This window comes from Chanos chanos, chromosome 4, assembly GCF_902362185.1.
Source record: "Chanos chanos chromosome 4, fChaCha1.1, whole genome shotgun sequence".
Lineage (NCBI taxonomy): Eukaryota > Metazoa > Chordata > Actinopteri > Gonorynchiformes > Chanidae > Chanos > Chanos chanos.
This window is the reverse complement of record NC_044498.1, coordinates 36,490,377-36,633,142: the sequence shown is the minus strand read 5'-3', so window position 1 is coordinate 36,633,142 and position 142,766 is coordinate 36,490,377. Positions and strand designations below refer to the sequence as shown.

At 39.9% G+C, this 142,766-nt stretch overlaps 12 protein-coding genes and 1 pseudogene across 13 annotated transcripts in view; 6 read left to right on the top strand and 7 right to left on the bottom strand.

The window, feature by feature from the left end:
• The window catches only part of spmip7 (sperm microtubule inner protein 7), a 6,752-nt gene extending 2,151 nt beyond the window's left edge, over window positions 1-4,601 (bottom strand). Inside the window, exons 1-8 of the mRNA XM_030772285.1 lie at window positions 4,211-4,601; window positions 3,910-4,007; window positions 3,580-3,656; window positions 3,064-3,202; window positions 2,104-2,171; window positions 1,863-1,904; window positions 1,481-1,588; window positions 934-1,035 (exon numbers count right to left, since the gene is read on the bottom strand). Coding sequence (XP_030628145.1) covers window positions 934-1,035; window positions 1,481-1,588; window positions 1,863-1,904; window positions 2,104-2,171; window positions 3,064-3,202; window positions 3,580-3,656; window positions 3,910-4,007; window positions 4,211-4,601 — 1,025 coding nt within the window. The remainder of the gene's footprint in view (window positions 1-933; window positions 1,036-1,480; window positions 1,589-1,862; window positions 1,905-2,103; window positions 2,172-3,063; window positions 3,203-3,579; window positions 3,657-3,909; window positions 4,008-4,210) is intronic.
• A 12,144-nt stretch (window positions 4,602-16,745) lies between these two features.
• On the bottom strand, window positions 16,746-27,469 carry vwc2 (von Willebrand factor C domain containing 2). The gene is made up of 3 exons (XM_030772921.1): window positions 26,822-27,469; window positions 24,878-25,007; window positions 16,746-16,897 (listed from the first exon to the last, which is right to left on the bottom strand). Exons 1-3 carry the CDS (start codon window positions 27,467-27,469, stop codon window positions 16,746-16,748), a joined length of 930 nt encoding a protein of 309 aa, XP_030628781.1.
• A 5,752-nt stretch (window positions 27,470-33,221) lies between these two features.
• On the bottom strand, window positions 33,222-44,426 carry LOC115809425 (poly(rC)-binding protein 3). The gene is made up of 12 exons (XM_030771084.1): window positions 44,343-44,426; window positions 43,822-43,845; window positions 43,453-43,485; window positions 41,597-41,713; window positions 40,385-40,516; window positions 38,651-38,779; window positions 38,151-38,240; window positions 36,802-36,843; window positions 36,253-36,328; window positions 34,702-34,754; window positions 33,990-34,159; window positions 33,222-33,585 (listed from the first exon to the last, which is right to left on the bottom strand). The coding sequence occupies exons 1-12, from the start codon at window positions 44,424-44,426 to the stop codon at window positions 33,222-33,224; spliced, it is 1,314 nt and encodes a 437-aa protein (XP_030626944.1).
• Window positions 44,427-48,687: 4,261 nt separating this feature from the next.
• Window positions 48,688-59,135, top strand: mocos (molybdenum cofactor sulfurase). Its single transcript, XM_030771741.1, has 15 exons — window positions 48,688-49,140; window positions 49,656-49,745; window positions 50,274-50,340; window positions 50,577-51,230; window positions 51,652-51,728; window positions 53,842-54,041; window positions 54,515-54,631; window positions 55,470-55,865; window positions 56,131-56,293; window positions 56,516-56,603; window positions 56,701-56,825; window positions 57,144-57,240; window positions 57,528-57,669; window positions 57,929-58,033; window positions 58,517-59,135. The coding sequence occupies exons 1-15, from the start codon at window positions 49,014-49,016 to the stop codon at window positions 58,607-58,609; spliced, it is 2,541 nt and encodes an 846-aa protein (XP_030627601.1). The 5' UTR covers window positions 48,688-49,013; the 3' UTR covers window positions 58,610-59,135.
• Window positions 59,136-63,443: 4,308 nt separating this feature from the next.
• Window positions 63,444-64,860, bottom strand: LOC115810627 (C-reactive protein-like). Its single transcript, XM_030772601.1, has 3 exons — window positions 64,803-64,860; window positions 64,480-64,582; window positions 63,444-63,963 (listed from the first exon to the last, which is right to left on the bottom strand). Exons 1-3 carry the CDS (start codon window positions 64,858-64,860, stop codon window positions 63,444-63,446), a joined length of 681 nt encoding a protein of 226 aa, XP_030628461.1.
• Window positions 64,861-72,790: 7,930 nt separating this feature from the next.
• LOC115810580 (mucosal pentraxin-like) lies at window positions 72,791-74,303 on the bottom strand. The gene is made up of 3 exons (XM_030772537.1): window positions 74,246-74,303; window positions 73,857-73,959; window positions 72,791-73,307 (listed from the first exon to the last, which is right to left on the bottom strand). The coding sequence occupies exons 1-3, from the start codon at window positions 74,301-74,303 to the stop codon at window positions 72,791-72,793; spliced, it is 678 nt and encodes a 225-aa protein (XP_030628397.1).
• A 4,464-nt stretch (window positions 74,304-78,767) lies between these two features.
• Window positions 78,768-80,301, bottom strand: LOC115810353 (mucosal pentraxin-like). Its single transcript, XM_030772284.1, has 3 exons — window positions 80,244-80,301; window positions 79,813-79,915; window positions 78,768-79,284 (listed from the first exon to the last, which is right to left on the bottom strand). The coding sequence occupies exons 1-3, from the start codon at window positions 80,299-80,301 to the stop codon at window positions 78,768-78,770; spliced, it is 678 nt and encodes a 225-aa protein (XP_030628144.1).
• Window positions 80,302-89,250: 8,949 nt separating this feature from the next.
• LOC115810352 (serum amyloid P-component pseudogene) lies at window positions 89,251-90,079 on the bottom strand (annotated as a pseudogene).
• Window positions 90,080-101,491: 11,412 nt separating this feature from the next.
• On the top strand, window positions 101,492-102,678 carry LOC115809901 (serum amyloid P-component-like). Its single transcript, XM_030771759.1, has 3 exons — window positions 101,492-101,549; window positions 101,869-101,971; window positions 102,162-102,678. The coding sequence occupies exons 1-3, from the start codon at window positions 101,492-101,494 to the stop codon at window positions 102,676-102,678; spliced, it is 678 nt and encodes a 225-aa protein (XP_030627619.1).
• Window positions 102,679-106,724: 4,046 nt separating this feature from the next.
• pprc1 (PPARG related coactivator 1) lies at window positions 106,725-116,910 on the top strand. Its single transcript, XM_030772282.1, is given in 15 exon segments — window positions 106,725-106,805; window positions 108,582-108,719; window positions 109,098-109,250; window positions 109,400-109,486; window positions 109,710-111,657; window positions 111,843-111,896; window positions 113,650-113,710; window positions 114,063-114,130; window positions 114,395-115,040; window positions 115,364-115,403; window positions 115,405-115,565; window positions 115,678-115,753; window positions 116,325-116,446; window positions 116,548-116,699; window positions 116,810-116,910. Coding segments are annotated over 15 exon segments (3,888 nt in total).
• A 1,312-nt stretch (window positions 116,911-118,222) lies between these two features.
• On the top strand, window positions 118,223-130,103 carry oga (O-GlcNAcase). Of its 2 annotated transcripts, XM_030770477.1 has the most exons (16): window positions 118,223-118,882; window positions 119,395-119,446; window positions 119,588-119,685; window positions 119,902-120,032; window positions 120,126-120,297; window positions 120,403-120,501; window positions 120,620-120,904; window positions 121,248-121,406; window positions 121,501-122,117; window positions 122,414-122,588; window positions 126,082-126,167; window positions 127,272-127,376; window positions 127,710-127,801; window positions 127,990-128,182; window positions 128,344-128,503; window positions 128,940-130,103. In XM_030770477.1, exons 1-16 carry the CDS (start codon window positions 118,717-118,719, stop codon window positions 129,074-129,076), a joined length of 2,727 nt encoding a protein of 908 aa, XP_030626337.1. In that variant the 5' UTR covers window positions 118,223-118,716; the 3' UTR covers window positions 129,077-130,103. The 2 variants fall into 2 exon arrangements, with proteins under 2 accessions (XP_030626337.1, XP_030626338.1); XM_030770478.1 differs by lacking the exon at window positions 121,248-121,406.
• Window positions 130,104-131,788: 1,685 nt separating this feature from the next.
• npm3 (nucleophosmin/nucleoplasmin, 3) lies at window positions 131,789-135,358 on the top strand. Its single transcript, XM_030772665.1, has 5 exons — window positions 131,789-131,910; window positions 132,184-132,269; window positions 133,147-133,266; window positions 134,033-134,126; window positions 135,043-135,358. The coding sequence occupies exons 1-5, from the start codon at window positions 131,838-131,840 to the stop codon at window positions 135,147-135,149; spliced, it is 480 nt and encodes a 159-aa protein (XP_030628525.1). The 5' UTR covers window positions 131,789-131,837; the 3' UTR covers window positions 135,150-135,358.
• Window positions 135,359-135,466: 108 nt separating this feature from the next.
• On the top strand, window positions 135,467-139,511 carry arl3a (ADP ribosylation factor like GTPase 3a). Its single transcript, XM_030772281.1, has 6 exons — window positions 135,467-135,568; window positions 137,886-138,029; window positions 138,237-138,353; window positions 138,519-138,569; window positions 138,883-139,068; window positions 139,421-139,511. The coding sequence occupies exons 1-6, from the start codon at window positions 135,467-135,469 to the stop codon at window positions 139,466-139,468; spliced, it is 648 nt and encodes a 215-aa protein (XP_030628141.1). The 3' UTR covers window positions 139,469-139,511.
• The last annotated feature ends 3,255 nt before the right edge of the window (window positions 139,512-142,766 follow it).

The following is a 142,766-nucleotide window of genomic DNA, read 5'->3' as shown; positions in this document are numbered from 1 at the left end:
TGTGTGTGTGTAACAAACTATGTAACTCATTGTTGCTAAAACACGGCTACACAGACTTTAAAAATGTTTTGTATTTTCGCCTGATTCTTAACTGTTTAGAGAAAGAATTTATGCCATGTGTTGTACTGTGCAAACAGAGAGAGATCTCAGAGTCAGAGGATAAAGGTAGGTTGTTCCGCTCTCATGAAAGTAAACCTTCCCTGTGTTGTTCAGGCGCTATGGTAACGCAGTTTGAATGAACTGCTTCATCGCCCCCTACTGGACTAAAGTGATCCACACACATGCACAACAATACATATGCCCTCAGGGTGGGTGCTATATGCTAATGATTTCAGCTGGGCAAGAAAAAGAAGATTAATGATTGATTTTCATACACCGAACTTGTGAGATCACTTCTAAAGCCACACATTTTGATTGGTTTTGAGAGGGTTTTTTTTAGTGAAACCGTACGTATGAGACAGACAGAGAGAGAGGGGGAGAGAGAGAGAGAGAGAGAGAGAGAGAGGGAGGGAGCGAGAGAGAGGTGACAAATAGAAGTGCAATTATAGATAGTATTTTTTTCACGGGGGGATAGGGTAGACGTACTGAAACTACACTTTTAAATAGGACACATGTTGAAGTGAGACATCAGTCTGTGCAGAAGTGACTACAGGGTGCTTCAGATGAACAATGCTTCTGAGAAACACTTGATGCATATCAAAATACACCCACATATCAACAGGCAATTATAGTCTGCATTTACCAGTCAACTGTGGTCTATGCAAACTCTTTTTAGATTTTTAGAGCTTGTTTTTTAATGGTAAAAGATTTTAATATCATAAAAACATGGTACTCCTTCAAGACAATACAAACATGTACACAAAAAAACAGGTATAAACTAAATGATAGTTATTCACTCTGTATCAAAGGAGTGTGTTTGTTAACATTACTTACTGTGTAGTTTGGGGAGAACAGGGAAGGCCAGGCAAATTGGAGTCAAAAGAGTATGGTCTGTCATACGGAGCTTTACCGGCGTAACCAGGAATGGTGGAGCGGCTGAGGAACAAAGCCCAGAGACTGCAGCGTTATATCAGAGCTGATCCAGAAAACAAGTCCGAAAAGTATAGCATCAACTGGGCATCAGCACAGCAGAGTCAGCTAGCAGGTGCATTAAGTTCTGACACAGTTATCTGAAGACATGAAGACACCTGAAGCCACAAACTGAAAAAGAGTGTGTCAGAATGGATCTGAATGATTTAAGCTTAAGTGTGTTAAGTTTATATCATTTGCTAAACTCACTGAACTGAAGCTGAGTTCCACAGACGCCATTTGGCTTTGCTGAAGTGCTTGATTTACTGTTGTTCTGAGTGAGTCTGATGTTGTCGCTGTGTTGTTTTATATGGAGTGTCAAACAGTAATAATTTCATGACTTGGGCTTAAATTGACCTGTACTGCTACACAGGTGACAGAATGTGAGAGAATGGTATTGTGAGATACGCACTGGGCCGTGGGGGTATAAGGGGGCACGGTGGAACGCAGCACAGTGAGCGGAGTGAACTCTTGCTCTGGTCTGTCTATGCTGTCCATGTTTTCAGAGCCGACAACACCACTGAAAGGGGCACAGAACACAAAGACACACACATACACACATATACACACATTCACACATACATACACACACGCATGAAAAGCCTGTTTTGACAGCATCATGTGTTTCACATAATGTCATGTTAGCACAGAGGGTAACAGCTTGCAGCATTAGCAGTCAACATTGACCTTTATCTACTCTTATTAGTGCATTAGTCATCCACATTTATCTGCTTGTGTTTGTTCTGACTACTCAATGCATTTTCCAAGTTTACACATGGTTTATGTTTTCCTACCAGTATGAAGGTATTTGGCCTGATCTTGTGCAAGGACTGGTGCTGGGGAACAAGACAGATTAATTTAAATTTATAAATTAAAATCGACTAAATGTTTATTTGTTGTTTAGACAACAATGCTTAGTGTAAGTGATGAATGTATGAATTTATGTCATAACCTCTGGTGTAAATAGTACTTTACACTCTTCCAGTATTCCACACTGTATAAACCTTTGACTCAAAGAAAAACCACTTCACTTACAAAGTGATAGGTTTCCTCACTTCATGTTTGGCGCGTAGCTGTTGTCTGTTCCAGTGTGTCCCGACAGTCTAAAATAAAAATTGCTGTGAGTTTTGAGTAGAAGCAGTATCAATAAAATCGATGCAAAAGTCCTGTCACTGCACAGTACAAGAACTCGTAATCCTTCACCAAGAGACCTCTCGTCAAAACAGCCAAATCCATCTTGTCCTCTCCTACAACAAGACTACATGACTCTTTTCTTGTCCTATTTCAGGTCCTGTTTTACTAACACTGTTACGAACAGGCCTTACTCTGCTGTAGGATCTAAAAACAACTCACAAGTGTTTTCTTATCAACACAGCATTTGCCATGTCCTTGGGGATCTGGGTGATATATAACATTGTCTGGCGTCACATCACAACTGTGTAGTAAATCAAGACAAGTGTGATGTGAAACACAAGTAAGAATTTAAACAGGAAAGCGTTACCAAAAGGTGCAGGAGGTCAGTGGATCTGAGGTGTGTATTGTAATGGATTTGACGACAATAGAATCCAGAGACTGTAGAATTCTGTTCTGATCTAAGCTTCCTCACAGTGTCACTCAATTTTGGTAAGATTCATATTTGTTCTGCACCTCTTAATGACTACTATGCATCCCAACATTAGTGTGATGGAAACTACCTCTAATGAGACCACAATGACTGCTGAGCCAACAGGTGGACCAAGAGAAGCCAGCACGGTAGAGCTATTGACAGGAATCGAGCATTTTCTGGTTCTAATTCTTATACAGGCATGAAGAAATGTAAGAGTAGCTTTAGGGTTGCATGGCACTGCTGGCTTGCCCTTCAGCAAAAAGCACTTTTAATCCAATAAATTGCTGTTCTCTTTCCCTGGGGCATATATCCTGGTTTTCAGGGTATCTTAATCTTCTTATGCCAAACAAAGGAGACAAAGCCCCGGTCGTGGTTTTAGATGATCTTACCTGCCACACGGCGGTTCTAGGATGGTATCTGCGCAAGGTGAATCGCTGATTCACAGGATCAGCCATTTTCTCCAGAGTGGTTTCTGGAGGTTTGATTCTCTCTGGCAGCTTGGAGTCCCAGGATACATCTTCATAACTTCTGCACAGACCAAAAATCTCAAAACTATGTACTTTGAAATATGTCAAACTAATATCATAACCTCGACATATACCTTATGGAGAGTTTGACAGTGGATTTATGTACAAGGTGAATGCATGCTATGAGGGTCCCCTAGAGAATATACTGAATATACTGATCACCATGAGGTATATATGTCAGTATTAACAAGAATTATGCTTCTGTGACTGACAGTGTTTAGTTGGTGTGATCGTTAAATAATGGCAAATGTAAATGATAAATGTGTCTGTTTGCTTGTTTTTTGCTCTCTCTTTCTCTCTCTCTCTCTCTCTCTCTGTGTGTGTGTGTGTATGTGTGTGTGTGTGTGTGCGCGCATGTATGTGTGTCTGCAAAGGGACCTTTGAGCTGTGGAAGTATAGATATAGCGGCATGTTGCTTTTTTTATCCAATCAGTGGGAATAGCAGACCGTGCGCCCTGAGGGATAAGATAAGATATTTCACTGAATATCGCACTCCTCGGTAACGCAAGCTTACTGCATTTTGTCTGCAGTGCCAGTATAAAAAATGTCAAGAAGCGATTTAAGTTTTTGCAAGTTTTACACACTACTATTATTATTATCACTATTATCGCTATATTATTATTATTTATGTAACTACTATAATTTTATACTCCAATTTCCTCACTGTAATTTCGACCGCCGGCCTAGGGAGAATGTTTCAGTACATACCGACAGTGAGACGTTTCTGTCAGGAAAAAAACTGTAGAATTTAAGGGTGCCTGGAATTTTTGGAGAAGCTGGCGTCACTTTCTTCGCGCTCGTCCAACCTTATGACGAACATAGTCAGATAGCAAAAATGCGACAATACAAACAAAATTATTCCATAACATAACATACATATTACAAAATAAAATAGTATTCAAATCACCAGTATATGTATCCTGAATTTACAGTCTTATTACAACTACTAGAATGTGATTTTATTCCAATACAGACATGACAAAAATGACCAAAATATATCGCTTTTTACCTCCAAGATGCGCTCGAAGCGCTGTATCAGAGAGTTCTTTCGAATTCCATTTCTTGTGCTCTGCTAAGTCACTTGTCACAGCTGAGGGTCTGACCGGTGGCGTCTGTGGCCTGTCTCTGAAGCCTGCTGGTACCCAGAGGTCCGACGGGGCGTAAAATCTGTCAATGAATTTGTGTCGTCCCTTGATTCCCAAATCCAACTCTGCTCCAATGCTCAGGTGGCCTGAGCAAGGGTCTATTACCGGCACCTCATCGCGTAAGGGTGCCAGCGGGGCGTGATCGGCTGGCGGACAAGCCTGTGGGTTGAATTTAGCGAAGGCAGGGTTGTCTCTTGAAATCAAGCTCTCAAAGTCGTACCTGCCTTCAGGACCTCGATGAGAGAGCAAATTCATTTGCCCGCCTGAATCCGCTTGCTCCCACCAAAGTGAGAAAAGTCTCACAGTGAAACAGCAGACGACAGGGACAGTGCCACAGAAATTCCAAATTTACTCACTTTATGTGGTTGATTAGAGAAGGTAATTTACCAAATACAGCCTAACTGACGTTCAGTTATTTGTAGTTTTCATGTCATTTATCTTCATTTGCTGTTGAATAAAAGTGGCATGATGCAAGCCATAGAAGGTCCATTATTCGCGTCACTTGTTGCTTAGAGACCGAAAGTCATGAGTTTGACTCGCATGTCAATGCTGACTATGGGAGGGGGGGGGGGGGGGGGGGGGGGGTCACATTACGCATCGACCGACTGAGGATATTATTACAAACAGAAAGCGGACCTGAATTGAATTGCTGCAGATATTTTTCTAAATTAGTGAAGCAGTTTTAGTAATATCTATCTATCTATCTATCTATCTATCTATCTATCTATCTATCTATCTATCTATCTATCTATCTATCTATCGATCTATCTATTGGCCTACCTTACTAGCCTTAATAATTAACATTATTTCATAGCAAGGACATTTCACCTGCTGAACTCATATTTCGGCTGAGGAGGGTAAAAATATACCATAAAGAGGCCATACATTTACAGTTACTGTTAAGATTTTTCAGATGTTTTGAAGTAACTTAATATGCTGAGGCATTGTAAATCAAAGGGTATTACATTATAATTCATTAGTTACACACAAATGTTCAAAATACAGATTTAAAAAAATTTGAAGTATAAGGTTTTGTAAACCAGAAAAAATGAGGTCACCATACTGACTAGAGTAAAATTATCACTCTTAAGAAGGGATAAGATATGGTAAAAGTCCTTAACTGTTCCATCTTATCTAAAGCCTCCTCAGGAGACCACGCCCACGATGGCAAATCATCTCACTTAAACAAACAACTGCGTAATTATGAGTACCATAGCCAAGGGGATTAAGAGACCCATGCTGTGAAAGTCATCCCTGCTACATAAACAGGTACATCAGACATAAATCTATGGGTACAAATTATCATGTGCCTTGTGGAGTCACCCATCTATTCACTGACTGCTGCAGAAAATGATTGTCACCTCTTCCTGGGTTTTGTGTTAGAGCAGGGGTTGGCATGTTGAGACCTGCAGGTTGGAGAAATGAGGGCGTATTGATGTGCAATACCTAAATATGTTCACTAGGGGGGGATGGCGTGCAAGCAATTTTTAATGCTCTTTGTTAGGGAAGTACATTACTAGTCATGGTTGTAAATTCGATGTTCATCGAGTTCATCAAGTCTCAAATGCAAAATGCGTATTTGAATAATCACATCTCCTTCCTTTGGCCTCTCTCTCTCTCTCTCTCTCTCTCTCTTACTTACTAAAACACACACATGCATGCAAAAACACCCATTTGTAGAAAATAATTTGACAAACACCAAAATGACACGTTCATCACGTTTCCAAATCACTGTAAGTAATGATATCATCATGGTCATGGATGTGTGTGATCTGAATCTGCCTTTTCAGACACTTTATGGAGAAAGGGCACTTACATGCCTAAGCCTTCACAGACATTAGACAACACAGAGAGTAAGAGTTCACTGAGACCTTCTCAGTGCTTAGATTTTGTATTACCTCAGTATGAACCCGACAAGACAGAAAACTACTATTTACAGCAAGGCTGTATTTTGAGTGGGTGAATCTTAGAGTATAAATTGTGTATACACACATACACACATTACAAACTCTCTGACACACAAGCACGCATGCGTGCACACACACACACACACACACACACACACAAACACAAACACAGATATACAGTACACTTGTAAATAATTCCGATCTTCTGAGAGGTAGCGTGGTGACTACAGAAAGAGCAAGAGGGAAAAAGAGAGAGCACTATTTCTGTGTGGTCAATCCAGCAAACACATTACGCCCTGTCTGTACTGGTGCTCATTAATTAGCCAATAGTCCATTTGGTCAAAAAGTTAATGTAAATGTTGGTACCAACTATTAAAAGAAAAATCCTGACTGAAATGTCAAAACAGAGTATGTGCTTGGCTAACAGTGTGTTTGTATATTAGTTACCAGCAAGATACTATAATGATGGTGTTGATGATTATTAAGGCTGATGGCTGAGTTGAAAAAAATAAAGACTTTTTAGCATAAGTACCCAATAAACACCCCCAGAGTTGTCAGAAAGTGGGGAAAAAAACCTCATAGTTTAAAAATAATCCAATTAGAGATATTTGACAGTGAGAGTGCTGTGTGTACAACAGCCCCTCGGGATAATTAAGCTGGAAATCTGTGGTTCCGTGCCATGAGAAGAGAGAAAAACAAAAACAATAGCTCAACCAGGGGTTTTTGTGTGTGTGTATGTATGTGTGTGTGTGTGTGTGTGTGTGTGTAAGTGAACTAAAGAGAGAGAAAGTGAATGAGGAAGGTGTCTTAAATAATTTATGTGCTTTTACAGTCCTTTTTCTGGCCATACACAGTAATGTTATCAGAAAAAAAGTGTTGTGCTTCCAACTGAACCCGTATTTTATGCACAAAACAAACCCTAGGCTTTGCCTGACTCATCTTAACCCCATACACAAAGACCCTAAAAAGCTGAATCATTGCATTAATTATGGTTTCCTGAGTGCATTTTACATTAAATGGATACATTTTTTTTATTTCTAAATAAATAAATGTGTCAAGTTTGCTGAGGCAACATTGCCTGGCTTCATTGGTCTTTTGGGAGAATTCACTGCAGTGGTTAAAAAACATGATTTCCTGAGCATACCCAGTTAATGTAGGCAATGGATTTTGTATATTAAAGCTTTATTTGTAGTTGACTTTGTTTTCCAGTCTACTCATAAAGACCCTTAATATTTTACAAAGTACAATTATCCACTCTGTGTGTGTATGTGTGTGTGTATGTGCTTCAGAAGTCACAAACAAATTACTGTATAAACAATTAGGAATTAATGCCAAACTTTATGCCCATAAATACACATTAGCTGCCCTGGCAAACAGAGCTTCTAGGTAGGATATATATACTTTTTCAAAGCACAGAGTTGGCCCTAATGAAAATGTTTTTGGTGAAAATCTCTTGGTGAGGTTTATGAAACAAACAACCTCAAACACACACACACCAAATCAAAGCCACTGTGTCTAATGGGTGAGAAAGTATGCAAGTCTGGAGATGGCTACATGACAGTTACATTTGGCAGTAATTTGTTCAGATTTTTTTTTTTTTTTTACATTTGTTCAGATTATTTTTTATGCAACCGAATTAAAGAGAAGCTCCGTTTCATATTCATTGCTCTTGATGATTAAGATATTTTGACCCTTTTTGATTTCTTTCTGCTGTGTGCAACTAACAAAACTGACCTTTTCAGGATACACACACTTGCACATATGCAAAATGCAACTTTATTTTCAGAGCGCGAGTGAAAAATGACCATTATTATACACCACTGTGATTGGGTATAAGCGATCAGGCCCCTGGCACACTGGAGCATATCAAACCTTCAACATCTCCCCTTCCATCTCAGAACATATTCTGAGAAATCACATATCGTCTTGTTCTCATTCCTCATTGTTCTAAATTTCCTGCTACTCTATTCTTCATTCCAATTAATGTTCAATCCGTGATTAATCTAGACATCAATGCTGTAGTTCTGTTGGTTCAGTTAGTGGCAGAGTTCTTAATGAAGTCAGATCATCCTGCCCTCCAGTCCTAAGATGAAAGTATTTTTGGCTGAGCCCGGGTATTTTTAGCATTGGAGATTTTTTTTTTTCTTTTTTTTTTCAGTTAGCATGAGCTGGTTGGTTAAAGTCTGTGTTGTAAGTCAGCTTCGTCTGGCTTTTCCATGCAGCTTGTGAAATGATTTACGTCGTAGCACATCCCTCTCTGATGTCACACAGCCAGACACACCACCATGACAGCGCAGGCGCTAATTTAAGCTCTCTCCATTCATCTGGAAAAAACAAATTCGGCCATACATTCGAGAGATTAAAGTGGGCATCATAGCTTTGTTAAAGCTAAGTCATCATTATCATCTTATTTTTGGTGTCTGAAGAAACTTGTGCTGCTTTTGTCATGGCCCAGATTATTTTGGCTCCGTCCTCCCAGTTACAAAACCTGGCTAGAGACTTGATACTGCTCCAAAATTACACCTAAGGTTCTTTTTGTTTTTCGTTTTTTTTCATCTTTTGTGCTTCTTCTCATTTAACAACGGCCAGCACCCATTCATTTCACATTTAGATGAGATTTTTTTAGACAGACAAATGACATTGTTCACAGAAAAACTCAATACTGAATAACTCAGTGATGAATGATGGATGTTATCAAAATAGCTAAAGCATTGCATCGAGTGTTAATTAAGAGCTCTAGAAAATGTGATAGCCATTATTATGAGTTTATGTGAACAATCTGCACTCACTCACTCACTTTCTCACACACACACACACACACACATCCACACGCGCACACACACACACACACGCGCGTGCACGCGCACACACACACACACACACAGAATGCATCATTATTTTTCAGTCTCACAGCAGCGTCTGGGTAAATGCCCTGTCATTAGAGGGTTTCCAGTCTACTAGTCCCTGATGGATGATTATTCTGTAATCCATACTTTTTAACATTACCAAAAAAATAGCCTCACTCATCTCACTGCCTCTCAATATATAAACCTCAATACTTTTGATTCAAGTGAATGGCATTTACGGATGAGATAGAAAAATACACCAATTACAGTTATGCTGTCAGAGATTGATGCTGACAACAACTATCCATCTATCTAACTATCTATCCATCTATCTATCTATCTATCTATCTATCTATCTATCTATCTATCTATCTATCTATCTATCTATCTATCTATCTATCTATCTATCTATCTGTCTGTCTGTCGGTTTGTCTGTCTGTCTGTCTGTCTGTCTGTCTATCTAGATCTAGATACAGATATACATAGGTTGTGTGAATGTACATTTAATCTTTATCTACTGTCTATAGCATAATGGTCTGTAACATCTATACTGTCCATAACATCTGGTGTTGTCCATGCTGTGTGTAAACCATATAACTATCAGTATATTAATTATCTTGTGTGCCTCTATACACAATCATGTGGTTTGCGCATGACAGGAGATGTTTGGCATTATTTATAACTCTGAGCTGGGGGGTATAGCCATTGGCAGAGGCCGTATTCATTATTACTGTTTATGAATTACCGGCCAAGGCAAAGAGGACAGAAGGGCTGCTGCGTCTTGTTCCTGACCCCTCTCAGCTCACACACACACACACACACACACACACACAAACAGAAAGAGAACGTGAGCGGGAGATGGCAAGAGAGAGAGTGAGAGGAAGATAAAGAAAGAGGAGAGTGTGTGTGTGGGGGGGGGGGGGGCAGACAGAGAGGGAGAGAGAGAGAGGGAGGGAGAGATAGACAGACAGACAGACAGAGACAGACAGATAGAGAGAGAAACAGAAACAGAAACAGAAGCAGAAGTCCTTAGACGAAGCTCTCATTGCCCTCCCTTGAGCAGCGTTGTCCTGAGAGAGGGGCCGAAGGCTGCGTTTGGGTTCTGCTCTCTCCCTCTCCTCATCCCTCTCTTCAGCTCACTGCCTGTCACAGCCAATTATCTCGGCTGAGTAATGAGCACGCCATTTTCCATTTTTCATCAGAGAGTTTGGAAGGAGAGAAATATCTGTGAACTGTCATCTTTGGAAAACAGAGCTGTTTGGAGTCTGTTTCTCACAAAACAGTTCTCTCTGGGAAATAAAACTGCATTCAGATGAGGACAGAGCACAAATTAAAAATACATTGCCCATATATTGTTAATCTGTGTGTTAACACAGTGTTATTCGTATTCTATTACAGTAAGCTGTGTTAGTTGTGGATGTGAGTGACAGGCACAATTACTCAGAAGGAGGCTGTTGCCTCTGACGGCTGTTGACAAACCAGTGAGATGAGCTGAACACAGAACCAAAGAGAACAGAACAACTCTCAGATAGCCCATAAGGCCATATCTATGATATCTCATCAGGAAATTAGAGTAAGACACATGGTGTGTATTATGTGTACTTGGCTCCATGAGAGCATACTGTATCTACTTGTGTGTCGTATGCGTCCTGGTTTTTTGGGGGGGTTTTTCTGTACTGGTGTGAAGTCGTGAAGTCTGCATTGGTGGGTGTGTGTTTGTGTTGAGTGTTATGTTGTCAGCAACAATGTGTACTTTCTCTATTGTGTTATGGGTAGAGTCATCATTTCTCTTCTCATCAGATGTTTGTATTTTACATCTGTTGAATAATGCGCAGAAGTGTAACCCTTCAGGAAGTATGGAGGCCTCTTGAGGCCTGATTAGAAAACCAAGGACATGAGCTCTGATGACCCTGTCTTTGGGCACATTCATGAGCTGTCTTCATCAAATATCAGCAGCGATGAATAATTCAGAAAAATCAAGCTTCGACGGCCAAATCACATTTATTCCCTGTTTTGTCTTTATCTGAACATGACAAATGGCTGTTCCATATCGAATCTGACAGGTTAGAAGTCACGTCACGTGGGTTCTATTTTGATGTGACATTTAGCATTCAGCTTAGAATTCTAAATGATCTTTCTGAGTTTGACTAGCAAGGCTGTTCTATCAATTTCCTCTTTTACTTGATCTGTTTGGATCTGAAATGGCTTTGACGGTTGTAACCCTTAGAGTAACCCTTATTGCTGTCAATGAGAGCTTATTAATTAACAGCAATCAGTGAGCTCTGAAACCCAATGAACAAGTTTAAAATAATTCAAAAAAATCTTTGTGTCGGGTCTAAAATCTCCTGGGTATAATTTATCCCTGACTGCAACACTACTCTGGGTTGATGAGACTGTGTGTTTTGTCCTCGATCAAAGTTCATAGCTGTATTTTTAGAGCTGCCTTTGCCAGAGGTGTCAAAGAAAAGAGAGAACACCCCCCCCCCCCACCACCACCACCTCCCCTCTCTCTCTCTCTCTCTCTCTCTCTCTCTTTCTTTCTCTCTTTCTTTCTCACGATCTACTGTCCTCACCAGCCTGCAGTTTCAATTAAGGCATTAAAGGCAGCATTGGCTAGGTAACACTTGGTATAATGGACTTTCTCTGTCTCTGAGAGGAATTGGGTTAGTCCCCAGAGACTAAGTGCATTTCCATTATTAAGCTGCCACACAGCACCACTTCAGCTCACAGCTTACTTCTCATTCCATTGGACTTGAACTTGAAATTACCTGGTCCTGGACAGGAGCTGCCTTTGTAAATACTATTCTCTCACACTCCCTTAATTAATGTCAGCTCCTCAGCTGTTTGGTTTCAGACCTCATTTAAAAATGTGTCAAATGCATATCTCCTTCTATTCCTCCTTCTCTCGACACACATACGGTAGCATGTTTTGTGAGAGACTTGCGTGCACTCGGGTACGAGGCGCCAACTATTTGTCTGTTCCAGCCAGAAGTGTTCTTCAGATCTTCTCAGGGGAGCATAGATTACAGACAAAGCACAATGTAGGGCAAAAAAAAAGAATTAGCACAGTTTTCTTTTCACCAGGTTGCATCAGATTTGAAGTGAGACCAATTCAGTGGCCCTATTAGCAAGATAGAGGCAATAAAAGGAGGAGGGGGGGGGGGGGGGGTGCCCTCAGGAATGATTTTACCTGGATTTTAGCATTCCTGGGAGTGTAGTGTTTTGGTATGTTAACACAGCCCCGTGCTCAGGCAACTCTGACATCTAGTTAAGCAGACATTGTATCACAACAACAACAACAGTCTCCAGGGCTAAACCGGGCTGAACCGCATTCCGTATTCAGTTCACAGACGATTCTCTGCCGTGGCTCTCCGAGCCCAGCCACTGTGTTCTGCCTCTGTGGATGTGTTGGATTAATCTGCCTTTCAATCTGAAATGTCCCAGCTGTATTCCAATCAATCAGCCATGTACGCACAGTTACCACAGGGTCACCCAAACTTAGAAAAATGATCTCTAACATCGCAACAGCATTTTTTTCTCTTTCTGTCTGAAAGATAGAGCAATGTGTTCCCCCCCCCTCTAATCACTCCATTCATTAATACTGAGGAAGGGGGAAAAGGAAGGAGAGAGGCTAAGGCATATCAAACAGCTCCTGAACACACCTCCTGAACGCAGTGGTGCTATCTGAGAAAACCGCAGACGGGTGTAGAGCCAGGATCAGACACACAGCTGGCATCGCTCCGCTACAGCTCACACAACACTGAGCGGGAGAGAGATATCTCTGTCTGGTCCTTATTTTATGCAGTAGTAAACATTTATATGTGTGACTGTTTTGCTGGGAATACAAACCAGTACCACCTGCTTTCATTCTTCTTGCCTGCTCGTTCGCTCTTTTCTTTCTTTCTTTCTTTCTTTCTTCAAATGATCTTGGTGCAAGAAATCAGTGCTATATTTTTCCCGTCAGCAGATAGGTCAGTTATTCCATTTACACCACTGCATCTCATGGAGGATTTGCAATTTTGATGTGATATAAAGAGAACCGTGCTGACTACCGCAAATGAATATTCTGACCATTTAATAATTAAAGTGGTTATCATAACATTAGCTGGAGGCTATGTTTAATTTATTTGCTCCTATCATTTAATTTTTTCATTTGCGGTTTGGCATGGAGTGGCAGAGAGTTCAATTCTAATTGTTCTTTAAAGAAGGTAATTTCCGATCAATCACAGATAGAGTTAGTGAGTATGCTATCTCGCTGGACTGGAGAGACGGATGATCTGTCTATTTTTGTGAAGAACCTCAAAATGTTTTACACACACACACACACACACACACACACACATACCCACACACAAATCAAAATCTTATTTTGATTAAATCTGTATCCTCTGAAATCATTCAAAAAATCATTTGTATGTGTCTCTCATTTCTCTTCAGAGCCACTAAAACAACCTGTTAAACACTAAAAACAGTGTGACTAAACAGTGTGACTAAGTGACATTGTCAAATCATAGATATTTTTAAACAGAAAGCAGAGGACAAATTTTATTGGCTGTCACTCCTACAGGAAAAGATTTAGACTGAAGGCCAGAAATTAATGTAGCTTGTTAAAATGAGTCCAGGCTCTTTAACCTTAATGTAAATGACCGGAACAATAACCAAACACTGTTAGAAATCAGTCTTTGGGTTCCAATGACTCCCCACAGATTATCTTAATTAAAAGCTCCATTTTGAAGGAGCCTGAAACAAGCTGGCTTTAAGACACCAAGGGAATTCCATTTATGAGCAGAAGACCAATTACAGCTCTCTTCCCGTATGGAGTCCTCAGAGAGTGAATTTTGATAATTGCGCCTAGTCTGGAAATTAAACTAGACACTCAGCTACAGCCAAAACACTAATATTAAGGCAAAAAAAATCAAGCTTTTCATCTCAAATTTGTCTCGAAAAACAATGGAAAATACAGATCAAAGAGCACTGCTCCTAACTAGTAGAAGACCATTTAAGTAATTTTTGAGGGAGTATTTTAAGGATAATTGGTAACAAGCTTTTCAGTACATTGTGATATTAAATTTGTTGAACTACACATCTTTAATTATCCTTACAATTGGTGATAAAATGATATCCAACTTAAATTCATCCTTTATCACTAAGCCAAACTTCACAAACAACATCTGTCTACCTTAGGGTACTCACTCACTCAACAATGTTTCAGTCGCATTTACAATCCATCCATCATAACATGCTGTCTGGCCATTGTATATGTGTGTGTTTGTGTGTATGTGTATGTGTGTGTATGTGTGCATGCGTGTGTGTGTGTGTGTGTGTGTTTCTGAGTGAGTGAGGGAGGGAGAGAGAGTATAATAGTGTGAAAGTGCCGATGAGAGAGGGACATTAATGGCCATTGTGAATACCCAGCAGGGAATGGTTTTCTATCAGAGGAAGCATTAACTGCACGCATGTCCCAAATCTATATTTGCCCATTGAATGGTCCTGCTGGCTAGAGTACAGAGGGATCGGCCTTGTGGAGCAACCGAGGATGAGGGAGTTGGGTTTGGAGGGGGGGGGGGGGGTGATGGGTAACAGGCCCCCATGCTGGGCTGAACTCCGCCTTTCGTGTTCATGTACTCATCTGGGCCTATTTCCCACAATGCCTATGCCTAGCCCACAGGCACGTCTCACTGTTGGAGGTGTAATATGGTTGTCTATCAAGCCTAGATCAAAGAGAGACTCTGCGCGGTTAGCTCATTAGCAGACAGAGATATGATAAACCACATAAAACGGTTTGAGAAATGGACTGGAAAGAATAAAAAGGAAAAAGCTAAAGGACATATCAGTTTACATCCTTATAGCCACTTTCCCTAACTCACTCCTTCTCTCTGCCTCTCTCTGTCTCCACCCTCCCTTTCTCTCCCAGAAGTGTTTGTTTTTCTTTTTTTGTCTTGAACATGTCAGTTCAAGATGTGAAAGTGTAACCTTTTCCCAAAGCCACTACATGAGTGGCAACTCATTTCTTCACTTCAAACCCTTTCGCTTAACAGGAGACAGAGGTTACATTTGATGTTGACAAATTTTGTGTTACACCCGTTGTAGAAGCCGACGAAATGCTGCTGGTAAAATATCTCAGGTTTCCAGTTGTCTATGTCTTGAGGTTTAAGACACACACACATACACACACACGAACATACGCACACGCACACGCACGCACACACACCATTCACTGTGTTTTCTGACATTTGTCAGTCTGTCCACTTCAATTTGGTTCAGCTCCAGTTTATTCTTCATAGTCACTGTACAGGCCATGAAGGCATATTTGAGAAGCATGATTTTTTTGTCATGTCCTTTGTACAAATATTTTAAATAGCAATTGCACATAAAGATCTGAAAATCTGTCTGATGCATTCATTGATAAGTTCACATAAAACCATCAGAAACTTCCTGAGATTTATTAAAAACACTTCAATGACTTCTGAGTCATCTGAGTCGTTTTTCCGTCTAATTTGCTCAGCGGAAATATAAGCGCTTTCCTATTCCGGAAAATCATGAGTCAGACTGTAAACAAGAGAAAGTGTATTCGCTTTGAAAACTATAAATAGCTGAAAATTACATCAGCAAACCCAAGTTGAGTTAGACTGAGATTGATGCTTGATTTATTTGAAACGTGGATACACAAATACATAGACATTTCTTTACAAAATGCACTTTCAGATCAGTACACAATAAAGACCTTTGCATCTGCAAGCAAACATTTTTTTTCATTTTTGTCCGTTTATTTGTTTTTATTTTCCTCAGACTGTCAGCAAATTCCTCTGTTTCAGGTTAATATATTCAGTATTTTTCATATTAGACACTGTGAGTGAATGTCAAACACACACACACTCACGCACACATGCACACACGCACGCACACACACACACGTATGCACACACATTAAATAAAGTCTATCAAGTTATACATTCTGCAAAGTTTGACTGAATTGTGAGCCACTAATGATCATGACAGTATATCAAAACACAGCATCTATAAAAAATATCTTTCAGCTATAGATCAGATTTTTTTATTCCAATCTTTGTGACTTAATCAATACATGTATAAATAAATATTTTATATAGGTTATAAAGTTAAATACAAAGTTTTCCATGGCAATATAGTGTAACTTGATTGAATTTCATGCCCCCAGATTTCAGACCTAATCACTACGTTTTACTAAGACAACCACGGGACCAACAGTGTCACTGACTGCAAAATAAGCTCAGGACCTTCACAGTAATATCTCTCACTGTTCACCGGCTCCTGTTAATCCTCCCTGTCTGTGTCTCTCTCTGTCTTTGTCTCTCTCTCCCTGACTAACTGTTTCTACATGGAATCTGACAGGCTGAACTCCAGATGTAAGGAGCTGACACAAACAGCCAGGACAGATGAAACATTAAGTTATGCTTACGTGTTGCGTTCGCGTGTTGTGCTGGCATGTTACGCTGGCCTCAGCAGACATGAGTTCCCATGCTGCCGTGCTGGGCAGGAGTCCGTGAGCCGGCCAGAACCCCTGATCTTTGATTGTCTGTCTGGGTCAGGGCTGAGGCTCCCATAGGCATTGTTTGGCAGATTGCCATGGCAACGCCCCTCGCTTCAACCCCCTGACCCCCAGTAACCTAGCTGGGCTGACACTCGTTTTTGCTGCAGGTGGCCTGGCGTTCGATGCGCCAGGTGCCCTCCTCGTACGTGCAGTAGCAGATGGTACAATCATCAATCTTTACTTCACGGCCCGCGGGGATCACCGCCGTGTCAGCATAGCAGTTTGGCCCTGAACCGAAAACAAACAAACATACAAACAAACAAACAAATATTTAATCCACAAAACTATATGTGACTGTGTAAAAAAGGTATAAAACAACCAAACAACTTGGGTTCAAACCTGAGAATATCACATGTCAGGGGATTTATATTACCCTTCTGCTAGAGCTTTAATCAGTTGGCAAGTGCTGTGTGTTGACTGTGTTTATTTAGTAATGTGGTAAATAAACAGAATGAAACTATGCAACTGCCCTAGATGACACAAGTTATACAATACTTTGACACCCTTACTACCATACAGACAGCTGACGGGACATGCTTGTCTGGTAAGCGGAAAGCTTTATCTTCTTAAAAATAGATGAAAAAAAAGGGGGGGAAAAATCCTGTTTAAGCTATTGAAAATTCATTCATTCAGATTTAGAAGCCTTATCACTGACAACAAGAAAATTGTTGGAAGACTCTTGTTGCGAGTCAGTCTCTTTGTTTCCCTTTGTCGATATAGCCCCAAGCTAAAAAAGACTGGATGTGCTCAGAATTTTCCAACACTTTCCTGGGGAGCTGCAGGAAAACAAAATCACAAATGCAGAGTCTGGAAATGGCTTTCCGGACAGTACATACAAAACTGCGATACAAACATTCATGGTCTCGGAACTGCGACAACCCCCCCCCCCCCACCCCCCCAACAACCCCAAACCGCTGCCACCACTGCAGGTGCAACCTGTTGAGCTCTCCTTATGTTACTAATGTAACAGAACTCATTTTTCATTTCACACTTAACACTATAACACATGTAAATCAAAAAAATATTATTCCATTTAAAGTTAGGGCAAGCTGTACATATACATACATACATATATACATAAATAAATAAATAAACTCTGACCAACCATTCCTTGAAATTTTGTGAAATAAAATAGAGATCAAAACTAACTGTTGGGCAGACGGAGGGCATCTGAAAAAAAAAAATACTCGATTACTAAATGCAACCGTTAATTTAATTTTCCCCGGTCCAGATTTTGCAAATGAAACTAAATATGTCATCTGTCTGAGCCTCAGGTTAGGACATTCACATTAGGGCTCTGTGAATGCAGAGCTGGACTCCGGCCATGACGTTACTTATCAGCAGCAAACGACTTTAATACGCTCCTACATTACTTTCTACACACACACACAAACAATGTAGATTCATGAGGCCAAAAGCCTTCCTCACGTACTGTGTATTCTGTACTACCACTGCATTCAATTTTAAATACCTTTTATCCAAGGCCATTCCAATACTCATAAACCATTCATAAAACTGGAATCTGTGTGTGACGTGACCACAAGTAAATGTTTGGTAACCATCCCACTACCCGCCACTCAAATCACTCTTCTTTCAATTTATCAAAAAGAGCATTCACCTCAACCACTTCTCTTCAAGAGTCTGTGTGAAGGAGAGAGTCCAGGGGTTTTTTTTGCCATTTTTTACTGAGGTAATTATGGTAAAAAACACAAAAGTTTTAGTTCTGATGGCTTGATCTAAAACTTCTGTTTTTTACTACAATTATGTGAGTAAAAATGGCAAAAAAAAAAAAAAACCTTGACTTTGCTGATATATTGAACAGAAACTAACTTAAGATATTGTACAAAAAACCTGAAGAATCCCATGATTCTTGCCCCTGGGTCCTCCACGGTTTCCACAGCCAAAGATTCTTAATAGTATCATCACTAGAATAAATACCCTTTATCAAGTACTATTAGAGAATAATAAAAAATTGTGTGCTAGAAAACTGAAAGACACACAGACATACACGTAAAATATCATCCGATCCAATTGTTTTCTATGTTCCATGTGGAAAAACACAAAGAGACTCAAGTCTAAATATAGATGTTCAACTGGTTCTACGAAAACAAGCAAAGAAACAAGATTCAGTGGTGGAGTGAAGAGCATGCTGACTGTCCTTCAGTATGAAAGAGATGGGGGCTTCTCCAAGACAGGTCTCTCCACCATGACTCTCATTCTACACTTCACCGTGGTCTCATAAATGTCTACAATGTTCAGAATCACAAGGGCCTAAAATCACTCCCACACACACAGAGGAAGAATGGATGCCCATTTTCACACGCAAGCACTGCATTTCTCTTACATCGTAAAAACGACAGGTAAAACAAATATGTTTTTCCCCAAATTAATGATAGATTACTCACATGGCGACTTATATAATTTTGAATGTCAGACACACACACACACACACACACACATGCACACGCACACACACACACGCGCACACACACACACACACACACACACACACACACACAATAATTCCGGCTCTGGCATCTCTCTCTCTCTCTCTCTCTCTCTCTGTGGGTGTGCGTGTGTTCTACGCATCTTCAAACCCTTTATAAATTGGGCTTTTGCATTCAGCTTTTACAAAGACATTATCATATGGGCAGGGAGATGTGCACAGCAGCTCACTGGCACATCAATCAGCACAAGTGTTTGGTATGTGCTGTCAAAACGTCAGTGCTGGTATATTTATAATGATTTCAGTGAACACCACAGAACCACAGACTCCGAATACCAAATCTGGGTAAGTAAATACCACTGTCTCAGTTGATTCATCACAAACGTTTACATCCCATATTACCCACGGGCATGACATGTTTGTTAATATCACTGCCATACATGTTTACCCACAACGGAACAGTAATGAAGAAGAAGAAGAAGAAGAGGAGGAAGAAGAAGAAGAAGAGGAGGAGGAAGAAGAAGAAGAAGAAGAAGAAGAAGAAGAAGAAGAAGAGGAAGAAGAAGAACAACAACAACAACAGGAATAATAATAGTTGTGATATGTGTTAAGCTAAAGAAATATATGAGTGTCTAACACAAGTGCGCGTGCACACACACACACACACACACATATACACACAAAACAGCGTAAAAATCCTTTATCCTCACAGAGATTCAAAGGCCAGTACAGGATCAACACAAAAGGAAGAATATCATTAGGACCCTTTGGTCCGTTTGCTCACGTGAATCTCGCTCTCTACGCTTCAACAGTAATTGAGATAAAGTATATGGAAAAAGGAAAGCTTGAATGCCAAAAATGACATGATCCTTTATACCTCATTACAGTGGATCCCGTTTAAAAAAAAAAAAAAAAGAGCAGGAGACCACTGCTGAGTGAGAGAGCCGCTCTGAGAGCCCCAGAAAATATATCCTCCTTAATGCAATTCTTTAGACTGCATGCATTATACATGCTCCAAAATGGCTTTGCTTTGTTGGAGTGGTGAGTGAAAAAGATTGGAAAAATAGAGAAAAGCAGTGGGAGAATGGGGAGAGCAAAGCTGTGATTTCATTAAAGTATCAATTATTTAGTTTAGTCACATTGTTGTCAGACTGGGAATATTCATACAAATGATGAGAAGTCCACTTAGGTTGCACTGATAATATACCTATATGTTAGCATAGCCACACTATTTCTACAATGAAATCATCAGCTAACCACTCAACAAAGTCTGTGATTTGCATTTATCAAGAACATATACATGTCTGAAAAAAAACACATTTTAATAATTGATATCATTAAAAACAAAAATCCTTTTTAATATACAACAAATAAGCTTTTTTTTTTTTATCTTAACCACTCATTGTTTTACTGTGATGACCTGAATGGAAGAAAAATACAATGTTCCACACTGAAACCATTTTTCTTTAAGGGGTTAAACATTTAAAAGTCTAAAATGGGAAAACATCTAACATTATCCTTTTACCTAATGTTCCCTCTCCAGGGTAAGACAGACTTTGTGAGTTTTTCTGTGTGCCTGAATGAGATACTGTGGAGCAGTGCATGTAAAATTTATATCTTATATCTCAGCTATCAGAGCAAATGAAGCCTTATTACAAAAGAATGAATCTATTTCAAGTAACCTAACAAATCCAGACTAATATATTCCTCTAGCTCAGGGAAGACACAACAAAATGAGCTCTTAAAATGATAAAAAATTACATCTCGGGCCCCTTTTAAACCTCAGCCGTGAATATTTCCTCAGTCTACCCCACCCCTCACCCCCCGATTTGAAAATGGGAGAGGTACCCCCCCCCCCCCCCCCCCCAAGCAATGTGGTCATGATTTCAAGTGCTTTTATCCAAGCACAGACTGTTTATGGTAACCTCCTCAGATTAGCTGCGACCCCCTCAATGCCAAAGAGCACTTTTTCCCTCGGCGTTGCCAAGGCGATGGGCGGTGCAAGCCATGGTTGAGGAGGATGGAGAGAGAGCAGTGGAAGGAAAAAAAAGGGGGGGGGCTATTGGGGCCTTTGAGAAACCGCAGTGCTTTACGTAGAGCCATTACTGGTACTGACAACTTCACGATAGCGTAGTGCCTTCCACAGGGAGAAAGTGACACCAGATCAGACCGATGTATTGCCATACGCGATGTGAGGTAAAATGACAGAACTTCTGAGGGATATGAAATGAGACATCATCTAGGACTTTTTTCTATTGCAAGGTAAAAGACGTTATCATCGCAATTAGTAAGTGATTTGCGTTGTTGTCAACTTGCGCATTCTAGTGTACTCTGTGCCTTAGCCAACACAATAAATAAGACACATTGCATGTCACAGTCTCATATTTATTGACAAGTCTCGCATGACTCAAAGGACGACTTGTGCTCTAAAAATGAATGCGAGACTGTTTTTCTCCCGCCTTTTCGATTCCCAACACCGCCACCGTTCGCAGATGTTCTTTGATATTCATGAACAACTGCCCGTGGTGGATGTTAGCAATAGTGCTCACTTTCATCTCTCCCCATGGCACTTCCTCGCGGCACTTCCTCTGCATACTGCGCCAAAAGCAGATCGCAGACACCGCGCTAAACAGGAGGACAATCCGCTATTTAGAAACTCTACGGCTAATATTGTCCTCCCTTTAAAAGACCAATTAACGACAGCATCAAACCTCACCATGACTTTTTTGAAATAACTGCACAAATTACGCCTAAACATTCAGTCACAGCACTGTCATTTAAGCTAACAGCCGTTTTAAAATTACAGCACTTGACCTAACGTTCCTTGTAAATGATGAGAATCAACCTAATGGGAAGATATAGTCAGGTCATGACAGATGCTTTGGCTGTAGAGTGTATCTGTGCGAACACACCTTTTCACAGCTGCACAGGTCAGGTGTCATACTCCATGATAAAACACTTTAATAACTGTAGAGAAATGACACAGTTCCTTGTGGCCTAACATACATGGAGTAACCTTCCATTACTACTGAAAAATTGGAGGGTGCCTATGAACCGGTAATATGATTATGACTATGGGAGAAATGGTCGCATATTGTTCTGAGAAATGGTCGGATTTCTATTCATACATCAATTCAACACAGGGCCTCTCCATTTTCTCTTCAGTCTACAATGCAGAAATGAAGATGACAGCCCCTTCTTCTTCTTCTTCTCTTCTCAACAGCTATTATCATTTCATTCATATGACGACACATCTCTCTCTGAAAGCCCCACTCAACGTCCTCCATTTTACTCAACAGCAGAGGAAGGCACACTCAATCAGCTCTTAATGGGACCCTTAATGCTCCCAATTAAATAGTCATTCCCATCCTGCTTTGGAACGACAAAGAGTTGCTACGGAAATGACAGAGGACGAAGGAATGGATGTGAACTAAACTTAACAGAGCCGGTAAGAACTGGATGAGTATCGAGCCACAGGGAGGTTTCACTGGTTGACGTTACGGACCACGACTTGATAATTACGTTAAAGCAGACGCATCAGGTTAGACTCGCGAGCTCATCCAATTGCAACCATCCAGTAGTGTCACAGAGAAATGCTTTGATGTTCGGCTTCTGACACATGGAACTCTCATGGGGTCAGAGCATATGTCTAACTCTCACCTAGCATCTGTGTGGAAGCCTTTGTACCTCCGATACCTGCAGCTGGGAGTACAGAGACACCACTAAGTTAAACTCACTTATCCTGTGATCTGTCATCATTGAACTACATGCAAAAACACTTGGTAGCAAAATAAAGTCAGAAAGTTCTGTTCTGGCTTTTTTTTTTCTCCCCCCCCCCCCCTCCCTCCCACATCTTTTTTTTTTTAACAAGAGTAGAGGAAACTTATTTGACAGAAGAGTAGCTCTTGTGAAGTTTTGTGGTGTGAGAGCATGTAGCTGTCTATAAAGGGGTTTAAGGCGTTACAAGAATATTGTTGTCGGTGAGCCAACTGGAGAAACAACTGTCAGATTCATGCAAAATCAAAGGAGTCCTAGGATCAATGATGAAGAATGCTAACATGACATTCCAGAATATTTAAAATCCTTAGACCTAGAAGTTTCTGCTGTGCTGAAGTCGTATTAGTTTTTCCTGTCTCTAAAGGTCTTAGAGTGTACAAACAGAAAATATCACTGGGGAGCAAGAGAACGGAGCTATTCCAAGCGACAGTGTAAAAAATAAACACTGTGGTATGCTCGGAAAAATGAATATATTTCACAATTTTATACAAATTTCATCACTGAGATACTATTTTGCATTAGTGACCACTTGGCAGATCCAGTAATGCAGACTCCAAGGTTTTATGCAGCACTGCAGATTGTAAAACATCAGCAAACTGTAATCTTGGCAATGGAGTATAAATGTCTCCAATCCATCTTAAAACTCTTCTGCTTGAATGCACCCATGCATTTGCTCTGTTCTCTGCATACCGCTAGCTGTTTTTGATGTGTTAGTGTTGATGCTCCTCCTGTGCTTGCAAAATATCGACCTACTTTTATTTTCCTGGACTTCTATTCTATTCATGTTTCATCCTTTGAAACCCTAATCCAATAACCCAACCAGTTCTAATTAATTTTAGAATGCTTTTCTCGCTAGAATAAATTGTATTCCCTTGTGTTATTGTCAACAGTAGGCTACAAGTTTAGCTGCCAACTCTGCGAATAGATATCTACACTCATGGTTGCTTGTAGCTGAAGGAGGCAGCATAGCTGACGGTGCCATGTTCGATTAAACTCAAACGAGGAACACGAGAAGCGGCGGTCGAGGACGCGCTGTCTAAAATGATCTGAAACAGCTCCTTATAATCCACAATGATCCTCAGAACCTCTCCCAAGATTTCCTAATGTGTTCCAATCATGGCACACTTAATTTGACCTCAGCACCCCGTTTTTTGGGGAGGGTTGTGAGTGTGTGTGTGTGTGTGTGTGTGTGTGTGTGTGTGTAAGGGGAGGGGGGGGTTATACATTTCCCAGCCAGGGTCACAACCTGCACATGTAAGACAAGATGAATCTAGAGGAATGATTTTTTTTTTTCACTCCCTCCTCACTGACTCTTTCTTCAATATAAAGAAGAGTTTCTGAAAATAGATTCCCGTTCTACTTCCAAGCTGGTAGATAGATTGTGCATTCCTCAGGAGCCAATTCTCATGTTCTTTATTTATTTATATTCAGGGAAAAGGAAGTGAGAACATTGTTTGCGTCTAGAACTTTAATCATCACTGCCCCGAGGGCTCGCAATGCAATTGGTGACTGAAACACCTGCTTTTGCTAATCACCTCGGCTTGAGGGAATCAGAGAGAGAGACCTCTGAAAGGTTCATTAGTGTTGTTGCTCAATGGCCAGCGTAGACAAAGACTGCAGGCAAGCTATAAGTCACCGACAGTGCTTTCATCTCATAAATATTCTATTTTCATTAAAATAAATAAATCAAATGAAATTTAAAAAAAAAAAAAAAAAACGTGGATTTACATATAAAGTACACACGTGGGGATGAATCCTGATGCTAAATTTGAGCTATGTGGTCAAGTGCAATTAAAAAGCATAAAAAATGAAACTGCTTCCAGCAATGTCAAAGTACTAGTTGCACTAGTTTTGACTAACTGCATTTATAAAAGAGGAGCTGGCACTCTCACAGAGATGGCATAGCTCTGACTGATTGACAGAAAGAGAGAGAGAGAGAGAGAGAGAGAGAGAGAGAGAGAGAGAGAGAGAGCATTGTCACTCACCACTCTTGCACACTGGGCAGCACTGGTCAGGCTCATATTCCGGATCCACACACTCAGTCTGTGGACAGGCCGATACTGTACACAGAACCTCCCCACTGGGTTCACACCGGCATTTCTCACATGGAGACACCTAAAGAGACACACACACGCACACAGAAACTCAGACGATAAATTGACACAGACATGACATTAAAATATACAAACACAAAGCGTTCAAATATACATACAGAACAAAATTTGCATGCATGCATACTCACACACACAATCTTTCACCCAAGTGTTTGAGTTAGTGATCTAACTCTGGGGTAGGTCTAACTGTCTGCAGAGAAAATCAGAGGTTGTGTCTCACTGAGGTTTGCTGGAGCATTTCTGTGACACTGTGCTAGCAGCTGAATGCTTCACAGAGCACAAAATACAGCCACGTGCAGAGAGACATACAAGACACACACACACACACACACACACAAACACAGTAAGGGTACACTCATTGCTTTGTTTTGCAACCCAAGGGCACAAACACACTAGGTGTGTATGTGTGACTAATATTTGTGAAACCAGGTCTCTTTCCTCACATACACATATGTTTTTGAACTCCTGAGAGAAGAGTTTCCCACCAGGGACCTAAGCAAGACTGTATGTCATCTTATCCCTGTCCTGAAATGCCCCACTTCATCCATCACTTTCCAAAAAGAATTCTATTTGAGTCTCCATGAGATTCCCAAATAAAAGGCTACTCATTAGGATTTCCACTGCCGAGAAGTCTGAGGATTCCAGTTCTCCTTCAGCCGGCACAGTTCCCCAGCAGGCCAACCCTTTGGGGCCTGAGCACAGATACGTGTGCGTGCACACACACACACACACGCGCACACACACACACATACACACACACACACGCACACACACACACACACACACACACACACACACACACACACACACACATTTTGCTGAAGTTCGTTTGTTCTTTCTTTCCACCGAGGCTATAACTGTTTAGTTTGGGCTCTGCATATGCATTAAGTTCAGTTAAAGAAGCAGTAGCAGAGCCAGATCCTGCCTGGAGTCATTACGCTGCTTTTGTTCAGTACAGCGCTAATGCTGACATCTGGAATAATGACTGCCCCTGCCTGCCGCAGTGTGGAAACAGCACTAGTGTAAAGCTGTGAAAAGGGGCATTCATAAAACAAAATGAAACCAGAGACATAACCTGTGGAGGGAAAGAGCAAGACAAAATAAATAAATCTTCAAAACAACAAATAGCTCTTCAGCATCACCGTGGGGAGGAAAGAAACCCATTTCAAAAAGAATAATTTGCACCTGCACCTGCTGCTGACTTCCATTAGATGATCCACATCCTCTGATCGGAAGGAGGTTAGTCAGTAATCAAGGAGCACATCCCAACTAACGAACACCAAAAGGGCTGTCTCACAACACCGGAAAGCTTGTAAGTGTCTTTTCTGTTCTTTTTTTTTTTTTTTCAACACAATACTCTGCTTTTCTGAAACCCCACCATTTAGCAGTCTGAGACAGAACGAGCCAAACATCATGTTCTCTTGTTATGAACCTGTTCCCATTACAAGACAATGGATTTTGAGGACTTTTGATAGACGGCACAATGGGGATTAAAAGAGACAGTGAGAAAAAGACTCCAGTTCCCCAAGCCTATTGAAATCAATAGAGTATCAAGGCTGAAACGTGAACATTCGATTATCTGGACTTGACAAAAATCCTCTCTGGACCAAACAAAAAAAAATTAATTCCAGATCAGCAGTGAACAGATGTTCAAGATACTAATCGAATGGCATCTTCGCCAAAAAAAACCTTGAGATTAAAACTAGAGACCAAGACTTGATAAAAACAGAAAGTGCAATTCTGGCAAGACGTTTTTCCTTAAATATTTAGGGCAAATCTCAACTACTGAAGCTGTTTACACAAGAGTGGCCTTACCTTAAACTCCTCCAGTGAATTGTAAGTTTTGCCCCGAAACTCACAGTAGTTTTTCTTCTCCTTGCATTGCGGGCAGCACTGGCTCGTGTCCACTCTCAGGCAGCGAGGGTGAACCTTAGGACACTCTGGCTGGGCACATAAAGGCCCTTCATCTGTACAGACACAGGGGCAGGTGGAGGGGCCTGGAGTAAACTTCTCTCCAATGGCAAACACAAAGCCTGTTTCATCCATGCAACCTTTACCCCTGTAGTCAGGGTAAGCATACTCATCAATGGCATCCAAAGAGACATTGGGTTCCCCCGTGGGACCTTCATCAGCTAGATTCAGAGAGTCTGGTTGGGTCCAGGGTTCTGTAGTCTTCCCCTGTGGTTTGGACCCTTTAATCAGCGGGTTCCAGTTAAGCTTGGATCGGCTTGTGCTTGTTTTGTTGGATCCTTTGACTGCCTCCAGACCAAGGCTGCTGATCTCCTCCAGTCGCTCCTGAGCACTGGGGCTTAGAGCACCTTCCTTGGTCTGAGTCAGAACCCGCTCCAAACGCTCCCTCTCCCGGTTTTCCGAAACCGGAACAATTGGGCCACACCGTGCTCCGCTCATCAGGAGCCAGGTTGCTAAGATAATCTGTGCTGTCATGGCAACAGAGCGCAGCATCTTCTCCCCTACCACCACTGCCGCTGCCTCCTCCGCCTCCTCCCCAGGTGGGACAACACCTGGGCTCACATAACAATACTTAAAGCACAGGTAGAGTTCTGTCCATCTGCAACAGAGCGAAAAACCTTTACTGTACAGTTATGCCATCAAGTTACAGTCACATAATCCTCTTTATGAAATCACATGAATAAATCAAATCCACTCAGGCATAATACATCTTACCTTTACAATTATAAAATCACTTATATTCACTTTCACAGATATATAGCCAGGTATACAAGCTAAATCAAGTGTTACTTAATTATGTCAAGGTACAATTAGACATATAAACATGCTCTAGATATGCACAATCAATTATATTTAGTCATATAAACCTTTGGAGTGCAATTGCATAATTAGGAAAAGTAATTTTGTTTTCAATTATATCATTTGTTATAGCTTCACAGATACCCCACAATCATATCAGCCATATTCATAGAAACAATTATTGTAAAACCACATCAGTTATACACAACACAACAGTTATACTCACAAGCAGTCATAGAAGCTTTCGCTACTCAAACACAATGTCATTTACAGACTCCTACAAATCGTCACTGTACAATGACAAAAAAGCTATGAACCCTTACTGCATGAGAGCACAAGTTGCATTCAGTCATATAAATCTATAGCTGTATGATCAGAGTCCAAAGGCAGTCAGACTGCTTTAATGCAGCCATCATCAGCAGTTGAACAGGTGGCTAAGATAAATAAATGATACGTAATAAATGTATAATATACATTTGGGAGCGGAAGTAATATGTTGCACGTACTCAAAACATTTTCTTGTTTAGATTTTCATGCCTAGTTCACGGTGTTTGTGAGGGCACTGCACAACATCATCTAAGGGAAAACATTTGAACAAGAGATGAGCTGGATTCTTTCATTTCTGTGCCTACCTACCTGTCGGAACACTCTCTTTTCACACTCTGAAAACGTGTGAAAGTCGACTGCATCAAGCGAAATCACACATTGGCAAAGCAATCTTCCAGTCACACCTCCGCACATCAATTTTCACGGGTATGATAGACATGACAATAAATTGCGCCAAGGATTCGAGGGCTTGAATCATCAGCTCCTCAGACACCGTCTCACAAATTCTCTCTTCCCCTCTCTGGTCAACTAAGCACATTCAATTCATTCAGTTAAATCGGCTTGAGCTTCAAGCCAAGATTTTAATGGCGAAATGGATCTAAATCCAGAACGGTTGGACGTGACAAAAGGAAATAATGATTTTTATCAGAAGAAATACATATAGGTTTAAATTGACTTCCAAGTAAAGATTCAAACATCCTGTACTGATCTTTCAACGCTGAGCAACGGGTTACTGTTTGTTCTACACTTCAGAAATTCGGGTTTCAAATGTTATGAATGTATTTAAAATGTCTGAAATAAAAGAGCTGAATGAATATTTTCGGTGAGAAACTGAACAAAACTCCAGCATTCCCAATACAGATTGAAAATTGTCTAGCCTGTTGCTGCTCACGCCGAATCACAAGAAAACAGTGATATACACGATTATTATCTCATAACCAGAATGATGACTATGAAAACACATTTATGGAATAGGATCTTTCACTTCATGGAATGCAAGTCTCTCAACGAGCCGCCGTGGAAAACTGTCTCTTGCAAACACCTAAATCATTAGCAAAAAGAACGTTTTCTATTGCTGAACGTCACCGTGTCGATGTGCAACATCCATATTTAATATTCTCAAGTCTGGGTGAGTATAGAAAGGTAGCCCAATAATTTTCCATAGGTCAGAAAGACTTCCCGCTCCGGTAACATTACGCTATTGCATACACGTTGTCTGCAGCCGAAACATAAGATTATTTCAAAATTGCAAAACAAAACAGTTAGAGACATTTGGTTTTGGTTATTACTACTGTCCTCTTCGTTTCTGGATTTACAGTTTTAAGTAAAAGGCATGTGAAGCAAGTCTGCCTTGACGATTCTCTGATTTATACTTAACATGATCACGTCTAACTTTCACAGCAAGTTAACTGAAACATTTATGGTTGTTTGTTTTCAAAAACTGATCCGATTTCATCAGTACAGGAACAGAAAAACAATGTCTTTTATTTTACCTCTATATTACCTGTTTATCTCTGCAAGCGCTGAAATGATTCGTTTTGCGCAGTTCAGTTAGTTGAGCGCTGACAGGTGATTAAAGTCGATAGCATTCAAACCATCAGTTAAGGCAGACCGGAGGGCGCACTCCAATAACGCTCATGACTGCATCTCTCCAGGCATGAACGCTGGCGCATATTCGCAGACTGTATTTAATGCTCTGACTGTTCGCTATGCCAAGTCAGTATGTCCTCTTGAATTCCCTCACAAACAGTGACGACGCCTGAGTGAGCGTGCCCGAAAGGACCGAAAGGCGATGCTGGTTTGACTGAACTATACACTTTGGTTATGGTGACACAAAACACATCAGCTCCCTTACGTCACATTATGTTGAGTTACTTAAGAGTCCGTCCACCAGGTGGCATGTTTTATCATCCACCTATCACACTGGAGGGAAAAAAGTTCTGACGGTGAATGATTGTTATCCCACTTGTCAGAGAGTAACCCATAGAGAAAAATATTCTTCAACAAACTGCCGGTAACAGCGTCTAACAAACAGCATGCCTCTTTAGCTGAAACATAGAACATCGTCGAGAAATCTCAACAGGCCAAGGGGGAAGTACCAACACGCCGTTAAATCCTTTTTTCATACATAGTAAAAAAGGGTATGTTAGAATCACTTTTTAACGTTTTTGGAATCGAGGACGTTAAATGCATATGTATTCATGTGCTTTGCATATTGGAAGCCTTTGTGGTTGCATCTCCCAAGCTGTGTAGAGGTCTGAACAATACCCTGCTGTCACACAACCACACACACACACACACAAAATGCTTGTTTCTATGCCTGAGGCGAGGTGATTACATTCTTTAAAAGAAGAGCTCCTCATATTCAGCACGGAGCTGCATTAATGTAATTGATTATTCAGAGTCTGTTGCAACCATTTCCGTCATCCTTTCTGATGAGTGAGAGGAAATCATTAATACAGCATTACAGCATTAACAAGTTGAGAGATACAGAAACTCTCCAAACCTCAGTGCACAACAAAAGCCCTTGTCTGGGTTTATACCCCCTTATTCTCTGTCTCTAATAACTGAATCAATACATAGCCTACATTAAACTGTGCCCTTTATATAGGTTATACAAAAATTGCATGGCAATTTACTGTAGCTCAACTGAATTTCATGCTCCTAGATCTCAGATTTAATTTCTATTTTTCACTATCACAATGGTACTGACTGTAAAGTAAGCTTAGGACTTTCACAGTAGTGTCTCTTAATGTTCCCTGGCTCCTGTAAATCCTCTCTGTCTCTTACTCTCCCGTCTATTCCAAGCATTAACAATTAACAGTTGATTCACTGCCAACAACAACCAGGATCTTCATTTAGCATGCAGACATCATCTGGACCTCCAGCGAAATGGGTTAGGATCTTGTTCCTGAGGCCAAGCTGCAAAGCTGTGATCTGAAACTGAAACTTTTCACAGCTTACGTTTTTCATCAATGTTGAATAGAACTTCAACTGTTTGAAGGGAAAGACAAGAAAGTACCATTCAGACGAGGAAAGTGCGGTGTGACGATGGCACACGCCTGACTAAGCAATGTGAGAGAAAGCTGGGAGACAGCTGTTCCTGCAATACCTGAGAAATGGTATTTCTCATCTTGACTGCACTGAAGGTGAAAGAAAGTTCATGATCTCTCGAAACTTTTTCTGCGGGAAATGAAAAAAGTCTGAAACATCTGGTAACACCAGACATCGTTGCAGGTTTTTCCCAGAGTGAAGTTTAAAACACTTCTGACAAAAGATTAATAGAACCTTGATGAACATTTCGGAAATCCCTAGTGGATCCCCAGGTGTTCTTTCAACAAAAATAATCTTAGTTCAGTCATTTCTTTTGAATCATTTCTGAGGTGGATGCTTCTCCTTTACAGTAATAACATTGCTGCTTGAAAACAACCTTTTAAGCAGCATACAGCAGCAGAACACTTAATACTTGTGCTTTCCTTTTGTCACTGATGATCACTGTCTTATGTTCCTCCCAGCATCATGTTTTGGATATTACTGTTGTGTTATTGAGTTTGTCATACTTTGATCAACAATAAAGCTTTAACACAATGAGCATTAAAATGCTCTCAATTCCTCTCGGTCACATTTATTGCTTAAAGCAGATGACCATCTCACGAAACAGCATGGGTACCTCCAAAACTGCACATTAGCAATGGTGATTAAGCTTAGCTATTTTAACACATCTATTCCAGCATATAAATCACAAAGTGTATCGGGTGCACATTTAAGCAAATATTCCCGTTGATCGCATGCGGTAAAATAGACGCTCTAGTTTTCATGAAGAGTGAGGGTACTTTGACCAAAATAACTCAGACTTTTGCACCTCATAAAATATTGAAAAGGAATGGGGCAATGCAGAAATGCATTAGCCTTACCCTGCCAGTAGATGCTATACTGGCCACTTATGTTACACTTAAAGATACTGCCTATGCTACTGCATCAATGTCCAAATCTATGGTGTGCTGTACTTTAGGTGACTATTCTAAATATCGTCTTAGCGCTTGATTAATGACAAGTAGTTCACAGTCATGTCTATGGTGTTAGTTTTAAAAATTCTATATCACAAATAAAGCCAGAAGACTTTTTTGTGTTCTAATAAAAAAGCTGCCAACTTTTAATTTAAAAATACATCTTAAATGCAACAACAGAAAGGGCCAGAAGAACATTGATTTGCCTTGTATCAATAAAACAATTTAGACTCCCACAAAAAAAACCAAAAAAACACATTATGCACTTTACAAGAAAAACACTAAATGGACTTTAAAGAAAAAAAAAATCAATGCTACATTTACAAACATCTTTTTCAAAATAAATCTTTAAGAGAAATCTTTCAGAAAAAAACAACTAAGGTTTTTCCATATGACTCTAGTCAGGAGTTCTGGAGAAGACTCAAAGTCCATGAGAATCCTAACTCACATTAGGATTATCCTGACTGTGGTCTAGCATGTAGCCACCAGGGCAGTTAAACAGGACATCAAGACCAGCTACCACTGGGGACAGCCTGGGAAGGAAATGCAGTCACAAAACACACACATACAGACAGACGTACACACACACACGCATGCACATGTGCGCACACACACACACACGCACACAGAAGGAGGTTCGTTACTAATTATACCCGTCATGCCATAGATATAACTCCCATAATTATCCTGTGTATCTGTCAATTACTTCTTAATATCCTCATATCATCTCATTTCAATACTGCATGTCACCAAATCACAAGCACAAGAGACCTTGGAGTGTACCTTAACATGCATCTGTATTTGCTTGAACTGAAGAAATAGGGAGAAAATGTAAGTTGAAATAAATAGTTGAAGATTGATGTCTCTAACAGTTCCTAGTCAGATGCAGAAAACTGAGAATCATTTCAGAAGGGATTTATCTTGTCAAACTGTCAACTATCAATCTTTAAGTCTGCAATGGCTTAATACTGCATAAAGAATAACAACAACAACAATAACAACAAAAAGAAAACAAGAGGAAAAAAAAACATTCCAAGGTCCTCTTAGATGTAAATGGAGCCAGCAGAGGTCTGTTGGGAGAGAGCGGAGTAAGTAATGACAGCCGACATTCGTCAATACGGGGCGAACTTCTGTCGTTCTGATTTTTTGATGGAAGCTGAGGCGGGGATCTTTGCGGTGTAAGGGGAGAGACCCGGGGCCAGGCCGGACGATCCCGCCGCATGCACGGCCAGCAGGGGCATGGTTTTCATGCCAAGCAGACTGGACACCGGGACAGCATAGTGGGCGCTGGGGAGAGCGGTCAGAGCAGGGGAGGGCTGGACGTTAATGGCAGAGGAGGGCGTGGCAGTGGCGGCCAGAACAGCCATGGAAGTGGGCGTGGAAGCGGTCGGGGCAGACTGGGGGAAGGTCATGTTGAGGTCAACTGGTGTGGCTGAGGATGCAGCAGCCTGCATACTGAGTTTAGCCATCTCCAAGCTGCATACGCATGCACACATGCATGAACATGCAAAGGGTTTGGGGAAGAAAGTAAGGTGTTAGAGGAAATATTTAGAAAGGTAGTGAGGTGTGGGGTACGTTCCGTCCATGGGGAGAAAGAAACAAGGGGAGAAGACAAGGGTGGGGAGGGAGGGAGAAAGAGATGGAAAAAAAAAAAAGGACGAATCAGTTTGGGAGAATTACATGTTACTAGGAGACATCAATACGCGGATGTATCGTATGAGTTCAGATGTTCTAATAATATGAGGGTAATGATGAATGACACAACCTAAACATAGCTTACAACAGAGTTAAATAATGTCCCCAAAAAAACTCCCCAAAAAATGTGGATGCCCATAAAAGATCCAACTGTGTGTCTCAGTGGGGGTAGGGGAGAGGCTCACCTAGCACTTATGAGGTATTGGGCCACGCTGATATTGGCGGGAGAACCTGTGATGGTGACATGACGTACCGCCGACCCGTCTGTCGCGCCGGCAATTTTGATCTGGGCCCCGGACATCTGTCGAATCTCATTGATCTTACTGCCCTGTCGGCCAATAATGCACCCTATCAACTGGGAGAAAAGAGGCCAAATGAGGTTGAGCCAACATATCGTACATATGCCTCATCTTACCCTTCAGATTAGTTTACTTTGTGCTGGACTGACTGTCACAACCTTTGTATTTTAAACAGTTTTGATTTCTTATCTGGTGTAAAGTGATTTAATGATCTGATCTGTAAAAACGGGAATGTGAATTCTAAATGGGTGCGGAACAAAGAAGTTTTCAAGAAGAGGAAACAAAGAGAAAATTGTTTTGGAGTCTGTGGTAGAGAATCTGCATTATATTGATTCAAACTGCCTTGATACTTTGCATGCCAAAACCTGGTGTCAGCAATCAATAATTACACTTCATTGTGCTGCAAAGGCTACATGCTTGACTAGTCAGGCATAAATCTAAAAACAGCACAGTTCATATGTCAAAGTTCATTTATGATCGTTCAGTATGAGTGGCCATTAGTTCTGGCAACCAGCTATGAGATATCATAATTCAGACTGCTGTCAGACAAAGAGCTCTACAGTACATGCAGGCGTAAAACAGAGGTGAAGAGACTTACGTCATTCGGAATGGTTAGCTCATGAGAAGTTGCAGGAATAGTAGCATCCAGACCTGTGATATTAATGATAATTTAATAACTTTGCATGGGTCGACATCTCTCTGCCACACACTCTACAATATATCAACTAAATATAGACTGCTCTACTTACAGAATCTAGAATATTCAACTGACACCGAACAGAAAATATTTAATTGACTCTGAATATAGAATTTCTGTCTGACTTTGAATACAGATTATCTCATGGACTCTGATGTCGAAAATATTCAAATGAAGATTAATATAGAATGTTAATCGATTCTAAATATAGAATGTTCAGCTGACTTAGAATATAAAATGCTTGACTGACTCTGAATAACGAATGATCAGCTGACTAGTGATATACCATGCTCAACTGACTCTGAATATGGAATATTCACGTAATCTGAATACAAAATGCTCTTCTGATTCTAAATATAGAATTTTCAGCAGACTCAAAATACAGAACACTCACGTATTTATGAAGGCAGAATGTTCAACAGATATAGAAGTTTCAACTGATTGGATGTAAAAATGTTCAACTGAGTCTTAATACAACTTGTTCTACGGATTGCAGAATTTCAGAACTATGTTTGAATGCAGATTTTCTGATTAACAGCAATGATATAATGTTCAACAGACCTTAACAGAATTTTGAGCTTTGTAAGAGTTTAATTTCCATATCTGGAATTTAGCTCACTTGGTAAACATAACAGCTCAGATATTACCTTGTATTAATTAAATGATAAATGATGCAATACTATACCTAATTAAAATGAATTACTCAAGTTTTCCATGACAACTATTTGCATTATATTAGTCTGGCTGTTGCAGGGGTATTTGGGTGTATGGTCCTGTGTGACTTGTATTTCAAAGGCAAGAGGACATGCTTTTGGATTGATCAGGTCAGGGGTGGTTTGGAGTGACAAAAGAGGAGGAGAAATGTTGACAATAAAAAAGCAAGGTACGGAGAAATACCTGTGTTTTTTCCATAAAATTTGACATAGAAGGACAGGGATGACACTTAACATAAACAGGGGGTCATGAAGCCTTCATCATGCTCGCATTAATCTGGCAAAACACTCGTCATAATCTGCCTCAGACATCTTTACTGCAATTTGCACCAAACTCCCAATAATAAAACAATCTTACATCTTTCTCTCTCTCTCTCTCTCTCTCTCTCTCTCTCTCTCTATCTATCTAACTATCACTCTTTCTCTCTCATTACATTTTCCTTTGTCAGAAGATGTTAGAGGTGTAATGTCACCATGTGTGTAGCATTATTTAGGCTTCATGACACAAATAGCACCATGTTATTCGTCACCTTACCATGGCGCAAAACAACAAAGTATTCCTGCTTTGATCATCACTACTGTTCCAAGTAGAGAAAAATCATTCAGTGGTCAGCAGCACATGTGGCCGGACAGGTTGGATAGAGAGGATGTGAGAGGACAAAGAAAGCAGGAGAGGGAGAGAGAAAGAGAGAGAGAGAGAGAAAGACGTGGATTTCCCCAGGGAGCTGTGGGTACGTACCGGGGAAGGTGGGGTTGCTCTGCCCCAGGGATGATAAGGGGATTTGCTGCATAGCCAACTGGTGAAGCTTGGTCAACTGCAGGGCAGGAAGGGAGGTTAGAACTAGCCAATCAAACGGAATTATTTTCAGAGGAAACCCAAACAAACTACAGTACACAGACCATCTCCAGGGTTACAGCAATGTTAGTTCAGTAACTAAGGTTCATTCTGGCTTGGCTGACTCCTCACCCTCCCTCACCCAAAACTGAATGCCATGGAAACAAAAGGTATGTCTCGCTGTGTGTGATATGCCCAGGTGATAAAATAAGAAAGTGGGCAACATGTGTTAGTAGCTCTAAGTGTTTTAGGTTTAGTAAAGGCCACAGTGTGTATTAGTGATTAGAGTTAAGTTTTAAGCCTATTGGTCGGTTGGTTATGGTAAATGGTGGTCCATGCTGTTGCAGGGTATTCTGGGACTGTGTGGTGGTTTAAAGGGACAGGGTATTGAGTCGGGGGAGGTGACACTCTGGAAGTGGAAGGCTCTGTATAGACAGCAGGAGCAGAACTCACATCTTGATGTGGAATCGCATACTGCCCTGGAATAGCAAAGGCCTGCAAAAGAAGACAAGCTATAATAATGGCCAGTAAAAAAATAAGGGATACATGACATCTAAATGGAACAGGAAATCATTTTCAAATTTCAGCAAAAATAAGTCAGACAACCAAGAATAGTTCAATCCATTATTCCACTCCTCCTCAGTTTGACCACAAGGGGGCGTCCCTTCATCAGGTCAGATTAACGAGTGCCTATTTCACGTGCAAAGAGTGTGTCAAGTCACCTTAATGAGATACTGATTTGTTTACTCGATTCACTGATGTTTTTGGAACTTCAACAGCAAACACAGATTGGATGGACTAAGGAGAACTGCCATGATAGTGTTAGGAACAGTATTCCCTGGTACTGCGGTTATGTTCTCAGCCTATTTTCCATTCTTCTGCTTCAAGTCAACCTTTGATTCAGCTCAGCCAGTCTAAAGGTCATGTCTGCCCAAACACACGGGAACGCTCACTCTCGCTCTCTCTCTCTCTCTCTGAGATACTCAGAGCCAACGAGAATGACATCAGGAGAGAGGCTGAAGGTTACAGATATAACTCAAGGCCCAGTTACGCAGTTTGAAGGAGTAGAAAAGACTAAAATAGAAGGCACATAAAAAGAATATACAGTAAAGCCAAGATCAACCAATCACGCAGGGTAAGAGGATCATTAAAATTGGTCCTTTGTAATACAGTGCTTTTGACGCTGTGATGTTTAAAACAAGTCTCTATTGAAACAGTCACTGATAAGAAGACAGATTTTTTTTTTTTTTTTATGGGGAGATGTTTTGTTTTGGGGGATAGCTGACCTAGTTTAAACTGCTTTAGAATGTCAAGTTGTTTGTGAGCAGGAATAAAAACGTCTCCTTCCTCTGGAACAATTTCCCCGTCTGTGGCAGCTAGCGGAAACGCTAACTGACTCAGGATTATTGTGTGTGCGGGTGGTTCCAGCTCAATCCCTCACCATTAAGAGCTAGAACATTAAGACCCGCAGAACACCTATCAGTCATTCAGAGCACAGGAGGCGAAGATGGTCCGCATGTCTCGAAGCAATAAGACTGCCTTTTAAACAATAAGCGCTGATCTCTTGGGAAGAGCTAGCTGCTCTTAAAAGGGCAAAGAGGGCAAAATTTATCTAACCATTTTGACTTCAATGCAATAATTAGCTTTTGGACATCCAGGCCCTGAATTCTCTCCACAGGGAGAGAGGCTATGTAATGATGAATATTTAAGAGGAGCGGTCGATGTTTTTACACGCTAACAAGGTTGCTGTCATAAGAGAGAGTCCTCAGAGATCAGGGTTAAAGTGTGGATGTTGTACTCACTGGAGTAGGATGAGGCTGAGTTAACACAGTGTGGCTTCCCACAGTGGAAGGTTTGGGGCGGTACGGAATGGTCGCCCCTTTAGGTGGAGACTGAAAATGGAGGGGAGAAGAAAAGACACACACACACACACACACACACACACACACAAAAAACAGTATTTATTCTGTGTACCTTCCTTCTGAGACTTCTGTTAAAATACACCTTGACCTGCCATAGAGAACCATGAATTATGTACAGAAAAAAATAAAAATTCAGGTGCAGACACAACATACACATGAAGCGCAGAAAAAAAAACAGTGGTTATAAATTTAAACTGAATAAATCAAAATATAAAAAGAAAACTCATATTGTTGTATATTTATTTCAAATGATGTTTTCCATCATATGCACCAGCTAAATGACACAAGACATTTCATACTTAGACTTATTAGCCTGTTTGTGTGACAGTGACTTCATCAAGACCTGAAACAAACTGTAAGCACCGCGGTCACTTACTCACCTCCAACATGACAGAGCAGATGAGTCTCACACACTGTGTTATGGCGGGAGGTGTGCCAGAGATGGTCACGGCCCTCTCTGTCGACTCTGGTAATAAGTCTCCAGCCACCTGCACCTGGGCACCTGTAGTCTGCAAGTCAACAATAAAACTGTGTACAAAAATCTGGGCATCCAAGGTCTAAGCATGCAAAAATGTATGTCTTAATGAACAGAAACTGACCAAGTCTCTATATGGTACAAAATTAAACATGGCATCTTTCTGTAAGGTATAATGCCGAATTACTATTTATTTGCATTTTTTGCAATAATGCTAATGATATTCACTTGAGCACTTGTATTCTGCAGGAGTTCACAGAACACTACCCAGCCACCCCTGATGCCCTGCAGTCTGCTTACACCAATCTCATTAGCACCACTGCCAGCAACTGAGCATGTGCAGTGTGCCAACAAAAAACACTGCTGAAATTGGCTTGTAATCATATGCATGTATCCCCCTCACCTGAACAGCAGTGGTCTACAAAAACAATACTCAGCCACAATTATACACACACCTGAAGTCTGCAAATGTCAGTCAAATTGACGTGACATCTAACTGTACTCACTCTATTCACTTGGATTTTATCACTACCTGCACATCCAGCACAGCTAAACAGACACCCTCACACTGGACAGTGTAACAGGACAAATGATAAAACCGTTTAAACTATAGGCAATGTACAATGTACAAGAATGTACAAGACATCAAGGGGATACAAGCATCACGTCTGGCATTAGACCACAGTACATTTGAAACATGACAACTCTCTGCCAATGTGTTGGTGAATAAAGCACTTAAAAACACAGAGCTGCAGAGACACATATCCTCTCGCACAGTCAGATATTCACAGGTCGCTCTGGTCTTATGAATAAACATAAGACATTGATGACACTGACAGCATATTTCCACATGAACCTACATTTCTGGATATTCTCAAACAACACATGCGCTGCTTGTGCAGCTCTGCCGATACATTGCATGACTGAGTGCTAATTGTCTGACTGACTGATAAGCTTGTCTATTCATTTATTCAACTACTCCGTTGATTTCTTTCCAAAGAATTCACCACAAAGTCATGCGTTATGATTCTTCGGTTGATGTCATGCATTCAAATTGTCCTAAAGCATAAAGTTATTCAGGCTGTTATATTTAGATACTGTTGTAGCGTATATAAATATGGATCTATTTGAGCCTTTAGGGAAGAATGTTGTCTGAGGCATTCATAACCAGGAATTAACCCAGCTGATTCACTGGACAGTCTCATGCAGCGGGGACAGCTACATTTGTTCGACGTGATTCAAGCGCTCAAACAACCTCAGAGCAATCTCCACTCTGTTCTACACATTCAGGCACCTGACACTAAATCTGTGATTAAGATAATTATTATTGATATGAACAGGTCAGGACGTATGAGGTAAAGTGTGGAGGCAGTAGACTGAAAAACAACTTAAAGGCCATAAAATAAATGTGGTGATTTAGACTGTTGACCTCTAATCCCACTCAAGAACAAAGTTCAGATTTACTTAGGATGACTTAGCAAAAAGTGTAAACAATAATTCTACGCTTTCAAGAAAGAAAGAAAGAAAGAAAGACACAGGGAGAGAGAGGGAAACATAACAGGCAGACCACTGTACTGGCCATAAGAGTTTTTTGGCCTATATTCCCCTGGGAGGCAGCTTGATCACTAATGCACTTTACCTCTCTGATCTCTTTGATCTTCGAACCCCCTTTCCCAATAAGGGAACCACACTGACTGGCAGGAAATACCAGACGCAGGGTCACAGGTGGCCTGCTTGTCACTGTGCTGTTGATCATGGAGGCAATTATATCCTGTAACACAAATATTGATTGTTTTGTTGTTATATTTGTTTTAGTTGTTGTTTGATTGGTTTTGATTTTGCCCTTTTTTTTCTCCTATTCAGCAGTCTCATAAATCTCACTCTCACACGGCGGTTGCCTCATCTAAAGTGGAGGACAGCTCACATGTCCTTGGTCACATGCACAGCCAATCAGTCATTTTTCAATATTATGAGTTGCATAATATTGTGAAGTGACCTAAGTGCTTAGAGAAGGGCACCATCAGTGACTATCACGAAGCATCAGGAAGACAGGAACCCCAGTCCACTGAACGGCTTACAGGAACCTGGCCAACACCGGCCACGATCGGCAAGTGCAAGGGACTCCAACTGTGCATGCAAAATGTAGAGGCCCTAAGTGAATAGTTTAAACATGCCTTCATTGAATGCTTAAAAAAGACTTTCTAAAGACTGAGTGGTTTACTATGATAAAAAGCAAATTCAGAATGTTAAAATAAATCAACACTCACTGAAGTAAATAGAGATGTGAAATCACTGAAAAATAGTATTTGTGACAATTAATGTAAATGTTGACTGATGTGAGAGAAAGCGCTTTGAGATTTGATACACTCACTCAGTGTACTTAAACAAATTTTCATTTACTAAAATGGTTGGTAAATTTAAAATCTGATGAAAAGCAGAAACAGTGACAGGAATTGGTTAAGATGTTTAACTCAAACATCTCATTTAATCTCACACATGGTAGAAGTCCAAACAAAAACCCACACAGAAAATTTCATTTCATGTCAAGTATCATTTCAGTTGAATTTCACGAAAATAATTTAACATTATTTTCAACTGCTTGTAAGATGCATACACATTTACCAAATAAAATGGATATGAAAACAATAAAACATTTTCTCTAACCAGCAATGAACACATTTAGGGTTCATTTAACTCTGGTGAATTTGGCGCAAAATGTGTATTAATATCTGTCCATAATATCAGTAATATCATTAATATCTGTTCATAATATTAGTAATTATCAATCCATAATAATAGTATCACTGGCCAGTCCAAAAGGTATGTCATGCTTTTATAGAACTGGACTAACCTCTTCAAACTTCTCTGCAATCATGGCAAAAGCCTTGAAGATAACTTCAGAAGAACCGGTGATTGTAACTATCCGCTCTGGACTGGATCCATCAGAGATGTTAATCCGAGCACCACTCTAAAAATCACATAAACACACACACACACACACACACACACACACAAGAGAGACACAAACGCTTTACAAAGTCAACATCCACAATGGATAGTTCAGTGATAATTTGTATTAGTAATCCTCTGAGAATTATCACTGTGGGACACAATAACTTTCCAAGTCTCAGAGGTCCGTATTACGAATGCAAAACATCTGAGTAATCTCTCTGAGGCCAAAAACGAGTCACTCCTCATCAGGATTACGTAAACAAGCTGTCCCTTGATGCCACATTAAGGAGTGAGTTAAAGATTACATCTGGAGCTATAATTTTTATTTGTATGTGTTTAAGCACTCATAGGCAGATCTTTCTGTTCTGGGGACATTCATATACCTTGTAGGTTCTCACCAAAAATCTGCCCTGCTTGTCTTTGGGTTCAGGGGTGATCTCAAAACACTGTTTAAACACAGGAATGCCAAAATCCAGTCCTGGAATGCTGCAGTCCTGCTGGTCTTGGCTCTCAATTCTTAATCAAGGTGTGATTTTTTTCCCTTTGGAAACAGATGAGTATCCCTCAGCCAATCAGAGACTTACCACCCAGGACTGGAATCTGGCATTTCTGCTCTACAGTAGCAGGTTTCCGCTCTACAGTGACAGATTTCTGCTCTAAAGAAACAGGACTCTGCTGCACAGTGACAGGTTTCTGCTCTACAGTAACAGGTTTCTGCTCTACAGTAACAAGTTTCTGCTCTACAGTAACAAGTTTCTGCTCTATAGTAGCAGGTTTCTGCTCTATAGTAACAGGTTTCTGCTCTATAGTAGCAGGTTTCTGCTCTATAGTAACAAGGTTCTGCTCTACAGTAACAGGTTTCTGCTGTCTACCTGTGTCTACTTGTAATCATTCTTACAATTCTACACAATTACAATCCCCACATCTGTGTTTAAAGTAGACACACTTATGCCCTTCAGCTGAAGTAACTCTTAATTTTTTAAAAATTCTACATATTGCACAAACCCCAATGTTGTGTTCACTGTTGTGCAAGGTATTGTGTTGTTAAACGGATAGCCTGGTAAGTTACTACTCCCTCTTGCGCACACATCAAAAGCAGTACCTCTGTGCCCTATTCACAAGTCTTTGATATTCAGCGTCAAGTAGCTAGTTCATTTATAAACACATAGTGGTTCAAACAAGGCAGGTATCTAGGAATGAAAGAATGAAGTTAGCAAGATGTTTCAGTGTAGGAAACTATTCCCATAAGCTAAGCAAACAAAGCACTAGTGTACTTTCTGTCTTGAACAATCCCAAATTAGCTCTATCAATTTACAGAGGTTACTTGCTGCTGTGAATTACTGCCAATAAACTTGATGAAAAACGAATATCCACAAATAGACAGTTAGATCTTTAAGTCACACACCACCACAACAGCCATTGGCTGATAAATAATTGAAAGGCAAAGACATGATTAAAAATGCTAAAAGTATACTTAACACTATGCTTAAAGAAACTTCTCTTAGCATTTCACATCTTTATAAAGTCAGTTGACTATTTAACTTTTACTTAAAGCTAAATATTCTTGGCTCACTTCATAGGATTGCAGGAAAGGTGTTTTCTTTCTTTCTTTCTTTCTTTCTTTCTTTCTTTTTTAATGTTATTCCCTCAGACTCCTGCTTAATTTATTCCCTTCCGATATGTAAATTAAGTCACTCAGAGGAATAAATTATTAGGAAATTTATGATGAAAATCCAGCTGCACAGTGTCACTTACCTCTTCTCTCATCTTTTTGACTGTCTCCCCTTTCTGAGAAACATGAACAGAAGGAGTTCACAGATCAGGGGAATTGCATTGTAAGTAAAAAGACATACTACTTCTCTATGCTGTGATAATGTCAAGCATTGCAGAAAAATATGGGTAATTAGGAGACCATTAGAGTTTTCTTATAAATTTGTCTAAGTGAAGTACTGCTATATGTTACAACATTAACATATTAAAATGTAAATCCAAGATCTATATTTACACCAAATTATTTACTTAGCAACAGGCCCCTATTCCCACAGCAGTTACATAATTGCTGCAATGTTAAAGGTGTATATTCAGAACATGGTGCTTGGAGACAATGAATTGTAGCATTCCTACCTTTCCAATTATACTCCCAACCTCCTGTGAGACACAGAAGAGATTTTTCCTTCAGTTAATTCAAAGCCGAATGGTAAACGGTATTAGGTACACCCTCAGGTAAAACTTGCTGACACTTGATTTTACAAAAGATTTTGTAGATGAAAAAAAACAAACAACTGTCATAAAAGTCTACTGTAGAGGCCAAATCTGTCTGGTAAGCCATTCAGATTCAATTTATAACTTCTCTCATGTAGTAAGGGTTTGTGAAGACTAGAAATACTTTAACACAGATAACCATGTTCTTGTACTACAGTAGTTCATGCTAAATAAAAAAGATGATCTTGTTGCACAGTGTGCATGTCTCGCTTTGGTATAGCTGTTATGAGACAACAAACTCAACTCTACATGACAGCAGTCAGGGTTTAGTGTGCTTCATGACAGACGACAGTCGCTTTAGTTTCCCTCAGACTCTTTGATGTTTTTTTTACGAGATGCCAGTTGAGTAGACTGTCTGTTCGAGATGCTGCCCTGGGCCTTACCTTGCCGTGCATCAGTAGGCGGATAGTGAGGGTGACATTCAGCCCTCCCTCTGAGACCCCGCCCTCTCTCTCATTAATATTCATGCTTGTCAGCAGCCTGTGTGTTCCAAGGTTTCAAACAGAGGCACTCTGAGAAGACAGACAGATATGAATGTAAATAATTCACGCAGCCTGGATGAAAGTTTCTTCCAATGCAATGTAATAAATTGTAGTGAGACAGTTGCAATACAGTTTACAAGATGGAGAATGTAAGCAACCTTCCTATAAATATTGAGCTTGATTACATAAACTCTATCCATCTTTCCAAGCCTCTAAGACTGAAAAAAAATGAGTCAAAGTAAATGGTCTATTAGAGAAGTTTTCTTTTAAAAAGTACCTGGAGTGAATTGTCGGTCGAAGAGTTATGTGTAGTTCTATTTTCTTCGATGTGTGGTAAAACTTGGGTTGCAGCTATGAGTTTGGTTCTGCTCTTAATGTGATCCACCCATAAGCCTTTCCTATTGGTTCCACTTAAATGAAACTAGTGTGACAGAGTTTGATAAGGAGAGACTCCAAAAAAAAAAAAAAAAAGGCTCACTTGTTCCCGGCGGGAGTTCTGGATCAAGTGATGTCTGTGTGACCGTGGCTAATGAGACCCCATTAATTTATCAGTACCAGAGCACAATGTCAGATTGTTCAAACATTCCACATTTGCCTCAGAGTGGCTGCCTTTCATAAATACTACTTAAGATATGCGAATAGGTGCTTTTCTCAGCAATCATATGTGAACTTTGTTAATGCCTGCAAGTAATTGCAGATATTCACTTAGACCCTTCCTAACACTCCTGACAAAACTATAACCCTCTTAAATGGCATCCGTTTCTGTGAGATTGCTGGTTTAACAGGGGACACGACGTCTGATAGCTTGGTTTATGGATTTGGATATGAGTCTCACATTTTAACTGCAGGCTATGATGTAAATCCAGGGGATGCCAATGATGGACATGAATAATGGAGTTGTAATAGTCTTTTTTTAGTATAAACTTTCAGTTTTGAAAACAGACCCTGGAACTGGTGAATGGGTTGAACTGAAAGTCCCTGACCCTGGAGATACTCACATGAACCCACAGTTGAATAGCAATGTTCGCTGCCATGACACTCAAGTATCAGAACCAAGGTCTCAGTGGGATTACATACACTGGTAATAGATGGAAACCAGGAGAAACAGAAAAAGAGAGAGAGAGAGAGAGAGGGAGAGAGAGAGACAGACAAACAGACAGAGGGAAAGAGAAGCTTTAGTTTACTGAAAATAGCAGGTTTCATCCTTCTGTTTCCAGCCTTAATCCAAAATCTAATACATGATGATAAAATAATAAAATAAATCTGTTAAAGGATCATATTGAATACTATATGAGCCCAAGCAAAACTCAAGTTAACCCTACTCTAAACAGCAGTCCATATGGTGTGTCTATGAGGGGGAAAAAAAACAATAAAGAGTCAATATTGATGACCAGGAAGACAATAGTGCAAACTGATTACTAGGGGCCTGCTGTGGTCTACAGAATCTGGTCTTTTATGAGGGGGTCTTGTCATGTGTGCTGTTTCATCAGGTAAATGCGACAAACAAACAGCGACTCTACAGCCTAATCCAATAGGCCAGGATTTGCTTGGCTAATGCTAAAACCCTTTTGACCTATTTCTGTCTCCTCTGGCTGACAGCAGCCTCCTGGGACATTAGCACCACACTCTCTCATGTAGCATAGTGCTAATGAGCACAGACACACTCACACACACAAAAATCACATATACATACACAATCTTGAGGAATTTTCAGTCTCTTTTAGAATTACAGAGTCTCATATTTACAGCATGAAATAAACTCAAACAGTGAAGTTAGCACACAATATTGTATTTAAAGTAACTGTAGCGTACTTCATCAGAAATGTATAACTCTGACTGATCATTTCTGTTTTATCCAGAGATAGCCAAAGTAATGTTCAACTATGAATCTGAAAATACGCAGCAAATCTTCCATTTGTTCCGCTTGGAACAATATAAATAGTTTTTTAGAGTTCATTTAACATTTGTAAATTTATTGTACATAGACATTAATCTCATATATCTCAGAGTGAGTAATTAATAACATGTTTTTCATTTCATAAAAAAAAGGCAAAAAGGTGGTACAACATGTGGCCGTGTTTTCAGCGGGAGCGTGTGTCATACTAAATATCTTTACACCGTGTTCTCAAACTATATGTGTGGTAATCTAAGGACCTATGAAACACAATTAAACAGAAAGTCTATTAGACTGACTATATATATATGTATGTATGTATATATATATCATGGAATATACCATAAAACATCACGATTGTTTGAAAACTGTCATCAGACAATACAGGGGTGTCATTCTAAATAAGCCTATTTGTCCTGTCCTTGGGGAGGCCTATAAAGGAGAGCAGAGGCTTTTGTTAAATTTAGCGGACTGACCTGCTGAGTTGACGCTGAGTTGATGATGGGCCGGTAAATTTGTCAAGTTCTCCTCTTGTCTTCTCTGTCTCACTGATTCTGTGTCTCTTGTGTGTTTGCGTATGTCCCAGGAGTGAAGACTTGTCCCCCTTTGTTGTCAGCTGTACTCAGAGAATGGACAGATGGCCTTCTGCCCGTAGCACTGCCTGACCGAGACTGGCTTAACTTCTTTTTTTCATTCCCTGGCTTAGCCTCTGATAAGCCCTTAGACCAGGCTAAGAGAGTTTGGAGTCTCTCTCTCTCTCTCTCCCACTAACTAATTCATACACAGTCACAGAGTTGCGAGAAAACTTCCATATTCACAGAAATTTCTCAAAAGTGGGAGAAACAGGTGTCCTTCCTGTTGAATGGCATCCAACAGGTCTGCCGCTCTCAACCGCAGCTGCGCCTTGCACGGCTGACCTGCTCTAAGTTCTCAGTCACATTCAGAAGACAACTGCCACAACTCCAAAATCGCTGCCCATTAAAGCAGCTATGCCAAAAGCAACCAGGTCTATCTAAGCATTCAAAAGTACATATGAGAAATGGCTAAATGCCGAAACAGATACAATCATCCTCAAATTAACTGTGTCACATCATTAATGGGGAGACAAAATATTTCTCCGAAAAGCTTTCCCTCCCCTCCACGCACGCAGAGTACCCAGTGCTCCTAATGAGGCCACAGGCTTATGAAAACAAAGCAGGCCTTTAACCGGGAAAGATGCATTCAACTCAGCAGCTAAATGATGGAGAGAGAGAGACTCAGTGAGGCAGAAATGGCATATTTAATTACTGCCAGCCAGTGGAGATGGAAATGAACAATAGACTCTGAGCATCTCTCCTCACTCCACCCAGAGCATCTAACCATGTGCCAAGACCCTATCTTATACCGAGAAATGTGTGTGTGTGTGTGTGTGTGTGTGTGTGTGTGTGTTCTTTTCATGAGATCAAATTGTGAATTATGAATTGTGAAAAATAACTCAAATCTTCCAACTACTACTACTTCTACTACCACTTCTACTAGTAGTTGTAGAGGTTGTAGTGATGATATTAATAATAGTTGTAGTCATGATAGCAGTACTATTACTAAATTTACTCTTCCCTATTGTTTTACTGTTTCCGTATAAATAAACAACCATTCAGTAGGGTTCTGTAAACTGTGCTTTTGCCTATTAGTCCATGAATCATAATCAAAGTGTTTTAAGCATCTATCCCGTTGCGTAGGTGTGTGTGACAGTGATTTTCTTGAAAGTCTATGCCTGCAGACAGGCTTCTGTTTGTTCTCGCTGCTCCTTCTTGTCATTCTCCTATATGTAACCTCAGTAAAAACAGCTCACTAACTTTCTGAGACACGATAACATGTTGCACTACACACATCCGCTCACCAGACGTACTGATCACTAGCATTTGGCTCAGAGACTATTTGCATTCCAGTCCAATTCCTTGTTCTAGACCAAGATTACAAGTTTGCAAACACGGTTGCTCGAATAGTGTTTTGTCCCAGTTGATGGACCCACACTGTAGGTACAACTACGCCTCAGGATTGCTACAGCCTTGGTCTAACTGTCGTAATTACTGCTCTCTACAGCTAGGCTATTCCTCGGTGAAGCACTGTTTTGAATAATATTTTATGGTATATTTTGAATTATCTTGAGTAGCAACGCCGAACCAAACAGCAAACTGCGATTGAACGATAAAGTAGTGGACTTGACACGCCTCTGAACAAAACAGCAATCAATTGGACAAAGAGAGGCGCACCATATTGTCATGTGACACCAAATAAAGTGTATTTTATAGTCACCATTGTTGAGTAGTTGTCAAATGTATTGTCTTTTATGATAAGACACTCTTGGCAAGAAATACAATATCATAAACGGTTCTTAAGTGTACAGTCGCGTGTTGTTGACAACATCATGCAACTTCAAACAAAGGAATCGGGTCAAGAGGTAACATAACTGCTTTGCCTCGCATAAAGTGTGAAATGCAATAAGCTACGGAACGAAAGTTTCGGAGACTAACTTGCATTTGCACATTGATCGCTGGGAAGAGCAACACTCCAAGTTGGTTTTAAGCTATGACTTTGTATTCACTAGGAAACGTGTAGTTTCTGTGTCAGCATGTGAGAAATGAACTGTCACTCACTGTGAAGATATACCTGCACAGGCTAACCTTTACTATATCGAAATGGAGGCGCAGTCGCTGGAATTTAAACGCCTATTACGCTTTGAGAGTTTCAGAGAAGCTTGGTGTCATTACGGGTATGGTACGGACCAACAAGAGTTGATCCAAAAAGAGTTTCACAGGATTAAAGGTAATTTCCGTAAATAAATGGGGAAAATATGGCTGCGTATGTTATTCCTGTATACAAGTTACGTCAGTAACGTAGACAAATCTCAGAAAACGGGAACAGATAAGGCACATAAGTTTATGACACCTGTCGCTTCCTACCTCATTTCCTAATATGCTAGACATTTTAAAATACATACATTTACTTAAAACTGTTGTAAACAATAGTAAAGAACGGTCTTATGGACTGCTTCTTTTCCAAAGAGAATCATATCTCAAGTCCGTTACAAAACAACCCTACGACTGTCATAACTGTAATTTAGTTAAACTTATAATCTACAAAAAGACCTCAACTTCATGACTATAATGTTAATATAAATCCGTGGACACGTTAGTTTTGTTTGAAAATATCCTTTTCTGGATTGTCCTGCGTTGCCCTCTGTTGACCATAATGTGTTATTACTCGTTAGGTGTGCCTCGTGTTGATGGGTTGATACCAGAGTATTTCAGCACTCGTTTCATTCTGGTTTTGTTTCACAGGTATCACTTACCTTGACCACGCTGGGACAACACTTTTTCCAGACTCACAGATCAAGGAATTTTATCAGGATATATCCAGGAATGTTTATGGTAATCCCTTAACCTTTTCACAATGTTACAATTTAGTGGTGTGTGTGTGTGTGTGTGTGAGAGAGAGAGAGAGAGAGAGAGAGAGAGAGAGAGAGAGAGATGTAATTATCTGCCAGTTGGGATCATTTTCATTTATTTTTTAAAAATAAATAATTGCTGAATTATGAGTGTTCATTCATTATGGAAAGAGTTGACCTTAAGTTATTGGTTTTGGTAGTCTTTAGTTACAGTTGCAAAGTCCCCACTAGGATAGAAAAACAAATATGTGTATTGTCTGTGTAATTTTTGTGCTTTTTCAAAACCCTTTATTACCTGTCTCTGAATTGTCTTACTGTTGTCTCATAAGATGAATTTAGCCACAAAGTAATTTTGTCTGTGAATCCTGAGGTTTAGATCCAAAGAGGCAGGTTTACATTTTATGTAACATACGGTCATTATCGTAATATAATTCATCCTTAACCCAAGCCTCTGAATGACAGATTAGCTGCTAACTAATCCGTGTGTGATCCCGAACGGGTTTGTTCTCAGGAAATCCTCACAGTCATAATCCCAGCAGCAGACTGACTCATGATACAGTGGAGCATGTTAGATACAGGTAACCAGCTTTCTACCCTGACAGCACAACTCATTCTTATCCCCATTATTCAATGCAATACCAGTCAGAGTGTGTCTAAAGGATTAATGTCACTATTATTGTGACTCTGCTGCATTCTTTTATGGCAAAGATGCTCCTGCCTCATTTTCAATGCTAAAGGGATGCTCATAGAGGCACACACTCTAAACTGTGCTTGCTCATGGCAGTCTTTTTTTTTTTTTTTTTTACATTTCTAGGATTCTAGAGCACTTTAACACCAGTCCTGAGGAGTATTCAGTCATTTTCACCTCTGGATGCACTGCCGCACTCAAGCTGCTGGCTGACAGTTTTCCCTGGAGGACAGGCTCTGATGGAGAGCCAGGGAGTCTACTCACTTACCTCACTGACAACCACACGTCAGTGGTGGGCATTCGAGGAGTGACTGCCCCTCTGGGAGTGATTACTCTACCTGTAACCCCAAAGGACGTAGAGTCTAGAGCTAAGAACCACCCACAAAATGATGCCGAAGCAAAAAAGAGCGAGCCAACACCTCATATTTTCTGTTATCCTGCCCAGAGTAACTTTTCTGGGAGAAAGTATCCGTTGAGTTACGTGAGAGGGATCCAGTCCCGCTGTCTCTACCCAGCTTGTGACTATGAAGGTCGCTGGTTGGTTTTACTGGATGCGGCTTCTTTTGTGGGCTGCTCTCCCCTGGACTTGAGAGAGCACCCAGCAGATTTTGTGCCCATTTCATTTTACAAAATATTCGGCTTCCCAACTGGACTGGGAGCCTTACTTGTCAGGAATGAGGTGGCAGACATGCTGAGGAAGGGGTACTTTGGAGGAGGAACAGCTGCAGCCTACCTGGCCGGAGAAAACTATTTTGTGCCAAGGTCAAGCGTGATTAGCAGGTACATTTGTGTGTATATTTACATTTATTCATTCAGTAGACACTTGTATCCAAAGTGACTTACAAGACAAGCAGAAAACAAACCAAGCATATAGCCATAATGTATAGTTCAGTATTAGATCAGATGTAAATGCAAAAATGTTGAAGGAAAATAAGAGAATGGACAACGAGTGAGTCAATAACCCCGTAATATAAACTGTTTAACATGTATCACAAAACATGTTAAGTAGTAACAGGAAATCCACGGCCATTTAACTAGTTATTTGTATGCAAAACCCCTCCCAAAAAACAGTGTTTTATTGCAAAATCTCACTTTTTCTGATGTTAGATTTTCACCTGAAATTTCCTAATGTCAGGAAATGTAATTAGGATTTTGTTGGTTTTGTGTTCACCTAATACTTGTGATTTATCATCATTGTTAGGTTTGAGGATGGAACTGTCTCCTTCTTCGACATCATCTCTCTCCATCATGCATTTGACACACTCCACAGACTCACAGGTTTTCCTTCTTCTTCTTCTTCTTCTTCTTCTTCTTCTTCTTCTTCTTCTTCTTTTTCCTCTGCTTCTTCTACTTCTACTTCTGTTTATTGTTATCAGTATAGTTTAAGTAAGAGTTTACATAAATTGCAGATAGCACTAAAATTAATCAGTAGCTTTGTTAACATGATCAAAGCATGATATTGTCAGGTAGTTCATTGTTCATATTAAAAGAAGAATTAACATCTTTAATTTGAGTTGTAAAAAATATGCTTTTTGATGATTTTTCCCCTCCTTGCTGTCTTACATGTATCACTTCTTAGTTAAAAAAAAAAAAGATTCCATGCGTGGAGTGTGGAACACTTGAAATTTTACGCTCTCCACAATTCTTCGTTCACAAATTCTTTGGTTTTTTCCCCCTGTATTTTAACATGATATTTATGCCTTGTTTGTGTAAGCAAACAGAGGTATAACAGTTAACCCTATTCACAGTCCAATTTGTACCTTAGTTTATAGGCCACAGTACAGTTTGTATCATAGTTTGGCTTTGAAAGAAATTTGAACTAACTCAGAATTGATCTTTTTTTTTTTTTTTAAACTGTCTTTTTAAGCATACACACACTGAGCACAAAAAAATAACACATTTAATACCAACAGCAATCAAGCTTTTCAGAAAATTGAAATAATAATGAAAAAGCTTATCTCCAGTACCTTTTATTTTAAGGTTCTTCTAATAGAAATCGAGTGTAAGAAAACTAAACTTGAACAGCAGTTATTTTAGGGCTCTTATCTATGACAAGACATTTTAGTCTTTCTGTAAGAACTGCATGGAAGAATGCATCAGTATCTTTCAAGTTTCTTCATCAAGAAAATTAAGATTTCCGTCACTCAAGGTAACCACAAAACTGAACTACTGCCTCATTGTGGCAAAACCGAAGTACTTCCACGTCTGTGATTTGAAAGGTGCAGGAGGGACCTCAATTTCGAGAGTCTGTCAACCACACAATTTCAGCAGAAGATAGATACATGATTACTGCAAAATGATGACTAATTAGTCTGACCTTTTTCAGATCAGCGCGCGGCTACTCCGATATAAGAAAACCAAGTTAACGCTTCGAGAAACCGAGAGATGAGATCTGGTTTATTTCCTAATGTGGATTCATATATTCCACTATTTTATGGTCTGAGTAATGACACCATGTGTTTTATTGTAATTTAAAATGGGTACTTGACATTGTCATTTAACTTGTTATGATCATCCGCTCAGTTAAAGCATAAGTGCGTTTAAGTATTTAAGTGCGTGAAAAATGAAAAGAAAGTGTACAGGCTTCAAGAAGTGCTCAAAAGAATAGACAGTGTAGAATGTTCTCTTTTACCACGAATATGTATACCCTGAGTTCTGGCATCACGTTTGGGGAGCGTTACTTTACAAAAACTGACATGAAGAAAAAAAAAATCCGTGGTTTACTATACACATCATGTGACTTTTGTTAATCTATATCTTTATCTCTATGTAGGGTTTTTCGTTCCTGTGAAGCAGGGATTGGTCACCAGTTAAAATTGAATCTCACAGGCTAAAAAGGCATATAAAACAAATATATAATCTTTCACTTCATTAAACTACATTAAAACCTGGGGGAAAACCATCATCCTGAATTCATTAAATTCAGAACCAAACAAACATTTCCTCTTTTGAATTAGTATGTCGACTTATCAGATGCAAGTCAGTGAACACTGAAGCATATTTTGATTTTGCTGCTGCTCAGCATGCATGGGAGTTTATGGAACATGGTATGATTAAATCATGAAGTTAATTGCACATTAAAGTTTGTTTATCTGAAACCCAATTTCATAATTTCCCACGAGTTCAGTTGACTAATTAAAATCCCTGACACCTCTGCAGATTTTCGAAAGGAAAAAGTTTTCGAGCTCTGTTCTCACTGGTGTTGTACAACGATAAAATTATATCGTATCTTTCAAACACATCGGTAATCTGAATAAAGCTGGTATAAAAAAAATGAAAGGAGAAAAAAGGCTGATGTCATCCATCCCTTCATTCACCTATTCATCCAACAACCATGATATCTGATTAAAATGCTCTCCACTAACTCTAACTGTTTGTGTGTTACTCTCAGGAAGTATGGTGAAGATACAGAATCACACATTTGGTTTAGCTCACTACACCTACATTGTGCTTTCATCCCTGCGTCATAACAATGGTGAACCTGTGGCTCAGATTTACTGCGATACTGAGTTTCAAGACCCCAGTACACAGGGAGCAATCCTCAACTTTAACCTGTTGGACAGCCACGGGAATATCATTGGTTACTCACAGGTAACATACCACAAGCAACATTAGGACAGGCATTTGATTACACTCTTTATCAACCTTTGAATATCTAGGTATCTACATATTAAACGCATAGTTACCTATATTGCAAATTCTACGTAGTTAAAAGTTATTTCATTGAATACCAGTAAAATGATAAATTCCCCTGTAGGTAAATATATTTTTTAATATGTTTATTTTATGAACAGATACCTGTTGTATATGCTTGTTGCAAAACGCTAGAGCAGATATTAGGGACTCTGTAAATTAAGGAGACCTAACATTCTTATGCCATGTAAATACTGCATATCCTTTTTGAGTTTACTCATACTGTAGGCAGTTGTCAAAATTATTTCTCACAAGTTCAGCTGTTTAAGATCTATCAAATGTGATACAGCGTTGTTGAACTCCTCACCTCATGCATAGTGTGTGTAAATCTAAAAATATCAAAAATGATATAGATTCTGTTTTATGACTAGGTGGACAATCTGGCCAGTTTATTTAACATCCATGTTCGCACAGGCTGTTTTTGCAACACTGGGGCCTGTCAGATGTTCTTGGGCATTAGCAATGATCAGGCCAAGAAAAACCTCCAGGTACGTAAGAGCATTATACCAGAAAATGCTTACTTAGTGCGTTTTCACACCTGAGTCCAAACCAAGGTTCAAGTTTTGTTACACTGTATACATTTGACCCAGCTGGTTTTGGTTTCACACTAAAGAACTTTGCAGGACATACCCACGTCCTGTCATCATGACTTACGTGGGCTGCATCTCCATATACTTGACATTGATTGGTTTGTAGACGGGCGTGCGTCTGACATTGGTGTGTTGTCAATTCGGCAGGTAGCCTTTTCTGTTTAAATGAAGAAAAATGAATCAACAGATTCATTTCGTTGCCACTGTACTATTATTATTAAGGCATTGATATCAGCAGCACCAACTTCAGGCACTTCATCTCCTCCTCTCCCCACGTGCTGCCACGGTTCATTTTTACTTTTTCTCCGGTTCTTTTTCTTCTACTGTTGTTTAATGGGTGACGATAGCCCACCTCAACTTCCTGTAATTTGTCCGAAAGTCTGAACCATCCAAAACGTGTTTTTACACTGCAAACGAACCAAACAATGGTTCAGTTTGATCCAGACCAAGACCAGAACTTTATTCTCCAGATATTATTCAAACAAATATAATCCTGTGAATATGTGCAGACCAATGGATCATTAGCAAGTTGCTTGTTCAATGGAAATATAATTTGTTACTAGATATTCATAACTGGCTGAGAAAGATTACTACTTCATTGTTCCGTAACCGTTTTGTTTCTGTGTAAGAGTCATAGACATTTGTCTATGAATTTGGCTGTCTAAATCCTGGTCTTAGGTCTGCTGAGGCTTAACCACTATGGGTGATGTGACTGTTTGTTTGGTCTCTTCTCTAGGCTGGTCACGTGTGTGGAGACAATATTGACCTAATCGATGGACGGCCCACTGGTTCAGTCCGGATCTCTTTTGGCTACATGTCAACTTTTGAGGACTGTCAAGAATTTTTAAATTTTGTTGTGAAGTGCTTTGTAGATAAGCCACTCAGATTGGATCAGGAGAGATTGGCAAGGCTTAAAGTACCAGTACCACTCAAAGACTCATCTCCATGCCAGCCAACTGCAATGCCCAATGCACCACTAGTGCATCAGGAGAGGGAGCAGAACTCCTCTCCAGCTCCCATCACAGGAGCGTATACAGAAGGAACTGTCTCTAAACCAGATCAGAAAGCAGGGGAGGCTTACACTCTTACCAACCTTTTTATTTACCCTATCAAATCCTGTGCTGCATTTGAGGTAAACTGATTTGTTAACATGATATTTATCCAATTACGTAACTGAATTATACCATGAAACAGTACAGAAAAAAAAACCCATAAACATTGCCATTGCCAATGAGTGGGTGGCAGAGGGAAACATTTTATTTTTAAAGCATTTTGCATTTGTATTAACTTAAGATAGAGCTTGTAGTGAAATAACCTTGTGTTGTATTACTTTTATCCATTGACTTGAGTGTCTAACCAATGTTTTAGCCGCATTTCTCTTGTTTGTGTTCCTCTAGGTAACAGAGTGGCCTTTGGGGCCTCGTGGTTTGCTTTATGACAGGGAGTGGATGTTGGTAAATGAGAATGGTGTGTGTTTGAGCCAGAAAAGAGAGCCCAGATTGTGTCTGATCCAACCCTCCATCTGTCTGGCCACCAAAGTCCTGAGCATACATGCTCCAGGTCTGTTATTACATCTTAAAAGCTCAATTTTACTGGGGTTGGCTAAAGAGATATTTGAACAACTATATTTTTTATAAATGCTAGAATATTCAAAATTGCCTTGGAGCATATCCACTGATCCCGTGTGGTGTGATTAAAGGTTCCTGTTTCATTTTTTTCTCTGTCAATTTTTATTTCGATGGCAGTTTAATGGAATGATTCCGTGTTGTGTCATCTTCTCAGGAATGGACACTATATCCATTCCATTGGAAATGGGTGAAGAGAAGACTGTCAGCACGATGGCCTGCCAAAGCAAGGTCTGCGGTGACCGGTGAGTCCATTCAACTTGTTTTGTTGTAGGGCAGCCTCTCTGTACTGTCTGCAGCGTGTGTAAAGCGGTTCTTGGGGTTGTGTTTTACTCTCTGTAGAGTTCAAACTGTAAACTGCGGGGAGAAGATCTCAGCCTGGCTCTCAGAGTTCCTGGGAAAACCATGTCGTCTCATTAGGCAGAATCCTGATTTCACCCGCGATATGAAAATGGGATCAGGACAGGGTATGAATACAGAGTGGAATGAAACAGCACATGTGTACTGACCTTTTGGAAGCACCTGTCTGAGATTTGCTATAATATGTTTTGTACTGCTTTTAGATTGTTGTGTATTAGAGAGCATGCGTTTACTCATGTTGTAGATGTTTTTTATCCTCGTGTACATTTAGGATTGTGTTTAGATTTGGTTTTAACGTTGGATTAAGACTTATCTTTAGGTTTAAATATAGAGTTCATCGGTATCCTACCTCAGTGAAAGGTTACCTTTATTTACATCCCTGAAATGTGGAGGTAATGTCAGTTTTCTAAATCTTTCTTGTACAGGAAACAGTCCCTCTGCCCTCTCTTTGGCAAATGAAGCTCAGTATCTTATGATCAACAAGACCAGTGTGTCTCTGCTTCAGGACCAAATCTCCAAGAGGTACTAAGTTCTACTACTGCTAAGTTCATTATGAAACAATGGACTCTTCAATATTTAGGCATTTACCATCTCTTTAAACCTCTGTATTAGCCTAACATCATTTGGTGAAGGTGTGAACAAAGCTGAACACATTTATGTCCAAATTTAAATTCAGAATGGCTGTTTGGCTTTGCTTTCTTCAGATAGTTAGAGGCTTTTGTCCTGTTCATTGGTTTATTTACTGCATATGAAATCGTGTAGATTATTTTCATGGTATATTTCTTCACTCTCTATGTGGGTTGAAACAGACAGGACGAGTCAAACGGTGTCAAACCTTTTGACATACAGGAGCTAATTCATCGCTTCCGTGCGAACCTGGTCATCTCAGGGATAACGCCGTTCGAAGAAGATGATTGGCTAGATTTGACAGTAGGCAGTACAGAGTTCAAGGTGCTGTATCTGTCAAACAATGACATTTTCACTGTAAAACAGAGAACTATCATGAATTATAATCATTTTTGACGTCATACATTCAAACTACATCCAGTCCTTTTTTAAGGGGAATCATTTTTGATCTTTTGCGTGTTTTTTTCGTGCATGCTGAAACTTATCCCACTTAAAATTCCAAGTATGAAGATCAGGATGGAAGGATGTCAAAGGAATGTAATTTTCGCTGTCTAAATGAACTACTTAAATTTCTTTGTTCAAGGTGGTTGGCAAATGTGGTCGATGCCAGATGATTGGGATCGATCAGAGTACAGGCACCAGGACGCTGGAACCCCTCAGGTCTCTCTCAGAATTTCGGAATGGAAAGGTTAATATACTACATAATGCAATATATATGTATATACACAGTAAATATAATTTATTACACACACACACACACACATACACACACACATATATATATGTGTGTGTGTGTGTGTGTGTGTGTATATATATATATATATATATATATATATATATATATATATATATATGTATGTATGTATATGTATATATATATGTATATATATATATAATATTTATTTTGGAAGTATGTATTATTTATGTTGTCGAATGAAAATATCATTTCTCATTATCTGTCCTCCTTGTGAAATGAAAAGTATTTTCATGGTGATATAGTATCATATCTAGATTTATATCTTGTTACTTGTATGTCCTCAAGATTTCCCTTTAATTTTTATTCATTTTTAAACATTTTCACTTGGGTATTTTGTTTGTTTGTTTGATGGATTGATTGATTGATAGTTTGGTTGTTCTATTGTTTTCTCATCTGTTTGTCATTTATTTGCAGCTAACATTTGGAGTTTACTTGGCTCACAAATCGCTGAAGAATTCCTCTGTCCTATCAGCTGGATCACTGATAAGATCAAGTATGTTGAAATGAGGGAATGGTCTCTTGTCTGACCAGTCTGATCACTTTGTGTCTACAATGAGATCTGGATTCAAACACCGGATTCACAGTGGCCTGGTCAGCATTCCTTTCAAACCTTTCAAAATTCATATTGTGCAGCCAGGCATTGAATTATCTGGTGAACATCTTTGGGGTTTATGTGAACCAGGCCTGCCTCTTTAATGGGGTCAAATTACATGTTTAGAAATGAACTGATAGTGATCATAACAAATCGCTAAATGAATTGGAGGGACTCACAACTCCAAATGCTGTATTATGCAAATGAAAAAGTCGAACTGATTTGCCTTGGAGTTTGAATTTTATTTATGATTTGTCACAGTTATGTGCATGTTAATTGGATGTATCAAACTATAACTCTAAGAAAGTATTGACTACATCATTTTTAAGATTTTGCTGCCATGTGTACCCATTAAAATGCATTAACATGCAAGTCACATGCAAGTGATTCTTTTGTTCCAGATTATGTCTGATCATCAAGTAATAAACAACAGTTGAAAGCAATTTTTTGGTTTGTATTTGATGAATAGTTTCTGATCACTATGAGCTGAGCTCAAAGATCCACTGAAACTGGACATTATGGATGTGAGAGGGACTTCTTCCAAGTATCACAATAGTATTATTGAGGTAATATATGTGAAATCACGCTATAAAGGTGTTAGGACTGATTCACTTTGTGTTTCCATTGTCTTATTGCTGCAGACTTGAGTTTAAAAAGTTATTTGCTTGGAAAGGATGGCTCTGAGTGGCTACCCAACACACTCACCACACTGAATTCTCTTCTTAGAAGGAAGTGTTCCCATTACCTAATTACTCAGTCTTATCATCGCTCCACCTGTCATCATGTTCCCTGCACAGATATAAATATTTGTGTTTTAAACACGTTTGTTCACTTAACCAAAGCATCTTGCAAGAGCAGTTTCTAAATTTAGTAACATAAAATAATTCATAAGAACTGGTTCTGTTCTAGCATTTTTTTTTCACCTGGTAAAGCATAATAACCCACAGAACAATATCACGAAGATGTTTTTATTTCAGAACGTGATGAGAATAAGAACTTTGTTCATACTGACTTTAATCTGGGACACAGAGTCATGTGCTTTAATATGTGCTAATCCACTGAGTCTGTGGGTTGGCGCATAAATGATTTCCTGTAGTTGTATAACGTGACGGTTCAAAGGCTATGGCTGAACAGAAGCCGTCAGTCTAGCTCCCCATCACGCTTTGAAGAGCTACAAATTATACAGTGCTCATCACTAGAGTAACATGATGCTGTGAAGCATGAGCACTTTATCCAAACATTTAATCAGCAGGTACTGGAACAAGCAGATAACACAAACACCAACAAACAGTTGTTTGCACTCAACTCTTAAAAAATTATATATTTTGCTGCCCACTATGAAGAAAGTTGTCAGAAATGTGTTCTTATTACTGTGAATGAGTGAAAATAAATTGGCGACCTTCAGTCCAAACCTGCCCCCAGGGCAAGCTCCAGTGGCCCAGAGGTGATTGCCATTCAATTCAAATAGAAGTGTGTTCCAGTCAAATAATTTGATTGGATAAACGATATCCCATTAAAGCATGAATTAAAGGATTTTGAGTTCATCAGAAATGGTTTAAAAGACAACTCAGTGTGGATTATCCCACTTACATAGTCCCTTACCAAAATAAATAAATTAATAAAATAAGATCAGTGATTCATATTTGTGGAAGGTTTTGGTCTCAAATTTAAAAGGTTGTAAGTAAAAGTCTACTGTTCCTATGTATCCTCTTTGTTGAACTAGTTCTTCTCAGAGGAAACAAATGTATTGCTATAACCTTGCTCTCACTCACATTACAAAGTATTGAAATTCAGTTTGACTTTAGGCCGTACATATCTCTTTGCTTTACAGCACTGTAAACATCTTGTTATCTAGACAAAATCAGTACCTGCCTGTCAGCAAGCCTACAACGCTTGACTGCATTGTAGTAAAGCACTATTGGCTGCCAAAACTTTGTGGCCCAAGATAAATCTGGCCCATTTGAATTTGTAGTTGAATAGACCTGGTATATGACATGCAACTTTTATCCATATGCAGTAACAGAGATGTTCAGTTCAAGAGAACATCGTCCCACATGTGAATGTCGGCGAGCATCCCAACAAATGATCGTCGCCTGCTAAACCCCCCTAAAAACTGTCCTGGTCCTGTCAATGATGGTGCTTCCATTAATGGTCTCCCCTCCAGTCTCAGAGTGCCAGGTCAGACAGATAGACATTTTTGTTCCTGCTTTTGCTGTAAGATGAAGATGTAGAAATATGACTATACTGAGTCCTGCGGGAAGTCAGCGGAACAGAGACAGTCAGTCTCGCTCAAATTCTAACACACAAAGAAATCTTGCCATGAAGACAACTTCCTTCATTTGATACTGAACCTAAAATTCCTCAGGTTCATCTAGACGTTTCTGTCACGCCTCCCTATTGTTTAGCTTGGAAGCATTCAGCTTTGCCAGTTTACTATCCACCAGCTGGTTGAGTCACTGCTATATGTGCTCCCTGGTTTCTTTCAGTTCCTTGTGAAGTCTCTAACTCTCTAAGAGTCACTGAGCAGTGTTATTCTTTTGACTGTGTTCCTGTTCCCATTCATCTGACTCTGATCTGTTTCCTGTTTATCGATTCATTGGCCATTTCTCAATACGGAGTACACCAAGTACGGACTCCCGTTCTTGGGAGGTCGGACCTACCAAAGTTCAGCTCGTGAGTCCAGACTCCCGATGACGGGAGGATGTGGCAATCTGCATTTGGAACAGAAGCGTTCTTGCTGACATCACAGCTGATGGGCTGCTTGCTGGAGCTGGCTCAGAGCCGTTCTTTCTACTGCTCTGCCCAAATTCACACACGTCACCTGCATCTTTGATAAAACCGGAGAATTTCTGAATAGGAGAGAACTTCCACTCTCAGAACTTCCTGTTTCATAGGGGGAGCTTGCGAGTAAGTCCAGAATGAATGGGGGCCTATGGAGCTGTACCCCCAAAAATGTAACTTTCATGGGGTAAAGAAAAAAAATTCTTGCAATTTTCATTATGTTTTCGATATAAGGGGTCGAGACAATAGATATAGTTCCATTTTTACGGTTTTTCAATTGTAGTAAAATACGTTTATGTAAGTATCTGTGACGTCACGCACCAAAAGCCACTTTACCGCATTACGGCTTTATGGCCATATGTGGGATGCAGAATAAAAACAACAAAATATACCTTAAACTTGGTTTTAATTTCATTTCCCAATTCACGTATTGTGAAGATATGCAAAGGACATGGCATTCAAACCAGTGCACTTAAACCATTTTAATGACTGCATGGAACAGTCATTAACATAAATAGTTAGCGTACTATTATATTCACAATCAGTTGTAAATCCTTAACCAACCATTCAGGATACATTAGCAGAATGCTAGCGTTTTATGGGCAAAATCGCCTTCTTTGTGAGTAAAACGAAAGGACATTAGTATTTTTTTCATTTCAATTTTGATATATAATCCACACTATATTTGCAAAAAGTGAAATATAATTTGGGCTTCTTAGTCCACGAAAGTCTGAGAATAAGAGTACCGACTTGCCTGTTTGCTGATGTTTGATTCTGTTCTATGTTTGAATTAAACATTTCTTCAGAATATGCATCCTGCTGCTCTGAGGATTCCTGACTGTTTTATCGGCTGTTGTTTCCTTTTGTAATGTCATTTGCCTTTCTTTTAAATGCATGAATCACATCAGACTTAACAGCATTTAATGATTCTAGTGTCACTGTTTGGCATTGTTGGAACGGTAAAGTCAAGATGGAAATCACAGAACATGTCCTGTAGGTGTCATGTCCTTAATTTTTGTGTTTTAAGTTTGTTAAGGAATCTCATCAACTCACACTGTTAAGAAGATGAAAGTAACAAAGTGGAGCAAAACTCTTGCTCACCCTAATTTTAATGACCAATTAAGAGTACAAGACCGGCTTTTGACAGTTTTCAAAATATGCAAATATTTAGCTGCATAAATAATCCAAAAATGCTGACACTTGTGACATACACTGAAGCACAAATGATTATTTTTCTCTGATTCATCATCCCAAATGTTGTTTATTGACCTAATTTGTCCATGTGGATGGGATGGTGTCCCAGATTACTGATAGAAATAATTATTCCTGACTAACTGATCAACAACAGTATTAAATTACTAATATACCCTGCACTGAGCAGGCAGTACAGTGTATATAACTTATAGTTCAAACAGTGTCTGTATTCATCATATCAGTGAGTGTATGACACTGATGCCACACAGACGCATTATCTGGAAGTCACTGAGTTGAGTAAGTCTGAAGAGATGGTGCAAGAAGTCTATCACGGTATAAAGGGGAGAGAGGGTTTAGAGTGTGTTTACTGTGTCATTTTGTATGTGCTATTTTGTCATGTTTGTCTGTGGCTGCTTTGAAGGTCTATTATCAGATATAGGTGAGTACAGTAGAACAGTAACATATCACTGGATTTATTTAATTTTGTCAGCTTACAGGCTGACATGATGCATATAAGGAACTCAGGTCTAAACAATTTGATCATCAACCAGTCAAATTCTTTATTTTGTTCATTTAATCTCAGAGAGAATATCATAAACAGACCTTACCAAACATCGCTTACAGAAGACAAACAGAAGATGAATGATGAAAAGATTCCTTTAACGATTCAAAATAAAGAAAAAAAGCTTTTTCTTATCAGGCAAACAGTACTTGATTATCAAATCTGGTTATTTAGGTTTAACCAGTAAACACTCTTACCTTTATTCCCTGACACTAGAAACAGTATTCTGGGGTCCTGTTTTCAACAATCACATTCCCAATGGAGTCAAATTCAAGACCTCTCCAGTTTAGAATGTTTCCCGGAGTAAAATTATCATTGTTAGTAAAGCGGGTGATCTCACAGTAAGAAAGGACATAGTCCCACATGTGGACATCAGCGAGCATCCCGACAAATGACTGTCGCGTGTTAAACCCCCCTCCAAACCTGTCCTGGTCCTGCCCTAGGACAATGAAGGTGCTTCCATTAATGGCCTCCCCTGAGCGAACAAATTTTCGTGCGCTGGGTTGCCCATCAAGCCATATCTGGCCCAGACCAGTCTCAGAGTGCCAGGTCAGACAGATAGAATGCCATCTGTTGAGCCCATAAGACTGCCCCATGAAGTCAGCAGTACCATCTCGAATGTGCAGTCGGATTTGATCATCTTGGTTTCTTTTAAAGAGCACAATGTCATTGAAGTGTGTCTGCGTGGCCAGAGAGAATAGAGTATGGCCTCTGCTGAGGTCTGTGAAGGACCTTTGAAAAGAGAAATGTTGGTTATGATTGGTTATGACCTTTGAAAAAAGAGATGTCAGTTAAGATTTGTCACAACCTTTGAAAAGAGAGATGTTAGTTATGATTAGTTACGACCTTTAAAAAGTGAGATGTTAGTTACCATTAGTTATGACCTTTAAAAAGTGAGATATTAGTTATGATTAATTATGACCTTTGAAGAGAAAGATGTTACGATTTGTCACAACCTTTGAAAAGTGTGATGATGGTTACTATTAAGAAAAGGACATTTGAAAAGGGGGATGTCCCTTGAAAAGAGAGATGTTAGTTACAATTGGTAATGACATTTTAAAAGAGAGATGTTACTATTGGTTTCGACCTTTGAAATGAGAGATTTTTACAGTGAGTGTAAGAACAGTATTATTTGTGTCTCAGAATCTGAGGAATAAACATGCCACAAACATGGATTGAACAGACCTAATTTAGTATTTAATATGGTCATTTTAGTATTTATAATTTAATAATTTAATCTAATCTTACCTAAGGCAGACAGAGACAGAGGTGAAATTTTCTCTGGATGGCATCAGTCGAACATGATCCGTATTGGACCCGACGGGAAAGGTGAACATTTTACCTGATAGATCTGTTTAAAGCAGAATAAATGATAGCAAAATGGTACATTTATTTACATCATAATTTTGTTGATTCCTGTATTTGTGTATCATGGAAATACAATCAAACACAAAGCTCTGCAGTTCACAAGATACACAACTGAATATTTATGAGGAAAATTCTTGCTGATATGACAGGCACTTCACATTTGCAAATTCAGCAATATTGAGGAAACTTTATAACATGTTTACCTTGCGGGAAAGCCACACATGTTGCGGTGATTGCAAGTAAATACAAAAGTTGCTCCATCTAAAATAATAAGGTTTTAGATTTTTAAAAAAAGTAACCTTAAAAAACTCCATTTATTGTATATTCAGTCATGCAGATCACTTCTATAAACATTGCAATTCTTGAGCTGAAAATCCTAACTTGCAAGACCTGATGAATTGATCATATTGACACAGAAAAATGTGGAGTCTAATCGTAAAGATAAGTAAATTTGGAGATTTACTCGTATATTTCCAATCTGTATCTGGTTTTCTCTTACCTTTTCCTCTTGCCTCTCAACAATTATTCACCTGTTTGTCTCTGTTCACTCTTTCACACCAGCTGTCAGACTGGCTCATCACAGTCCAGAACATGACGTTTATTTACCCAGCGCCAAAAAAAAAAAAAAGAAGAACAATGGTGTTTGTACACCAAGTATGTTAAATATGACTGCACCATACTCGTTTTTTTAAGAAATCTTTTTTTTTTTAAAGGGCAAGCTGACAGTTTGTTTGACAGGTTGAGCAGTTGTCTTTGCTCACTTTTTCATCCTGGAGGGAAAGAAACTCATTATTACTTCCTGGTAAGATAATCCTCTTTAATATGCCACTCTTTGTTTTCCTCTCATCATTTGTTAACAAGAGACGTCTGACGTTTCCTTGATTCACTAGTAACAGTGACTTGTCCTATCAGTGACGTTACCTTTCCGGTTGGATCACTGATAGGACAAGACATGTTGCAACAGGGGAGTGGTCTCCTCTCTGACCAGTCTGATCACTTTGTGCCTATGTTTAGGTCTGGCTTCAAACACCAAATTAACAGAGGCATGGTTGTGATCATAACGAGCACTAAATGAACTCAAAATGCATTATCTCAATGCAGACTTCCACTACACCATGAAGTGCTTAAAAAAGGAGAGTTCTGATTGGGTGTTGGCTGCTTAGAACACTGAGTTTTATTCCTATGAGGAAGTCTTCATCTTACCTCACTATTCAGCTGTCATCATGTTTACAGAAATGGTATCCTGGTACTTGGGACAAAGACCTGGTTACACAACAACCACAAAGCATCTAATGAAAGAAAATATTAACTATATTAGGGCAGAACATAGTTCATTGCATTGTACTAATACGGATTACCTTGACAAGCCTTTTTTGTACTAGAAATTCTCATCTGTAAGAAATGAATTGATTATTCTCATTTAAACTAATTAAAAAAATAAAAAAAGCTTGGCTTGGTGTAATCTAGATATAAGTAGATTTGGTGTGAAAAAGTATATATTCTAATTTGGTTTCGTTTTACCTTGACTTCCTTACATTTACTAATTATTCCCATTTTTCTCTTTTCACCGTTTCACACCAACTGTCGGTCTGTTTCCCAATTGTCCTGCACAAGAAGGATAACGAAAAGAGAACTGGTACATCCGTGCTACTTATATTAAGCATAGCATACATACTACTTGCTTTGTTAGAAAATGAAAAAAAAAGAGAGCTGAGAATAATAGTTGGACTGACTATCTATGAGTTTACTTGTTCTTCTGGAGAGGAAAGAAACTTGCTATTTTTCTAACTGTAATACCCAGACCTCCACACCAAACCAGCTCTGTGCCATAAACTTCACAGACCACAATAAGTTTAGAGACCTCAGGGTGACCACATGACTGATCAAATCAAGCGCTTAGCTGAGAGGTTTTATATCTGCTTGAATAGAACAAATTTACACCTTCAGGATGCTGATGGTAAAGAGAGTTGCAATGATGTGACTATGCGAACACCTGCTGATGGAGTTTGAATTGCAGAGGATGGAAAATAATACAGATGGAAAAGGCTAGAGTAATGTACACCTGACTATTGCTCATGTTAATTAACAGACAAAGAGGATTTTTACAAGGTATCACAAGTGAAAGTGAAAAACAGTCAAGATGGAGTCAGATGTGACCACTGCTGAACCTAAAAGGCATCATTTCACAGAACTGGTGGGGACAGTGGATCTCTAAAAGGGGTGCAGAAATTATAGCCCATAGAACAGAAAAGTGAAAGACAGGCAACAATTGAAATTCCAACCATTGTTGAGCGAGTTATTTGGAACATAATGATTCGGCACGCTTGCTAGCTGTGAGCAAATACTTTCCACAGACAAGTCGTTATACCTTTAAACTAAGTTTCAGTAAACCATTTGGAAGATACTGGTTCCTCCACTTGTCATTCACTCTCATCAGTATTCAGGAGGTGTGCCACAAAAGTCCGATGCATCTGTTTGAAAATGTTAAAAAACACGATGAACAATTAAAACATCGTGCTTGAAAAAATCAGAAAGTTGAATGCGAGATTCAATGCAGACAGAAAGAAAATTAGCTACATTAGAGGTAAAATATCTGGATTGCATTGTGACCCAAGAGGGAATTAAACCAGACCCCAAGAAAACTATGAGCAATATCTGATGAGGAAACACTATGGGACAGACAGGACCTGGAGGCATTTCTGGACATTGTGACAGACAATTGTGATGAGTCAAATTTATTCCTAAACTATCCACAGTGATTGAATCTTTCAGCAACAACAAAAAGACACTGAGTGCCACTGGAATGAAAAACACTAATAGACAGTAAACAGAATCAGAAATGCTCTGCAAGGCAGAACAGAGCTGACCTTTATGTAGTAGGTTGATGTTGTTACACTAATTATGAACAGGGATCGTCATTGTGAAATGTGATAGCGAACACAAAGAGGTATTTTGCAGACTGGACAAACACCTCACGGGTAGTGTTTTTATATTAGTATGTTTCAATATTTTTATAAGTACTTTGTACATATTGGCTTTTATATAGAATTCAAGCACTATTGTTGGAATGTGAATACTTTGTGCTTGATAGAATCCGCTGTGTTAGTCACACCTATGAAGGATTAATACTCTGTCATCAGTCTTCTTCCATTCTCTTCAGTTCTGTATTCGAACTGAGAAGGTGCTGCTGAGGACTGGTGTAATGGCCTGGTTATCCACCAAGGTCAATTTCTCTACTATCCCAGGTGGTGAAAATAAAGTGCCTGTGAGGAAGAGCCAGTGCAACAGTGTCCTTTTTCCCCCCTAAACACAACACAATGCAGATTAGACCTCGCTACAAACTGGTGCCGTGACCTGGCGACTGGTCAGCTGTCGCCCACCACCGGTATTACTCATGAAGAGATCCACTTGACACCTTCTGCCTGCGCCTTTGGGATTGGAGTCTTGGATCCTTTAGTAGTGTGTTTACATTGTACTGTTTATTACTGAGTGATCTATAGTTTCCTTAAATTCTTGACTGGGTATCTACATTGTGCTGTTTCTTGAGAATGGGTACTTGTTCCTGATGTTCAATGTGTGAGGTACATAATATGTTTATCACTGAGGGATAGGCACATATATTGCAATGGACAGATTTGCTGTCAGTGACCATGTGGGTGAACTTGATGTGGGCAGAGGTAAGGGTTTTCTTATGTTATCACCAGTGAAGCAGTCTACGCCTAGTACTATGGCCATCCGTCGTTTTTCCTCCTTTGGGAGGGGTTAGGTGGGTAAATGCAGACAGGGAAGCATTTTCGTTACCCACATCCCAGCCTGGTACGTTCCCAAGGGTTTCCTCACCGCCCGATGTGGCTGAACCTCATATCGAGCCTACACCCTGTCAGCTGGCCAATTTGATCAAATCCACTGGCAGGGAAATCAGAGAGACAATCAAAATGAGCCTAATGCAGACCACCAGTCCAGAGTCTTCATCTGTTTTAGCCTCTGAAAATATTACACGTTTCTCAGCCTGAACATTGTGGTACTACTGTCATTGATGCTTCCAAGTTGAATCTACTGCTCCACTCTGATATCATTGTCCCGCTTTCCTTCAGAGTTGACAACTCTGATAAATGCTCTGTGTTTGAGTGGGAGGAGCTGATGTGAGGTTATCTCAGTAAGCAGTGTAATACTCGGTCCTGGCGTGTTGAGACGGTCATGAACAAACTAATGGGCAAAGCAAGGGATGTCATCACGGTCTGGCCACATAGCAGTCCAGACGTCACTGGTGTGAATGTTATATTCAGTGTACTGAGACAACATTTTGGGGATGTTTCATGCTCAGATTTGCCACTTTATGCAGTCAAGCCCCACATTAAAGAGAGTTCACGAGACTACTGGATTAGGCTTAATAAAGCTGAAGTCACTGAGCATTGTCTTGCCAGCAAGGGAGAATCTGTGACTGATTTCAATCGCCACGTAGTCTTAATGTTCGTCTGTCACTGCCCGAACAAAGAACTGGCTTCGGTGTTTAAAAGCAAACCATATCGGGAGTGGACAGCGAGTGAGATACAGGAAAGGGTGGATGAGTACATGAGAGAACACAAAACTTCTGTGAACCTGATGTCACAACATGTAGTTTCTTCAAATGAATCTTGCCAACAGGGGGCATCCTTCGTAGGTCAGGTGGACACATTACCCGCATCTAGCTGTAACACTGCGCCAGAGCAGCCATCTTTTGAGTTAGAGCGCCACACTTTGGACAGAGTCCTGGGTCTGTTTAGAGAAAATGCTGTTAGTGAACAGTCAGGCAGTTCACAGTGTGCCTCATAAGCAAAGCCCTAGACGCCCCTGTGACTGTAAAGCTTGTAATAATGTTACGGGTCCCACGTTGTGGGACTGGCGCAACAGGTTCCAGGATCCTGGTAATGCAGGGAATAAATAATTCAACTGGGAGATGTGGTTTCATTTCACAAAATTCTCCAGAATAAATGTTTATTTAATATCGTTTGTCAGCAAGTGCAACTATCAAGTCTTTATCTCATTATATATTCAATGTTCTTTGTCCTTACATGTTCCAAAAAATAATTTCTTCTTTTCCCATTAACAAATAAATACAAAAAAAATATCTCAAATAAAACACAATTTCTTTTCATATTTTCAAACTTAGCTTCCTATTTTACTGATACAATGTTTACCCAGGCTTATATTCTGTCACACAAAGCAAATTAACTTTTACTTCGGATTATCTTGCGTGTTGTCTAAATTATATTAATACGGTTTCATTTACCAGTCAGCTTCCCATTCTTTAGAAGAATCCTACAGACATTACGATTGTTGCACTGCTGTAGAACACAAAAATAATAAACATTAAACTAGCCTCTGGCGACCTAGTTAAACTGACTAGATGCAAACACAGAAAATGGCTACAGCCTCAACAGTTTTCTGTCAGTAATTACGATGTCAACTGATGTTTTTCTTTTGTAGGAGCCGATGAAACCCAAAATAAAAATGTACAGGGGAAATGTGTGACGTTCGCTAGCATTACGCTACATTCGACATAAAATAACCTTCCTACTCCAATACCCAAGCTAAGTTAAAGTAAACTAGTTAAACAAAACAACTTATGTGATGTTTTTGCCCATTACCAACCTGGTAATGCAGGGAACAAATAATTCAACTGGGAGACGTGGTTTCATTTCACGATATGAATAATGAGAGGAGATCGCTAGTTACATCTGTATACTCCCAAACGGAACCCACGATCTCGCTACTGACCCCTGCTGGTGAGGAGTAAATACAGTAAATGCATCTTAGCAGCAGATCAGTGAGACATGCATAATTCAAGATTCAAGATTCAAGAGTTTTATTGTCATGTGCACAGCAGAACAGGCAGTTACACTGTACAATGAAATTCTTACTTTGCTAATCCTCCGTTGCCAGACAATATATAAATAAGTAGAAAAAATTCTTAAATGGGAAGATCTTATATGGAGACATATAAATAGCAAGTGAACTTATATGAATGCATAGCAACCTCTTCTTAAAAGAAAATGTGACTCATTACTTTCCATCAACTGAAGAAAAACCAATAAATTAAAAAAACATCACAAATGTGACCACACATAGTGGGTGTCCCAATAACAGTAAAAATGACTGTTTACTAACAGTCTCTTTATTGATAGAGGCCATTTCTGCAATCTTTCTGATGCTGAGTCGTTGATCATATTGAACGATTTGTTCATTTCAAATGCTGGTTCTTGACGTGAAATGGGCATTGATAACGTTCATCATCATCTCCGACATCCTCTCGACCTTCACCCAATCTCATTATTTAATAGCAATACCTCGTGCACATTTTTTACATGTGTGTGGCATTCGTTCCCCATTGTTACATATGATGACACGAATTCACATGCAAAGCTGCAAGAGGATATTAACACGGGTACATATCATCATTTTCCTTATGCGTTTGAGTGAGACCGAAACAATATACAAAAGGACAATATACCACAAATACAGACAACATTGATAAAATGCAGATGGCCTAAGACAAGAAAACACATACCAGAGAGGATCAAAGGCTACTGGAACTACAGAGATGAGATATGGGAAATGGAAAGACATCTGATGAAAGGAGATAAAGTAATCATACCCCAGGCACTGCTGAGAGCGACACATGCAGGACACTATAGAGTGGATAAAAACAGGCTTAGAGCACGGAGACCCTCCCCGCACACACACACACCAACCCTCAACAAATATGAAGTGATTGAGATTCTCCGCGAGACTACAATTCATGAAAAAGAAGGAAGAGCGACTGCAGAAAAAAGAAAGAAGAAAAATGACACAAATGTTCCAAGAGACCATTCTTCTTGAAATCTTGAAACACTGTTGCGAGTTATCAGGTTAAAAAAATGGTCTTTCTCATCCGCTGAGACAATTTTTTTTTTGGACATTTTTTTGCTCCTGCTTTCACTGTAAGATGAAAACGAAGAATTACAACTATGCTTAGTCCTGCTGGAAGCGAGCGGAGGAAGAATAATAAAGACAAAAACAACTGAGAGCACGCTGTTTTAGCTAATAGATGTAGAGGCTCTTTACATCAGGCATAATTGAGACATAGGCAACCTGAGCAGAAACAGAGTCATTCAGTCTGCCTGGCCTTAAAATCCTTAGTGTCCCAGGAAATCTTGCCAAGAGGACAACTTCCTTCAGTTGATACTGAACCTAAAATTCCTCAGTTTCATCTAGACGTTTCTGTCACACCTCTAGAGATCTTTCACCACCTCCCTATTGTTTAGCTTGGAAACATTCAGCTTTGCCAGTTTACTATCCACCAGCTGATTGAGTCACTGGTGTATGTGCTCCCTGGTTTCTCTCAGTTCTTTTGACAGTTTTCAAAACATGCAAATATTTAGCTGCATAAGTAATCTAAAAATGCTGACATTTGTGATATACACTGAAGCACAAATGATTGTTTTTCTCTGATTCATCATCCCAAATCTTGTTTATTGACCTAATTTGTCCATTTGGATTGGATGGTGTCCCAGATTATTGATAGAAATAATTATTCCTAACTGATCAACAACAGTATTAAATTACTAATATACCCTGCACTGAGCAGGCAGTACAGTGTATATAACTTATAGTTCAAACAGTGTCTGTATTCATCATATCAGTGAGTGTATGACACTGATGCCACACAGACACATTATCTGGAAGCCACTGAGTTGAGTAAGTCTGAGGAGGTGGTGCAAGAAGTCTATCACGGTATAAAGGGGAGAGAGGGTTTAGAGTGTGTTTACTGTGTCATTTTGTATGTGCTATTTTGTCATGTTTGTCTGTGGCTGCTTTGAAGGTCTATTATCAGATGTAGGTGAATACAATTGTACAGTAACATATCACTGGATTTATTTAATTTTGTCAGCTTACAGGCTGACATGATGCATATAAGGAACTCAGGTCTAAACAATTTGATCATCAACCAGTCAAACTCTTTATTTTCTTAATTTCATCGCAGAGAGAATATCATAAACAGACCTTACCAAACATCGCTTACAGAAGACAAACAGAAGATGAATGATGAAAAGATTCCTTTAATGATTCAAAATAAAGGAAAAAAGCTTTTTCTTATCAGACAAACAGTACTTGATTATCAAATTTGGTTATTTAGGTTTGACTTGTAAACACTCCCCTTTATTCCCTGACACTAGAAACAGTATTCTGGGGTCCTGTTTTCAACAACCACATTCCCAACAGAGTTGAACTCAAGTGCTCTCCAATTTAGGATGTTTCCCGGAGTAAAATTATCATTGTTTGCAAAGCGGGTGATCTCACAGTAAGAAAGGACATGGTTCCACATGTGGACATCTGCCAGGAGCCCCACAAATGACTGACCAGCGTCAAACCCTCCCCCAAAGGAGTCCTGTTCTTGACCAACGATTATGATTGGAGATCCACCCAGAACACTGCTTGGACCCTGTTTTCGAGAGCCAGGCTTCCCATTGATCCATGGTTGAGCCAAACCTGAGCCAGATTCCCAAGTGCCACACACAGATACCCAGGAATTTTGCTCATCAAGGAGTTCGCGAAAAACAACATCTTGGTTTTGTAGACCAATGGTTAGCTGGCCCCCGGTATTTGCTTTGAAGAGGAGAAAGCCATTTGAATGTGAGGGTGTAGCCAAGGAAAAGAGGGCCTGGTTTCTGGTCAGGTCTGTGAAGTACCTTTAAATAAATAGGAAATTTAAGGATCTCAGTCAACCTCAAATGAGGAGAAGTGAGAGGACATACATACATCAGTTAACAGTGTAATATTAAGAGATAGATAAATAGCTGGATAGATCTTCTTGCAATAAACAAACACATTTACATGTATTGATTAAATAGTTTTTTCATTTTCCATGTATTCCATACATTCTCACACATTCCAAAGCTTTGATATTACTTGGAGCATCTTTTGATTTAGTCTCAGTTGTAGATTCTTTTATACACTCTGCTTGATAGACACTACTGACAGGACAACCAGACAGTGCAGAGACTAAACTAGGTCAGTTTCTATGGAAACATTTAGTATTTCTATGAAACTTTTAATAGAAACTTCTGTTGTGCAGCATTTGCAACAGAACTCTTGTAATCAGAAAATGGCTCGTTACTGGTTTACAGGAAATCTGCCATTTGACACTGTCAGTCATTATTAATCTCAAACAGAAGTATATGCTGTAAGTCTGCTGTTTCCTTTGATTATAAGTGATTATTTCATTCTGCAGTGTTTACCTGAGGCAGACAGTCACAGCACTGAAGTTTCCTCTAGTTGGAATCAGCCGAACGTGAGCTGTGTTGGTCTCCGCAGGAAAGGTAAACATCTTACCTGAGAGGTCTGTTTAAAACAGAACATCATAATGGAAAGGATGGAAATAATGTATATAATGGGAGCTGCTAACAAAGCTTCACAATCAGACAATAGTTGTTTTCTACGTTTCAGCATCTTTCAGTTGTGAAGAATTGCGACAAGATTCCAGAAATTGAAATACTACGTAAATTTGTACATTGCAAATTCCCTCGATGTATTCAGTCCGTTCCCAGTTTACAACTATTTAGAAAGTGCTTATGGAAATACAGAGGGATATGACAAGAAATAAGTCAAAGAACAAACTTTTTCTTACCTTGAGGAGAGGCGTAACATGTTGCCAAGATGGCAAGGAAACAGGTAAGCTTTTCCATCTGTTTTAAACAGAATTTAGAACCAATTAAAATTCAGTTCAAATAGAATCAATACTCAGTTCACAAACCTGAATTTGATTTGTGTCTACATACCAGGATAAATATGACACATTTTTTTAAATGAAATAAGATCCTAACCTTTAGAGCACTGCAGCAAAACTTTGAGTCTTTAGTTCTTTGGCTTTCCCTTAAATACTGACCGCTCAAACATGAATGACACTACTCACCTGGGAAACCTCAACCTTATATTGCTGGTATCTGAATCACCATGTAAACAGACAAGGAAGTAAAATTAACCCCTAAATTTCTTTTCTAAGGCTGTTTTCTTTTTAAACATCTATGGCATCCAGGAAGTCAGGCAGAGAAGTATGGCTACTTTTCCTCGCTGCAAGGCAAATAACATACCACACCTATCTTATTGAATAGATTATCCTTCTGACGTGAAGCCCCAAAATTCTTATGTAAAATTCAAGGACTTTGTTGCAAACAGTTTGATAAAGACAACAAAGTAAAAAAAACCTGTTGAAAAACCTGTAGAAGCAGGAATAAAAAAGTGGAGTAGGAGAGGATAGGAGAGCAGAGGCAGTGGATAACAAATGAAAATGATTCTTATAATCAGTAATGTTCATTGTGTTCATTTTTCACTGTGTTTATGTTCCTTATTTATTATTTTTATTTACAACTGTTTTATGTTACTTATTTTTCATAGTGTACAAGCTGAATTGCACTGTTTTTGTGCTCAGTGCATAAAATAAATTCTTCTGTGTTCTGTTTCCATTCTGCCTCGTCTCCTGTCTGTCACTGTGGTGTTATCTATTAGAATAGGACATAAAATTGCTACTAAAACTTCAGTTGGATTATTCTTGAAATGTTTAACAGAATACTGCATTATATTCAGAATGTGATGTATTTTCTTCAGGATTTGAACACATTGCACATTATATTAGACTTATACATGGATGAAATTGGTCACTTATCAGATTGTGTTACAGAAACCTAGTGCCTGAAGCACCATGAAAAGAGACAAGGAAGGGAAAATGTTATTCTACACTGTGTTTTTGCTTTTTTTAACCACATTCCTTTCGCAATAATGGGTTTGAAAATATCTGAGTAATTGTCCTTTTACAATCACAATTTTAAACTTCCTCATGAACAAACTCAAGGAAGTTGTGATTCCATTATTTCATGGGCTTTGTAACAAAGAAACTGACAAAGTCAATAATATCATTTCACCATCTCTGATTTCCCAATACATGAGTTGTGTAAGAGAGATCTGGAGTGACAAAGTGTGTTGTTAGGCTGTCTTATAAACAATACAGGACTGTTTAGTGGGTTCTGAATGAAAACAGTCCTCTGCAAATCCTTTTTGTAGGCCAGCTTGTATGCTTGTGGAAATCAATAATAATATCTATGACCATTAAATGGTTCAAACTGTATGCCGCAAACTTTGCAGCACTGTCCACCTGCTCAGTACAACACTGACAAAATATTCAATAGTTTCTCCATATTGCTAAATATTGTATGTATAATTCTGCATATTGGTTTTGATTCTGTGTCTGAAACTGTCTAATAAACATGATTTGTAAGGCAAGCTGTTCTTACAAAGCAAATATTTCAAAGCTGTTTACCTCTAATTAATATGTATTTATACACATGTGTATTAATATTAATATGTATTTACCTGTCATCATGTTTCCTGCTGAAAAATAAGATCTTTCTCTTTGGAATGCAGGGCTGTTTACTATTACAACGTATATATTTTAGAGTTAAAATTTTAAATAATTTGAATCATACCATCTACTGGATTTTTAGATATGCAGTTTACTTCTATAACATATGTCCTAGTAAAGAAGCACCATGCTACAGGAATACCAAGAGACAGGTAATACCAAGACCTTCACACACTTAGGATGTCTAGACAAGCCTTTTCACAGTCAAATTAACAAGACAGCCACAGCTCTGACTGGCAAATTGAAAAAGGAACTGCAATGGGTGGGAAAGATAAAAGCGATTGCCAAGGTGGACAGACAAAATGACTAAGTGAAGTCCATGGTCATCTTGGACCACATGGACCATCTTCAGCACATTTCATGCTAGGTGTGGCTACAGGCAAACACCTTACGCAGATGATTCATCACCCCTTACAATGTTTAAAATGCCATTTGGAAAGAACAGGCACCTCAACTTGCCTGTCATCACAAACAATACTCAGGAAGTCTTCCACAAAAGTCTGACAAATCTCCTTATAAACATTAAGGGCATTGTTGCCTACACTGACAATATTCTTGTGCTTGTGAAAGATGAAGAGCAACATGATGATCACCAAGACAAATGTTGGAAAGAGGTAGACGGGTATATCTAAGATGCAACAAGGACACAGGCAAAAAAAGCTTAATGATTATGAAATATCCAAGTTACATTCTCATCCAAGAAGGAATTAAACCAGAGCCCAGAAACGTGTGTGCAGCAGCTGACTATAGAGATGAGGTATGGAAAGTTGAGAAATTGCTGAGGACAGTAATGAGACCAGAGACACTTCAGACAGAGGAAAGCTATAATATCCCAGGAAACACCATAAAGACCATGGCAAGCACTAGAAAGTGGCCTGTTTTTTGTCACAGCCAGGATTTCTGGGCTAAGAACTAGAGAAGCATAAAGTGCCATACTTTGGAGTGGCCACCACTACCACACACTGCTCTTTGTGTAAATATCCCTAGTTCTCTTCTGTCACAAATTGGTCTTCTGTCACAAATTGGTAGAGAGGCTGGAGACCCACAGGGAACCACAACCAGAACCAGAACTGGAGACTCAGACGTGCCCAGAGTCTCTGTGGCAACAGGAACAGGAACAGTACGCCCAGATGTGGGTTTTAGCCTTTTTTCCGGGTTTTAGCCTTCTCTCCCGCTCTGCTCCCGTTTTAATATTTTCCCTTGAATCTCCTGTATTTTTAACTTCTCATAACGTTAGGTTCTGGGGCCTGGCAGTGGCGTAGCTAAAAATTTATCTTCGGACGGACAAAAGTGAGATGGCGTGACTTTCACTCACGGTCCATCACTTGCCTACACATTCTTCATAACCTACTGCTGCACTGAATGACAGGTCATGACACCCCGTATCGCAACTGTAGCGTACTCAACAAGCCAGTCCAGTCTTCTGTTCTTTGTTTGCACTGAAACGGAATATGAAGTAACCCACAAAATTTTTATTCATCAAGCACACTTTAACCAGAAGCAGTGTAAAAGTAGTGGCAGAAAGTCTCCCTTATTTTCAAAGCCCAGTGTTGACAGGTATGGGCAGAACCTCTGCAGTGACAGGAGCAAACAAATAATCAATTACATTTTTTCAATTAGTTATTTCAATCCATTCAGCTAGTTTTAGACAGTTTTGTCTTTGTGTGGCTATGTAGACACCTTCTGAGAACGTGCCATTCTAGCTAAGAGACATGGAGAACCTTTATAGCAGTCAGAACAAAGACATACGCAGCCTGATCAGGAACTGAGACATTCAGTTTGCCTCACTCTAATCTCGGTAAACTAAGAAAACTAACAATCCAACAATGCTGACCTGCATATATCACAGAATACAGCAACACACTAAAGACCAATTCATTGTTCCTGTCTTAGTCCTCATCATCCCAAATCTATTGACTAAGCTGTCCATTTAGATGAATTTGCACCCCTGGTTATTAATTGTAATATTACGTATCTTAGCTTTGCTGAGTTACAATAAACTGATGTGCCCTACAGTACATACATTAGAATTCAGGCAACCCTCTGATGGTATGAAAGCAATAAATAAACAACAAATGTGTGAACACAAACATTAATTTTGCAAAGGCAGTACATAATAGCCAATATGTAGTGTACGTAATCTATGGATCAAACAGTAACTGCATCATTGGTCATATCAGCGTTGACATGTCACAAAAAATGTTATCTGGAAATCATTGAATTGATTAAGTCTGAGAAGGTGGTGCAAGTAGTCTGGGTTAAGGGGAGAGAGGGTTTAGTGTGTGTGACTGTAATCCAACAACGACTATGATGAACACTGTGTTTTTGTATGTGGTGTGTTCTCATATCTGAGTGTGACTACTGTGAGGATTCATCTCTGAACAGATAAATACAATAGTACAATAAAATAGACTAAAATGTTTGATTTTTACAGCTAACAGGCTAACATGAGTGCAGGACCCTACAGAGACAAATCAACCAATCACTCACTCAGTCAACTAATCAATCAGTGGAACAAACAAACAGATTCTTTATTGTCTTTATTTTTATACTGAAATGAAGAAGATAATAAAAACACCCCAGCAAACATTGCCTACTATAGAAAAACAGAAGATTTTTTTAATGATCCAAAATCAAAGAAAAGGATTTTTTTTTTGTTCACATATAAAGAAGTTAATTATCAGATTTGGTTGTTTAGGTTTGACTTGTAAACACTCCCCTTTATTCCCTGACACTAGAAACAGTATTCTGGGGTCCTGTTTTCAACAACCACATTCCCAACAGAGTTGAACTCAAGTGCTCTCCAATTTAGGATGTTTCCTGGAGTAAAATTATCATCGTTCGCAAAGCGGGTGATCTCGCAGTAAGAAAGGACATAGTCCCACATGTGGACGTCTGCCAGGAGCCCCACAAATGATTGACCAGCGTCAAACCCTCCCCCAAAGGAGTCCTGTTCTTGACCAACGATTATGATTGGGGCTCCATCCAGAACATCTCGTGGACCCTGTTTTCGAGAGCCGGGCTTCCCATTGATCCATGGTTGAACCAAACCTGAGCCAGATTCCCAAGTGCCACACACAGATACCCAGGAATTTTTCTCATCAAGGAGTTCGTGAAAAACAACATCTTGGTTTTGTACAAAAATGTTCAGCTGGCCCCCGGTATTTGATTTGAAGAGGAGAAAGCCATTTGAATGTGAGGGTGTAGCCAAGGAAAAGAGGACCTGGTTTCTGGTCAGGTCTGTGAAGTACCTTCAAATAAATAGGAAATTTAAGGATCTCAGTCAACCTCAAATGAGGAGAAGTGAGAGGACATACATACATCAGTTAACAGTGTAATATTAAGAAATAGATGAATGGAGAGATAGAATTGCTTGCAATAAAAAAAAGACATTTACATGTATCAATTAAATAACTAACCCATTTTCCATTTATGGCCATTTGATAACAGTTAAAGCATCCATCTTATGATTTAGTCTCAGCTGCAGATTCTTTTATATGCTATGCTTGGCATACACTACTGACAGGACAACCAGACAGTGCAGAGACTAAACTAAGTCAATTTCTATGGAAATATTTTGTATGAAACTTTTAATAGAAACTTCTCCTGTTGTGCAGCATTTGCAACGTAACTCCTTATTCAGAAAATCGCTCATTACTGGTTTACAGGAAATCTGCCATTTGACACTGCCAGTCATTATTAATCTCAACCAGAACTGTGTGCTGTAAGTCTGCTGTTTCCTTTGATCATAAGTGATTATTTCATTCTGCAGTGTTTACCTGAGGCAGACAGTCACAGAGCTGAAGTTTCCTCTTGTTGGAATCAGCCGAACGTGAGCTGTGTTGGACTCCGCAGGAAAGGTAAACACCTTACCCGAGAGGTCTGTTCAAACCAGAATATCATAATGGAAAGGATGGAAATAATGTATATAATGGGAGCAGCTAACAAAGCTTCTCAGACAATAGTTGTTTTCTACGTTTCAGCAGCACTCGGTTATGAAGAATTGCAGGTCCGACAAGATTCCAGAAAATGAAATACTACGTAAATTTGTACTTTGCAAATTCACTGGATGTATTTAGTCTATTTCTAGTTCCCTCAACGTATTCAGTCCGTTCCCAGTTTACAACTATTTAGAAAGTGCTTATGGAAATACAGAAGGATATGACAAGAAATGAAAAAGAAATAAGTCAAAGAACAAACTTTTCCTTACCTTGAGGAGAAGCGCAACATGTTGCCAAGATGGCGAGGAAACAGATAAACTTTTCCATCTATTTTAAACAGAATTTGGAACCAATTTAATCTACTTTTAAGGTAATTAATAGTCAGTACAAACAGCATACCAAAAACATGTCAAACCTAAAAATAAGTAATAAATTAAATATCACTTTTGGTAAAACCACTACATGAAGCCATCACACATTTACAGGATACATATAACAAAATGTTCAACTGGAAAAAAAAAAAGATCTTTACCTTTCGAGCACTGCAGCAAAACTGTGACTCCCTAGTTCTCTGGCCCTCGCTTAAATACTGATAACTTGTTCATGGATGAAACTCGTCACTCATCACATTCTGTTAAGGAAACTTCCACTTTCAATTGGTGATGCCTGAGTCATCATGATAAGAGACAAGGAAGTGAAATGAGTTCAGAATCGACTGTGCTTTGTTTAAGTCCTCATTCTTTTAAAAATACTCATGACAGATACAATATACAAGCCTTTGTCCTGAAGCCAAAAATCATTTTAAACGTCCTCAAGCACAAACTCAAGGAACTCGTCACGAACTCCATCATTATATGAGCACAGGCCTTTGCAAGATGCAAACTGGGAAAGCTAGCAGCACCGTATGGCTCACCTTTCCAGCCAACACAGGAACTTCACGAACTTCACAATCCAACGTGGTATCCGGTGAGACATTCAGCCGTGCATAGCATAGCATGCTGAGTTGTGTAAGAGTGATCCGGAGTGACAAAAGGCGCTGATATCCTGATATCATATAAACAATAGACGACTGTTTACTATGTTCTGAGTGAAAGGGTAAAAACAGTTTAATCTATACTGGCTGAAAGGTTTGTTTCCTTTCGTCTCCAAATATTTGAACTTTTTTGTGCTTTTGTTGTTTAGTCCTTGTTTTGTCCTTTCAGAAGTAAATGTTGATATCTGTGAACATCTAATTCAAACTGGACACTGCAGACATTAGAGCTGTCTACTTTTTATTTACAACACTGTAGAATATTCAGTGAGGCAACCCTTTGATTAGCTATGTCATGACTTTTGGTGGAGTAGCATATAAAATATCAATGAATCAGGTCATTAACATGTTTTGTGTTTTACGGTTTGTCTGCTTATGCACTCTGTATGTCACATGCTCTCTTGTACAGTTGAATATCGTACATATAATGCTGCATGTAACGTTTTGTGTTTGTCTCTTTTACTGGTCACGAAACATGATTTGAGATGCAAGCTTTTGTTTCTTTACGTGTGGCTTGATACTGTCTGTTTTGGCCCACTTATTTTCTAATGACCTGTTTCCATTAAGTGGCCTATCTCACTAAGCAAGTATTTCAAAGCTGCTTACCAGTAATTCACATGTATATATGTGCTTTCTTATTTATACCACTCAGTGTAATGGATGTTAATGTGCTGAATGTGCATCAAATGTAATATCATTTTAAATTTTCTCTCTACCTGTCCAGGCACGATACACAAAAAATAGCATTTTATCTCAACTTGCCACATTTATAGGGATGTTCAGTAGTAAGCTGAGCTCTTCAAACTGATCACAATTACTATCCATACAAGCACAGAAAAACTATGCAAAAGAATTTTTGTAATACAGTGAATGACTTTGATTTTGAATACGATGGACATATAAAACAAATTGTCTGTGTTTCCATTTGCCCTTAGTATGACTTTTTGGCAAATCATACAAGACAAAAACAACTGTTGTTGCTCAACATGGCTGGTTGTAAAATCAAAGCTCTACCTTTGTAGGTACTGGGATTGCTTTACCGTTTTCACACTCTTGTGTTTGCTGTCTTGGTTTAAAGAATGAAGTTAAGTCCTTAAAAAGGATTGACAGCTGACCTCTTGGTACACTCAGCACATTGAGTTTTAATCCTATAAGTAAATGTTGGTTAACAACTTGGTCTTTTTATTTGTTCACATGTCACTATGTTTCCTGCTGACAGTGAAATTCATATCTTTAGAATACAAGGCTGTTTACTTTATTATCACAATGCATAAATCTAAAGATTAAATTCTTAAGATAGATTTTAAATAATACCACCCATTGCATTTTTAGTCATACTTCACTAACACATGTCCCAGTGACTTGTGAGAACCGAAGCAATCATTTTGATTTTTAAGCATAACTTAGCTCATTTTCCAAATGCGTAAAAATGTGGCCTCATATTTGTTTCCAAATGAGATATTCTCTTTGCTCAGGTTTTTCCTCATTCTCTTCACCTAATGTAGACACTCAGAACCTCATCACAAATCTGCCCACCACAGGAGAGCTGGAAATACTTTTAAGACAATGTAATGCCTGATAATGCCACAGACCACGGTAAACACGACAAACCTCATAGTGATTTCAAAGCAAGCGCCATGCTGATAAGTTTTATGTCGGCTTTAATAGAAGAATTGGCACTTTTAGGGTGCTGATGCTGGAGACTGTTGTAATGATGTGGCTATGCTGACACCTGCTGGAAGTCGGTGAGAGTAAGGATAGAAAGAATATTACAGAAAGAAATGACTGGGCATGTGTCTATTCACCACTTCAATCATCCATTGAGATCTACCCATTGCAAAACTCATACCTTGTCTCAAAGGAATAATTCTGAATAATTCTCATAGTCAAACCAACCCCAAGTGTGGTGAGACAGATACAGAAACACCATGTTACAATAATGCCTAGAAGCAGTGAATACCAAGAGTATCACAGGTCTAGGACATCTAGAAGTGCCTTGTCACAGTCTAACCACAAATCTGGAAGATTTACAATTTACAATTTAGTTATTTGGCAGATGTTTTTTACCAAAGCGACTTACAATTGGTACCCATAGCTCAGCTGGACAACAGCTGGAAAAAATAAAAGCAACCACAAAGTTGGACAGACCAGTCACTCAACACAGTCTGTAGTCACTATGGAGAAACTCAGCGATAAGGTAAAGTTTTACCTGAGGCTATTTGGAAAGTGTAGGCAAGTCAGCTTGTCTTTCTTCACAAACAATACTCAGGAAGTCTTCCACAAAAGTCTGACAAATCTCTCTATAAATATTATGGACATTGTTTCCGACACTGACAACATCCTTGCTTCTGTGGAAGATGAAGAGCAACATAATGGAAACTGGTCTGTTCACTCGTCACAGCCATAATTTGTGGGCTAATAAAACTACAGAACTATTATGTGCGATGCTGTGGAGTTGGCACAGCTACCAGATACAAAGTCAACTGTGATTCAATTCACAAAGTCTGTGCTGGTAAGACATGGACCCTGCCAGGAAAATACACAGATCAATGGTCAAGTAGACATGAGTGTGCAAATCATTCAGTTCAGACTGAATCACGGCTGATATGACAGAATCTGACCCTATACACTGGCTTCCTGGAAACACACCAGTTGGGGATTACGGATCACCTGCTCAAATATCCATAAACAGAGAACTGAGAATACTCTGTTCCTAAAGATGCTGCAAAAAATAAATGATTCAAAAGTTGTAAACTGTTTTTTCTTTAAATACTGCTGTTTACCAAACACACAAAAAAAATACAATTAGTCTTCTCCATCTATTCATCCGCTTTTAGACAATTCGCTTCTGTTTTCTGTGTGGCTATGATGACACCTGCTGAGAATGTGTTGTTTGAGCTGAGAGACATAAAGGGCCTTTACAACAGTCACAATAAAGATACACATAGCCTGGTCGTAAAAAGAGACATTCACTCTGCTTCACTCAAATCTCAGAACACTAGGAAACTTGGGCACTGAAGGGAAAATCCCCTTGTTAAACCTGCGTGTTTCTTTAAATTTTGTTTCCTTTTGCAACAAGATTTCTTCATCTCCTTTTGCAACATTGTTGCCATTCTTTTAAATACATGAATCGCTGGAACTTCAGACGTAATAGTACTGAATGATTCAAAGGTGTTGATATTTGTTGTTGTTGGAATGCTAGATTCAAGATGGAAATCATGACACATTCTGCAGGTGATATGTGATTCATTCCTGAGTTATATGCTTTTTAAGGACTCTCATCATCTCACACTGTCAAGAAAATTAAAGTAAGAAAGTGCGATGAAACTTTCCCACTGCAGTTCTTTACTAGCCTAATGACTAGCATGACATTACGAATCATACGTTAAGTATGTGTCTCTACAGTATGAACAGAAACTGTTTCTTTGCTTAACAAGACACCATAGATCCCTTGAAGTTTTCGTTGCTCAGTCATTTTAAAAACGTGTGTAGCCTATGTAATGCGTTACTTTGACTGATAGTCACGTCACGATTAGCTGAAATAAAGCTTAGTTTTTAAGTGATGCGTAAGATAACAAGATACCGTAATTCCATTATCACTTTCATTGTTGAGGCATCTTAATCAGCGATTTTCCATCAATGACACATGTTCGTATCACGTAATACGTTCACTGTATGCTATATAAGCAGAGCTTTTCATACAGTAAGACAAACTTCCAAGGACATAGCACCACCACATAAATGGAAATAGCATTCACTTTATAGGCCACGTTAACAATACAGTAGTTAACAACTATTAAGGTAATCCTTATAATGTAATACTCCATCCTGTATATAGCCCTATGTTTTTGTGAATGTATTCCTGTTACCTTTCGTTTACGTTTTGGGTCAGCTGTATGGAGTGTTGGAAATAACGCGTTACAAAGTACCATGTTAATGTAGCCAAATTCCACTACTTTTTGCGGTAACAAGCAATGTAACTAATTATCTTTTCAAATGAAATGAAATTGAAATGAGCTCGTTACTTTTGTTTTGAGTGAAAATATTAATGGACAACTGTAGACTATAGCAGACAAATGCATCCTATTCCCCCAGTTTCCTATTTATGATCTAACGTCAACCGACCGTAGCGCAATGAATGTGTCAATCAATCAATCAGCATTAGCCCACACAATGGCTGACAGTTCGGGCAATGTGAGCTTCCTGTCCTGGAAATATGAACATTATTTTTCCCTCCTCGAGATCAAGGACAAAAATATACTGGTGAGTTGTAGACTATGTGCAGATGTGAGCACTTTATCCACATCAAAGAATAGTCATTCTAATCTTCTGAAGCACCTGGTAAAACAACACGCCTCTACAAAGCTAATCGCGAAAAACCCCAGTGCTAGCGCCGCTGACCAAGGAGCCACTGCATCCAAACAGCCAAAGCTTGATTTGCTTGGTATACATTGATAAGAGAATTGAAGCAAACATTTAAAAGTAACGCAAAAGTTACTCTCCCTATTATATATGCAGTAATTGGTAATGTAATTCAGTTACTTTTGAAAGAAGTAACTACTAACTAACTAATTAGCCTACTCATTTTCAGTAACTTGCACAACACTGACTGCATGTCAAAGCTGTCAGCTGACGCGTGAACTTTTGAAAGGGTTTTTAAAAGAAACACGGAAGTGTCTGGATAGAGGCTGGCACGTAAAAACTCAGGGGGTGCATCACAATAGTCTTTTTTGCATATGAGGGTCCCTAACTGACGCTCTGTTCGAAATGTACTCTCACGCACTATATAGTGCACTATGTAGTGTGTCAGCCATTTTGTAGTGCTGCTCAAAATCTCAAGTGAAATTTTACTACACTATATAGTGCGCTATAGAACCGTCGCGAGGCAAATGTAGCGTACAGAAGCTGTGCCCTACATCGAGCGACTGAGACCATCATACATTGCGCCCTGTCTCGTGAAAGCAGAGAGTCTTTACAGACAAATCAGGTGCAGATATTCTGGCGTTTGTTTGCGACAGAGATAATAATTACAACTATTCGGCGCATAATTATGTTGTAGCGTAACGTCCAAATAGTGTCCGAAATGTATCAACAGCAGTCAACAGTTACCCCTAGTGAGTGTTCCATGTAGCAAACACTATATAGTGAGTGAGTGAACAAGTGAGCATTTCGAACACGGTGTAAGTGAAATGACCAAGTATCCAAGTGGAAGCCATGATAAGAGCTGGTTGAATTCCCTAAATGCTCAGGATAGGTGCTTTGCTGTTTCCTTTCCTATCTCCTTTAGCATATGGTACACTGAACCATCCGAAAGAAAGGAGATAATTTCATCACACAATTATTTGCGGCTGCAACATTTCAAGCAATGCACCATTGCACCATTCACAAAAACAAATGATTATGTGAATGTAGGGCTGGGCGGTATGGCCTAAAATTTATATCTATAATTTGAAGCACAGACGGTGATGGTATATATCACGGTATATTCTGTTTTCTTAAAATTTCAATATAAATGCTTCTGAAAGGGTAAAGCACTGGTATGGCAACTGCATGGAAGCTATTGCTGTACTCTTAACTGTATTACTAGGACATATTTCACATAGTAAAGGTATTTTAAGAACAAGTACACAGTAGGTGCATTTACATGGAGCCTAATATTCCGTTAATAATTGGATTCAAGCTCAATCGGAACGAAAATGCCTCGTGTAAGCACCCCGATCGGATTGGGCTATTTCATTCATTCGGATTTAAAGAGGTGGTGTAGATTTCTGATAATCCGTTTGATAGGAAATATTAGCTATGTAAACGCTCTATCGGATTGTCTTCTGCACTTGGAACTTTCTGCGCATATTAATTACGCGAAGTAATGGCGTATTGACGTTTTACTATGCATGACAGAGTTTAGATTACATGGCGTACAGTGCGAGAAATTTGACACGCTTGTGTTTCTCAAAGAATTAAGAATAGTCTAGATGGGTGCAAATCCCACAACAACTAGCTGTTTAAGCAAGCTTTGGAGAATATTCCAAGCAGAGATTATGTAATTATTATTATAATTAAAGCTACAATTAGTAATAAGTAAGTAATTAACTGATCAAATCACTGACCTGAAGTAAAGCTTTCGTTGCCCTGGCTCTTTACTTGAAAGTGAACTTTCTTTTGACCACTCTAACATTATTTATTTCTGTGTATGACTGGCTTAGAAAATTTTATATAGCCTTCAACCACATCATACAAGTTGGCACCAGGCAATTTGCAGTTGCAATGAATTCCGATTGTACGCTCACTCACTCTCACTCACTCACTCATTATCTAAGCCGCTTATCCTGTTTAGGGTCGCGGGGGGGTGCTGCAGCCTATCCCAGCGCTCATAGGGCGAAAGGCAGGGAAACACCCTGGACAGGTCGCCAGTCCATCGCAGGGCCGATTGTACGCTTGTGACATGTAAATGCGCACAAACTATCCGATCGCTCTCATGTAAATGGTACATTTGGAATCATCAGTCGGAATAATTTCATTCCAATTGATAAAAAAGTGTGCATGTAACTGTAGCTGGTGATGGCATTTGTTATGTAGGTCCACCACTCTGCCGGTCAGCATAGTATATTCAAAATCCATACCGTAGGGCAAATTCATACCATTGTACTTTCTATACCCTCTATGCCATCCATTAATGTGTGAATGTACTATTAATCACTGGATAGTATTAAGTGCATTCTTGATGCGATACGAAGACTCTTTGACGAAAGTTTTCTTATGTAATGACTTGCTGATCCTATACAAGTAAAATCAAAACATGAGAGTAACATGACAGTGATGGTGAAGATAACAGTTTCTAAGCAGTTGCTGTGTAGGCACCCAATGTGTTTCCACCTTTTCTTGTTATTATGTCATCTTCCTCTTCTTCTTCTTCTTCTTCTTCAGGCTAGGGAGTCTATGGCAGCCCCTAGAACCGTATAGTAAAAAGTTGTGAAATTTTGCACACTAATTGGGGATTCTTTTTACAAAGTTTCATGTCTGCGCCCCAAGTGCTCTAGCGCCACCAGTAGGTCGAATTTGGAGATGCATTTGTGTACGTAACTTTTGAACCGCGTGCCAAATTTTTGAAAATGGTACCACTGGATTTCTTAGATCAAGCCGAGTTCACCACACTCCATGCTGTCAATTTCCGCCATATTGGATTTTCCGCCATACTGGAATTTATGAAAAAGTTTAAAAAGTTTTCACAGGCCACAAATTTTGTCCAATCTTCCCCAAAATTGGCACAGATGAACTTCAGATCAAGCCTAACAAAAGTTATTTGTTGGCATTTCGATTGATGAAAGCATTCACCCATTACAGCTGATCAAAATAATACAGCCGATCAGCAATGCTTTTATGTACTAGCACCAAACTTGGTATGTGGACTCAGGACCCCGTCCTGAGGATGTGCAAAAAATTGTGTCATTCGACCCCTGGGGGGTGCTGCAATAAGCAAAAACATCTTTTTGCCTCTTAAGTGTTCATGTGTTTCTCTTAGCAAAAATTCAGATCAGTTGTCAGATCAGTTGTCATAAAACTTGCTATCAGTGCTTAAAGCCACGCTTTTAACATGATCAGATCAAGTTGCCACGTCGACTCTGCCCTGGTGGGCTGCTTGGCCCCCACATCGTTACTTGCAGCACTATTCTTTTGTCTTTTTTTTTCTAGCTGCTCCAGTCGTGGATTGCATTTTTGCTTTCTGGTGGATTATTGGGGCTCTTTTCCGTGGATTTTTGTTTGCCCTTTTTGCATAGTATTTCTTTGGATTACTTTTTAGTTTTGAGTGACTTTACTTCTATGTTGCCAGCGAGTGGAGACACTGCGCACTTTATGGCTGGGGCTCTAAGAATGTTGTTTGCTGTGTGTGAGTGGGAAGGGTGAATGTATGCTCAGGCTTGATGGTATAACATTGGAAATATCCTTTGAAAACGCGATCCCCAGTGTTTTATCTTTGTTCTCTCTTATTTACCAATCTGAAGTAGACACAATTAAAAGGAAACACATTAATAATATAGTAAAGGAAAATAAAACATAACCCGTGTATTTTTGCAATAATCAATATTTATTTAGCTGGTTGTTACACATGTGTTCTAACACGCAGATACATGTTTGCAGCATATAGTAATTAAGCAAGCACAGGTCCCTATAATATTAATACTTCATCATAATAGCTTCTAAAAGTTGCAATCACAATACAAAGCGATATTTTTCCCACTTTCCTGACACTAGAAACAGTATTCTGAGGTCCTGTTTTCAACAACCACATTCCCAACAGAGTTGAACTCAAGCGCTTTCCAATTTAGGATGTTCCCTGGAGTAAAATTATCATCATTTGCAAATTTGGTGATCTCGCAGTAAGAAAGGACATAGTCCCACAGGTGGATGTTTGCCAGGAGCCCCACAAATGACTCAATAGTGGCAAACCCTCCCCTCATACGAGTCCTGCTCTTGACCAACGATTATGATAGGAGCTCCATTCAGAACATCTCGCGGACCCTGTTTTCGAGAGCCAGGCCTCCCATTGATAAATGGTTGAACCAAGCCCGAGCCAGATTCCCAAGTGCCACACACAGATACCCAGGAATTTTGCTCATCAGGGATTTTGTGAAAAACAATTTCTTTATTTTGTACATAAATGTTCAGCTGGCCCCTAGTACTTGATTTGAACAGGAGAAAGCCATTTGAACGTGAGCGCGTAGCCAAGGAAAAGAGGACCTGGTTTCTGCTCAGGTCTGTGAAGTACCTTTTAAATAAACAGGAGATTTAAGCAATTCAGTCAACTTCAAAAGAGAAGAAATAAGGAGACAAATATATGAAGATTAATATAGGTGAAGACATGCAAAACAGTCATTATTAATGTAAAAAAGAAGTACATGCTGCAAGTCTGCTGTTTCCTTTGATTATTTCATGAGTAATTATTTTATTCTGCAGTGTTAACCTGAGGCAGACAGTCACAGAGCTGAACTCTCCTCTAGCTGAAATCAGCCGAACATGAGCTGTGCTGGACTCCGCAGGAAAGGTAAACACCTTACCTGAGAGGTCTGTACAAATCATAATGGAAAGGATGGAAATGAATAATTATGGGATACAGCTAAAGAGGCTTGTCAATCAAATAAGAGTTGTTTGCTATGTTTGAGCATTACCCTATTAAGAATTACAGATGGGCAGATTCACAGGTGGTGTAAAAATTAAAATGGAGAAATTGAAATACTCCATAAATTTGTACTTTGCAAATTTACTGGACATATGTTGTGTGTTTCCACTTTACAACTCTGTAGCAAACTGTTAAAATATGCTCACACATGATAAGGAAATCCCGAAATACATAACAAGAAATGAGCAAGACAAGATAGAGTGAACTTTTCCTTACCCTGAGGAGAAGCACATGTTACCAAGATGGCAAGGAGACAGATAAGCTTTTCCATCTGTTTTAAAAAGTTTGATTCGTGTCTGCATACCAAATAAAAATCAAACATAAAAATACATGAGATTAAATGATTCAATCTCAACTTCTGACAGGTTTTTAAAGGATACAGATAACAAAATGTTATGTACAAAATGCTATGTAGACACCTTCTGAGAACATGCCATTCTAGCTAAGAGACATGGAGAACCTTTATAGCAGTCAGAACAAAGACATACACAGCCTGATCAGGAACTGAGACATTCAGTCTGCCTCACTCTAATCTTAGTAAACTAAGAAAACTAACAACTACCTAAACTAAACTAAGAAAACTAACTCACTCCTTGTTGCTGTCTGAGTCCTCATCATCCAAAACCCCGCCTATTGACTGTAAGGGAAATTTGGAATCCCCTGTAACAAGGGTTGCTAAGTCTCAGAGACTTAACTTAAGATGTGATGAATCATTTACCTGTATTTCATGTGCATGGGATGATTCTAGATGGGTAGGCACAACCTCTCCAAACAGAGAGGAGTACAGAGTATTTATACAGTGTTACACACAACTTCAGAGGTGACGTGATGTGGGGATGGGACTAATCTGTGTAGCTTGCTCTGACAGCGTTGGGCAATCGCAGAGTTCATCTGAGATGCTCCATCACAACTTCCTCTCAGTAACTTCCCTTTTTCTGACGTATGATTTTATCTTTAATACAGACATAATTTCAGACTGTGACAGACGGTGACGGCCTGACATACCCTCAACAGTTCCATAACATACACATCACATTGTCTGCCACATGCCCTTCGTGGAGGAGGCAGGGCCGGAGGATTCGGGGGGGGGGGGGACACTCATCTCCCTGGCGGAGGTCACTCAGGCAGTCAGGAAACACTGCAGTGGCAAGGCGCCGGGAGTGGATGAGATCCGGTCTGAAATGCTCAAGGTCAGAACCTCCCCATCCCTGCGAGGAACAGCCTGGATGAGGCCCTGCTTGCCCCTCCTGAGTTGCCTGAGTGTTTGGCTGAAGCTCTTTGAGGCCAACCGAAAGTCCTTCTCCGTTGCTTCCCCAAACTCCTCCCATACCCGAGTTTTTGCCTCCATGACCCCCATCATTGCTCCCCTTTTGGCCTGCTGGTACCTCTCAGCCGATTCCGGACCCCCCTGAGCCAGCCAAGCCCGGAAGGCCTCCTTTTTCAGCCAGACGGCCTCCCTCACCGATGGCGTCCACCAACGGGTCCTTGGGTTGCCTCCATGACAGGCACCAACGACTGTTTTGCCAAAGCTCAAAGCTGCCGCTTCAACAATGGAGGCCTTGAACAGGGTTCATTCGGACTCCATGTCCCCAACCTCCCTCAGGATCAGGGAGAAGCTTCTCTGGAGGTGTGAGCTGAAGACTCCCTGGACAGGGTCCTCAGCCAGATGTTCCCAGTTCACCTTCACTATGCACTTGCGTTTACCAGGTCTATCTGGCAGCCACCCCCACCATCTAATCCAACTCACCACCAGGTGGTGATCAGATGACAGCTCTGCCCCTCTGTTCGCCGGAGTGTCCAGAAGATACGGCCGTAGATCTGATGAGACTACTACGAAGTTGATCATTGACCATTGGCATAAGGCGCTCTGGTACCAGGTACACTTGTGAGCTGCCTTATGCTCAAGCGTGGTGTTCATTATGGACAATCCATGACTCGCATAGAGGTCCAACAACAAAGCACCGCTGAGGTTCAGATCAGGTAGGCCGTTCCTCCCAGTCACCCCCCTCCAAGTTTCTCCATCATTGCCAACATGAGCGTTGAAGTCTACCAGCAGAACAGAGTCACAGAGTCCCCAGATGGTACATTCACTAGGACACTTTCCAGTGCCTTGAGGAAGGCTGGGTACTCCAAGCTGCCGTTTGGCATGTACGCTATCACGACAGTCAGAGATTTCCCCCCTGCAACCCAAAGTCACAGTGAGGCGATCCTCTCATTCACCAGGACAAACTCCAACACAGCGGCACTCAGTGGGAGGCTAACAAGTAACCCCACACCTTCCCACCGCTTCTCATCCTGGGCAACTCCAGAGAAATATAGAATCCAGCCCTCTTCCAGGAGTTTGGTTCCAGAGCCAAAGCTGTGCGTAGAACCAAGCCCGATTATATCTAGTTGGTACCACTCGACCTCCTGCACAAGTTCCGGCTCCTTCCCCCCTGAGAGGTGACATTCCATGTACTAAAAGCCAGTTTCTGTACTGTAAGTCCAGTCCACTAGAGCCTTCACTCCAACCCTCCACCCCTGTGGCATCGCACTCAGCCCCTATTTCTCCCCTCGTGGGTGTTGGGCCCACGAAAGGGCGGCCCCACGTGGCTCGTTCAGGCTGAACCCAACCGGACCCTGTGGCAGGTCCAGCCACCAGGCGCTCACCTATGAGCCTTGCTGCATGAGCACACATTGTTCTGGTTCAGTGGTTCTCAACTCCAGTCCTGACCTGCACGTCTTTGTTTTAACTCGGGACTGACACACCAGATTCAACTGTTCAATCAATCATCAAGCCCTTGACTACTTCAATTACCTGTGGTAATGAACAGTTAAAACAATGAGGTGCAGGACAGTGGGCCCTCAGGACTGGAGTTGGGAACTGCTGTTCTAGTTCAACTTTCTCTTTGTAATTTCCCATTGTTTGACACACAATAACACTATTGTAGACTAGACTCTAGTAAGACAGTACAGAATAGTTCAAACAACCATTAATGCTTTAAAATATTTTCCACATGACTGATTTATCCTTGGGGCGGCACGGTGGCACAATGGGTAGTGCTGTTGCCTCACAGCAAGAAGGTTGTGGATTCGATTCCTGGCCGGGCGGCCAGGGTCCTTTCTGTGTGGAGTTTGCATGTTCTCCCTGTGTCTGTGTGGGTTTCCTCTCCAGTTTCCTCCCCAGTCCTAAACAACCACTAAATTGCCCCTAGGTGTGAACGAGTGTGTTTGTATGTGTGTCTGCCCTGTGATGGACTGGGAAACTGTCCAGGGTGTTTCCCACATGCATTGCAAAGGCAGTAAATAACAGCCTACATGTAGTGTGTGTAATAAAGGCAGTAAGTAACAGGCTACATGTAGTGTGCGTAATCTGTAGTTCAAACAGTAACTGCATTGGTCATATCGGCGAGTGTATGGCATTGACATGTCAGAAAAAATGGTATCTGGAAATCATTGAATTGATCAAGTCTGAGAAGGTGGTGGAAGTGGGGGAGGGAGAGGAGTTTTGGTATGTGTGACTGTAGTGCAACAACGACTATGATGAACACTGTGTTTTTGTATGTGGTGTGTTCTCATATCTGAGTGTGACTGCTGTGAGGTTTCATCTCTGAACAGATAAATACAATAGTACAGTAAAATAGACTAAAATGTTTGATTTTTACAGCTAACAGGCTGACATGAGTGTAGGACACTACAGAGATGAATCAACCAATCACTCACTCCATCAAACAATCAGTCAGTGGAACAAACAAACGGATTCTTCATTTTCTTTATTTTTACACTGAAGTGAAGAAGATAATAAAAAGACGCCAGCAAACATTGCCTATAAGAAAAACAGAAGAGTTTTAAATGATCCAAAATCAAAGAAAAGGATTTTTTTTTGTTCACAGATAAAGTTAATTATCAGATTTGGTTGTTTAGGTTTAACCTGTGAACAATCCTTTTTATTCCTTTACACTAGAAACAGAATTCTGGGGTTCTGTTTTCAACAACCACACTCCCGGAGTTGAACTCAAGCGCTTTCCAATTTAGGATGTTCCTCGTAGTAAAATTATCATTGTTTGCAAAGTGGGTGATCTCGCAGTAAGAAAGGACATAGTCCCACATGTGGACATCTGCCAGGAGCCCCACAAATGACTGACCAGCGTCAAACCCTCCCTCATACAAGTCCTGGTCTTGATCAGCGTTTATGATTGGAGCTCCATTCAGAACATCTCGTGGACCCTGTTTTCGAGAGCCAGGCTTCCCATTGATCCATGGTTGAGCCAAGCCTGAGCTAGAATCTCAAGTGCCACACAGATACCCAGGAATTTTGCTCCTCAAGAGTTCGTGAAATTCGACAGCTTGATTTTGTACATAAATGTTCAGCTGGCCCCCGGTATTTGTTTTGAAGAGGCTACAGGCCTGTGAAGTACCTTTAAATAAAGGAAATTTAGGGAATTCACCAACTCTCAGTCATTATCCAAGCTGCATAGCCTAATAAGGGTCGTGGGAAGTGCTGGAGCCTATCCCAGCATTCATTGGGCAAAAGGCAAGGAAACACCCTGGACAGGTCACCAGTCCATCGCTCAAGGAATTCAGTCAACCTCAAATGAGGAGAAGTGAGAAGACAAATATATACATCAGTTAACAATGTTATATTAAGATATAGATTAAAAAATAGATAGAACTGCTTGCAATGAACAAACACATTTACATGTATCAATTAAATAACTCATTTTCCATTTATGCCCATTTGATGTCAGTTGGAGCATCCATCTTTTGATCTAGTCTCAGGTGTAGATTCTTTTATACACTCTGCTTTGTAGACACTACTGACAGGACTACCAAACAGTGCAGAGACTAAACTAAGTTAATTTATATGGAAACATTTAGTGTTCCTTTTAATAGAAACTTCCTTCATTCAGAAAATGGCTCGTTACTGGTTTACAGGAAATCTGCCATTTGACACTTCCAGTTACTATTAATCTCAAACAGAACTGTGTGCTGTAAATCTGCTGTTTCCGTAGATTATTTCATAAGTGATTACTTCATTCTGCATTGTCACGTAATGGCCAGAATGTAGTTGCTTCAGTATCTGCCTTGCATGGACTAGCCCCATCGCTTAAAAGATAACACCTGCATTAAGTGTAGAGTATCTGAGGTAAGATGAGGACATGGTTGAATATTATTTTTTTATTTATCAGAAAAGGAAAACTTGAGAAATAGTGGTGTATAGAACAATGAATTCTGGGAAAATTCAGGGAAAGTTCTGGAAGCGATGGGATTGGACCATGCAAAAACAAATGATGTAAGGGGTGTTACCATACAACTGTGTCATGTGCTTATTGGATGCATAGGTTTAGCATATTGATAAAATTTTAGATATGAGTAAGTGATTTTCTGTATTAGATTCAGTCACTCCCTGGGACCTGACTCAGTTTGTTGTATTTTGCTCACTACTGAATGCAATAAACTTGCACTGCATCAGACTTCTGAAGACTTCGACTGCTTTTTGAAACTTAGAATTCATTTTAAACTTAGCATAAGAAGTACGGCATTTAGTGTGGAGTTGGGACTCGGTCGTATCTGGCCCTGACCTGGGAGTCTCTCCCACTGTACTTAGTCTATTTCTAGTTTACAACTACTTAGAAAGCATGTATGGGAATACAGAAAGACATGACAAGAAATGACAAGAAACAAGTCCGAACAAACTTTTCCTTACCTTGAGGAGAAGGGTAACATGTTGCCAAGACGATGAGGAAACAGATAAGCTTCTCCATCTGTTTTAAACAGAATTTAGAACCAATTTAATCTACTTTTAATACAATTAATAGTCAATACTCACAGGATACCAGACACTTATCAAACATAAAAATACTTGTCATACATGAAGCCATCACACATTTACAGAACAGATATAACAAAATGTTCAGCTGAAAAAAAAAGATCTTTACCTTTAGACCACCGCAGCAAGACTGTGAATATTTAGTTCTGTGGCCCTCACTTAAATACTGCTAACTTGTATATGGGTTCAATTCGTCACTCATCACGTTCTGTTAAGGAAACTTCTACTTTCAATTGCTGATGCCTAAATAATCATGACAAGAGACAAGGAGGTGAAATGAGTTCAGAATCGACTGTGCTTTGTTTAAGTCCTCATTCTTTTAAAAATACTCATGATAGTTACAATATACAAGCCTTTGTCCTGAGGCCAAAAAAAATTTTAAGCGTCCTCAAGCACAAACTCAAGGAACTCGTCACGAACTCCATCATCATATGAGCATAGGCCTTTGCAAGATGCTAGCAGCACCGTATGGCTCGCTTTTCCAACTGACACAGGAACTTCACGAACTTCACACACTAACATGGTATCCATGGCATGACATGGTGAATTGTGTAAGAGTGATCCGGAGTGATAAAGTGCTGATATACTGCCATATAAACAAAAGAGGACTGTTTACTATGTTCTGAATGAAAGGGTAAAAACAGTTTAATCTCTATCGTCTGAAAGGTTTTCTTTCTTTTGTCTCCAAATATTTGAACTTTTTTGTGCTTTTGTTGTTTAGTCCTTGTTTTGTCCTTTCAGAAGTAAATGTTGATATCTGTGAACATCTTCTAATTCAAACTGGACACTGCAGACATTGTAGAGCTGTCTACTTTTATTTACAACACTGTAGTATATTCAGTGAGGCAACCCTTTGATTAGCTATGTCATGACTTTTGGTGGAGTAACATATAAAATATCAATGAATCAGGTCATTAATATGCTTTGTGTTTTGCAGTTTGTCTGTTTATGTACGCTGTATGTCACATGCTCTCTTGTTAAATACCGCACATATAATGCTGCATGTAACGTTTTGTGTTTGTCTCTTTTACTGGCCATGAAACATGATTTGAGATGCAAGCTTTTGCTTTTTACGTGTGGCTTGATACTGTCTGCTTTGGCCCACTTATTTTCTAATGACCTGTTTCCATTAAGTGGCCTATCTCACTAAGCAAGTATTTCAAAGCTGCTTACCAGTAATTCACATGTATATATGTGCTTTCTTATTTATACCACTCAGTGTAAGGGATGTTAATGTGCTGAATGTGCGTCAAACGTAATATCATTTTAAATTTTCTCTCTACCTGTCCAGGCACGATACACAAAAAATAGCATTTTATCTCAACTTGCCACATTTATAGGGATGTTCAGTAGTAAGCTGAGCTCTTCAAACTGATCACAATTACTATCCATACAAGCACAGAAAAACTATGCAAAAGAATTTTTGTAATACAGTGACTTTGAATGATTTTGAATACAATGGACATATAAAACAAATTGTCTGTGTTTCCATTTGCCCTTATTATGACTTTTTGGCAAATCATACAAGACAAAAACAACTGTTGTTGCTCAACATGGCTGGTTGTAAAATCAAAGCTCTACCTTTGTAGGTACTGGGATTGCTTTACCGTTTTCACACTCTTGTGTTTGCTGTCTTGGTTTAAAGAATGAAGTTAAGTCCTTAAAAAAGGATTGACAGCTGACCTCTTGGTACACTCAGCACATTGAGTTTTAATCCTATAAGTAAATGTTGGTTAACAACTTTTTATTTGTTCACCTGTCACTATGTTTCCTGCTGGCAATGAAATTCTTGTCTTTAGAATTCAAGGCTGTTTACTTTATTATCATATATTATCACATAAATCTAAAGATAAAAAAATTTGCACCTTGCACTCCACCCCTGTCTATGGCACTCCTTCACCAGTTCCACATATTTCCCCTTTTTCCTCTCGCTGGGCTCCTCCATCCGCTCCTCCCAGGGCACCATAAGCTCCAGCATGACCGCCTGGTTAGATGTCTCAGAGACCAGCACAATGTCTTGTCTAAGGGTGGTCTCCAAGATGTCTTCGGGGAATCTTAGTTGCTTTCCCAGGTCCACTCTTATCTGCCAGTCATGTGCTGTTCCCAAGAGTCCTGCTCAGGCTTTTGGTTGGGGATTTGGATGTTCTCCTGCTCTCACAAATGTGATTCTGCATCTTAGTGGTCTGAGACGCTTGATCTGGTCAGTGGTGCTGCAGATGGACTCAGCAATTACCTTCAGCACTTGGTTGTGGCACCAGCATTAGCGACCCTCCCCTAGTGCTTTAGGACAGCGGCTGAGGACAAGCTCCAGTTTTCCTCTTCCTTGGCACAAGTGACATGTTGGTGTTTCAACCTTGCCCCACAAAAGAGGTTAGATGGGCTAGGCAGAACATCATACTTCAATAACACATGTCCCGGTGACTTGTGAGAACCAAAGCATTTTAATTTAAAGCATAACTTAGCTCTTTGTAATTTCATTTTCCAAATGCATAAAAAAGTAGCCTCACATTTGTTTCCAAATGAGATATTCTCTTTGCTCAGGTTTTTCCTCATTCTCTTTACCTAATGTAGATGGTCATTTCATACTCACTCTACCTACCTCCTGCTGTAACACTCAGAACCTCATCACAAATCTGCCCACCACAGGAGAGCTGGAAATACTTGCAAGACAATGTAATGCCTGATAATGCCACAGACCACGGTAAACACGACAAACCTCATAGTGATCTCAAAGCAAGCGCCATGCTGATAAGTTTTATGTCGGCTTTAATAGAAGAATTGGCACTTTTAGGGTGCTGATGCTGGAGACTGTTGTAATGATGTGACTATACTGACACCTGCTGGAAGTCGGTGAGAGTAAGGATAGAAAGAATATTACAGAAAGAATTGACTGGGCATGTGTCTATTCACCACTGCATTCATCCATTGAGATCTACTCATTGCAGAACTCATACCTTGTCTCAAAGGAATAATTCTGAATAATTCTCAGAGTAGTCAAACCTACCCCAAGCGTGGTGAGACAGATACAGAAATACCATGCTACAATAATGCCTAGAAGCAGTGAATACCAAGAGCATCACAGGTCTGGGACATCTGGATGTGCCTTGTCACAGTCTAACCACAAATCAGGAAGATACCCATAGCTCTCACCCACAAGCTGAAAGAGGAGTTGCAACAGCTGGAAAAAATAAAAGCAACCACAAAGTTGGACCGACCAGTCACTCAACAAAGTCTGTAGTCACTATGGAGAAACTCAGCGATAAGGTAAAGTTTTACCTGAGGCTAGTTGGAGCATCATGATTTCATGCTAGCTGTGGCTACAGGCAAACACTTTACACAGATGATTCATCATCACTTACAACATTTAAACATGTGGAAAGTACAGACACGTCAATTTGCTTTTCATCACAAACAATACTGAGGAAGTCTTCCACAAAAGTCTGACAAATCTCTCTATAAATATCATGGCTATTGTTGCCGACTACCAACTTAGTGTTGCCAACTTAGACTCAAGTTACTTCTTTTCTTGTGTGTGGCAAAGTAGAGGGCAGTCTTAGGGTAATAAGACGTTTGGGACTCTTGTACAAAACTTCAGTTGGCTCATTGGTCTAGGTGTAGGATTCTTGCTTTGGATGTGTGAGATCCCAGGTTCAGTTTTAGGATGAGCCCAGTTGGTTGCCATTTTGGCTTTGATCCAAGTAATGCAAAGTTTATTCCCATTCCCTCTCTGCCTGTATTTTTTTTTTTTTTTTTTTTGGTCATGGAAGTTTATTCATTGTCTTGGAAAATTGCTGACAAAGTTTTGATGTTTCATGTCTTACAAAGTGTAAATCTTGAAGTTCCAAAAATTTACAAATGCAAAATAGGTTAAACTATATGCCCCCTAATAACTAAATATACTACCTCTCATTAACAGTGGGTAACTGTAATTTTCTGTGACAGTTATCATATCAACAGCCCTGAACTTTATGTAAGTGAAACCAGAGTAGAAACCTCCAGCAACTCCCAGCGCACATTTGGAAATGAGAGAATAGCGTTACATTGACAGAGATAACTGCAAGTCAGTCCTGAGGTTGAGGAATGTGATTATCTCTGATCAACAAAAAGAACTGCAGAGAAATTAAAATGGATTTGTTTCAAATGAAATGTAAGCCCGGGCTACCAAACATAACTTTCATTTGATTTCAGTATTATTCATCAAGTTTCACATGGATGAATACACATCTGTGGAGGTAAAAAGATTGATATTGCTTACACTTTACAGTGCTGGGCAAGCTATTTAAAAAATGTAGCAAGCTAAGTTAGCAGTTACTCTACAAAAATAAAGCTCAGCTACATGAAGGTTTCTTTCAGAGAAATACAGCTACACTAAAAAGTTTGTGGCAAAAGTAATTTGCTACACTGAAGTCAAATGATTTGTTCTAATAGTTGATTATTACTAAACATAAAAAGTACTGCTAGTTATGGTACTGGTATTAGCATATATCCTCATGGACTGGCTCTGGGTCAAGAACAAGAGCCCCTCCAAAAATGGGTACAGCAAAAAACATTTAGCATATTTTCTGCTTCTAGATCACCACTATGGAGCTACCTCCACAAAAAACAGCTACCTTGTGTTGATTAAAAGTCAGTGACTGTATTTATCATTTTGTCGTATTTCTGTGGCGATTGTGCTGTTAAACGCTTGTAAGGAGAGGTCCTCAAGCTTTTTCGGTTGGAGTGACAGGTTGTGGACGGTTGCTGTGGTGACCAGTAAAGGGAGCGGTGTGAGATATAAGGTAGCTGCGCGAGCTCGTCGTTGTAATGAGAGCAGCTACAGAAAAACAGCACTGTTGTTCCTGTCATTATTCTCCATCTTTTAGACATCACTGTTGACACCACCCCAGACCTGGGAGGTGTTACATTTGTCACTGGATACCATGTTACTATGTAAAGCTCCTGTATTGCTCATGATGGACGTATTTGTGAAAATGGAATTGTTTCTTTGTTCCTTGAATTTTGCACAAGAAATTGCAGCTTCAAAGAGTCAGAGGGCCATGCAATGACGAACATTTTCTGTATTTTTCTGCCTGACTTCCTGTATTCCATAGATGTTTAAAAAGAATGTAACCTTTGAGAAGAAAAAGAACTTAAGAGTTTATTATACTTCCTTGTCTCTTTACATGGTGATCCAGGTACCAGCAATATAAGGTTGAAGTTGAGTGAGTGAGAGGTGTCATTCATGTTTGAGCCGTCAGTATTTAAGAGAAGCCAAAGAGCTAAGTACTCACGGTTGTGCTGCAGTGCTCTAAAGGTTAGGATATTATTTCAGCTGAACATTTTGTTATATTGGATGTATCCTGTAAGAAACTGACAGAAATTGACATTGAATCATTTAATCTCATGTATTTTTATGTTTGATTTTTATTTGGTATGCAGACACAAATCAAACTCAGGTTTGTGAATTGAGTAGTGAATCTATTTGAACTAAATTTAAATTGATTGTAAATATTTTTTAAAACAGATGGAAAAGCTTATCTGTTTCCTTGCCATCTTGGCAACATGTTGCGCTTCTCCTCAAGGTAAGGAAAAGTTCACTCTGCCTTGTCTTGCTCATTTCTTGTTATGTATTTCTGGATTTCCTTATTACTTGTGAGCATATTTTAACAGTTTGCTACTGTGGAAACACACAACATATATCCAGTAAATTTGCAAAGTACAAATTTACGGAGTATTTCAATTTCTCCATTTTAATTTTTACACCACCTGTGAATCTGCCCATCTGTAATTCTTAATAGGGTGATGCTCAAACATAGCAAACAACTCTTATTTGATTGACAAGCCTCTTTGGCTGTATCCCATAATTATTCATTTCCATCCTTTCCATTATGATTTGTACAGACCTCTCAGGTAAGGTGTTTACCTTTCCTGCGGAGTCCAGCACAGCTCATGTTCGGCTGATTCCAACAAGAGGAAACTTCAGCTCTGTGACTGTCTGCCTCAGGTAAACACTGCAGAACGAAATAATGACTTATAATCAAAGGACACAGCAGACTTACAGCATATACTTCTGTTTGAGTTTAATAATGACTGTTTTGCATGTCTTCACGTATATTAACCTTCATATATTTGTCTTCTTATTTCTCCTCCATTGAAATTGACTGAATTGCTTAAATCTCCTGTTTATTTAAAAGGTACTTCACAGACCTGAGCAGAAACCAGGTCCTCTTTTCCTTGGCTACACCCTCACGTTCAAATGGCTTTCTCCTGTTCAAATCAAGTACTAGGGGCCAGCTAATCGTTGCTGTACAAAATGAAGACATTGTTTTTCACAAACTCGCTGATGAGCAAAATTCCTGGGTATCTGTGTGTGGCACTTGGGAATCTGGCTCAGGTTTGGTTCAACCATGGATCAATGGGAAGCCTGGCTCTCGAAAACAGGCTTCTCGAGATATTCTGAATGGAGCTCCTATCATAATCGTTGGTCAAGAGCAGGACTCGCATGGGGGAGGGTTTGACGCTGGTCAGTCATTTGTGGGGGTCCTGGCAGATGTCCACATGTGGGACTATGTCCTTTCTTACTGTGAGATCACCCGCTTTGTGAATGATGATAATTTTACTCCAGGGAACATCCTAAATTGGAGAGCGCTTCAGTTCAACTCGGTTGGGAATGTGATTGTTGAGAACAGGACCCCAGAATACTGTTTCTAGTGTCAGGAGATAAAGGAGAGTGTTTACTGGTTAAACCTGAACAAACAAATTTGATAATGAATCACAGCATCTTTGAAAGAAATGTTTTCCTTGATTTTGAATCATTAAAGAAATCCTCTTTTCATCTTTCATCTTCTGTTCATCTTCTGTCGGCGATGTTTGGTGAGGTCTGTATGATATTCTCTTCAAGATGAAACGAAGAAATTAAAGAGTTCCGCTGATTGATGAACAAATTTTTAGAGTCTACATTTCTTACACTCATTGTGTCAACCTATAAGCTGAGAAAACTGATCAAACTTTTTCCTCAATCTTGGATCATTACAAAAATTCTCAGTTTATGTGCTGTAAACAATTCTTGGTGAGGTCTTTTTTTTTGACATTTTACTCTTCAGTACTAAAATGAAGAAAATAAAAAATATATTTGATTGACTGACTGATTGACTGATTAAGCTCTATGGTGTCCTGCACTCATGTCAACCTGTGAGTTGTCAGAACTGCAGTGGGAAAGAGTTTCATTGCACTTTCTTACATTAATTTTCTTGAAAGTATGAGATGATGAGATTCCTTAAAAAGCATGTAACTCAAGAATGAATCACATATCACCTGCAGAACATGTGTCATGATTTCCATCTTGAATTTAGCATTCCAACAACAACAAACACCAACACCTTTGAATCATTCAGTGCTCTTATGTCTGAACTTCCAGCGATTCATGTATTTAAAAGAATGGTAATAATGTTGCAAAAGGAAACAAAATTTAAAGAAACACGCAGGTTAACAAGGGGATTTTCCCTTCAGTACCCAAAAAGGACTGTAAACTTCTTGACAAGATTTCTTAGTGTTCTGAGATTTGAGTGAAGCAGAGTGAATGTCTCTTTTTCTGATCAGGCTGTGTGTGTCTTTATTGTGACTGTTGTAAAGGTCCTTTATGTCTCTGTAAGGGAAATTTGGGGTCTCCATATGGAGACTTGCCAAGTCTCAGAGACAACAAACTTCGGATGTAATGAATCATGTACCTTTATGCCAATAGCATGATCATGGGAGAGTGCCCTCTAGTCAATTGTGAGCACAGTCTCTCCGAACAGAGAGAATGGCAGAGTATTTGTACAGTGACTCAAACAACTTTGGAGGTGGGACGATGTGGGAGCAGGACCAGTCCATCCAGCCCCCGAACTTCAACAAAAACATGTTCCTGAAGGAGAACTGCTGAGTTAGCCCGAAATGCTCCTTCACAACTTCCCTTTGTCTGGCATATGATTTTATCTTTAATACAGGCATAATTTCAGACTGTGACAGATGGTGACAGCCTGACATCCCTTTGACAGTTTCACTTGTCTAATCTAAAATATTTTCACCCAAGGTTATAGACAGCTCAAGCAGTGACCAGTACTCCTGATCATATAGAGGTTACAAAAGATCAATAATTCTTCTTCTTTTGCGCTTGCAGGCACATTCTTGCACACACTCAACCATTGCATTCTCGCATAACTTGCTCTTTGTTATTTTTCACTGTTCAACGTAAAATGACACTTAGTATTGCAGCTTCAGACTTGATTAGGCAGAGTATATGTTAAGGGAGTGTTAATGCTTAAATATTTTCCACATCTCTCAGCTAATTGTATTTGTTTGTATGTTTGCTGACTAGCAGTATTTCAATAGGAACTGTTTACAACTTTTGACTCATTTATTTATTTCAGCATCTTTAGGAACAGAGTGAGTATTCTCATTTCTCTGCTTATGGATATTTGAGCAGGTGATCCGTAATCCCCAACTGGTGTGTTTCCAGGAAGCCAGTGTATAGGGTCAGATTCTGTCATATCAGCCGTGATTCAGTCTGAACTGAATGATTTGCACACTCATGTCTACTTGACTGTTGATCTGTGCATTTTCATGGCAGGGTCCATGTCTTACCAGCACAGACTTTGTGAATTGAATCACAGTTGTTGACTTTGTATCTGGTAGCTGTGCCAACTCCGCAGCATCGCACATAATAGTTCTGTAGTTTTATTAGCCCACAAATTATGGCTGTGACGAGTGAACAGACCAGATTCCATCATGTTGCACTTCATCTTCCACAGAAACAAGGATGTTGTCAGTATCTAAGGACAAGCTGGACAAACAGGAATACGTGTCTGTGTATAATCTCCATGAAGAACACACCCCTTAAGACATGCTCTGTATTCCTAGATCAATGAGCCAAAACACCCTGGTAAATCCAGGGTAGGGGTTTGTTCTGCACATTCAGCAAATGAAATCCAGATTTACCTCAAGTTAACTTGTTTACATTTGCAGGATAATTAAATCTGAGATGTGTCTGTTACGTCTGTTCCCCCCACAAAGGTGCCATTAATGATGCTTACTCAACCCAGTTTTATGATAGATGACTCCACACAGAACAGTAACACTAAATTAGCTTATGAGAAAGCAGTCTCCTGATGATCCAAAGGGTGAAAATGAAGCTCAGATTCACCACTGATGAGTACCTGAAACGTCAGTATAGAAGCCTTTCATTCTTGGGTGCATTTGTGCTTAATTTAGCATATTAACATCAGCAACTTTGGCACGTGCCAGTTGTGACCTTGAGTACAGGTACATACATCATTGGGAAGTGCTTAAGAATCTGTCTATAGCTTGGCCTAAATTCTTGCTTCATGGATTTAACTGATTATCAGCTGAGTTTGCTTCATGAAATATGACTTAAAGGTAAACAGATAGGACTGAGCATAGAGGCTTGCCTGGGATTTGAGTTGCTTTCAAGCTAAGTGAAAATCATACCCCTGTACTAACAAGCCAGCAACAACAGTTAAAAACAAAGCAATCCTTGGACTTGGGGTGAGAAAGGACCACAGAAGTCCTAAATAAAAAAAAAATATATATATATAGCAACAAAGTAGCTTAAGGAATAGCAAGGCTCTGACAGTCCAAACAGGGTAGTTTGTTATTCTTGTCACACAAATGTGCCTCCCCCTGGTGGAAGGAAAAACACCTTTATGAGTCACTGCCATTTTATTTGGGAAGCATAAACACCAAAGTTTCTAAGTGTGTCTCCCCAGCTGACATCACACCTGACCAAAAAAGAGCACAAAACCCACACCTAGTTTACATTCAAATCTTTTCTTTCAACTTCATTTTAGTTGTAAAGCAGAGACCATTCCAGTTTCTCTACAAATTTACATCATAATTGTGGGTCCTCCAACTCAAGAGCAGCTAAATGCTTGCTCTCATCTGCACTAAGTCATGCTAAAAATACACCATAATGGTGCTGAACACCACCTGTGCATAAGAATGGACGACATTGGTCCAGCAAGGAGAACCAGCTGCAGTTTTATATAAAGTATGGGTGAACACAAGACATTTTTAAATATTTGGTCATATCAAGTGAAAGGTTAACTGAAAAACTAGAAACTGAAACAGCACAGAGTCCCATTCTCTGACTAAGCTGTATTCAGCAGTGTCAGACTGCAGTTTGGGCTCTTCAAGATGAGCAACGAAACACTGAATTCAGAATTCAGTTAGCACGTGGGACAAAGAAACCATGTGCATGAGGATGAAGATGATTTATCAAATGTCAGAATTGTCCTGCTTGATATTTGAATATAGTTTCCCTGCTTCTTTTGGGTAAACTGTTCTTTTTACAAGAACCAAACCTTTGTATCATCATTCCTTGAACTGGATGGTACATACATAACATCAGCCATTGCTAAGGACAATACGATTTATAATTAAAATGCATAGGACTAGAATATGTCTTCCGAAAAATAATTACTATACAGTGTTGATATCATCTAATAATAAAAATAATATGGGGGGGGGGGGAGAACAAGCGGTAACTAAACAAGCTTTCACTGTGATTTCACGTAGTATCTATCAGCAGCCGTTTTCTCGTAGTCAGACAATAACAGGAACAGGAAGAAGGTTGGAGGCGGGTTTGACCTGTGAACCTTTATGTCGTTTTGCCGGGAATGCAAAACACCACGTGTTCTCGTGCCGGCTGGAAGTCTTACCGACCACATTATACACACTCATGCACACTGTATCGAAGGAACATGGCGGTCCGGTGGGGAGCAGGCGAGGAGTTGTTTAAACCCTGTAACATGGAGTTATTCTCAACAACCAGCCTTGACGAGGTAGGGGTTGAATAAAACAGTCTTTCGTTTACATGCACAGACATGATGATATGATGTCAGTCTCTATTAGTTAAGTAAATTCAGTTAAATAACTGGAGAAAGTGACACGTGGATAAAGGCAGGAGGGGAGGTACTGACTTAAGATTCTGTATCTGAACATTTGGTCCGAAATAAACAATTAAGTTGAGCGTTAGCTGTAGAAGGATAATAAGTAGAAAAGTTACAATACTTTTTTATAATTGTGGAGGACTTGAAGAAGTTAAAATGGGATGATTTGTCGAGGTGCAACGCCTACGAGCTAGCTGGAGTATCGAGCTGCTGTCCATTCACAGAATTGCAGTAATTATGTGCACGATTTTCAGGGTTCTGTTTCACTTCAGTTTATTGTAAAATGTTTTCGAACGAAAAGGCAATAGTTCGAATAGTCGTCAGTCTGTGGTTAAAGTAAACATCTGAAACGGAGACGCTAACTTATTTGTTCGCCCTTAGCTTGCATGCTCTGTGGGGTTTTTGGTTTGTTTGTTTGTTTGCTTTTGCCAAAGAATATATGGTTATTCTCTTATGTGGTAAATGCTTCATTCACTGAGCAGCTTTTAAGGCATTGGCTCTGTTGTCATTTATCGTATCGCTGGTTGTCTGCTCAGTCTCAAGCCTCAATTACCAAGAGGTTCCCCCACGTGGTTTTATCACGTTTATTATATGTAATAATAATTGATATTATGGTTAATATGTTGTCTATAATGATTTCTCCCTGTTGTTTGGGCCTGAATCTGCACTTGAGTCGCGGCCAATATTCATCAACAATTTATTTTAGAAACTATAGTTCAGTTCATGTCATTATAACCAACGTGGTTCGTGCAGGCACGGTTGCAAAATGTTAGTGCCGAATTGTTGGTACCGGGAAGTACAAGCAAAATGAGCAAATGCAATTTCTTCACATAACTAATGGATTGTAAATATAACCATAAATCGCCAATATGTGCCCCAACCAAGCACAAGCGCGTGACTGATTTCGTTGAGATTATCTATGCTGATGACTAAACTGAGTGACAACATGCGAATTCACAAGGGCTGTTTTTTTTTTTTTTTTTTTCCAGTGTATTTTACTGTGTATCCGGATTGAGAGAATACATTTTGCAAATGCATGTCAAACCAGTGTTTCTAATAAATTTCATCGTAAGAGCTTCTCTTAACGTGGCCCAGAATTGTTGTAATGTAACACGTGGTTTGGTGTTCAAGATAGTGTGCTGCTGCTTTGGTCTTGGGCCGGAATGACGTGATAACTGTGGCACGTGGAACTCACCACACAGAAAACATTGTGTTACTGGCTTTAATGAAATAAATTGATCTTTAAAGTATTAAATTACAAATCTTTCTGTCTTTTTACCTGCAAAGCAATATACAGGATTTTTTTGCGATCTTTGAAAATGAGCAATTATAATACATTATATTTACTGAAAAAAAAGAAAAAAACTATTTATGTAGTACTGTGGGTATGTGTGTGCGGGTTATAATGCACGCTTTTGTCACTGAACAGAAGAAGCGATTTTAACATCCGCATTTTAAATAGAACATTTAAAACTTTTTAAATTCTTTTTTCTTTTTTTTTTACATTACGGTTTAAAAATACCTCTAATTTATACACTTAGGCTACTTAGCAGCAAAGCCTGTTTATGACCCCTCTAAAGACAATATTTTTTGTTTCTTTTTTAAAAACCCTATTTTTCCCAAATGTTGTCTTTATTTAGCTTGAACCTGTTTTCCCCGTTTCAGCAGGCAGAAATACTTCAGGCTTCCTTGTCCTCCACATATCTGGATGATAAAGGTCTGGACTCTGCGGACTCACTTGAAGCACTACAGAGCTGCCTGGACCCAACTATTTTGTCCATTTTTGAGGACACCTCTGCTGGAGAGGTAAGCACTACCTACCTGTCCTGCATCTTCTAATTTACTCTCCGTGAGTCAGTGTGACCACTGTTACAGTCCTGGGTACACTCTTTGTTCTAGTCCTGTGCATCTGCAGCACTGCCCAGAGCAAATGTGTGCATTTGAATAACAACTGCTGTAGGAGCACATGTGAAACTGAGGAGCATTTATGTTGATCAAATCCACTTAAGAGGCATACGAGCTCTAATTTTCTTTTGTTTGTTTTCTGCCTCAACCTCTGCACTGTCAGGGCATTTAATGTTTTTTATTTTGTACTTTGTAATGGTAGACATTACTATGTTATGCTTTCAGCCCATTTTTTGTTGTTGTTGTTTAATTGGCTGTTTTATTTGTATTTTCTTTTAGCATAAAACGGAATTGGACGAAGAAAACGAGACAACGCTGCTTACAGCTCTAACCGAAATACTTGACAATGTAGATGATGAGAACTTATCTCCTTTTGATTCTCTACCGGACTCCGAACTCTTCATGGGTCAGAAGGTCGGCGAGCACGCTTCGGTTAGTTTACAGCTGGACCTCACCTGTCACAACTCATCACACTCACTGTCACACAGTTTCCTTCAGATTTTTGTTACAGACTTTTGGTCCCAGAATGGACTACACCACCTCACTGTGCTACGTTTTGTTTTTTGGTTTTTTTTTTTTAGCTGAAAAAACTCTTGGCTCTGCCCCGAACTGCCACAGAAAAGGAGTCGATGTGCCACATGAAACATGCACCTTGCTCCCCTGGAAAGGTAGTCTTAACACAAAACCTTTTATTGATAACATTTCATTTAAATATTCGTGCTCTCTACAAATTCAAAGGGTTTCTAGTAATTAATATTTTCAAAATAAAGTGAAAATTTCAGAAATTAAAATTTCAGCGTACACACAATTTTACCTAGGAAGCAACAATATGAAAAGCCTTCCTCTCTAAAATTACTGATTCACTGATTAGTTTGTGTACTAATTTTTCAGACACTTCCTCGGATGCCAAACATGTCACTGCAGGAGAGTGATGAAGAGGAGGATGGGTTTGCTGAGGTCATGTCGGATTTTGACCCACTGTCGCTTGAAGGGATAGATTGGGGAAGTGTTCCTCTGTCACTGGAACATAGTGGTGAATGTGTCTCTTTGACTCTCAGTGACCTAGTTAGGCAAATACATCCTTACTGCATGACGGTCAGTATGGAAGGGGAAGAGGGTAGCGAACAGATGCTTCCAGAGGGAGGGATTGTGCTGGAGGTGGTAGATAAGGGAGAAAATGGCGAACCCATCCTGGCCATCCCAGATCTAGGCTTTCCCCTCTCTCTGCCTGGTGCTGACTCTTCATGTGAACAGATGGTCCCAGAGACAAACCCAGAGGAACTAGTGCAAGAGGCTCATCAACCTTTCTCTTCACCCGTCATAGATGACAGAGTGGAAAAGGTTATTGATAAGCAACCTAAAAGACAGACCACCAAAAAGTGTGAGCCTCGCAAGAAAAAGAAATGGAAAAAGAAAGAAGTTCCACCTGGTGAGGGGAGGGTCTTGAGAAGTGCATCTGCCAAAAAGGCTGTAGATGAACTTCCGAAGGAGCCTGAGGAAGAGACACGGAAGAAAAAGAAGAAAGTGACATTTGCAAATGTGGTCTCTTCAGTGGGAACTGAAATCCCTGACTCTAAATGTGTACCGGTGAAAAAATCTGAGGGGCCTGAAAAAGACACCTCTTTGTCAACCTTGCCTGAATGTGTAGTGGTGAAAAAATGTAAGGATTTTGGAAAGGAGACCTCTTTGTCCACCTCATCTGATGAAACTAACACTAAACCCAGCCTCAAATCCCCTGAATCACAGCCTTTGCCCATCACAGTGTCAGAGCCTTTACCAACAACTGAGACATCGACCTCACAAGTTAATGAGTCAAGATCGTTGGCGGTCAAGTCCTCTAGTGAAAAAACTACAGACTTAAATATGCCCTCCAAAGAGGAACTTGTAAGCAAGGAAACCATCCCTCCGCCTAGCGAGCTCAAGCCCAAATCTTTGAGTTTACAACAGTACCGTCTTCTGCGTCAGCAGAAGAAACCAGCCCCATTGCAGAAGGCTGAAGACAACAGTGCCAAATGGCCTCAACTGCCTGAAGCACCCAGGGAGCTTCCCCCCATCCCCTGCCTTCCAGACCCTTCGCCCAGGGATCCTCGTAGGGCTTCGCACCCACCTGTAAAGGAAGCTCCTGTCGACGTAATGCCAGCATGGCAACCCCGAGGGCCCAGCGCCCCGCCCACACCAGAGGCCTTGCTTGTTCCACCAGCAACTATGGTAGTCACCACGAAAAAGACTACATCTTTAAAGCAGGTGGTCTCTAGCTCTTCTACATGTTCTTCAGCAGAAGAACAACCTGTCCCCAGCCCTGTTGTGCCACAGAATTCTGTTAACGGTGACATTCCTTCTCAGCCTCAAGCTGCTAGACAGATGCACACTATAGGATCTGGATCGTTACCAGATGCCACTGTGACTGATGCTGCCCAAAATACGAGTGCGGAGCAGCATCTGCCACAAACCTCTGTTGCTGACCCAGTAGTCAGAGGAAACCTGCCTTTTGACCAGGACATCACTAATCAAGTCCAGCCCGAAATCACCCCAAGAACCACTGCAGGGGTCCAGCCCCTTACTGCTGCTACCCCTCTCTCAGAATCAGTTGAACCTGTTGAGGCTGTGACCACCACTGTGCCTGAAGAAGTTAAATGCACTCAACCAACACTTACTAAACGGTTAACTGGATTTACACCAAGTAAAGTTGCACCAATTGTTGCACAGCCTTTCCTGTCAGCTCAGTGCCAACTTGCACGGCCTGTCGATCGGGTGGAGCCAATAAACATGGCTCCAGCAGTGACACCACCTAATTTGAAGAATACAGAAGAGCTGATCCAGTCCTTCACTAGTGAAATTGGTGAGCAGCAGTGCTTTGATGTCTGTGCAGTTGAGCTCTCTGCTGTGCCTTTGTTTTTGCATGCAAATAAAACTGAACCTGTAATCATGCTAGGTACATGACCTTTGATAAGTGGCTAAAAGTAAAAATGATAACCGTAGGTATCTTTAAGTTGATTGTGTTCTGTTTTGATGTTTCTGCATTAGGTATTGAAGCATCTGATCTCACCAGTTTGCTGGAGCAGTTTGAAGAGAACCAGGGTAAGTGATGCTGTTAGGGGGTCGTGAGCTGATCTTTCACCTATGTAGGAAGTATCATTCAACAGCAGTGGAGTCTTTGAGTTCAAGAGCTTGCATTAGACTAAATATGTATTACATGGAAGTCCTGTTTAGCATTGCAGAGTTATCACTGAGAAATTCTCCCTCCAGACTAGGTGCCTACTTCAGTGCTGGCCCAGCTGTTGACCTAGTGTGACTGGTGGTAAAAAGGGAAAAGGCCTAGTAACTGCTGGGTTGTGGGTTAGATCCCTGAGCATGTAGTCTCTCTACCAATGAGCCCCCCAAACTATGAACTTAATTTCAAGATCTCTTCAAGGGAGTGGCTTCTGACTGCTGCATATGAGCATCAACATACTGTATATCTGTGATGTCAAGATTAGGTAGCATAAGTTAAAGGGACAGAGTCCTTCATTTCTACTCTTTATCTCTTAATGTCTTAAAATTATTGACCAGAGTTATCTCTGATAGATAGGGAGTGCTATATAGACGCCCACTTTAGCTGTCTCATTGGAGGACATACACGTTTATTCTCTGGTAGGAGGAGTTTTTAGCTTTATGATCCTCCAAAGCACGTATCATTATGGTTTGTTTTTCTTAGAAAGTGAGTGTTTAAAAGTGAAAGTGGAGGCAGAGGCATAGCCAATAATTTGTTAGTGACTTCTACATAGAGCGCATGCTTACATGTTAAACAAATGCAGTCTGTAGAACAATGGATCAAAAATGCACATAACATATCGCATTGTGTTTTGTGGTCTCAAATGTTGTTCTGTATGCAGCTGAGAGGAGTACTTACATTTTAACTGTTTAGGAAGATGGAAGAGATATACAGCAGTAGAATTGCTCCCCACAAGGCAGACCTGGTGGAAAACCTTAAAACCTCACTACGCTCTAACTACAAAGCTTGAAACCTCACACTTTAAGTGACACAGTTATTGTCTTTGCTGGGAACTAGGACGATTTCACTTGTAATAAATAGCACTGTGTTCCGATAAGTCTATTATTTGTACTTTTTTTTTTTTTCATCCCTTATTCAACATTTTGGGGATACAATGTCGAATCAACCTAACATAAATTTGAAAATCGTAAGAATAGCGACTACAGTGCGTTCAGCTAAGAGTCTCTCTTTTTGTAAGTTTCTGTTGTATGTGACAGCTCTTTAAGAGTGTCCGGGTGGCAGTGAGGAGGGACTCCATCCTTTTTAAGACCGCCATGTGGCTGGAACAGCTGCCGTGCGATCATGCTCATTGAGCTGATGGAATTCTGCTCCGTCCGCAAATCCATTTTAACTTGCTGTATGCTGGCATTGTCTGAGCGGATGCGCTGACACTTGCGAGGCCTGGCTGTGTGTGTGGCGGCAGCACCACAGGCTCTGATTCATGTCTGGCCTGATATTACTGGGTTGTGAGCAATGACAGGGTGTGACTGGCATCCTGTTCATTTGGTTTAATTTGAATGCATCTATTTTGCACCCTCTCTCTCATATATAAGCATCCTAGAATCCTCCATGTAATGGCACTGAGTGTTAACACAGCGTTAAGTGTACCTTTCTGTGTCAGTGCAGTGTAACTAGGTGTTGCATTGAGTGGGTTCTGCAGGTTATGCATGGCCCATTATCCATTTCTGGGTCATAATGCATTACTCACACTTCCTCAATCACACAAAGCATTCCTCTCCGCTAACTCACCCATACACTTTATTTCCAGTCATTCACTTGTGTATTTGCTTTGCTTTTCAGCCAAAAAGGAGCCGAGTAAGCCGGAGGTCTGTGGTAGAGCAGCTGCTGTAGGAAACTCATGGTGAGTAACAGGGATACAAAATGGGGAGTTACCCTACAGCTTCTGTGCTGCTCTCATACTGAACCCCCACCATCGTGGTGTGTGTTTCATTTTCACCAAGACCTGCCGAGTACCACAGAGCCCACACTCATGGCTATGGGATCGGTGGCTAGTCATTTCAATCGCTGGGTGCTCTTGTTTTGTCTTTTGATGGAACAAAAGTATCTATCAAACCTGTGTTTCACCCATGGCTTTACTCAGATTTTCTCTGTTTTACTAGACAGAGGATGAGTTAGTGTATTTAATCATTTTTGACCAGTTAGACTGAACTTAATTTATGCCATGGTTTGTGTATGCATTTTATGATTTACAGTGCTGAGCCCCTGGCTGAACATAAGGCTCTGGAGCTTGCCCGAATCCATGACCTGGGTAGCACTGCAGGTAAGTGTGTGTAGCTTGAGTGGCCAAAGTGCTGAATTATGGTTGCTCTGCTAAACAAATGACTAATGAGGTCCTCACTCATCAATATCTAAACCTAAGGCTGAATGCATAACTTTTAATGTTTTTACAAGCGAAATCTGGTCATTTAATCCATCCATACCTCAATTTGACATTACTTGGATTGTTTTACAAATCCAAAATAAACGTTTAAACTGATGATGGAATAAAATGCTGCAGTTCCAAACACTCCTCTGTGTTTCACAGGTCTCTCTCCCCCTGCCACGCCCCCTCACCAGATGTGGAAGCCCCTGGCACCAGTGGCGTTGCTAGGCAAAACTAAGATGTCTGAGGGACCCAGAGTAACTCCCTCTAAGGCCATTCAGATAGAAGCCCGTCCCCTACCCTCCAGCCGGCTGCGCAACAGGCTGCAGACTCCTGCCAAGCAGATTCAGCCCTTCTCTTTAGATCATGACTACTGCCTCCCTCCCAAGGAGCTTCCTCCCAAGGAACTCGGCAACCGCTGGAACGTCAAACAGCAGCCCAGCATCAACATTAAGACCATCGAGCTGCCCAAACAGACTCCGCCACAGAGCCTGACCCCAGCTGCTTGCCACCCCAAAATTCCCAAAGGTTATAAAATAGATGGCGGTCTGGAGAAAGAGGAGTTCAGCAGTTCTGTCCTGGAGACACCCGATGCTTCACCTAACCGGCTAGAGTCTGAGAAGTCAGAGAGCAGCAGCCATGGACAGCCAAGGTCACCGAGATATTCAGAGCGTTCTCCCAGCCCATACGAACGAGAGAGAGGCCGTGCAAGGAAGCGATACAGGCCACGAAAAACCAGCTCTGACTCCAGCTGCTCTGAATCTGGATCCGAGTCTTCCTACGGGTCTCGGTCACCAACCAGGAAGAGGTAAGATTTTGTCTTTGATGGAAATTTTCCCTCGTAGAAGGGTTTTGTTTGCAGTGGGTTTAAACAGCTAACTCCCTCACACGCTTTAAAGCATTTATTTTGAGCAATGTCCCAAGCAGTTTTTCAACACTCCACCTGCCCTCTAAAGGTCCCCAGTGATAGCCCTGCATCTAACAGGGAAAACATCACAAATATCACAAAAATATCAGAAACGTTGAGAATTTACAGAATGACAATATTACGGCTACATTAACTGCCAGTTGTTCAGATAATGGAGGGTAACTCTCGAGGTTCATGAGCGTAAATTTAACTCTGACCCACAGGTACAGATCCCATCACTCAGGCAGCTCCAGCTCATCGTCACTCTCCCCGTTCTCGCTCCCGTTCCTGTTCCCGTTCCCGTTCCCACTCTCCACCCCGCCGACGCCGGTTTTCCTACTCCAGTTCTCGTTCTGGGTCTTGGAGTCGATCCCGTTCACGCTCTCCTCAGAATCACCATTCACAGCGCTGGAAAAACCATTGCAGGTAAGACGTTATTCCTCATATATGTCCTCATATATGTATTATTATTGTCACAGAGGTTCAATGCATCCTACTGGTTACATATAAATGAATAAATTTCCCTGTTTTCCTACAGCCCCGACCGGAGAACCAGTCACCATTTTTCAAGAGATCACAATGAAGATGTAAGAAGACGAAAAGAGAAAGCAATAGTGAGTACAAAGTAACTTGAATTGTTTCTGCCTTAGACTTCAGAGTTATGTTAACAGAGACCTCTTATGCTCAGGAATTGAACATAGTGTACTGTTTATTGACTGTTTCTCTTACCACTTAATGGCTGCCTTGCAATAGCAGTATTTACAATGCAAAACCAAAAAACCAAACTGCTTTAATCTTCATGATGATATGGTACTTAGCTATGTGGCTAAGGTATGGTACAGTAAATGATCACTGTGGTAGCTGGTTGTTACAACCTGACATTGCCAGTGCAGTAACTTTCCCTGGACAGTGTAAGAAACCACTGATTGTTTTCATATTTTTATAATGTGTTACATTGTAAAAATATGAAAGATTTTAAGTGGCTACAGTGGTTGTCTCAATACTACATAATAATAATAATATAGTAATATCTACTACTACTGCTACTACTAAGAATAATTATAATAATAGTAGCATAATAATAGCAATAATTATATTATAAACACTTGTTTTACTTAAGATATTTAACAGATCCTCATTAATATATCCAGTTGCAGACAACAGATTAATCTCCATTATTTTTAGGAGGAGCGCCGAGTAGTTTACATTGGACGAATTCGTGGAGGGATGACTCGGAAGGAGCTAAAGGAGCGCTTCTCGTTGTTTGGAGAAATTGAGGAGTGCACTCTGCACTTTAGAGAACACGGGTGAGTGATTATTTGTCATGTCATTCTGAATGTAGGAGAGATTCTGACCGACCCCCCCACTCAGCTTTTCCACTAATCCAAGATCCTCTCAACCATTGCAGAGACAACTATGGGTTTGTCACATACTATGAAACGAAGGACGCCTTTTCAGCCATTGAGAATGGCTGGAAACTCCGGCAACCTAACGAACTCCCCTTTGACCTCTGCTTTGGAGGCAGAAGGCAGTTCTGCAAGACTGGTTATGCTGATCTTGGTAAGACCAACTCTTTGCCGTTGTTTTTCACCCCTCTTAATTCTCCTCTTACAGTTTTATTGAATCCTACAAAATCTGTCCGCTCACGATTCCATCTGTGCTTCTTGCAGACTCAAATCGGGATTGTGACCCAGCACCTGCAAAAAGCAAATTTGATGCACTAGACTTTGACACTTTACTCAAGCAGGCCCAGAAGAGCCTGAAAAGGTAACGATGAGAGGCCAGGCCATTTAGAAGGGAGTAAATGCATTACCTCAAGCCACTGGCTGAACTACACCCTCAGTGCTGCCTTTCAGTGTTTGTCAGTTTGGTTGTTTTCTCTTTTATTTTTGTTTCTGAAAGCTTATGCCTTCTATTGAAGTGAAGATTTGTACGAAAACATAAAATATTTAAAAAAGATAAATGAATGAAACTGAAACCATGTGAGGAAATATGAATTTTTTAAAGAAATCTATTTAAATGTTTAATCAACTTGAAAAATGTGGAATGCATTTTAAGAAATGGGAATTAAAGCTGTATGGATGTTCAGTGTTTGGGAGAGTAATGGTTTACATTGCTAAGGTTGTACTTCAACCCAAATAAACTATGAAAACAAATATTGTGGTACGTGTGTTTTTATAGCATATATTATATATGTATTAATAGGTACCCCAAACATTGATGGAGAGTCTGTTGCTTATCCAGTCTACTTGATGCTTTAAAACTACTCAGTGACTACTGAAGGTGCACTGATTCACTATTATGTGATTATACTGATGATATGCCTTGATTTATGAATTTCAGATAAGTAACAGTGAATAGCTATTGAAGTCAATCAAAAACTTTTTTTTATGAGAAACTAACAATCAGTAAAATAAACATGTGAATAGGTCAGTAAAACAGTGGGACTATTCCATTTTTTTTCTTATGAAATAACCATTTTTCTTATTAAATAACTAGACGGTACTCAATTTAATTTTGCCCTTGCAGCTTTCACTATATTCCTTTTTTAACAACATAAACAATTCATATAATAAATAGTAGGACTGTCTCTTGTAAGTTGAACTAGTTCTTTTCAAGTCAAACTGGGCTTTTCTTTAACGTTGAGATAGCAAATGATAAATTAGATGCCACGCAACAGTGATTGTATTACCAAACTGACGTATCTTAGACCTGTCAGAATCATGTTTTGTCTCCTGAAAGACTGTAACCAGTCTTCGTGCGAGTAGTTCACATTAGCACTTTAGTGTAATATCCCTTGAACTCAAGTGACCCAAGAACTGCTGCAACATGGATGCTTAACTCTATCTCTCCTCTCAGTTAATGGGGGGGGGTCAGATTGCTACAAAATAAACCGTTCTCCTGACTTAGCTGGTTTATTAAAATATTTGCTTTAATGGGCTCTGTGAGCTTCCGTACAGATTTACTGTTGCTCAGTAATTTGTCATAAGCGCTTGTTTTCTGGGACTATAGCCGGCTGTGACTGGTCTGAACTAGTTTTTTGAGTCTGCGCAGTAGGTGTAAACAGGAAGAAGGTTGGAGAAAATTGAGCTGAAGTGTACATCGCAACGCAGAGGAAAAATACATATTAGAATATTGTTTAAAGAAACACGGTATATTTGAGGTTAACTTTTCTTTTTCTTAGGTGTGACGACGATAAATGTTTTGTTTAATTTGCTATTTGAGACAGTATGTGATTTAGTTTGCACAGTGACGGCAAATCTGCTAAGGAAAAAGCTAGCTAATACTAGCTTCTTTCCTCGGAGGATAACTCAAACCATTTTGTGCCAAGCTTGACAACGCTGGCCGAATTAGTAAGCAATCTTTAATCGTTTAATTTATTTCATTTACAATATCGGAATTTCCTATCGCTGTATTTGAGAGCCACTGTCATAAAGGTAGGCAATCTTTTCATACTCCTCTGCGTACAAAGGGGTGATGGCCTACTGACCTGGTTAGGTTACCGAGCGTAGGATCCGATTTCATACGAAAACGAAATATTTGCATTGGATCTGGGAGTGAAATTCAAAGCCCGAAAATGGTCCAGAAAGACAAAACGATAGAGTCATCCCAGTCAGAGAGCGAACCGAGTCTTAGTCCAGGATCAACGGATCCTTGTGTCGAAGCTCCTGGTTCAGTTGAGGAGCCGACTGTCGAGATCGAGAGAACTGGACGGAGAAAATTTATTAGCGGTGTAGTTGAAGGTAAGCAAATGTGTTGACTTGAACAAACCTTGTCGTAATTGTATTTTATATTTTGAGTAATTTATATTAACTATGTGTTAAAATAATTCTCACCATAATGCACCATTTTAAAACTGGCCAAATTGTTAGTGAGTTGTAGTGTCTAGGGTTCCCCATTGAACTTGTGATAAAATACCCTAAATGCATTGTGAAATTAATTAGAATTAGGATGATATTTGGAATTGGGTACGCTACGCCTTGGTTACGTGGACCGACTCATTTAGCGTTAGCTACGGAAATGACCTACTTTCTCGTTTTTAAGGACGCGCTTTTTAAGGATTTATACCTGTAAATTCTGAATTGTCACTGAAGAATCAATATAATTTGCACATTAACTGAACCAAATAATATAGTTAAAGAATTTTATAGTAGTACATTTTTGACCTAAATATATGGCGCGTCACGTATGTCTGGCGGCGCTGGAATTTGTGCTGTGTAAGTTCAAATGGAGTGCTCTCTCTTGTTTGGAACAGGCTTTTATGGCCGACCATGGACGATGGAACAAAGAAAAGAACTTTTCAGAAGGTATTGGAATTTTCACCTCAAGTTAACCATCTGTACTGAGTTGTGGACTGTTGATGTAATCTGTATAAAATATATCATTATTGGTAACTGTAACTTTGTGGTTTTGCATAGTATTACCAGTTTGGATTTGATGTTTTTCAGACAGCAGAAATGGGGATTAAACACTTATCTGTATGCACCGAAGGATGACTATAAACACAGAATGTTTTGGAGAGAGATGTACTCAGTTGAAGAAGCAGGTGATTATTTTTTTTCCTTCATCACATTCTGTGTTCCAAGTGAGTGTGCTTTCCTGAATAGACAGCCTTAATAAGCATCAGTGACAAATTATTAAGTTGATTGTGATTTGCATATCTCTTAGATTAAAAAAAATATATATATATATATATATATATATATATATATATATATATATATATATCTCTCTAACTCATCTGTTTCTCACTGTTCCAAAGAGCAACTTATGATTCTGATCAGCGCTGCAAAAGAGCATGGCATTGAGTTCATTTATGCCATCTCCCCTGGGCTGGATATCACATTTTCTAACCAGAAAGAAGTATCAACCCTGAAAAGGAAGCTGGACCAGGTAAGATAGCCACATAGTTTTGCATATTTGTACCATCATATTTGCTTTTGCTTTTGTTTGTTTTGGGAATGCCACATGTTCTCTCTCTTGTAGGTCTCTCACTTTGGCTGCAAGTCCTTTGCGCTACTGTTTGATGATATTGATCACAACATGTGTCCAGCTGATAAGGAGGTTTTCAGCTCCTTTGCACACGCTCAAGTGTCAGTCACCAATGAGATATTCCAGTATCTGGGAGAGCCTGAAACGTTTTTATTTTGCCCCACAGGTAAAAACATATTGAGTTATTTTACCAAATGAATTTGGTCTTTATACATATACACATCAGTATATAAATGATATGTGTAAATACTCATTACTTCTTTTTAAACAGAATATTGTGGAACATTTTGTTACCCAAATGTGTCTCAGTCCCCTTACCTGCGCACAATCGGTGAGAAGCTTCTGCCAGGTATTGAAGTATTGTGGACAGGTACGTTTCTGAAGAAGAACTATGAGTTTTGTGGAATGAGCGCTACCAGACATTTGAAAAAAGTGAGAACGTGCAGAAAATGGGTTAAAAGTATTAAACATGTCTTTCTTTTTTTCAGGTCCAAAAGTAGTTTCTAAAGACATAACAGTTGAATCTATTGAAGAGGTTTCAAAGATTCTAAGAAGAGCTCCAGTCATTTGGGACAATATTCATGCCAATGACTACGATCAGAAAAGGCTTTTCTTGGGACCATATAAGGGCAGGTCCACAGAGCTCATACCCCGTCTCAGGGGGGTGCTCACCAACCCCAACTGTGAATTTGAGTCCAACTTTGTGGCCATTCACACGTTAGCCACGTGGTACAAGTCAAACATGAATGGAGTGAGGAAAGACGTGGTGATGAGTAAGTACATAAACCCAAGTATAGACTGCTGTTGTGGCTTCCAGTTCTAGCTTTCTTGTCATCTTTTGCATTGTTGGCTTGTGTTTGTTTGAATTGTTCTTGTCTGATTCATACCAATATCTTCAATTCGTAGTTTGGGCGAGCAATGAGGGCCATTTCATAATTGGCTTGGAGTTAAATTGGGTCTTAGAGCCACTTGAGAGGCCTTTGAATTTAGTAAGGTTATTTAGTCATAAGTGTCTTACTGAATGAGATTGAGACAGTGCTTGCCTAAAGTTTTTGTCTTAGCCCCTTTTTAAGGTGTTAATGAAGATGTTTTCTTTCCACTGTCTTTGTTTCCCAGCGGACAGCGAAGACAGCACAGTATCCATCCAGATCAAGCTGGAGAATGAGGGCAGTGATGAGGAGCTGGAGACAGATGTGCTATACAGCCCACAAATGGCTCTGAAACTTGCACTTACCGAATGGCTGGGAGAGTTTGGGGTGCCTCATCAGTACAACAGTGAGTATCATGGCTTGATTTTGTACTGTATACACATTTATCGTACTGTAGTCCTTTTTTTTAACATCTCTCTTTTTCATTTCCTTTTCGATAGGTCGCCAGGTGTCTCACAGTGGGCCAAAGACTTCTCCTGTTGATGTAACAACCGTGGGCACCCCTAGCCTGGGCTCCTCCACTTCTGTCACCACCGTCTTCCAGCAGCCAATCATGAGCCAGGGGCCGATTGGCGAAGAGCCCCCTGTGCTGGCCAAATCAGGGGAGGTGGAGAAAAAGGAGTCTGAGGAGGAGCCCATGGAGATGGTGCTTGAAAAAGTAGATGAGACAGAAGACACGAAGAACGTAAACCAGATCCTCACAGAGATTGTCAAGGCCAAGATGACGGAGGAACTGAAGCCCATGGACACGGACAAAGAGAGCTTGACCGAGTCAAAGTCTCCTGAGATGTCCATTCAGGAGGACTCAGGCAGCGACATTGCACCCATGCAGACCGACGAGCAGCTCAACAAGGAGACCTACATCCCAGGGCCGAACGAGAAGCCTCTGTACACCGCCGAGGCTCTGACGCTGGAGGACTTGACACTGCTGGCTGAGCTGTTTTATCTGCCTTATGAGCACGGGCCCAAAGCTGTGCAGATGCTCAAAGAGTTCAACTGGCTCCGCGCCAACAGCAGCGTCGTCAGCGTAAACTCCAAAAGCAAAGATGCAGAGAAGGTCAGAGTCAGATTCTTCTCATGCTGGAGTGTATTAAAGGAAAGAGGGGGGAAAAAAACAAAATGGTGGAAGTGCAGTGATGCTCTTCTCCAGTTGGTGGTGCTTTTAGACCCATGAGAAAGATGCATACATATATACACAGTGTGAATGGGCACTTCTTCTCATAACAGTAGGGGGACAATTTTATATTTCCAGGCACTCTATGCCTAGCATTATCTTTCTGTTTAACATATAAACAAAGGTTGTTGAACAGCATAAGCTGAACTGGCTCTGTGATTGTTGGTTTTTTTCCTCAGGTGACCGAGTGGCAATCAAGAGCAGAACGGTTCGAAGAGATGTGTTGCTCTGTGATCCAGATGTTCACAAGACTCTCCAACTCCGCCAACAGGACCATTCTTTACGACCTGTACCCTTACATCTGGGACATAAAGAGTATCATCTCTATGGTGAAATCATTTGTTCAGTGGTTAGGTATGTACAGACCCACAGCTGCACTTCTGTCTGTCTCAGGACCTTTACTGATATTAAGCCATTTAATAAGCACTCTCATCTTAGTTTTTATAGAGACTGTTCACTTTTTAATTTAATTTACCTATTTGATTTTAAAGTGTAGGTAGCAGATTATTAAATATTATAACAGTCCAGTTTAGACTTAGTTGTCATATACCCCTAAATTCAGTCCAATAATATACCTTTTATAATAATAAACAGCATTAGTTGAATTTCAGCATTCCCTAGTCAACCATTCAAGCGACTAAGAGATGTTTATATACTTAATGGTACGAAATCTCTCTGTTCACTCTCTGCTCTCACTAAAAGAAAGGATATATGCTCAGCTCACTTTCTTAGTTTCTTGGACTAAGTCCAGAGTCAAATTAGACCAGAACTCCAAATCTGATTCTAAGTCAAGTATGATTATTTATTTATTTAATTCATTTATTTGTTTGTTTAACATTTCCTTTAATGAGCACCTACTGGTTTTTGGTTTTTTTTCTCTTTCTGACTGAATGCGGTCTGCAGTGCTAGTCTGTTCCTTTTGCCCCCTTGTCTGAAGCTGTAATTGGCCTGTGTGGTTTATTATCCAGGGCTGTGGGTATCGCTGCTTGCTGTGTGTCTGGTTACTCTATTGTGCATTTTACACACATTAACTCCTGCTGCCATCTCTCTCGATCAAGGGTCTGATCCAGTCGGACAGTTGATCCCTTATGCCCTAGCGCGCATGCGAGCCTGGAAAGCAAGGCAGTTCATGTAAGGCTATTCTGGTGCATAAATGGAGGTAAAAAAAAAAAAAAGATTTCCTGGCCATTCCTGCAATGCAGTACCTCAAAAGGCAATTGTGGGTTCTCTTTTTTTTGTCAATTGTATTGATATCTGGTGCCAGTATTTATGCTGGTTAAGGAGATGTACTCCACAAACTACTCTTTATGAATGCTTTATTCTAACTGCACACCTCTTCTAGAAATATTGTCGCACAAACACATTATAATTCAGGCCAGTTCTGAAACAGAGACCATGCTAAGCAAAGATTCACTGGACATTAAGTTGCACCGACATACTGTCCATGCTAACGAAGGACCTTCACTGGACCAAATATTAAGTACTGTTGACCTACTAGACAAAGTCAGATGCGTGAGTAGTTGGTAAACATTCACCTGTTAGCCGGTGTTTTCTCTCACTTTTGTAGCATTATAAAAAGTCATATGGGTAGTAGACAGTATTCCTCCTAATTTGAAATTTGCCCATGTGTTTAAGATTCTAGTAAGCAGGATACTGATAATGGAGACAAAAGCCCTTCACAACAGAGGCTCTTGAGATTTGAGTAAGAGAAAATGTTTAAAAAAAAAAATACATCTGCAGTGCAGTTAGAGTAATGGATTCAGTTCAAATTCTTTCTGAGGTTTCTTGAATAAGAATGAAAGCACCAGCATGGCTTGGGTTACCTTGGTAACCGTATTTCATTCACAGGTTTCTGTCCAGCTAAAGTTGAAGCCCTGTATGCACACAGCAGGCAGCATCCCAAAACTGGTTTGGCCACATTCTATTCCAAACCGAGGAATTTGATACAGAAATGTTGAGATGAATGCATTGTCCGTTATATGGCCATATGTCATAATATTTTTGGGAGACTTTGGGGGACTTTTGATCATATTCCTGATATCATAATAAGTAGTGAAGTTAAAACTGTAGTTTATTTAACATTACACCATCAATGGATGTCTGAAAGAACTCAAACCAGTCATGCTCTGTGACTCGTACCTGGTCATGGTAAACCTGTTTGGGTACAGTGTAGTGTACCCCATGTCTGAGTGAGAGACTAAAAGCTTTGTCCCCTTCACATCCCCAATCTCCTGCACTGCACATGGCAATCAGTCACACCTCACTGCTGTTGTGCTGAGATCCTTACTAATGAATTCTTCTATTGTCTTCTCCCTCCATTGTGTGCAGATGGAAGAATCCTCAGCTCAAGTTTCTACTGCTATTGGATCGACAGTGGCCGATGTATGCACAGTGTTGGCGTTAGAACTATCTGTTTTGCATATCTTGTGTTTTCTGTTTCTCAATTAAGATCGTTTCTGAGTTTTGAATTACTACTTTGAAGTTTAATATTATAGTGTTGCAAAAAGGAAGGCTATCGGATGAAGTCACATTTGCGCAGCGATAGTTGAAGCGATAAGCGTTAACACCTATTGTTTTTTTCTCTGGCAGCCTCTCTAACTTGATTTTTGTTTCTATTAGTAGGCCCATAGAGATGGCCGGGCACAAGCAGGATGCAGCATCTTAGGGGAATTCAGCTCCAAACTTCTCTCTCTCTCTCTCTCTCTCTCTCTCTCTCTCTCGCTCCTATTTTTCCACCCTGTTCCACAGATACACAGTAGCCAAACCCATAACTTTGAGTTAGTCAGTTTGAAGTATTAACTGTATTTATCAAAAAACAAGTTTTGGAATTCCCCTCAGATGGTGTGTGCATATGCTGTGTCCTGCCATTTCTTTCACAGGATGAATTTTGTATGTTTCATAAACAGGAGTGTGTGTTTTTTTTATTTTCACTCCTGTCTCTGTGCTGCGTTTGTCTTGTTACATGACCACGGGTTCCCGGCACGAGGAGTCATGTCCATTCTTTACTGCAAAGGTTGTTTTCATTGACACAAAGTACAGTTTGTACCGGCAGTTTTGCAATTAGAGCGCTGTGTTTCACAGTTGTGAATATCTAGGAGAGCCTACAGGCATGCTGAGTTCACAAGCACAGTCACACTGCCCACCTAAACAGGAGCTCGGTTATACTTTGATTTAGTACATGTGTGTATAACAGCTCTATTTTTTCATCTCTATGCTGACAAACACAGCCCGGTAGTCATGTGACAAGGCACATCGGTGTAAATGTGACTTCTGATGAGGTGTTGAATTCAGTAGGTTTAAACAGCTGAAGCTTATTACCAGGAAACCAACAGCACTCCGTTATTTGTTATTATCACTTAGTAATCGCTCCAGTAAACCCTTTTAGGGAAGGACGCTTAATTTTACAGCTGTAGTTCCTCTTTATTCTTTCTACACACAATCAGAACTCATAGCAAATCAGAACCAAATGCTCAGCTTGAAGGTTTAACCACACATATTGAAATCCAGCAGTTGCATAACTGAATCAGTTGCTTAAACTGCCAACAGGCTGTTCTGATTTCACTGTAATATTATTGATTAAAGCTGATTTGGCCTTTGGCAAAATGTTCGTTAGAAAGTTAAAAAAAACAAAAAAAACATAGTGCATTCTGTCATGGTAAGCTTTAGCTGCTTGAGCCACATTTGACCCAAGCATTCAGCATTTTGATATAATTTAGATATACTTTCCTTTATATTATTTCTTTGGAGTGATATGGAAATAGACACCTGTCCCTTTGCCCCCCTTACCCCCTCATTCTGTCAGAAAGCCCCTCATGTAACGTTCTCCGCTTGGATCTGATCTCAACAGGGTGTCGTAGTCAGTCCTCAGCACAGTTCTTAAGTGGAGAGCAAGAGCCCTGGGCCTTTAGGGGCGGTCTAGCGGGAGAGTTCCAGGTATCAAATATTGAATTAACAACCAAATGTTGAATGAAGAGATGTTCTGTGTTAGTAGAACTGGTGTGATTGAGAATTGCTTAGGGTTGGTCTGTTTAAGGTGAGCTGATTGTCTTCACATTGGACATTTTACTTATCTAACAGCAGCAAACAGTGCTCAGATTGTGAAAAGTGCACATTTAAATGTATTTAAAAATGGGGTTTTGGTGAGCAGTAAGTCAGATTTTGGCATTTAGGACGGGAGCGTTTTCTAACCCAAGCAAAATTTGGATTTCTTTCAGCAACTGTCCAAATGAGATGCTGCTTTTCCCCAAGCGCCTGCGACCGCGCAGCATGGCTAGCTTTTATTTTCATGACATGTTGTTTCTTTGCAGGAAGCACAGCGCAAATTACCCTCCCCTCCTCCCCCTACCCCTTTACCCGCGCAAGCGCTGGCGTCACCGCGCTCGCGAGTTCGCCTGCGAGTACGCCTGCCTCGAAGCTCCATGACCAAATCTTCTCACCCACCATGTTTTTTAAGTGTACGCTGTATTATTTTTGTTTTGTTTCTGTTTCGTTTTTTAAATGCAGTTCTGTACAGCCATTTAGAAACAGGTAAATGAACCTTTGCCATTCGATGTAATTTGTTCATGGAGTTTTGTTTCCACGTGCGGCTGCATCATTACTTTTCTCAACAGGAATAAGTTTGCGCTGCGAACACTGCCTTTAGCGTGGGAAAGGAGCATCTCCTTTAGCCAGTTTAGCCTTTCTCAGACCAAGCCTGCTATCAGAATATGTACTGTTTTTGCTGTTCCACTTTGTTTTGTTTGTTTATTTGTTTCCTTTGATTTGTCTTTTTAAAAAAAAAAAAAAAAAAAAAAAAAAAGATGGGAGAAAGCATACGTGGTCATTACAAGCTCTTGCTGATCTCTGACAAACCAAGGAGCCAGTTGTAATAAAACTCTTTGACATTGTACAGCCATATGCCATTATTTTGGCCTTTTTTGTTTTTTGCTCAGTTATTCTTGGTTTGAGAAGAGTTCAGCTGGAGCAGGTAATGATAACAGAAGCCTCTGCCACCGTTTCCCAGTCTCCTCATTGTTTTTACTTTCGCCTTTTTCACAGCGATTGTTGCCGATAGATGGGGCAAACGATCTGTTCTACCAGCCGCCACCCGCAATGCCAACTTCCAAAATCTATACCATAAGACCATATTTTCCCAAAGATGAGGTATGATTATTCCTCTCTTCTTTTTTCCCCCGACCCATGCCGTATGTCTGTATGCTGAATGTGTTTTTCTAGTGGTCGGTGTAGCTGTAGCCTTGGCCTTACTTTGACGTAGCCTACCAAATAAAACCAAACTGAAAACTGTCGGAATGATTTCAGAGGTAGTCTTAGTTTTTTCACTTGATGCTTTAATTTTAACATAGCAAATCAGCAGTCTGCCCCTCTGGTCAACCCACAGAGAAATAGCAATGGGTGGAGCTATAGAGTCATTTGTCTTCTTTGCCCTTCACTTCTGTTTCTCTAACATGTACGAATATACGTTCTTTTTTATCTTAGCCTGCGGTTTATAAAATCTGCAAAGAGATATACAACGAAAAATTTGATGGAACCCCTTTCTCAGAGCAGGAACCAGACCTAATAGGAGACAGGTGAAGTTTTCCAGCTTGATTTCTCATACAAATGTGTATATAATCAAATATTTATTAATGTAGTGAATATTGTACTTTGTACATGTTTAGAAAGTTTGTTTTCTGTCACACAAATTGGGATAGGTAATTATGCGATGTACCTTTAGAGAAACGGTGAGTAAATATCTGACTATCTCTGTGCTTTTCAGGCTGGTGGGAGGCTTCCTTACACTTAGCCCAGATTACGGCTTTGTGTTGGAAGACGATGAGGGTATCTGTGGTTACGCACTGGGCACAGTAGACGTTAAACCCTTCGTGAAAAAATGCAAGATGAGCTGGATCCCGTTCATGCAGGAGAAATACAACAAACCTGACGTGGAGAAGGACCTCTCTGAAGCTGAGGTGTGAAGGACTCCCTCACATCATATATTTATATGATTATATACACTAATTATCATATATTTACTCATATACTAATCTCAGCACATCTTCTCAAACCCTAATTCCATGCCTCTGAGCAGTTTTCCAATATCTGCATATGTTTTCTCTCTTCCAATCTGTAGAAAATGATGCTGAGCTTCCACGAGGAAGAGGAAGGTTTGCCAGACTCCTTCCTCAGCAATTTCCCATCTCTCATTAAAGTTGACATTCATACAAAGGTCACTGATCCCAGTGTAGCAAAGAGTATGATGGGATGTCTCCTCTCATCACTAAAAGCCAATGGTGAGTCTTTCATGCTCATCCAGGTTCAGTCTGAGTTGTTCATGTATGTAAGCCTGCAGTGTGTGTGTATGTGAGAACTGTGTCTGTGTACCACAGCCTATGATTAGGTCCTGAGTCTGCATTTATTCAGTGACAGAAAACATTGTTTGTGCATAAGGAAGAACAAAACATGGAGAAGAAGTGAACAGAAAAACAAAGGAATTCTCTCAATCATTTTGATTCACATCTGTTGTTTTGTCTCTTTAAACTGTAGCACTTCTCAGTCTGTTTTTAAAGTATCAAAATCTAACTCTACAGAAAGAGCAACAACCATACAACAGTTAGTTACTCGGAACGAACTGCTAGAGTAGTTTGAGCTCTTTTAAACTCTAATATCTTATTGTACTATTCTCTCTCCCTGTCTGTGTCTGTGCTGCTCTCCCTCTCCCTCTGTCAGGGTCCCATGGTGCTTTCTGTGAAGTCAGGCAGATGGACAAACGAATGTTAGACTTCTACAGCAAACTGGGCTGCTTTGAAGTGGCCAAGATGGACGGCTTCCCGAAAGATGTTATCATTATGGGGAGGAGCTTATGAGACAGAGCTGGGTGTTATTGGGTGGACTGAATTAAAGTGTATAGAGCTCTTCTTCATCTGTCACCACTACCTTCCAAATGACCATCATTGTCATTTTTGTAATCATCCAGACTTCTTGGTTTGTCAAGGTAGTTCATTTTTGCGGATTGTTCTCTCAGACGTTGCTGAATGCAGCCGTGTAAATTAAAGAGCCTCTGATGTGATGCTTTGCCAAACAAAGGTTTAAAAACATAAGGGTTTGGTCTCTGACCTACACTTGGATCTGGCCTTTTCCATTAGTCCCTCAGACCTCTTTAGATCTTGTACTGGTGATGGGGTCGATTTGCATGGGTGCATGTGTGTTTGTGTTTGTGAGAGGTCTAAAACAACTGGTCCTCTAAGCATACACCAGCTTGCGTTGGCCAGCTGGCCTCTGTTCCATTAAACCCATGATAAAAGCGGATCCAGATCCAGATCCCATGCATTGCAGGGAGGTTTTTACAAGCTGTGACTGAGAGGAAAGGCCTGAGTGAACATCAGTATGGGCAGCATCTCTTCAGGGCCCTCCATGTCGAAGCAGCGTTCTGAGAGCTTGGTAATTCACAGTCTCCATCTGTGCCGCTGCAGTGAATCTCAAACGCTCTGCAGATGTTTCAGACGGCCCACTTCAGAAAACTTCTGCCAGTGTTTAGTTTCAACGAACAGAGCCCTAAAACGGGAAAGCGCCCTTATGTGGTTTGCTGACAGAACGAAGGCACGTGTGCATTGTGCATGTCAAAGGGCCTTAGATTAAAACTTAAATGTCATTGAAAACAGATGATGGTTCATATGAGAACATATGATGAGTCATGCTGAAACTGCATGTTTTTTTTGTTTTTTGGGTTTTTTTTGCTGCTCCCCTGAAGCCTCTATCAGAAGTATACTGACAATGCATTTTTGTTTACTTACACTAATGCCTTCAGACCTGTTGCCTTCTCTAGTGCATCACTAAGTTAAAGTGGTATTTTTTTTCTCCAAATGCAGATATAAAGACAAAATCACATCCTGCCATTCTCCACCATTAAAGCAACTTATCAGAATTCAGCAGTCATACTGAGATTCAGGAGGCTAGCTGTAGGGACAGAAGTTTTTTTTCTAGTTGTCGACAAGATTGATGGGGTTTTAGTGGCTGATCTGTTATAATCTCCAAACTCCCAAAACTACCATTTCTCAAGTAACCCACAGTCTGTCTGGCACCTCTTGTTGCTGCATTTGCCAAATGACAAAGATTCCCTCTTAAGTTCCAGAGTTGCCATTAAACATGGGTTGTGAGAGATACTGTTTAGGGCTTTGTATTAACATTTTTTAATTGATTTACCCCTTATACTAGAGCTTATGTACATCCCGTAGACTTTATTTCTCATGTGCATTGCAACTTGCTTGGCTTTGTAATATTTGAGCATTGCAATTTTTTTTTTTTACTTTTTATTCATGCATGATTCATAAAGTCTATTTTGGCAATTGTCAAATATATACAGACATGCTGTGCTATGCTCTTTATGTGCAAACTTGCCCAGCTCCTCCAAAACACATATACATAGCTGTCATCTGCACAGTTTTTGACCTGTCAGAGACAGTCCTTGCTGTCAGGAAACTCTTGAGGCGCAAAAGATGTAATATACTTTGCCTGTCTGTGACCTGAACATCCTTACCCCTTTCCAGATATTTTTCCCCCTTGTATATGAGCACAATGTTTTTATGCTTTCTAATGATAACCCTTACACAGTGAGAAATTGAAGTTCTACTCAAAATTACTTGAATTTAGGTTAAATAGTGTTTCTGACCAAACCCTGAGGATGCTTCTTCCCTGTTTCAGTTGTGGCTGTTGTCCCCGAACGCTTTTGGCTAGCTTTACTCATTTCATCAAGGCTTTTCAGATCACATCCAAATCAAAAGGGCTTCATTCTGACAGTACAAATATGTTAGGACATTTCAGTACTTAGGGTTGTAATGATGAATATGTATGTTATCATTTATGTAAGATTTGTATATAATTTAAGAAACTTAATAAAGTCTGTTGTGTAAATTTGTGGGAGTTTTTGATCATGCTCTCCTGATTTGTGAACATTGAGTGCTCTGTGTTAAATTCTTTACCCAGTCATTCTTACAAAAAAAGTCACAAATCAGTCATCACTGTTAGTCTTCACTCTTGCGGACACAACATTGCCAGACAACCCCATGGACAGACACCTTTGCTATTCCCTTCTAAAAAAAAAAACAAAACAAATCAAATCAAAATGACATAAACTCACACTCACTGATGCAGTAAGGTGACTGACACTTGACACATTTTATCCCAGCACACTGAAAATATACAGGGACAGATTTTTAATAGCTACGGGTTGAATTTTGAACTGAATTTTTACAGGAAAATCCAAACACTCCATGGGTTAAAAAGCCTCCTGTGCACGTAATTTAAATCAATGTAAGTACTTAGAGAGCTCTCAAATTTACATGTGCATCTCTTAATGTGTTCGGAGATCTGTCATATACTACTTTATGGCAGTATTGCACACGTGTTACAGAGCTTTGGGCATCTTTCTTCCTTCTCTACCTGTGGTTATATCTGTGTGATGCTTGCACTGACGTTTTTAACTCTATATTCCGCCGTTCGCGATTTTGATGACATCATTACTTCTGCGACGCGATCGAAATAGGCGTCATCTGTGTTTTCAAAACGCGACCAGTCAGTCACTTAATTTCCAAAATTTTTTATTTAAGTCATTCTTTTCAGTACAGAATAATGTCTTTCGTAGATGAAGAGACATCAGATGGCGGTGGTGGTGTACGGTCGAGGCTGGAGAGCTATGTTTTCAGTAAGATGCCCTTTTACTAACAATAAGCAGAAACACGTGGGTTACTGTAGCGCCTGCAGTCCAGCACACTGCTTAACTTATGTAAAAGTCGAAGTGGTGAGTTGATGCATAGCTATCTAAATATTCCGAAAACAGAACGTGTGCCTTACAAATACGTGGCTAGTTAGACGTTCTTCAGTTGCACCCGTAGAGGTATTTTTCATTCTTCAAGAGAAAAATGAAGTCAGAGATTTTTGTCCCTTTGTCTTAGTCGTTTATTAAATTTCTTAACAGGTTGTGAGCTGTCTTCTGAAGTGCCATTTTACACCTTTCAAGGAGATGAAGAGGAGGATTTGGAGCACTTCCTCGAGCTTCGGACGGTAAGTCCGTCACTTTCTGTGACACGGTGACATTTTTCGTTGTTATAATAAGTTTTTATTTTTCGTTGTTGTGTTCAGTTATTATTTCTCAAGATACTTCAAAATGCTTGTTTATACTAAATAACTGACAAACTAGACAAATCGCAGAATGGTGCGTCAAAAAATAGCCAGTTAAAGACAAAAATACAGGTAGGTGGCGAGGGCGAGGGACGGAAGGTACAGTATGTTCCCAGGGTCTGGTGCGCGTGAGCAGTCGTACAGTAGAGTCTTTAACATGTTGAAGTATACTGAATGTTTTAGCAGTTAGCCGCTTACAGATGAAAATTGCAGTTCTCCAAGCGTGAGCTTAAAAAAAGGGCATGGATTAGGGTTTTTAGGCACCTGGGCCGATGAAGGAGAAACAGATGAAAAATGTGTTCTTGAGATAAAGGTCTCTGCAGCTGGAGAAATGGCACAGTTGTCCATGCGTAGGTGAAGGTCTTGTACTGGGGGATTCTGTCACTGAAAACTCATATACAGGAATACACTGACATTATGGTATTGTTAATGAGCATAGCTATCTCCAACTGAGACACTTAGTGTAGATGTTACCAACTCAGTAGTTCTACCTTGAGCTATATGCTTAACTGAAGTTTAATTAAGTTATTGTCTGCAAAAATGTGCCATTAGGTCAACAAATGGTATTGAGTGATTGTTCCTTTTGCGCTTTTGCACACGGAGGGGCTGACCACAAATGTTAAATAGATATCTGTGCTCTGCATTAAATATTATACGCCAATATAAACACTTTTAGGAATTAAAAATAATGAATACTTATTTTGGGTTGTGAATTTAATACACATCCTGAACATCTGTCTGTTTTGTCTATCAATTTTAGATTTGTCTTGGTGAAGGTGCCAAAGAGGAGAATAATGTGGTGGAAGTCACTGCCATGAATCATCAAGGGAAGAAAATATCCGTACCTGTGGCCAATCTTCACGTCTCCTGTCTGCCTATGGTAATAATTATTAGATTATGTAGACACTACAGAACAGTATTAGTCTTGGTTCATAGTGCACCCAAGTCCAGTCTTGAAAGGCTAAGGTCCTGATGCTCTTTTATCTCACTCATTAATTTGGCTGAATTTGACTTAGCAACTGTCAGCCAGTTGCTAAGTATTGTTATTACAGAATAACACACACCTTCAGCCATCCAGGCCAGTATCTGTTCTCAACTATATGTGTTGTGTATAGACAGATACACAGGCCCTGTTTACACCTTGCATTAAGATCCGATTTGGGTGATCCGATCACAAGTGGACAGCTCAAAGGTACAGGTGTAAACGCATCCAGATCCGATCACTCAGACTACATTCAGAGGTGGACCACATATGACCACATTCTTATAGATTCTTGTAAACGCAAACCACATTGAACGACCGCCTACTCAACGTCTCCTACGACCGCCTACTCAACTGACGTCCTCTGCTTACACAGAAGTACGAACTCATGTCTACAGCGTGTAAACAGGGCCACACAGTCCCGCACTGGGTTCGAACTCGCAACCTTGGGTATGTGAGTCGGGTGCGCTAGCAAGGAGGCTAAAACCCATGGGTGCTAGCACGCCTCTGAAGGTATCAAAGAGTGAGATTTACTTACTGCGCAGCACTGTACTTGCTGGCTACTGTTACATATGGAAGAGAAATACTTCACACTAAAAGGTAGACATGGCTAATTATTAGTGGTTATACTTTTGAAAATCTTAATATGGCTTTTCTTCTTCAGGTAAGCCTTGGAGAGTTTGAGCTAATGGCACCCGTCACACTGCGTCTGAAAGCTGGCTCTGGCCCAGTGACTGTCAGCGGGTTACACCTTGTTGGTAAGGAGACTATTGTCCAGGCTTAGTTTCATGCATTTACACCTGTTTATTTAGCTGTGTGACTTAAAATAAGGGCCTACAACTGATCAATGTACAGTGTAAGTGCAGGCTCCTGTTAACACACATTTCCAAGATGTATGACAAAATAATTTTTAAGCTTTTGCTAATGCAAAGCTAAGTTGGAATCACTAATAAAAAATACCATTAGAGGAAAATATATCAAGCGCCAGTCAAAATTAGAACCATGTAATTGCAGACTAAATATAGCAAGTGCTAAGTCAGATTCTTGACTATGTACACTGCCCTATCTTAAGCTGGAGAAACAGAGATGAGGAAAGTTAATTTCATTAACTGAAATATATGGCATTACTTTTTTGATACTGATACAAAAACACCCATTATCTTAGTGTGATGATATCTGTGGCACTGAGGTTTGAGTCATTAGCAGTACAAAAAGTAGTCTATCCATTGTCTGCTAGTTCTAACACAGAGACCATTCTTATTAGGTTTTATGAGAACCAATGGTCTGATAGTGCTCTCAATGTGCCATTTTTCATGCTCTTCTCATGTCTCTATTTAAACTACATGTCTGTACTTTAACGTTAAGCTATTATATGCTTAACACCAAGAAACTCCATGAACTAGGCACGGTTCTTAGATACTTGTATTGCAGTGATGTGGCTTAAGTCAGATCCCTGCTCTTTTAAGGGTATGCATGCATGCAGTTAAATCAGAAAGATGCCTCTTCTCCCCTCCAGCACAGAGTCTACTCCAATCCCTACTGAAAATATTACACCAATAAATCTTTACTGACTGCAATTTGATTAATAAAAAAGATTTTGCGGTGTTTTGTTAGTGCACGTCATTTGAATATGTAAGTGTATGAGTTTTTAACACTATTTGTCCCGTTTTGCAGCATCTGAGCAGGATGATGACATTGAAGAATCTGATCTATCTGATGAAGATGAGGACATAGAGGAAATGCCAGCTTTCAAGCCAGCAAAGAAGAAACAAAAGCTGTGATCTCAATCTTCTGTTCATTTTGTGTAGTTTACACCAATTTACACCAATTTTACAGCAGGTTTTGTGTTACAGAGCATGTTGGTAAGGTTTTTAAACTGTTCTGCCTTTTTTTGACATTTTGGTGGAGTGACTGACTCATTGTGACATCAAAGCATTTCCATCTTAAATATTCCAAATCATGGGTATTGCAGAGTTTGTTCTTATTTTATTTTTAGTTTGTTTGTTTTTTGGGGGGTTTTTTTCATTTTTTTTTTTTTAAAGAGGGTATTACCTTTTACCTCTGTATACCTTTGGGAGGTTCTATGATATGATATGATATGATATGGGTTTATGGGATACAGCATTTTAAGAAACAGATCATTAAGCATCAGCCTTTTGGATACAACACCAGCAGAGCAGTATTCGTGTCATTTAACACGGTATGTCTTTTTCTAGTAATGACAGTGTTTTCATAATTCATTGAAGAAATCCTTCTGCTCCTTTTAAATGCATGATTTAGGTTCCACAGACCGTGTGCAATGTGGAGGTTTGAACCAGTTGTGAAACACTGCCATGGTTGATATTTTTGTACATTTACAAATTGTGTAAATAAAACACTTTTTGGTTTTCACTTCTGTAGAAAATCATACCTACTTGACATCCTTGGCACAATGTCCTCAAATGATTAAGGATTGTAATGAACAGTTGTATTTGTTTAAATAACTGAGTAACTTGGATGCATATTGTTCCCACAGGCACTGTAATGCCAACATTGAATAAAATGGAACTTTGTCAATTCGGATAGTTGATCTATAATAAAAACAGTGAATTATAAACAATCAGGCCAGATTTTTCCTTGATCTGGGGAGTATTCCAAGTACGCGGTTTAGTGACTAACCCGGTTGAGTTAACTTGAGTTAAGTCGTAAACCTCCTAATAGAAGAGCCTTATCGCTTCATTCTCCTGGCAAAACAAAACCATAGGGTTCTTCTATTAGGAGGCTTACTACTTACTCTGAATTAACTTGCCCGGGTTGGTTGCTAAACCACCTACTTGAAATACCCCCCTGGTTTGTAAGAGAATAGCTTGCTCCTGCTTTTTCAAAAACCACAAGAATTATGTTAACACAGGGAAATTTTGAAGATTACCCATTAAGATATTTTGATGGGTCATGGGAATTAGAAATTTAAAATGCAAAATATTGTTTTACAAAAAAAGTTTTGTTCCTGTTTTGGTGGAGTTGCTGTGTCTTTTTAAAGTATGCTTTTGGTATGACTGTTACAGGTCCATTACTAGATCTAATTACATAGTCACCACATCTTAGAAGAATGAGCACACTTACTGTTGCCTAGCGATAAAGTAGTTGAGAATGATTGTATATCTGAAAGTGTGCACAATCTTAAAGTGCAGGTAGTGTATGTGTCAGCAGAACAATTACAATTTATAACTTTTTACTTAGGTGGCACTCAAATAGTTCTATTAAAATAGTTGGACATCATACTGGAATATCAAAGAATTGTTATGCTATACATTGAAATAAATGTGTATGTCGACTTAAACTCTGAAAACTAAACCACAATTACAAACTCTACAAGGAGTATTATAAATATGAGGGCCTTAGAACTCCAGCAGATGGATAAAGGGGTCGAGGAGTAGAAGAATGGAGGGATATTGTTGGGGTTGGAAGGGTGGAGCATGAGCTACCATCTTCTGCGTAGTGATGAACATGTTTGAATTGCTGTGTCTAGATTATACTCTGCACACTGTCTTCTAGTTCAGGTCTTTGTAAACCATAACATTGCATTTACGTACATGCACAAACCAGTAAAAAGTCTCAAACAGTCTTGCTCTAAGCTCGACACTTGGAAACATCGCAGTACTGTGCAACTTTTTGAATTCTTAATAATGCCCACGGTCTGTGTGCCATGTGAATAGGCTTGTATGAAGAATAGACAGCGGTTACAAACTGAGTCGTTGAATAGTTTGAAGGGCGGGTTTGAGTTTGAGTTTGATTTTTAGGTAAATGTATTCACCTCCAGGAAAACGCCCCTCCCTCAACCCCCCAAGCCCCGACGTCACCTAACTCCCCTTAGCAACCCTTGACGTCACCTAACTCTCCTTAGTAACCCGCAGCGGCGTCTCGGAAGGTAGTCAAACAACATTATGGTGAGTTAACATACCGTTCTTTCAATTTTTGCATTTTTGCAGTGTTGCTAAAACGAATGTCAATAGAGGGCCACAAAGCGAGTTCATTCGTAAGGTGCAAAGATATTTTGTGTGTTTTGGTTCGATTGTCGGGACATATGCAGAGTGAAACCCTATTAGCGTTATAAACTAGTATTAGCTCGCTAGCGTCTTGAGCATCTAGGTTAACGGGTTTTCCTTTGAGTATAACGTGAATATGCGGTAGCGATCATACAGAGACAGTTCGCATTTCTGTTATTGCAAGGCTGATAGCTTTCCTTCGTCTGTTTAAGGTGTCCAGTTTCGAAGTATGTAAACATGGCAGTGGTTTCCAACTAAACTTCAAGCAATCCCCACTTGATCTTATATGTATATCGTCTTTTTGTGTATTTACCGGTAGTTTCCCACCTGACAAAACTGTTCAGACGTAGTTTGATGGCATATAATTGTTTAAAGTAAAACATGGGATGAACTTCGGGTAAAACAAAAACAAGGCCCTGTTTTTTAGTAATCTGATCAGTTATAGTATCTGGGAGAGCTTAAGTGGTATTTATTTTCATCTATTAATTCTAGGGGTTGCTATCAATCCTGAGAAAATTAAAGAGTGCTCCAGACCAGGAGGTTCGCATCTTATTGCTTGGTCTGGATAACGGAGGAAAGACTACACTGCTCAAACAGCTGGCTTCAGAAGATATAAGCCACATCACTCCAACACAGGTAACACTCATATGCAAACATACACACACACACACACACAGTCACACTCATGGGACAACACTCAACACAATCACAAACAGTTGCGTATCTTAATTTGTGACATCACCAGGTAGATCAAGATTCAGTGGTTAACAACAGTGTGTTTTGCTTCTTTAGAATGTTTTAGCATCCATATGCAATGTTTTATTTGTAATTTGTTTCTTTCAGGGTTTCAACATTAAGAGTGTCCAGTCTCAGGGCTTTAAACTGAATGTGTGGGACATTGGTGGCCAGAGGAAGATCAGGCCGTACTGGAGAAATTACTTTGAAAATACAGATGTACTTGTAAGTAAACTGAGCTACACAAGCACTGACAGACTGCCGCCTCTTTTTAATTATGTTGATTGTGTCCTCAGTTTAGCTTTATATATATTTAATATTGAAGTTAGCAGTTTTCTTCATTTTTGGTCATGTGAATATTTGTTATAATTCAAGATGTTTTTATTGTAGATTTATGTCATTGATAGTGCTGACCGCAAGAGGTTTGAAGAAACGGGACAGGTAAGTGTCACTGAATTTGTTTCATTTGTTTTGACTGCCACTAAACTGATTAGAGGCTTGTAATCTACCCTCCCTTTGCTGATATCAGAATTAATACTATGCAAAAAAGCAGGCTCATTTCTAATGGGTTGTCTGGTTCAGTGTATAGAAGTAAGCTGAGTACGGATCGATTGTGTGAGTTCAGATGTAAGAGGTGGTCGATTACTGAATGGTCATGTGGTTTGATATACAGGGAGTGTCTGACTGGTTGTGTGGCTTGACACACGTGAACTGGCCGGTGGATGATGATGTTGTGTGCTTCTTTACTATGCAGGAGTTGGCTGAGTTACTGGATGAGGAGAAGCTGAGTGGAGTACCTGTCCTCATCTTCGCCAATAAGCAGGACCTCCTCACAGCAGCCCCGGCCTCAGAGATAGCCGAGGGGTTAAACCTTCACACCATCCGGGACAGAGTATGGCAGATTCAGTCCTGCTCAGCTCTCACAGGGGAAGGTGTTCAGGTGAGACCAGCTGGTTTCCTCTCTCTCTGCTTTCCTTTCTGTTTCTGTATCTTAGAAATGCATTCAGGATGCACAACTTGGACTACTGTTTGATAACAGTTATGTGGCAATAATATTTAAAAATAAAGAAAAATATGATTTACACAATATTAATAAGCATAATAGCAGTTGGTGAAGTACAGAACTTATAGAGGGTGTTTAAGTCTGTAAATCAAAACACATCATGTCTTAGTTACACAAGAAAAATGTGTCATTTCAGGAAAGTGATCTGAGCTCTCTCTGTTCTTGCAGTTGATATTGTCCTCTTTAAGCAAGCAACTTTTCCCTAAGTACTTTCATCCTTCCCCTTTAGGACGGTATGAATTGGGTCTGCAAGAATGTCACAGCTAAGAAGAAGTAGCATGGACTGGCAGTGTGAGGAAAGTTGAGATGAAACAGTGAGGACTTTGTGACTCTGCGACAGACCACAGGAACATGAGCTCTGCTTTTATGGCAGCTGAAAGTCCATGAATGGAACTCTTTAGTTTCCTTGTTACCTTTAGCCCCACATCCCAATATTTCCCTACACCATCCTACTAAACCTAACTCCATCCAAACACACAGACACATACACATGCATGCGTGCATCTACACGCACACACACACATACACACACTAACCCTGAACCTCACCACAAACAGACACACATACCCGTAACCCTAAGCTTCATAACACCGTAAACGCATGCACACACACATTCTAACCCTAAATCTCATTACACCATAAAGATATATGTATAGATACACTCTGACCCTTGACCTCACTACATCATGTCCCTAAGTCTCACTACACTGTAAACACAGACACACACACACACACTAACCTAACCCTCCCTATACTAAAAAAACCCATATAGACACGCTCTGGTACTAAACCTCAGTACATTGTAAGCACAAACATGCACATATAGACACACTTTAACTGCAGATCTCACTGCGCACAGATACACACACACTTTCACCCTAAGCTAACCTAACACTAAACTCACTACACCATAAATACATGTACTCTAATACGCCAGCTGCCCAGACACTCCCAGCATTTGTTTGTCTTTCTCTCATTTTTTAATTTCTCTCTCTCTCTCTCTCTCTCTCTCTTTCTTGCTTAGTCCCCACTTCTTCTCTGTCTCTGTCTCTCTCCCTTTTTGTGCTTCCTGTGAATGTACAGCAGATTTCTGATGAAAACGACCATCCGGGGAGAGGAACGTGTTGTCTGAGAAACTGAAACTAGAGTTTTTATGTTGTGATTTAAGTGGACAGTAAAAAAAGAAAAGATCTTTGGTGGGTGTTCTGTTGCAGCCAAAGACACCCTGGAGAGCCTCTGGCATGCTTTTTCAATCTCTCTGAATTTTTTAATGCTCTTTCAAAATTTGCGTGTGTTTGTGTTTGTGTGTGTGTGTGTTTGTGTGAGAGAGAGAGAGTGTGGGTGTGTGTGTTCCTTGTTGACCCCTGTTTTCTGTGTTGGTTTGTCATGCGCAGACTTAGCTTCAGTGAGTTGTATGTGGCACTGGCGGTGAGATGCAGGTTTGAACTGTGTTCTCTCTGTATAATTGAACTGTGTATGGACCTCTAACACACACACACACACACACACACACACACACACACTGGAGCAGAGATGCGTGAAGGGGATTGCTGACAGGTGCCATGGTAACATGTTTAGCATGCTTCACCAGATGGTTTTGTCAGGAGAGATATGCGTGCGTGCGTGTATGTGTGTGTGTGTGTGTGTGTGTGTGTGTGTGCATGCACTTACGTGTGCATACATGTATGGCTGGAACAGACTAGCAAGGATTAGCATCTGGGCTTGTGTTTGATTTTCAGAAGTTAATGAATTCAAACAAATTCCACAGGATTTTGGAGCAGAATGGAACTCATGTCTGTATTTCCCTCCTGATCTCACACATCTTTACTGTTCATTTAATGGAGTGCGCTTGATCTTTTCATTTCCTGTTGTTTTGTTTATTTGGTATCATGTTGATCTGTGTTACACTGTAGGTCATTTTTTTGATGTGTGACTGTGTGCTGTAAAATAAGACTAAGAGGATCTCCAGTGTAATAATAATAATAATAAAAAAAACGATGAGAATGTATTAAATGGAAATTTCATGCACATTCTTTTAAATGATACTGTAGATTGTTACTGTAGAATTCAAAATGGACTAATGTTTACATATCCTAGAATTAATATCACCATTAAAACCCTTAAATGAGATATGTTGGCAGGCTGCATTGATACCCCTGTGTGAAATTTATTTACAAAGAGACAAGAGGGATTTATATCTTTCCCTGATCTTGGTGAGGTCTTTGTAAATAAATTTTACATGATGGCGTGAGTCACGGTTTTACCTTGTAAAACCTATGACGCTGAGTGTCTGACTAATGCTTGAGGCAGCTGTACACCCAAAATGTTACAACAAAATCAGTCTCCTCACAGACACAGAAACTTTAAAAAAAAAAGATGTATGTATTCACTTCAAGTGCTCGTTGGGCAATTTTCTACACATAAGAAATGTATCTGTTGATGTTAGGAGAAGCACAGTTTAACAGCTAGAGTCTCTTTATGAGGCTGTGAATCATTTTGTTTGGCCCCGTGGCTCCTTAGATGACTAAGAGGGTTATGTTTAGGGGTTATGTGTTAAGGGTTAACCCACAGCTTCATAAATTAAAAAAAAAACAAAAAAAAAACAGGGAGCCCATGTTACTATGGGAACCTTACCATATACTTTATAATAAGATCTTGAGGCTGCAGGATTTTGTTTGCAGGATTTCACTGTCGCTGTAGAAACTGAGGGATCATTCCAATCGATCACTGTTGAACTGTCTGCTATAAAATAGTGTCTTTACTTTTTGGTACTTTTTGGCACCTTTTATTTTTAAATCAGCATTTCTTTCTGGAATGTATATGATTGAATATTACGCAAGCTTGTCAAAGAGTGAATGATATGCCCAATGTAACCAAAATGTGTGCAGAGAAACAAAGGCAACTTTTGAGGGTGGAGTTGCAATCATGTCATCTTTTCCGCTGTTCGTTTTAAATGAGAAAAGTTCGTTAGCAAGGAACTGTCTTTTACGTGTGTTGTTCTTCCTTCTCTCTCCGGTTTCACTGCCAGAAATGCCACAATGATCATGTCATTGCAAAGACTCCTGTTTCAAAATGGTATTCCGAAGTTCAGTTATCAATAGCATATCATAGCACATAGCAGATTGCTTGACTCTTTCAGGTGCACAAAACCAATTAATATGCCTTTGGTTTATTTTTAATGACCGACACCCTCGTTAAAAAGAATAATTCAGGGTTCAGTAGTACGGGAAATGACCTGCTATCTGATGGGTTGTAGGTGTCTGTCATAAGTCTGATGACTCCCTGGTTATGTAACCTTGAACAAGGCCTTTACCCCCCAATATGTTGCCCCAGGTATGTGATCTCTTACACAGGGGCAAAAAAAAATGTAAGACACTCCCAATAAATGCTCTGGTCTGAACATTTTGTATGGATAAGGATAAGCTGTTAGTTTTTGTTGGTTTAGTGCTGCTAAATTAGCTGCAAGTGGCTTTGAGTTTAACAACACACGCTCAACACTCAGCACACAAACTACACAAACACACACACCACAACATTTCATTATGCATACAAACAGGACATAAAACACAAAGTCT

Coding starts and splice junctions, on each gene's coding strand:
- oga (XM_030770477.1), top strand. CDS start 118,717: ATGGTCCAGAAAGACAAAACGATAGAGTCATCCCAGTCAGAGAGCGAA. Junction 120,298..120,402: donor GTTTTTATTTTGCCCCACAG/GTAAAAACATAT, acceptor CTTTTTAAACAG/AATATTGTGGAACATTTTGT. Junction 126,168..127,271: donor GTCTAGCGGGAGAGTTCCAG/GTATCAAATATT, acceptor CCTTTTTCACAG/CGATTGTTGCCGATAGATGG.
- LOC115810353 (XM_030772284.1), bottom strand. CDS start 80,301: ATGGAAAAGTTTATCTGTTTCCTCGCCATCTTGGCAACATGTTGCGCT. Junction 79,916..80,243: donor ATGTTGCGCTTCTCCTCAAG/GTAAGGAAAAGT, acceptor TGGTTTGAACAG/ACCTCTCGGGTAAGGTGTTT. Junction 79,285..79,812: donor TCTGTGACTGTCTGCCTCAG/GTAAACACTGCA, acceptor ATTTATTTGAAG/GTACTTCACAGACCTGACCA.
- LOC115809425 (XM_030771084.1), bottom strand. CDS start 44,426: ATGAATATTAATGAGAGAGAGGGCGGGGTCTCAGAGGGAGGGCTGAAT. Junction 43,846..44,342: donor GCCTACTGATGCACGGCAAG/GTAAGGCCCAGG, acceptor TGTGTCTCACAG/GAGGTTGGGAGTATAATTGG. Junction 38,780..40,384: donor AGATCAAAGAGATCAGAGAG/GTAAAGTGCATT, acceptor GTTGACTTGCAG/ACTACAGGTGCCCAGGTGCA.
- vwc2 (XM_030772921.1), bottom strand. CDS start 27,469: ATGCTGCGCTCTGTTGCCATGACAGCACAGATTATCTTAGCAACCTGG. Junction 25,008..26,821: donor ATTCACTGGAGGAGTTTAAG/GTAAGGCCACTC, acceptor GTGTCTCTTTAG/GTGTCTCCATGTGAGAAATG. Junction 16,898..24,877: donor CTGCCCAGTGTGCAAGAGTG/GTGAGTGACAAT, acceptor TTTTCGGTTCAG/GGCCAAACTGCTATGCTGAC.
- LOC115809901 (XM_030771759.1), top strand. CDS start 101,492: ATGGAAAAGCTTATCTGTTTCCTTGCCATCTTGGCAACATGTTGCGCT. Junction 101,550..101,868: donor ATGTTGCGCTTCTCCTCAAG/GTAAGGAAAAGT, acceptor TGATTTGTACAG/ACCTCTCAGGTAAGGTGTTT. Junction 101,972..102,161: donor TCTGTGACTGTCTGCCTCAG/GTAAACACTGCA, acceptor TTTATTTAAAAG/GTACTTCACAGACCTGAGCA.
- mocos (XM_030771741.1), top strand. CDS start 49,014: ATGGAGGCGCAGTCGCTGGAATTTAAACGCCTATTACGCTTTGAGAGT. Junction 49,141..49,655: donor AGAGTTTCACAGGATTAAAG/GTAATTTCCGTA, acceptor TTTGTTTCACAG/GTATCACTTACCTTGACCAC. Junction 49,746..50,273: donor TATATCCAGGAATGTTTATG/GTAATCCCTTAA, acceptor GTTTGTTCTCAG/GAAATCCTCACAGTCATAAT.
- npm3 (XM_030772665.1), top strand. CDS start 131,838: ATGTCTTTCGTAGATGAAGAGACATCAGATGGCGGTGGTGGTGTACGG. Junction 131,911..132,183: donor GCTGGAGAGCTATGTTTTCA/GTAAGATGCCCT, acceptor ATTTCTTAACAG/GTTGTGAGCTGTCTTCTGAA. Junction 133,267..134,032: donor ACGTCTCCTGTCTGCCTATG/GTAATAATTATT, acceptor TTTCTTCTTCAG/GTAAGCCTTGGAGAGTTTGA.
- LOC115810627 (XM_030772601.1), bottom strand. CDS start 64,860: ATGGAGCAACTTTTGTATTTACTTGCAATCACCGCAACATGTGTGGCT. Junction 64,583..64,802: donor ATGTGTGGCTTTCCCGCAAG/GTAAACATGTTA, acceptor TGCTTTAAACAG/ATCTATCAGGTAAAATGTTC. Junction 63,964..64,479: donor TCTGTCTCTGTCTGCCTTAG/GTAAGATTAGAT, acceptor CTCTTTTCAAAG/GTCCTTCACAGACCTCAGCA.
- arl3a (XM_030772281.1), top strand. CDS start 135,467: ATGATATGGGTTTATGGGATACAGCATTTTAAGAAACAGATCATTAAG. Junction 135,569..137,885: donor TATTCGTGTCATTTAACACG/GTATGTCTTTTT, acceptor TATTAATTCTAG/GGGTTGCTATCAATCCTGAG. Junction 139,069..139,420: donor TCACAGGGGAAGGTGTTCAG/GTGAGACCAGCT, acceptor CTTCCCCTTTAG/GACGGTATGAATTGGGTCTG.
- LOC115810580 (XM_030772537.1), bottom strand. CDS start 74,303: ATGGAAAAGCTTACCTGTTTCCTTGCCATCTTGGCAACATGTTACGCC. Junction 73,960..74,245: donor ATGTTACGCCTCTCCTCAAG/GTAAGAAAAAGT, acceptor TGTTTTAAACAG/ACCTCTCAGGTAAGATGTTT. Junction 73,308..73,856: donor GCTGTGACTGTCTGCCTCAG/GTAAACACTGCA, acceptor ATTTATTTAAAG/GTACTTCACAGACCTGACCA.